Raw genomic sequence first — 134,739 nt, forward strand, 5'->3', positions numbered from 1 at the left:
ACTTCAAGTGGCTCCAAACCTTATAGCAACCACTGGGCCAAATCTTTGACTCACTATGGAAGATAACATTGTAACAGCCACAGCCATATTACAGCAGAAGAGGAAACCTCATACACCTCTGTGGCATCATTATGTGAATTAACAAAAACAAAAAACAGGTATTTCTTTCCCTAGCAAGGTTAAAACACGGCATAGCTAGTATCCAGGCTTCATGCACTTACCATCTCAAGCAGGTGGTTGACCCATACAAAATGCACCTGCCCTGTCTTACACAGAAGCTATGCAGTGGGCAATAGGTTGTTACTGGGAATGTTCAACTAATGAAGTAGTAATATGTTTTGGTTTGACAGAGAATACTTCTGTGTGTAGGTATAGGGTGGTATATGTTCATGTGTGAACATATGTGTGAACACAGAGGCCAGAAGAGGGTGTCAGGTGTCCTGTTCCACCATCTACGCCTTACTATCTTGAGATAAGGGTCTCTCATTGAACCTATAAGTCAACATTTGCTTGTTACTCTGGATGAGAAACAACCCCCAGCAATCCCTTGGTCTCTGTTCCTCACAGCATAGAAAGTACAGGTGTAAAGATTCTTAGGTGGAAGCTGGGATCTGGATTCAGATCTTCATGTTGCAGGGTATTTGATCACACCGTGATACCCTGAGACTGTGTTAATAAAGTTAACCTTGAATCTGAGGAGGTGCCAGCAACTAGTTGACAAGGATCAGTCATGGAGGACCCAGGATACAGATAGGCATAGGAAGGAATAGGGAGGGATTTGGAGATTCATTGGCCTTTTTGGACTTCCTTTTATGTCTAGGAAGTGTGAAAAGAGAGTCAGCTGGTCAATGCTTCTTTGATCTATCAGGTTTTCACCCCAACATCTGACTCCTGAATCTCTGTTGGAAATAGAATAACTAAGGTAATATGACATATGGCACCCAATGTGGGGCACAAAATTACATAGTGGCTTCTGAAGTTGCCAATTCTCCCACCATCACAGTTACTCCTTCGCAGTTTCTCCCACCCCACCAACCCCACATGGGTCACCCACCCCCATGGATCACGGTCTTCTCCCACCACAGTCCTCCTGCATCTGCTCCCAGGACCAATGTTGCACATGCCCACCACATTTGCACTACAATGCCCACTCAGACTTCTGCTGCTGCTAATCCTCCACACTTGCACACAGAACACTCTGTTCCCACACGCTTCTGCAGAGGCCACAGCCACAGCCGCCCACCATCTGCTCAGCTATCTAGGTGGACCTCCGTGCTGAGCCTACCATTCCCTGTTCTCCTACCTTGCCCCCACCACCTGCACCCCCACTGCCCACTGTGCCAGCCCAGCAGTCACCTGGGGACCCATGCCCTGTGTCACCTATCACCACTGTCATAGTCACTGCTGCAGTGGACAAAGGGAAAAGTCAGCAGATTTGGTAAGATACCTGGGAAGTCTAAAGAGAATCTTTTGAATATTAGGAGTGGGATATATCACAATGCAGGCAGTTTGAAAATGGTAAAACAAATGAAAGAATAATCAACTTAGCTGGGATTCACATAATGTTGATTATAATTACTATCAGTTTGATAATTCACATTTTATCCTTATGCCAAATATGAAAATTTGACTGATAAGATACAAGCCTTAGAAAGACCTATCAATTAAAATAAGACAAATACTCAGACACAGACAGACAGAGGGATTTAGACAGAACTTACAACAACAGTGCATGATGAAACTGCATGAAGGTCAGTCAGTTGCTCCTCCATCACTTCTTTGATCTAACAGGTCAATATCTGACTCCCAAGTCTTTATTGGTAATAGGACAACTAAGGAAACATCTTCATGCTTGTGTAGCATTTGCCCACTGAGCCATCTGCCCAGTCTAAGACAATATTTGTGGTCCTGTTTATGATCTGATTCTGAAGAAGTGCTAGACTAAGGGAGAAGATAAATGGTGGAAACATGGACTAGGAGGGAGAGAGATGAAGATAGGAGCAGAAAGATAAAGAAGAAAGGAGATGGAAGAGGAAGCAATGGAGAATGAAGGATATGGATAAGAAAGGGGTTGATTAGCCATTTCAACCTTGTATTTAAATATGTCCCGATGCACCTGGATTATACTGTCCAGAACAAATGACTTCCAGCTGCGTCTGCCACGGCATGGCAGTTCCCATAACTACCCATTATTTTTCCTGTCTTGCTCGCTATTTAAATCTCAATTGTGTTCCAGGTGATCACACCCGATTTACTTCAGCAGTTCTCAACCTGTCCACATAGTGAAATCACTTGAAGAATTAACAGTTACATACATGTGCTTACACACATTCACACACACACACACACACACACACACACACACACAGAGAGAGAGAGAGAGAGAGATATGGGAAGAGAGAGAGATTTTTAATATAAAGCATTTAATCTATGCATATTTTAAAAATTTTCATTTATTCCTATTGGGATTAAGTCCCACCAGTTTGTGTCAGGCATAGATACCCTTTTCTTATTTCTGAAATATGACACCCCTAGTCTCCTTTAGCCCTGTATGTATGATGACATACATGCATCATATCACATCAGGATGGTGTGTGAACTGCAGAAGTCTGCAGAGCATAGATGTGTCTTTTCACCAAATTTAGTTACCCTTTCTCCCTTTTCCTTGGGCATATGTAGACATTCAGCCCAAAGGTTACCAGGAAAATTCCACCCCATTCTCCACAAACAAACAAACAAACAAAACTAAAAACCAAAAGTGAACTCCAAATGAATAAACAGTTCTTTAAAACATGTGCTATACTTAACAACTGCAGATGATTGTGTGGTGTCTTTACAAGAAAGGACCCATCAACAGCAAGGCTTGGATGGAGGAGGGACTGAGGGGGCCTACCCTCGCTGATGAGCTGTTTCCCAATGCTTGATTCAGGGAAAAGGAGAGTCATTGTCTTAAGCTGTATATCCACTGTTGACCCCACGAGGCTCAAAGGATAGTCTTGATTCAGTGGCCAGGCAGAGAGCCATGGTTAAATTAAATTGGTAGAAAAATAAAACAAGAAGTCATAACTCCAGGGAGGAGACGGGCAGGGGGAAGAAGGGACTGATAGGGAGTAGAAGGGAGATAAGAGACTATGGGGGTGAAATTGCCAAAGAACTAACTTAATTAAAAAAAAAAAAAGAGTAGTACAGTTCATAAAATGGAAAGATGGAAAAAGCTTGAACTTCCAAATATAATAAGCTTCTGCAGTAGCCAGCTACCAACTAGCCTCAGGCTTGTTTATGAGAAAATTGAATCTTTAGTTTGTAAGCAAAATGTAATTGAATTTTCTATTTGCAAGTAAGAGCATTTTATTTGAGTTTTTGGTATTTTGTTTTGCTCCATGCCACTGTGATTTTTTTTTTTAATTCCCTTTGGTATCATGAGAGGTGTAGCACATGATGTTTGCAGTTCAGAGGATGAGTGATTTTAGGATGAAAATACTCAATGGACTTTTAAAATAAGGTTAGTATTGTACTAGGTCTCCAGGACTGTCATCCAAAGTACCACAGACTGGGTGGCTTAACAGAAGCCTTAGATTAAAGGGGTCAAATATTGTTTTCTTTTGGAGCTCAATGCTGATTGGTATTTGCTAACTTGACACAAGCCAGGGTCACCTGGGAAGAGGGAACTTCAGATGAGAAAATGCCACCTTCAGATTGGTCTGTGTGCAAGTCTGAGGCACTTTCTTGATAACTGATTGATGTGGAAGTGCCCAGCCCCCTGTGGGAGGTGCCATCTCTGGACAAGTGGTCCTGGGTTGTAGAAGAAAGCAGGCTGAGCAAGCACAGGGGCAAGCCAGCAAGCAGCATTCTTCTATGCTCGCTGCTTCAGTTCCTGCTCCCATCTTCTGTACTGACTTCCCTTGATGGTAGACTGTAACCAATAAACCCTTTCCTCTCCAAGTCACTTTTGGTTGGTGTTTTATCACAGTCACAGGAAGCAACTAGAACAAGCCTCTTTCATTAGTGTGTAGATGGCCATCTTCACCTGGTGTCTTCACAGGGCTGTGCACAGTTAATGTCAAAGTCCCAATTTCATCTCATGAAGACAGCAGGGACTCACACCGATTGATTCCAGTGATTAAAATGTAGAACTCTTTAACAGCAGTGAGAACTGTGTTGATTGGCTCTTTATTTTATAATGGAGTACGTAAGAGGCCCTCTGCTAGATCAGAAGTCATGCCCACTTTCAGAAAGTGACTTGTAACCAGGACTTGAAATTTTATCACGTGATCTTCCACTCCCACCTGTCCCACTCTGGCCTGTTACTCATTCCGTTTACCCTGGGGTTGTTATATAAAAACGTGGATGTGATTCTTCACTGGTTTATTACTTTCTAAAGCTCAGCCAGAGGAATGGTACTCAAATTCTTATTGACTGAACTGGCATCTTACTTAGGGAGACAAGGTTAATAAAACAAAGCATTCTTCTGGGTATCTGTTATTACATGTAATTTTAGGAAACATCTTAAGCCCAAATGCATTTTTCCAAAGGGTTCAATTCATACTGCTCTATACAATAAAATTCTTACAACACAGTGGTTTCTGCTTCAGTGTGTTTTATGTGTCTGTACAAGTTAGTGTGCATGGGGCACATACGTGCATGGGTCTGCATGTGTTGTATGAAGGTCAGAGGTCAACACTAGTGTTTGTATCACTTCCCACATTGTGTTTTGAGGCAGGGTCTGTAGTAAACCCAGCACTCACTGATTAGGCTAGTCTGGGTAGCCAGCAAGCTTCTAGGAGTCTTTCTGTTTTGGTATCCCCAGGATTGGGTTTATAGGCTTACTACTACTACACCCTGCTTTTTATGTGGATGCTAGGGTCCAAACTTAGGTCCTTGTGTTTATATGGCAAGAACTTTATTGACTGAGCCATCTCTCCTGGCTCTCTTTTATCTTTCCTTACAAACTGTATGATAATCATTTTTGTTAAGCCTTTTGTAGTATTTTTAGTAATAGCTAAGTATAGTGTTAAAGATTTAGTGATGGTTGGTTCTCCCATAATGTGCACAGGATTATCAACTTTTATGATAGGAGCATGTGTTTAACAATGGAATTCTAATCAAGTGAAGATCATAATTTTTCTTTTTCTGAGACAGAGTTTCTCTATGTGGCCCTGGCTGTTCTAGAACTCACTCTGTAGACCAGGCTAACCTTGAACTCACAGACATCACCTGCCTCTGCCTCCCAAATGCTGGAATTAAAGGAGTGTGCCGCCACTGCCTGGCCATAAAATTATTTTTATAACATTTTTCTCATTATAAAAATGTAATAATAACCATGGTTATCAAGGGTATTTGGACCTAATTGGCATGTTTGATTCTTTTCTGGTAATACTAAAATAAGACACAATACAGAATCACCATTCAAGAGCAAAAAGAGGGCTGCCTTTGAATCAAGACAGCTGTAACTTTAAAGTCCTGCTCTGCCAGGAACTGTCTTTGTTTTTGGGCAAGCTAATGTATTCCAGTTTTATTTCCTGTTTTGTTAAATAGGAAAACTGATACCTGGAAGAATCATGGAATTCCTGATACACAATATCTGTCAGTAGTGATGGGGGTATTTTTTTTTTAAATTAATGAAGACAATGATTGTTAGAGATCAGTTTCCTGAAAGACACTGAATGCTAATGAGTATCAGCCACCAATGGAGGTGTTAAAAATGCCTCTGAACAGCATCAGTCCTCAAAGGAGGTGTTTAAAATGCCTGTGATCACCTGTCAGTCACCAATGAAGGTGTGTAAAAATGCTTCTGATTGGCTCTCAGTCATCAATGGAGATGTTTAGAATGCCTGTGATCTCTGCTGTCAGTCACCAGTGAAGGAGTTTAAAAATGCCTCCGATTGGCTGTCAGTCACCAATGGAGGTGTTTAAAATGATTGATCAGCTGGCTATTCTGAGTTACCATCCTCACTTTCAAATGCATGCAAAGTAGATGGTATAAAAGCAAAAGTCTGAGGTAGTGAGGTTAGGATTCACCCTTTCCACTGGACTTGCTTCCTGGAAAGTTTCATGCAGGACAAAACGGGGGGAGGGAGGGAGGAGTTCAGAAGCTGAGCCATTTCTGTTTTAGTGTTTGCTGGCACTTACACGTGCTACCTCTCACACTGATTGTTTCTCCATAATTTGATGCCTAGGATTTAGGAACTAGCAGCTGACTTTAAGGCAGTGGCAGAAGGAACACCTGGGGGTCAGTCACAACATGGAGGGAAGAGTGAACAGAGTCAGGTCTGGGCTGAGGCGGGAGCACTCCTGTCCACGCCGATGGCTAGCTCAAAGAATTCAAACTGAATCTGGTGACCTTCAGAGGACTTCTGACAATGGCCGTGCTGATCTGAGAGTAGAAAGGAGAGAACTCAAGTCTGCTGTCCTGAGGCCAATGCTGTGTACCCTGAAGTCATTGCTGCCTGTCCTGAGGTCACTGCTGTCAGTCCTGTGGTCACTGCTGCCTTTCCTGAAGTCACTGCTGTCCTGAGGTCACAGTTTCCTGCCATCATGGGCCTGGTGCTTTTCATTTCGTGAAAGTATGTGAGATGAATTGCATATACACAAGGAGGTGAGTCCCAGGTCATAGAGCTGGCAGATGGTGAAGATAGTAACTGCCCCATGTTAGCTTGAAATTGAGGGTTGAAATTTAAGAGGTCCATAGGAATCAAAGGCTCCCATGACTCCTGCCCCTGGGATGTCTGCAATTTAACACAACACATTTGTAATTAAACACATTTCCCATACAAACAATTTTTTAATACAAAGAAAATGAGAAGAAAACCAAGTTTCTGCTACTATTCAGTAGGCACTTACAATCTAGGGAAAAGATCTAGGTCAAGTTAACCTGATCTCTAATTGTCCTTTCTCTACCCTGACCTGTCATGTGAGATAATTAGAATATTTTGAAACATTTTATCAGAATAACTTTTTCCTATGGATATTTTAAAAAGACTACCATGTAAATAAAGCTGTGTGAAAAAGCCCACACGATAAAACATTTAACTCACTCCTCAGTCACTTAGAACTCCTTTCACTGTTTAGTGCTTGATTTAACTCTAAACAAATCCTATGAGGTAGGGATTGTTATGGCATCCATTTCACGGAAGAGGAAACTGAGGCCTAAGGAATGAAGTGATCCAATTAAGGTGAGTTTAGAGTCAATGGAGTATCTGCTCAGAGATAGAAACCCAAGTCTCCAGAGAGTCTCTTCTTATACACCGTTCTAGTTTTGCTTCTGCTTCTGTTGCTGTGATAAAATATCCTCAAAAAACAACTTAGAGAAAGGATTTGTTTTAGCTCGCAAGCCCAGGTTACAGTCTGTGGTGGTTTGCAGAGGTATGACCCCCCATAGTCTCATGTACTTGAATGCTTGAGTAAGGGGAGTGTTGCTTTTAGGTGTGGCTTTGTTGGAGGAAGTGTGTCATTGTGGGGACAGGCTTTGAGGTTTTTATGCTCAAGCTATGTCCAGTGTGGCACAAAGTATCTGTCTGCTGCCTTTGACTCACGATGTAGAACTCTGGGCTCCTCCTCCTGCACCATTACTGCTGTCTCCAGCAGCTCAGAGCTTGAGGGGGAGCCAGGGGAGTCTGCAGACTGTCACTCAACTTGACTTTTCTATCTGAGGGAGTAAAACGTAACTCTCTGGGGCTGGCAAAAAAGGGAAACACACACACACACACACACACACCCCTACCTTCAACATGCCAGGTTCTCACCTAGGGTGCTGATGAACGGCAAGCCTTCAGCATGTCAGAGAAACTGAAGAGAACATGCAGAGCAGAAGAACTGTTGGACAGACAGACATGTGAGGACTTTCCTGTGCACCAACGTTCAGTTCTTCATTTTATTATTTTTGCTGTTTGTTCTACTTTCTTTCTGTTCTGTTCTGTTTTTCTGCCCTGATATACCCCTTCTGTCTCTATTGAAGTCTTCCTTCCCACTTTCCTTCTAAATCTTTCCTGGTGTCTTCCTTCTCTCATGTCTTCATTTTCCCCCCATCAAAGTCTTTCAAGACTTTCAAGTATTTCAAGACAAAATTTATAACACATTTACATTGTATTTTGGAAGTGAATGATTACAATGAATACAATTTAAAAACAGTATGTTTCATATCCCTTTCATGCTTAAACATTTTACATATTACAGGTGAAAAACAACTTGTCCCAAGAAGCCACATACATTCACACTCAAGCAACTTGTTATAGATAAACAGAGTATAAGCAATGTATTTTTCTCAGCCAGTTCTCATGCAGGCTACATTTTGTAGTTACAAAGAAAGGATCGATTACTTTACTACTTAACTCAAAAGATAATCTTATTAGGAATCTTAAAATAATAACAAACCTAAAAACCTAAACTTTTATATATATAAAAAAATCAGTCATCTTTAAATTCTCATGGTATATACCCACTTGTCAATATTTTTTTATATCAGGAAGCCGAGGGCAGAAATAAGTACAAGGAGTTAATCGTGTTCTTTGATCACCAACCAATCCTAGCAAGAAAAGTATGTCAGCTAGTAATAACTGGGCTGCTTTGTTCTTGTTCCCTGACTTTAATGAGTCCCTCCCTGTTGATGTCTTGTCTTCTCCCTTTCCCCAGGTCCTGGACAACCTGGCCCTGTTCCTGCTCCTGACTCCTCTCATTCTGCCCCATGATTTCTCCTCAGCATCTGCCTGTCACTTGCACCAGCCCTCTCCTGGGCCTGGGCCTTCTCCTTAGGGAACCTTTCCTGGTCTAGGAACTCTTTAATCCTTGGACTCTCTCCCCACCCTGGGATCGCTCTTCTCTGGGCCACTGTCTTTCACCCACAGATCCATCCTTGACAGGTGATCGCTCCTCACTGACAGCTCAAAGATTGTCAAAGGTTGCATGACTGTGTCATGCATGCATTAGGTGGCTGCATAAGGACTCTGCATACAAAAACCATGTGGAGCTGGGCCAAAGGCAGCTCCATGACTCCAGTTTCAATGGCCCCAACTGCTGAGACTTGCTCTAAACCATTCCCATTCATTTATAAGCAAGCACCTCCTGCCTGTTCTCCCTCTCTTTCCATTTCTGCTCCTGATAGGTTAACACCTACCCCTCCCTTTGCTCCATTTCCCAATAAACTCCATGTGGGTTTGTTGAGTTTGGTGGACTGTGTTTCATCCTTGGAAGCTGTAGCAAAGAACAACATTCACTCAACTGTGTACCGTTCTCAGCTTTAGATTTTGTTTCCCACGGTTTTTCACCTCAGAGGTATTAACAAGAAAATCTTAAACAGCATTAAGTCATTTTATAAAGCTTCGTTTCAGCTATGATGCATATCAAAACCTGTGAACATATCTTTCAACATTAAGACTAAAAGAACTTAAGCTAACTTAGCTTCTGGGACTGTTTTTCTTAATCATTAATCTAAGTCACAGTCTATATGGCTCAAGAGAAACTAGGTGTGTGACATTTCCTTGTACTTAGTTTCTATCCTATGCAGCCCCTGCTTTATCAGGGATGGGGACAACACCATATCTTGCTCTTACCTGTATTAGCTTTCCTACAAAACTAATCTCTATCACAATCCCTTACTATATTTATTAAAGACCCACAGTAATCAAAAATCCTATTTTAACTAACACTATTACTGAAATCATTGTTTCAGTTAAACAGCATAGCTTAGGAGGAAATCATCTACATAATCCGCAGGTAAAAATATCCAGTATGTAAGTATTACAGCTTGGATGGAAAGGTGTCCTTGCAGCTGGGAACCAAGTACGGCAAAGTCACAACACACAACAAACCTCACACAAGAGATTTATTGCGAGGAAAATCAGGAGGGTGGCTGCCTGTATTCAGGTGAGAAATAGCAGCCAACTGAACAGGATTCAGGACTTTCATGGAAAGTTGATGGAACTTTTCAGGGTGGAGCTTTTCAGGGTAGAGATTGTTGGGATTTCATGTCCCACAGATTGGGTTTTTCACTCTTTAGGATGGGGTAGGGTCCAGCAGTTAGGGCAGTTAGAGTTTTCTGTGGGTGGAACCTGGCAGTTAGAGGTCCTTGTGGCTCGAGGGGCTTTTGCAATAGAGCAGGATATTTCCATGAGATAATTACATTAAGGCCAGTGGGGATCTCCTCACATCCATTGACACCATGCTGGATACCAGAGAAAAATGGCAGTAGCAAACTTGCAAAGACACAGCAGTAGCAAGAGACATTCTGGGGCTGAGGCTATCCAGGGGCTTGCCTATCTGAGATTCATCCATCAGCGCTCTGTTTCCTGGTGGGCTGATCTCTTGAAGTCAATTGCCACCTGCTACTTCTCTGGCATGGCCACCAGCACACCATGTCTGCCTGCACACTGTCACATTTCCTGTTTCCCATCATGATGACAATGGACTAAACTTCTGAACCTGTAAGCCAGCTCCTATTAAACATTTCCTTTATAAGAGTTGCTGGGGTTCATAAATGCCCTTCCCTGATAATGAGATCAATGACTAATCTACCATCATGGAGCCCTCATCTAGTAGCTGATGGAAACAGAAGCAAACACCCACAACTAAACACTGAGCTGAACTGGAATCCAAATGCAGAGAGGGAGGATAAGATCAGGTTGCAGAAACACATAGAGACAGCTCACCCGAACAAGGAGGAGCTAATGGCCCCCAGACTGATAGCTGGGAATCCAACATGGGACTGACTCAGACCCCCTGAACATGAGTCTCAGCTAGAAGGCCTGAGCAGTCTAAGGGACCTCGGACAATGGAACCAGGATGTATTCCTGGTGCACAAAAAGACTTTGGTGGCACATTCCCCATGGAAGGATACTCCCTTAACCTAGAGACAGGAGAGAAGTCCTAGTCCCTACTCCAAATGACTTGACAGATTTAGATGACCCCTCCTGGAAGGCATCACTCTACATGTGGAATGGGGGAGATGGGAGGGGAGGGTGAGGGGGGAAAATGAGAGGGTGAGAGGGGAAGAAGGAGGGAGAGGGAACTGGAATCCATATGTTAAAAAAAAAAGTTGCTGGGGTCGGTGTCTCTTTACAGCGATAGAAACCTTAACTAAGACATAGCCCATGATTGCCAGGAAGTCACACACTTAGCCAGGAGCATGGAGAGAATGCATGTATGCCAGCAGCTCAGCTCTCTTTCTCTGCTCTTCATATAACTCAAAATCTACAGTCTAGGGGGTGGTGCTGCCCACTTTTAGGCTAGATCTCCCCACATCAGTTAACATGATCTAGATAATCACCCAGAGACATGCCAACAGGCCAACATGATCCAGACAGTCACTCATTGAGACTTTCATCAGGAGATCCCAGATTATGTCAACAACACACAATATGAGTTCTGGGATCTTGGGCCAGGCATCACTGTAAACAGAGAAGCGGTTTAATATTTTAAAACCTTTACTCTGATAGGACCTCACCATGAGGCCCAATGTGGCCTTGAATTCAGAATGTTCTTGATTACCCTCCCCACCCTGCCCAGTGCTGGATTAAAGGCCTAAGCCAGAAGGGACATTCATGATTAGAAATAGTTTGATTTCTTTTACTGTGTAGCCCAACTTAAATGAAACCTCTTATGGATTTCTTTAATCTCCAAAACTAGGTGCTGAGTTACAAAGAGAGGTTAGAAAGGATCAAAAAGTGAAGCCCAAACATTTAGAGATGTTTAACATTGTGAATTCTTAGTGTGTTTGATAGCATGTATTATCCAAGAATAGATTTAACTGTAAGGTGTATGGTTTTTCCGCCCGCCACCACTGGTCTTGTCCTGCCGCCGCGCCAGCCCCAAATAATACACAGAGACTCTGTATTTGATACAATACTGTTGGCCCGGTTACTTGTTTCTTATCAGCTAGCTCTGCCTTTAATTATTAACCCATTTCTGCTGATCTATGTATTTTCACATAGCCTTCTCTTACCTGGGAGGCGGCTGGCGTCCAGCTCTCTCCAGACTCTCCATCTTGACTCCTGCTTCTTCCTCCTTCCTATTTCCTCCTTGTCTCCTAGTCCCTCCTATCTTCCTTTCCTATTGGACAACAGAGCTTTATTCATTAACCAGTATGAGAAACATATACAGAATGACATCTCCTATCATTTAACTCAAACACTGATTTTAAATTTCCTTCTGAAACATGCCACTCACTTAATTTTTACAAGTTACCTATTAACATATATCCAGGGTAAAAAATCTTTAATATGAAAAGAGAATGATTTTGGTACTTTGGTATAGTTCCCCAGATTGAAATAACTGGGGTTTATTATGATATTAATATATAATTAGCTCTCCTGCTTTAATTGTAAAATTAGAAGTACAGAAAGCAACTGGTTTCAAACACTGGATGACAGACAGCATATGTCTGAACACAAGGTGAGTCCAGGCTCTACACAGGAATAGTTTCCCAGCTATAGTATGTGCAGAGAGAAGGTGCCCAAGCACTACATGCTGGCCCCAATGAACAGAGGAGGCAAGGTCAGGTTGGTACCTGGGGCTATTGGAATCTTTAGTTCAAGGAATCTGAGAAAAATGTACTGTACAGAAAGAACCTCAGAAAGCTATAAGGGATTTCTTAAAATGTTTCAAGGCAGGGGGCTAAATTTGATTTGTAGGGAGTTGGACCACTTGAGGCTCGCCAAGTAGCATCTGCTATAGGATTGAGATGGCACAGAAATAGTATCAGCAGTTCCAGAGCTCAGTGGAACTCCAAACTTCCCAAAACAGACAGAATCTCCCCTCAATACTTTGTAAGTGCAGAAGTTCCTAGAACAAAAAAAAATGACAAAAACTTACAATCAATGAGACAGGATGTTTGTAGAAGAAGATCTCAGGCAAGGCAAGCTTATTACTTGTGACTGGGCAGGAAGCACAAGTTACAAGTTGACGTTCATGATCTGTGTCATGCTTGTCCTTCAGGGCCCAGGAAAGTGTCACCAGACAGGGTGGATGGAGTCTCATCTAAATGCAACCCACACATACTACAGCTAAAGAACCCCACAAGGCACTAAGCTCTGTGTTTACATCCTGGGACTCACTGGCCTTCCTGAAAACAACTGTTTGAGGCCTTGGTTTGAGAAGAACACTTTCCCCTTATCCTGCATATTGTCTTTCTCATCTGCCCCAGGATTATAAGTAAGCTAGGTCAGTCAAGGTCATCTATGGAGACCATGTGGTTTCTACTACTAGCATTCTGCTGGCAAGTCAAGAAGACTGGCTTCAGCTGTGGGAACCATGACCCATGGTACGGTGTACAGTAGACACACCTCAGTGAAGACAGTAAATAAGCTTAATTTTAAGCTGCTTGCAAGCATAAGAATCAATACTTGAAAAAAAAGCAGAATTTGATGTTAAATAGTGTGTATTAAAAATATTTAGGAGCCAGTGAAATGGCTCAATGGGTAAATGAACATGTTATGTGAGCCTAATGATCCATGTTTGCTCTCTAAAACCCATGTAAAGTTAGAAGTAGAGAGCTGACTCTACATAGTTGTGTTCCAAATACTATATGCATGCTGTGGCATGTGTACTTTAACATGACATAAATGTTGGGCATAGTGTAAAAGTTGAAGACTTTAAAACAGGTCAGTGTGTTTGTGTGCACCTGTAATCCCAGTACATGGGAGACAGAGGCCAAAGGAATGTGAATTCTAGGACAGCCTGGGCATCAAGATAGGTTCCAGATCCAGTGTGGTTTTCATAGTGAGACTTTAATTAAAACATGGGGGAGTAGGCTAGAGACGGACAAGCAGGTTGTGCTTGGTGAGCAAACATGAGAACACGAATTCAGATCCCTAGCACCTACATAAAGGCTGAGTGTGGTTGTGCATATCTGTAACTCCTGCACAGTGGGATGGGATAAGATGGAAGGGGTAGGTGAAGCTTGGGAGCTCACTAGCCAGGTAGTGTAGCCAAACAGGGGTCTCCAGGTTCAGGGAGATACATTGTCTCAGAAAACAAGGTAGAGAATCAGTTGCCCTTTACACATACCTGTAGAGGTGAAACCCAACACACACACACACACACACACACACACACACAATTCTCTCTGTGTGTGTGTGTGTGTGAGAGAGAGAGAGAGAGAGAAAGAAAGAGAGATGCACATGTGCATATACACATTAATTTACAGCTTCAGATATTTTACTCGTGTTTGAGAAAAAAATGAGACCAGATTTTACTACATAAACCTGATTTATAACTTGCTGCTTATGCTAGGCCAGCTGGGAAGTCACAGAGATCCACCTGCCTCTGCCTCCTGAGTTCTAGGATTAACAGTGTGTACTATCATGCCTGACATGTTTAAGAAATTAAGAGAAAATATGTTCCAAAACTAAAGGAAAAAGTGGTCCTAGGAAATGAATGGGTGAATCTGGGCTCAAGCTGCTGCTGAGGGCCATGTCTGGATCCTTGGTCTTACTGCAGCTGTAGTATATGATGATGTCTGTGGCCCGTGTTAGCATAAGGCGTCATTGGAACCATGCCTTGCCCATCACTCTCCCTGGGATAGCTGTCCCTCCCCCCCCCTTGCTGGATACCTTAGGAAGAGAGCTGGCTCTGCAGCTTAGAGAAAAGCAGCACCCTCTCCCAAACTTGAGCAAGATAGTTCCACCCCTCACCATAGGCATGCACTTCACCTGGGCAGTACACTAGAGATGACTCTATGGTCAGGGACACGGGCGAGTTGACCCGAGGTTGTAAGAGCAGAAGAGCTGATGCCATCCCCTCCCCATATGCTCCCTACAGAAATCATGAGAGAGGGCCCTGCATCTAGCTGGACAAAACAGTAGAGCTGGCTCTGCTAGTATGGGTGACCCAGATCTGAGGACCTGAGAACAGAAATGGTCCAGTTCCTTGCTTCAGGCTGCATTGGGTGAGCTAGCCTTGACAGTGCTGGAGATCTAACCTGAATAGTGACTATGAGGAAAAGCTGGTGGACTGATCAACCCAGCTACCACCCAGGTCTAGAACCAGGGCTAGGAGTTGGTCCACCCTAACATCCACCATATCTATGAACTGTCAGAGCATGTGAAGAGAAAAACCTACAGATCCAAAACAGCAGGATCTCCATGGCACAGGACAACAACAGGATATGTAGAGGAGCTCCAGTGAGAGCCCATTATCAGTGGAGTAGCAGAAGCCAGAAGCCTTGAGTCAGACCAATGAACTCTTGAAAGAATAGATGAATGAACTAAAGTGTAAACTGTGTGATTCAACAATAAGATTATTTTTGTTCTGTTTTTGCCTCTGTTTTACATTTTTTTTTGAGGGGCGTTGCTAGGGCAGAGCACAGATGTGAGGGGATAGGGAAATAACAGGGATTGGAATGCATGTTGTTAAATCTACAAAGAATCAATAAAAGTTAAAAACTTAAATGAATGCAAACACCAATGTTGGCAAGAGGGAAAAAAAGCACTCATATTTTTCTTGATGAATCAGGAACTGGTGTAGATTTGGAAGATGTAATAGTATTACTTTCAAACCCCACACATGCAATACCCGCATGTTGCACAGGGGCCATTTCCATTCCACCACACATGCATTAATTTACCTGCTCTAAAGGTTTAAAAAACATTTATGTGTATATGTATCTGTGTATGTGTATATGTGTCTACTAGGGTGTCAGAAGAGTATATCAGGTCTTCTGCAAATGGAGATACAGGCAGCTGTGAGCTGCCCAAAGTCGGTGCTGGGGATTCAACTCTGGTGTCTGGAACAGCAAGTGCTTTTAACTGTGGAGCCACTTTTCAAGTGCTAACGTATTCTAGAATGTTCATAGCAGTATTGCTAATAAAAACAAAATATAAACAGTGCAGATGACCATCAATAATACATAGGATAAAGAATGTATATTTATAAATCAATGTATGTTTCTGTATTAGAATATTGTCTAGTTATGGAAATAACTTCAAATACATAACATCAATATTGTCTATCTCCCATAACATAAGGTAATATGCAAACCACAGAAGAATATTAAGTACTAAATCCATTTAACATAAATCAAGACAAAATGAGCAGTAATATAGTTTGGAAATGCATATATGTCAGCAGAAGACTTACTGTAACAAAAGTCATTGCAGGGTTTACTCCCAGGACAAAGTTTGTAAGGTGATGTTCAGGGCACTTTCTAGGCTTTCTAGGCTTAATAACACAGGTACTTTCCTCTCCATTGTTAGAATGTGTTGAATACTCTTCATATACATAAACTCTACATAAACACAGTTAACATTATTCAGTAAAATAACTTTAACATGGACTTTAATTAGACAGCCTTAGGTTCTTTTTATCTGTGATGATTTATGGCCAGGATCCTTTTTACTGTGGGTGTTATTCAGAGTTCCATCTGAGCAACAGACATTGAGATTCATGAAGTGGTGAATTAGACAGGAAATCCCGTAGGGAAATAGGGACAAACCAACAGAGAATCACAGAACAGGTGACTAAGAAGGGGAGTGTGATGGTGATCCCAGGAGACAACAGCGATTTTACTTGAAAGATTGGGTTCTAGCCCTATTTTTGACTTTGGCTTGGGCATTAATTCCCTATTTCTTATATTGATTTTGTAAAGTGTACCATAAAATTCAAACTCAAGGAAGATTAGTAATTGTAGTATAGTTGGGGAGACTGAGGCCGCAGGCTGACGCCACTTCCCCATGGTGCCATCACTACTTTGGAACTTAAGACTCCCAGACCTTAGCACTGGCCCATAGCAGGACTGTCCCCTTTCCTACCGGTTTGTGCTCACAGCTTGACATCACAGAAGACTCCGCCCCGTCAGAAGCCCCGCCCCATCGACCTCTTAGCCCCGCCCTCTGCCTCTCACTCGGGTATGCCCCGCCCCGGCGCGCCTCTTCCGGCCCCGCCCCTCCGGGTTGCCATGACAACGAGTCCGCGCCCCGCGCTCAGCTGCTGCTCCGGCGGGACCCAGGCTGGACCGCGGGCCCCGGCCTGGGGGCCACAGCTGCCACCGCCGCCGCCACCTCATCTCCTCCCTGTCCCTGACCTGTCCTGTCCCGCGTCTTCCCGCTGCACTCGGGCCGGAGGCCGGGGTCCCTCCCCGGCGCACCACCCTGCGCGGATGCCGAAGGTGAAGGCGCTGCAATGCGCCCTGGCGCTGGAGATCCGCTCTGTGAGTACTGGACTGGCACTGCCCCATCCCAGCCTCAGCGTCCGCCGCTTGCCTCCGGCCCTGGGGACCCCTGGGAATGTCATGTGCCCGCCCATTCCAGCCTCGCGGGGGTCTCACCCCAACTTCCCGTTGAAGTGCTTTCGGATCTCTTCCACACCACCAGATTGTTGCGCTCCCAGGGCAATAGTTCCCTTTGAATTCCTCTTTACTCCTGTTCTGGTGAGGAACTCCTGGACCCCTGCTCCAGTCTGGGGGTGTGGCATTTTCTCCAAAACCTGCGAGTTTTCAGATCCTTTCCCAAACTTTCTGTTAGCGTAGGAACCCTCTTTACAATCAAGGTGTGGTCTCTAACTCTAAGAACAACTTACTTGTGGCGTCACTGCACAGAGTTTCTTGCCTTCTCCTCCCAGGACAGACCCCACCCCTAGGAAGCCACTTCAATTCTTCCCTCCAGTCCCCAAACCCTCCTGATTTTGAGAGGGGTCCCTTCGCATCCTTCCAGTCGTTCCACGAAAGACCTGGTCAGCTTTTCAGGAGAACAGCTACTTCAAGCTTGCAATTCCACTCAGTTACTCTGCACATGCTGAGGCAGGGAACCCCACCTGTCCTCCAGCGAGGAGCTTTCCTGGTGTTGAGAAGTCCCCACTCCCCTTGATAACCTTCCGAGAATTTTGAAGTTCTTCCCTGTCATCCCCGAGAGAGACCCTACTTACTTCCTCTCTTAGAGGAGAACTCTGGTTTTCTCTCATAACCCCTCCAATTCCTTATTTCATTTCTTTTCATGCCTTCATCCTTAAGTACCCTCATACGAATTCAGCCTTCTTGTTGGCATCCCAGCATAAGAAGGGGTCATTCTCTGTCGTTTTCTGGGTTTGCCCCAAGGAGCCCTCTTGCATTTCCTGTCCGCCACTGCAAACTAGCTTTTTTCTGCACTCACTACTCACACTAGTAGCACTCACCCCCCCCCCCCCCGCCTTTTTTCTGGCTTTCTTTCCCCTCAAAGAGGCCTCAGTAGCACTGAACCTAAACCAGCCTAGAAGTCACAAAAATTCTTTCAGGTCTTTTGTTCAGCCTTAAGGAGAAGCTTGGGTGGGGCGGGGTGCAGCAGGAATGGAGGGCAAGCAAGTTTCCGGGACTAAGGGCCTTTTCAGACACAGAAGTTTTTATGCAGAAACGTTATACTGTTCCTAGCTTTCTGTGTTTGCAATTACAAATTGACTTTCTGGCAACGTTTTTATTTTTGCATAGAATGATTAGTTTACCAAAACATTGCATAATGATTTCTAAATGTGCTAGATCCAAGACAGTTAGTGAAACTCCCAAGTCCGTTCTCTGTAGACTTTGCCTTTGGCTGTTGCTTCCTCTCTTTGTAACCAATGGTTTAGCAGCATGACCTAATGCAGCTTCCTGACAGGCTGGCTGTCTTTCTGTTACCAGTTTTTGCTAAGAGGACATACACTGTCCTGATTATAGCCCTAGGGAGTCAGAGATATTTTATTTCACTATGTTGCTTTCTTGGTATACATTTTACTGGGGGTGGGGGAGGACAGCTATACCTCCGAAGTATGCAGATGCAAATACTCCTATTTTTATAAACATCTGTGTTATAATATTTTGTAGTTCCCCAAATTTTCTAAGACATTGCATTTCATCTCTTTATTTTGTGTGCTGATGAACACACGCTATGTTTTCTGTCTAGCAAGAGCTCTTTAAAAGACTCCAACGTTCGGAAGGAGCAAAAAAATGGCTATTAGCCACCACACAAATTAAACAAGATTAGTTTGGCTTTAATTGAATACAGGAATCACAAGACCACAAATATTTTTATTATTTTTTCAATTGTAATTTTATCTTAATAGGTCAAAACTGGAGCTCTTAAAAAAGTTTTCACCTTTAGTAACCATTGTCATTGTCATGCTATAAACAAACACACACTCTTACTCACTACTACAGGTAACCATTGATTGCCAGAATATAAACAGATACACACACACTTTACACATGATATTTATTTTCTTATGCAGCAGGCAGAATATTACATAAACCAAGCTGTACTTTATTTGATATATCCAGGAGATCACTCTGCATTTGTGAACATTTCCATCTTGTTTATTCCCAAATTGCAATCATACAGCATAATTGGAAGAGCTTTTTAATGAATAACTCTTGCTATGACCTGTATACATTAATTTGATTTGTCTGTGTATATGTGCATGTGTTTTGCAAAATGTATTTGCTGAAAAATGAAAGTAAATTGCTGACACCATAATTCTTCTAAATATTGAAGCATGCATACTCTAATATGAGGGTATTGTACAAACCACAATTCCATAATCGTAATTGAGACATAGCACATAATAATATATCTTAATATTGTGTCCATATTTAGGTTTTATGAGTTATCACAAAGATAATTTTCATAGTTAGCTTCTCAAAACAAAATCCAAACTTTATATCTTAAATTGACCATTTGATTGTTAGGTCTTATAGTCAATCCATTTTTTTTTATAGAGAATTCTTCATTTCCATGTTTCCATTTTGTTATAGAGAATTCTTCATTTCCATGCTATTTTGTTCTCAGTGGATTTTGGTAACTTCACACATTCATGTCATCATTACCCAGATCAATATTTAGAAATGTCTATTACTATGAAATTCCCTCATGCTTCTCATTGGAAGGGAACTGCTGTTCTGATTTGTTTCTCTAGATTAGTTTGGAGCACTGCAACTTCATATTGGAGACATACAGTGTGTAATATTTTATGTCATGTGCCATGCTGATCATGACTTTGAGATTTAATAATGTTGTATGTTTCAGTGGGTTGTTCTTTTAAATCATGGAATAATATTCTCGTGTATATGCATATGACAATGTTCTTTTTAAAAAACACATCAAATTAAAACATACGTATTTGCAGTGTACAAAGTGGCTGTATTTTTTTTTTTGCCATTACCTGACAGACAAAAGTAAGACAGTAGAGTGGTATATTAGTTACTTTTGTTTCCCTTTGATAAAGTACCATGCTCAAAAACAACTTAAGGAACTGAGAATTTATTTTAGGTTATGCATTGAGAGGGATAAAATCTATCCTGGTGGGGAAGGGCATGGCCACAGTCAGGGACAGCATGGGGTGGGAATGGCAAGCTGGCTTATCGTTATTTCTATTTGCAAACATGAAGCAGAGAGAGAAGAGGAAATGGGATGAGCCTGTGTACCCTCAATATCCGTCCTAGTGTTGTATGCTTCTTCTAGCAAGGCTCTGTCTCATCAAGGTTCCATGACTTGCCCCCCCCCCCCAAACGTTGCTACCAATTGGAGAGGTTTATTTTGGCTCTTGATATATCAGTCCACCATGGTGGGTAAGACATGAAGTGTGGGTATCTTTGCCCACAGCACATAAAGTTTCTCTGGGGGCAATTCATGTCTTGGCAGATCAAGAAGCAGACAGAGGACCAAAAACAAGGCCAGACTACAATATCACCAAATGGGGAACAAGTGTTTAGAAACACAAGCTGGTGAAGACATTTCTTATTTAAGTCATAACAGTGATATTTTGATGCATGTATACATTATGAGGTGGTTAGATCGAGCAGTTTAACATACCTATCACTTCATTTCATTTTGTAATGAAAATATTTAAGATTTATTGTTTTAGGAAGTTTTGAGTATATATTACATTTTTATTAACTGTGAGCACCATACCATGCACTGTATCCTCAGAACTTACTCAACCTGTCTGAAACTTTGTTCCTTTTAACCAACAACATATCTATATTCCCCTCCATCACTCCCAGGTTCCTGGTTAGCCAGCATTTTGTTTTATGCTTCTGCGATTTTGAATTTTTAAAAGATATTATTTACAATTGAGATCACAGTGTTTGTCTTTCTATGTCTGGTTTACAGCAGTTAGTATAATTCCCTCCAAGTTCATACATAAATTGCAAATGCTAGGATTCTTTTTATTTTAATCATATGTCAAACATTTAGTTTTTGTTTTTATAAACAATGTTTATCCAGTGATGGATGCTTAGGTTGATTCCCAGTCTTGCTGAATGACAACAACTCTGCAATGAACATAGGTATGCGGAAGTCCCTTTCAATATATATCTGGAAGTGGGGTTTCAAAGTAGTTATAGTTTTCATTATTTGAGGATTCTTCATGCTGTTTTTATGTCAATACTAATTTACAGTTCCACCATCAGCATTCAAGGTCTTCCATTTATCCACATTCTTGTCTATAGAAAATGTTTTTTCTGACTAATGTGAGCTGATATTTTATTGTTTGATTTGTATTACCATGATGATTAGAGGTGGATGCACTATTCCAAGTATGTATTGGCCATTTGTATGTCTCCATTTTGAGAGCTGTCAGGTAAAGTCCTTTACCCCATTTTAAAATTAGGGATTTTTTTTTGTCTTCCTACAGCTGAGTTCTTTTAATCCTTATATATGTTGATATTACACCTCTAGTAAATATATAGTTTGATATGGTTTACACATATTTTCCCATTCCATTACCCGTCTCTTACTCTGTTAATTGCTTCCTTCGATATGCAGAAGATTTCTGAGTTGATGCTTTCTATTCTATTACTGATGGGTATTTGTTGTGGCTTGCTTGTGTTTGTCATGGATCTTACCTTTGGAAGAGACCAGGTTCAGGTAAAGAGCATCTCATGCTGTATTGCTGCCCATTTTTTCCTCTTGTGGTGAAATTAAATCTTTTTCTCAATAGTTTTATATATTTTATATTTATATATAATATATATATTTTATATTTATATATAATATATTTTATATTTATATAAGCTAAGCTAGAAATCTCTGTTTGTGAGTTGAAAGTGTGGCACCCCACTCTCCGCTCCCCCTCTCATGTCTACTTTTTGCTACAGTGTGGTATTAGGAGGTCCCTTGGACTTGTACCATGTAATGCTGTGGTTAAGACGAGAGCAACAGCAGGCGGGAAAGGTTGGACTGCATTACACAGCATTTTGTGTCGTCCAACAGAGCCATATGACTTGTGAGAAAATATATTGCTGGGGAGAAAAGTGTGACTTTCTCGAGGAATCTTTCAGGAATGATATGATGTGCCAAGTTACACTTTTTAAAACAGCATCTAAAGACTTACACTTGCAAAGCTTTTTACTCTTAGTATTAGACACTTAATCTATGATAGGAAAGGACTTTTTTTTTTTTTTTTTTGCTGTTTCAACTTTGTACTTCGTTTTTATTGAGTATTTCACATTTTTTTATTAGAAGGAAGAAAATATTGCAGAGCTTAAGTAGATAGCAAGGAAAGTGGGGAACATTATTTAAAGCTTGTGTTGGTTAATTTTATGTAATTCTGAGTTTTTTAACTCTATATTTACTGCACCTCATACCTAACCTCAGGCTGTTGACAGCAAACAGTGGTACAGTGCATGCGATCCTCACTCAGTCAAACACTGCCATCCTACCATTAAAAACATTTAATTTCAAGATATTTGAGGCAACCAGGAAAATACAAATAGAAGATAATGATGATATCTCCCATTTAACAGCAGGAAAAATATAACTAGTAGATATTATTACCTCCCCATTTAACAATTGTTCCCGTGGTCTGTAAAACTGGACATTAAAAAGATTTTGTTCATTCATCTTTTTTAGTTACACATATTTGTTTGTGTGTCTCTGTGTGGGTATGTGCATTTGAGTGAAGATTCCTGAAGAGGCCAGAAGAGGGTGTCAGATCCCCAGGAACTGGAATTATGAGCCACATTATAGGAGTGTAGTTTCTCTGCAAGAGCAATATGGGCTGTAACCACTGAGCACCCTTTTCAGACCCAGATTGTATTGATATTGAACTCTTTCTCTGTTTAGTTTAGAATATACTCATTCCATTTGCTTTGCTGGGCTGGACTGGGCAATTTTTAAATTTAGTATCCTTTGTGTGTTTAGGTCAGAGTTTTAGGTTTTTGAGTTACATGCATGTTTATTTTTGTCCTAAAAACATTTTGTTTAAAACATTTTAGGTATGTGAAACTTTCCAAGCAATAACATAATGAAAATCATCCACCTGCTCCCAGCTTAAGAAACAAAGATTACAGATAAGAATGCCGTTTCCAGTATTATCTCCCCAAGATAATAAATACCTGCTTTCCTTCTTTGGACAAGCCACCATCCTAAGTCTTTCACACTCCTCTGCATTTCTCAGTATTTTTCTCATTGTACTATCTGCCCAAGGAACTTTATTTACTTCCCAGTAAGGCCTGCCACCATTTCAAAATATTGATAGTATGATTTTTAAATTACTTGGCCTCAAATAGTTTATAATTCTTGCTTACCCCCCCCACTATACTTTATGGCCTATTTACAAGTTTAATTTATGTGTGTGTTATTCGCACATTTTTTTACTCTACCTCTCACATACATAAACTACATATGCATACTTACATGTGCACATACCTGCTAGTATTCTATTTTGAGACAGGGTTTCCCTATGTTGTCCTGAACTCACCAGGTAGACTAGGTTAGCCTCAAACTCCCAGATATTTTACTTCTTCCTTCCAAAAGTTGGGATTAGAATGGGAAGGTACTTGAGCATTTGATATAGTTCACTAAAACACCTAGGATTAAAGTAGTTGAAGACAAGAAATGTGTGTGTGATTGCAAGTGGCTTGAAAAGAAGCAATGTACTTTTATGTATGGGGAACATATTTTGGGGACATCTCAGGGTTTGACCAGACTTCACCAAGTGTGTGGACCATAATTGAACAGCCAAGTAAATTTTCACCTGGCAGAGCATGATCAGTCCTGGCAAACCTCTTACATGTCCAGTATTTTCAATTTGATCCTTTTCTGGCTACCTGCCAACTTCCCAAAGCCTTCTGCTTGTTTTCTTTTCTTTTCTTTTTTGTCCCCAGTTCTAATAGTAAATATAGCATTGAGCAACCAGTGGTAACCACCCTCACAGTCTGGTGTCTAGAGGTGCCTAAAGATTTCCTTTGTCAAATAAATCTGTTGTCTGAACTTGATCTCCCACAAATATCTTAAGACGCAGACAAAGTGTTGACAATTTCTCTGACAAAAACGTTAACATAAATGACCTCCAGTCCAATTCCCAATAAAGTGTTTGCTCCTTTCTGGAAGCCTCATTAGTCTGTCTGTTTTTGTGTTCTGATCCATGTTTCAGTTTCCTGAACTCCAACCAATATCACCAGCTAAATTTTCCTTAAAAGCTCACCATGGAAAGCTTTCTCTAGCCTACACCCGCAATCTCTTACAAATTCCTCCAACAGATCTGACCACAGTGTCAGACTTAGTTATAAAAATGGCCATACATCTCTGTATCCACGTATTTCTGGCCTGTATTAGTTACCTTTGCATGTCTGTGACTGAAGTAACTTATGGAAACTGGGAACAACTTAAAAGAAGAATCTTTACTTAAGAGTCCTATGTTCAAAGGATATAGTCCATGGTCAGTTAGCTCCACACTTGAAGACTTACTGTCATGCAGATTATGATAGTGTTGGAAGTGTGAGATGGAGGTACTTCTTCAAAGCTTGGATGAGTCCAAGGAGAACAAGGACACTAGTCTGGCTTTCACCTTTCAATCTTTTATTGGGTCTGTGCCCACAGCACAGAGCAACAGAATTGCCTATAGTCAGTGTGATCTTCTCTCCTTAGCAATTAATATTTTCTAGAAATTTCTCCACACTGTTGAAGGCATGACCAGAAGCAATTGGGAGAAGATAGGGTTTATGATAATGGAGAAAATATTTTGTATATGTATCTCTTACACACATACTCTAACTTTACAAGTTCCTGTTTCCCTTTGATGTGGGATGGAGTTGGGTGTGACTTAGGTATAAAACATCTAAGGGAGGTGGCAATTGTTACATCTGTCATCTATTCTTCTAGTGTGTGACCTAGTATCAATTTATGTCTAAAGAGTTGACTACTGTGTAGAAATTAAAAGGAATTATGTAATTATTTGTCATGTTGCATGATATAGTTAAGATTTATCCCTGTGATGACATGGATGTAGTACTTTAATCATTTTTATGGTTAAATAATAATATGTTGTGTAGATACACCACATTTTGCTTATCCATTTATTGTTTGAAGAAGATTTGAATTGTGTCAACCATTTAGATACTATGGATACTATAGATAACTATTCTGTGCTGGTATATACACTTTTATGAGGAAATAGGCTTTAAGTGGTCCCGAGAATCTGGGAGTCTGACAGATGCACTTTATGGCTAGATTGTTTGGTTCTTCTGAGGAACTTTCATTTTCCAGAGGAGCTTTATGATTTTTATGCATATTGGAGCCATAATAAAGTTATAATTTCTTGTTATTGTCCGTGTTTTATTATAGCCATCCTAATTAATGGAGGGGATAATCACATTGTGTTTATGTGCATTTTCCTAATCTCAACCAATGTTGAACATGTTTTCAGATTTGTTTAACAAGTTGGAGAGATGCTCATCTGCATACTTTTCATTATTTAGGGTCCTTTTAATTCTACTTGATTATAATTTCTGTGTCATCTTGATGTATTTCTTATTATATTTCTAGTTATTTAATAATTAAATGCCTTTTTGGTCTCTAGTAACAATCTTTGTTTTATTGTGTCTTTGCTTATTAGTGTAGTGAGTATGGCTCTGTTTTATAGATTGATTACTATATATTTCTCTATCTTTTAATTGCCAATTTGTATCTTTGAATTTAAATGCATCTTAGTGACATTTATATTATTTATATGACTAGATGGTAATAGCTTTTTTTTCATAAATTTTATTATAAAAACTCTTGCAAATAAATAAAAATATAACACACCAAGATTCACTAGTCCTGGAACTTTTGCAAATAATGAGTTTATATAAAATTAGGGTTGGCATTTAGAATGGAAGCTGGGAAGCTTCATATTAAATTTTATGCTTTTAGTATGAAATATATGTTATGTTATTATCCATGACCTAAAAGAAAAAAATCCATGACAAAATTAGAACTAGAAAATAATTAGCTTTGTATTTCTTTCATAACTCATGTCCCTTATCTGTATTCATGCAATCTCAGAAACAAACCATCAGTTCTCTCTAATATACAGAATTCAGCTAGGGGTGTGTGTGTGTGTGTGTGTGTGTGTGTGTGTGTGTGTGTGTGTATTTGTGAACAAATGCCCATATTGGGTACAGGATAACATGAAGAAAAGAGAAAAAGAAAGGCTAAATATGGGGGAATAAGGAAGGACTAAACGTGCATAGTACCTTTTAATGACATCCAATTTTCTTAATGGACAAAGGAGGAATGTATCAAAGGAATCTGAGTATTTACTACAACTTAGCATAATTCAGACATTTATATGCTCTGTTTTTACCATGGGGGAGTAAGAGAATAGAAAGTCCAGGGAAGCAGTATTAAGTATTATGAAAACTCAATAGGTCTGGAGACTACCACGCCCTTGAGAAGATTCTGTTTGGCTCACAGAACAAATGAGTTGTATGTAAATGAGTCTTTCCGGTACTTACATTAGTTCCTTTTATGTTGCTGTGACCAAAATACTTGATAGGACCAACTTAAGCAAGGGAATATTTATTTTGGCTCACAATTTCAGTTTATGATCACAGGCAGGAAGAGCATGGCAGTAGGAACAAGGTTCCTCATGTGGTAGCAGAGCAGGAACTGGCAGCTAGATGGGAGCTTGAGGTGTGAGCCCCCTTCAAAGGCCTGCCACACAGGCCTATATCTGAGATTCTATAACTTCCAAAACATCACATGTTCTCAACAGGAAATGAAGTGCTTAAAGCAGGAAGCTGTAGGGGATAGTCTAGATCTAAATCGTGACATCCCATCTAAAGGTCATCATGGCCTCATAACGAAAAATACACTCAGTCAAATTTGAAATGTCACCACTTTTTTTTTTTTTTTTTTTTTTTTGAGACAGGGTTTCTCTGTGTATAGCCTTAGCTGTCTTGGAACTCACTATATAATCCAGGCTGGCCTTGAACTCACAGAGATCCATCTGTCTTTGCCTCCTGAGTGCTGGGATTAAAGGCATGTGCTACCACCACCTGGCCTACCCTAGTCTTAATAATGGTCAGAGTCAAGGTATTCTAGTTTGGTTTTCTGTTGCTGGGATAAACAACATGACCAAAAGCAATGGTGAAGGAAAATGTTTCGTCTTACATGTCCAGTCCAGATCAAAGGCCACCTTTGAGGAAATTGAGGCAGGAACTCTAGTCAGGTTACATGTAAGACTCTATCTACATTAGTTTCAAATTTTATCAAAACTGAAACACTTTAACAGGATAGAGATACAAAGAAAAGAACATGTAAGACCTGGCCATCAAAGGCCATCAGGCCAACTAAAACACAAATTAACAATTACACAGTGTCATGGGAAATGCAAGACTTTGGCCTTCTCTTTCTTTTTCAGATATGACTTTTTGGGATCTGAGTGTGCCTTGCTTTCCCTCAACAGTGCATCTGTCCCTTGATCTTTTCTTATATGGGATGTGTGGTGGTGTGAATGAGAATGGCCCTCATAGGCTCATATATTTGGCAGTTGGTAGAACGGTTTGGGAGGATTAGGAGGTGTGGATTCTTTTGGAGAAAGTTTCAGAACCTCACACCATTCCCAATTGGCTCACTCTCTCTGCCTCATGGTTGTTGTCTCAACATATAATCCCTCAGCTACTACTATTGCTCCAGAGCCATGCCTGTCTGCCTTCTGTCATGCTTCCTGCCAGATGTCATGGATCCTATGGAACTGTGAACCTTAAACCAAATGTTTTCTTTTATCAGTTTATCTGGTGTTTTATCCCAGAAATAGAAAGTAATTAAGACAGGGGGCCTCGCAAACACCCACCTCTCGATAACCAAACCTCCAAATGTATCACTTACTTCATTAAAACATTTATATCCTTACTCTGTTTTCATTTGTGCATGTGTATATGTATGGTACATGGGCATGTGTGCATGGGCACATGTGTGTGTGTGTGTGTGTGCGTGCTCGCGTGCATGAGTGTATGTGTACATGTGATAGCGTGTGCATATGGAGGCCAGCAGTTAATTTCGGGTATCTTCCTTTATTTCTCTCTGCCACACATTTTGAGATTGGATATCTCACTGAACCAAGAGGTCATACTTTGGAAGGACTAGCGGGCCGGGCCATCAAATCTAGTTGTCTGTTTGAGCCCTGTCCCCCTTCCACTCTGGGTTACAGATTTGCAACACAGTACCCATCTTTTATGTGTTCTGGGTATCCAAACAAGCCCTCATGCTTGCAAAGTAAGCACTTGATACTTCCCAATTCTGTTTTTTTTTTTCTTTCTGCATTAGGTCATCCTACTGTTACCATCAGGGCTTTCTTGTTCATAGCCACATGGAAATTATAAAATCATTTTTGCTAGCCAATATAATTCTTTCCAAAAGAGGATTAAGATTCAACCTAATTATCCTCCCAACTTGATCTATACTTACTCCTTGTTCTCTTCCCTCATCTCTCCAGTAAGCTGTATTTGCTGTATTTGTCTGTGTGCTTAGATTGAGTGATTAGGGAATGAGACACACTACTTACTTTAAAAAGAAATAGGATTTTAGATTTCTGAACATGAGTACTCCCTAATTCTGCCCTATGCATGGTACTGGTCTGGGTCCTGTTGGAGGGAAGGAGGGAGAGGAAAGACAGGAGGAGGGACATATGAGCACCTAAATTATTTCATTTTATAAAAGACTTCTACCCAAGAACTTTTCTATGTTTTCATTTCAGTGTAGTCTCCTGCTTTTCAAACGTACATTAGTTCTTCCCTCCAGCTCTGAAGAAGGTAACAGTCTGATGAAGCCAATTTCTCTTCCCTTGCCTTCATTCTCAGACTGTCTATTGCTTGAATTTGCTCAATCTTCCCTGTCAGCTAACTTTCACAGTGCTGGAAGTTGCTAGGTAGACTGCTGAGGGAGAAGGCAGTCTGACTATGGTCTTTTTCAGCCCATAATTCTCATCATTTGGAGCAGCAAGACATTTCTGTGTAACCTTCACCTATTGTACAAAGATCACGCTTGGCTTGCGCTACTAGCTGTCTCACATAGACCAGGTTCACCTGCCTATGGATAGCATACCTACAGTGGATTGAGTCCTCCTAAATCAATTGGTAATCAAGAAAACGTACCAAAGGTATGCACACAGGCCAATCTGACCAAGGCATTCCTCCAGCTGGAACTACCTTATTGTGGTTTAATAAGGATTAGGAGAAACAAATAGTCCGAATAGATATTTATTCTGGGAAAAATAATTTACAACATAGACAGATGAACAGCAGCAGGTTCCTAGTCCCAAGGATGCCTCTGTATGCTCTTCTGTCCTGTCCTGCCAGCAAGAGAGCACTCCTGGGCTCCTCCTCAGTCCTAGTTCCCCCAGATCACTTCTGCCCTGTCTCTACCCCCAATGGGTGTGGTCAGTGCCACAGATGAAGACAAAGTGAATATCTCACTACACTATCTCAGATAACTTAGGGCTGTGTCAAGTTGACAGTTGAACCTAATTACATTTCATTCCTTCTTAATTTGATATATCAGTATGTCATTTTAAACCATAACTTTTCACTTTCTTCTTCTCTACTATTTCATGTTAATATTATATAACAAGGAATAAAGTGCAACTTTAAAAGTCTTTAACATTTGATTTAAAAATTTATGCTCTTCTAAGTGAGCTTCTGTAAAATAACAATAAAGAAAAGGAAAAAACAAACAAACCCAAACCAAACAGAACCAAACCAAACCAAAACAAGTTATATACATTCTTATTCCAAGTGAGAAGATCCAAGGCAACTACAGTATGAATAAAGCAAAACTATGATGGAAATAGCTCAGTATTTGAGATCTTGGGGTCTGGCATTCATTCATGATCTTCTGGGTACTAAAGGGCTTGGGTCACTTTACTTCTTCATCTCTGTCATTCACAGCACACACAGCTTGTGTCGTAAGCTCAAGTCATCCCCATTCCACAATTATCCATTAAGAAAATCCCCACAGATATGCTCATAGATCAGGATGGAGGGAGTCGTACAATTGGAATTCCCTCACAGAACTCAGGACTGTGTCAAATTGACAGCTGACATTAACTAGGATGCAAGGTAATTTCTTTTTTTTTCTTTTTTTTTTTTGCAAGGTAATTTCTTAACAGGAGCCCATGTACAATCAAAATCAAGTTACACATTACTGATATGATGATGGGAGATGTCATTCTGTAAATATGTTTCTCATACTGGTTAATGAATAAAGCACTGTTGGCCAATAGGAAAGCAAGATAGGCGGGACTAGGAGACAAGGAGGATTCAAGGAAGTAGTAGGGAGGAATCAACATGGAGAGATTGGGGAGAGCAGATGCCGGCCCCACTCCCTGGTAAGATGAGACCACATGAAAATACTTAGATTAATAAAAATGGGTTAATACTTAAGACAGAGCTAGCCAATAAGAAACAAGTAACTGGCCAACAGCATTATATCTAATACAGAGTCTCTGTGTGTTATTTGGGGCAGGCGCCGTGGTGGGTCCAGACTGGTGGGAAAAAACTACTCCTAACAATATGATGTTATAGGGTGAGCATCATTCCCAATCCTCAGAGGGGAGGTAGGATAGTATGAGACAATGACACCAAAGGGAGACTGAAGTCCTGCAGAGCCAACATTAAAATGTGAGACTCAGCGTCTAACACTTGGGCATGCGCTAGCACCATCTAGGTTCCTGTGAGCTTGGCTACTTTGACCCCTTTGGTCCTATCATTGACTGTACTGTTGTAGCCCACATCTTAGAGGGATTTTTTCAGGTCCAGCTGACTTGTACAGTCTATAACTGAGAGGGGGAGTGTGCATTAAGAAGGAAATAGACAAGAGACAAGAGATAGACTTGGGAGGGCACTCCAGTGAATACTGTGGGGGAAAGCCTCAAGTTTATTACACACAGTCTTTATATACCCCAGTCAAAAGTGGGGGAAGGCAAAGAGACTTTCTTACCAAGATACAAAAAACAAACTGTTGTAATTACCTTCTCAATACCCCAAAACATCAAGCATCCCTAAACCAAGCATCCAGTTGTCAAGATAGACAACAGCCTTAGGCCAACTATCCTGTTGTTAAAGTAATACATTTATTAGTTACTTCTTAGGCCAAATATCCTGTTGTTTAATCTTAAGAGAGCAATAGTGAGTTTGAACTCTTTGACATTAAGTCAAGATGAAGGGGAACCATTTCTATGGGTCCAGACATTACACATGTAACTTCTCCCTTATGCCATCTCTATTCAGTGCCTGTAGCTTTTTTCAGCAGATAATTAGTGCTTCTGGAACCTTCTTGGACATCACCTCCAATGTTCATGCTAGCTCAGGAGCTCTGTGCAGGGAATCAGACCCTTCTATCCATTTTTATTTTACCTCATAGACTTTTCTCTCAAACCTTTGCACAAGCCTCCAATGACCCCCTTCATTCTTGCATTCTAAATGTCTGTAAAACTAGTACAGTGTGGATGATGACAGATATTGCTGACAGCTCCAGATAAAGCTGAACCCTCTGGGAACATGGCTGCAGTGACTGACCTCTGTGTGTGCTGCACAGGAAACCCTTACCGAGTCCCCTTCAGTTGACTTCCACAGTTTACTTATTCCAGCAACTCCCAAGACCTCAAGGCCACACACAATTGAGGCAGAATTGTATGTAGCTAGCCAGGTTTAGGTGTGAACATCGGGAGTTTTAGATGAGGTCCAGTGACCCACTCCACCCCTTCCTTCTAAACAGTAATGAAGCTTTATGTTGAGTCTGTCTTGAAATAACCACAACTGTTCTAACATACATGATATCTGCCATTCTCGGAGGCTACTGTACCACACTACCTATTGTTCTTTATGTCCTAGGACAGAGAGGCTCTGGTCAGTCCCTCTTACAGCTAACCTCTTGCCTAACAGCACTGTTGTGAGCAGGAATCTCCTATGAAGGTATCTTTCCAAATGAAAGTCTCTCAAGCAGGTTTCAGTTTTACACCCTGGGGCTTCAAGGTGAAATGTCTTAACCCCCTCACCCCCACCAACACCTTTCCTATCAGTGTAAGAAGCCTGAGGATTCTATTTAAGGTGTGAATTTCTTTAACAGTTTGAGAGTCTGCATCTACATAGTCTACACCATCAAATACAATACTTTCAAACTATATATTTTACATAGTTTTGCTCTGGCTTTAGTTCTGAGTTGTCACTATAAACCTGGTTAAAGCAGCCAGTAATAACCATGCCATAACCTGAAAGGCATGCTCTCTGGGAATTCACTTAAAACTGCAGGAAATAAGCAGAATGAAGTAAATTTCTTGCCCGATTCTCTACAGAATTCTTGTGCCCATCTGATACCTGTGAGCGTGGCTTTATTGACCCCTTTTCTGTCAGCACTCTGATTCTGATCTTCCTGGAAGGCATGATAAGCTTTGCTCACAGTGTTTCAGAGGTGCTCCAGCTTGTAGCTCTCAACTCTTCCACAGTCCTTTGCAAACACATTCCCATAGCCTAGACACCACTGGTTCATATTTAGTAGTAGCAATCAATACCAATGATATATTTTAGTGAGTAAAACACCTGCAAAAATAATGTGAGGGACAAAGGTTCATGGTTTCAGAAGGACATTAGTCCATCACGGACAGGAGTGGTATGGCAGCAGAAGCTTGTGGTAGATTCCCCATATAGTCGCAGACCAGGTGACTATAAATTTCAAAGGCTCCCTCCTAGTGGTCTGCATTCACCAACTAGGCCCATATCCCCAGGCTTTCATAACCTCCCAAATTACTGCCACAATCTGGGGACCAAGTACTCAAAACATGAGTATGTGGCGATGTCCCTGACTTAAATCATAACAGGACTTGGTTGGATAAAAGACAGTGTTGAAGTAAGACCTGTTCAGTGTGTGTTAGACTTCCTTTTTTCCTGCTATGATATGAGATTAGTTGACAAGGGCTCAAGGAGGAGCTACAGGCAATGCTTTGTAGATTTCAACTTCAGGTGGACTAGAGAGGTCTGTTAAAGGTGTATGGTGTCTGTTTCCTGCCAAAGGTAGACAGAAAGGAGAATCATGGGAGTCTGAAGGAAGTTGTAGGGCTTTTAAGCTTCTTTAGATCAAATTGCTTCATATGGCAGAACATATCTTTCAGTACAAAATGCTTTTGTAATACTGTTATCTGATCTCAGCCACAGTTCTCATGTCTGTTTCTTTCACGTGCACAGTTCTTTTAAAATCCATCCATTCTCTGCATTCATTGCATTTCTTCCTTTCCGCTGAAACATATTTTCTAGACTAGAAACCACATGCATCATGATAATATGTAAGTCTTTTGTTGTCTAGCTTTCCATCTCTGTCTTGTTCAGAAGACATAGAATTGAATTAACAAGGTGGAATGGAGGTCATATATAGTTGGCTTTTGACATAAGCTGAAAATAATTATATTCTGGCCCCCAAACTGTTCCAGGATCTTTCATTTTTAAGTTTTTATTTTTATGTGTGTGTGTGTGTGTGTGTGTGTGTGTGTGTGTGTGTTGTACACTGTGTGTGTGGGTACCTGTGGAGGCCACAGGAGGACTTTGGATCTCCTGGAGCTGGAGTTAGAGGTGGCTCATCTGAAGTGGATTCTGCCAACAGAATTGGGAGAGCAGTGTGTGCTCTTCACACAGAGCATCTCTCCAGCCCTTTCTGGAGATCTTAGATGGCCACCTGCAGTTGGGATGAGGATTTCACATTCAGGGGGTCTGAATGGGTACAATGCTGCTTTCCCAGCTATCAGTAAATTCTTTTTATATTTGTCTAATAAGTTTATTCTGCTTGCTTACATCCAGTTTATCGTGAGTTTAACCGATCCCCCTACTTTGAAAATTTTTTTGGCTACTTATTTATTTTACATCTCACCTGCAGTTTTCCCTCCCTTTTCTCATCCCAGTCCCAGTTCCTCTCCCCATTCCCCTCTGCCCAATTCCCCCAGTCCACATCTCCTCCATTTCTGTTCAGTGAAGGGTAGGCCTCCCATGGATGATATCAACAAAAGATGTCACATCAAGCGCAGTAATACTAAGCACCTCTCCTTGTACTAAGGCTGGTCAGTACTAAGCCAGTAAAAGAGTTGGAGACAGTCCCTGCTGCCACTGTTAGGAGTCACATAAGAAGATCAAGCAGGATCTCTAGTTGTCAGTTCATTTTCTGTGAGCTCTTATGACCTAAGGATAATTGATTCTGTGGGTGTTCTTATGATGTCCTTGACGCCTCAGGTTCCTACAATCCTTCCTCCCTCTGTTCAGGAGCATTTCCAAGCTCAGCCTAATGTCTCTGCTGAGGGTCTCTGTCTCTGCTTCCATCAGTTGTTGGGTGAAGGTTCTCTGATGACAATTGAGCTATGCACCAATCTATGAGTATAGCAGATTTTTTTTGTATAATATATTCTGATCATTCTTTTCCCTTCCCCAATCCTCCCAGATCTTCTCCACTTCCCCATCCATCCAATTCCATGCTTTCTCTCTCTCTCTCTTTTTTAGAAAACAAAAGGCACCCCCTCCCCCACACAAGAAAAACCCATATAAGAAACACTAAGAGAGCAAAACAAAATGAAATCATCAACAACAAAAATCCCCACAAAAATACTAAATCAGAAACTACAATATACAAGCAAAAGACAAAGCAATCTCCAAAGATAACCCTGAGTTTGTTTTGTGTTGGCTATCTACTTACTGCCAGGCATGGAGCCTGCCCTTAAATGTGGTTTGTGTACTTAGTCAGACTCCCCTGATGAAAACTAAGTTTGCCTTTACAAGGTGGTGTCAACTGTAATTTGCCAATTGCTTTTTTTTTCAGTAACAATTAATTGAATTTATTTTAAAACATAATGCCTCAAGATCTATTGTTGACAAGTACAGAGGTTACCAGTGACTCATATGCCAGGGAGTTACTAGATATTTTAGAATACACATTTTACCATAAGTGCTAGGATTACTACTGACATTTATTTTTTTTCACTATTCATTTTTATTTATTTATTTATTTTATATAACCAAGTCCATTTAAATGAAAACAAACATTTATAGACAATATTTGGGAATTTGGATGTCCTTCTTTCCAAACTACTTCCTGCTGGTAAGGGGCACTGTCATGGGGGATTCGAAGAAGATTCAGAAATCCTGGCTGTAGTCTGTAAGATTGCTTATTCCAGCTGTTTTGAATGTAGGATCTCCTGGTACTCTGTTTCAGGTGGTCTGGCTTGATCAAACCACATTAGTCTGGAAGGAATCCACATCTTTTCATTTTCTGTGGAAACAAAAAAATGGAAATCCTTTTCCCCAGTAACTTGTCCTTGAACTTAAATTTTTGAGTCAAAGCATTTTTTTAAATTAAATTTATTATTTTACATGTAGATCCCAGTTCCCTCTCCCTCCCTCCCTCCCCTCCCTCCTTTCCTCCCTTTTATCCTCTCTGCTCTCTCACAGGCACTCTAACCACCCTCCCCTCCCCCCACATCAATTCCATATATAGGGGACTGCCATCCAGTTAGGGTCATGTAGGTCTGACAGGTCATATGAAGTAGGGACTAGGGCTTCTCTCCTGTCTCTAGATTAAGGCAGTTATCCCTCCATGGGGGATGTGTTCGCAAAGTCCTTTTATGCACCAGGGATACATCTTGGCTCCACTGTCTGAGGTCCCTTAGACTGCTCAGTCCTTCTGGCTGAGACCCATATTCAGGGGGGCCTGAGTCAGTCCCATTATGGATTCCCAGCTATCAGTCTGGTGGCCCGTTAGTGCCTCCTTGTTCAGGTAAGCTGTCTCTATGTGTTTCTGCCTCCTGGTCTTGTCCTCTCCATCTGCATCTGAGTTCTACTTTGACTCAGTGTTTATGTATGGGTGTTTGCTCCTGTTTCCAACAGGCATTAGTTGAGGGCTCCATGGATAAGTTAGTTGTTGATCTCACTCTTCGGGAAGGGCATTTATGGTAGCCTTTCCACGGAAGCTCAAATTGTTATTTGGCAGCAGTCTTGTAGTTCTCTAGACCTTTCTTTGTGTTCAATTTTATCTTTAAACCAATACTGGCTCCCTCTTTTATGTTCTCTCTCTCTCTCTCTCTCTCTCTCTCTCTCTCTCTCTCTCTCTCTCTTTCCTATCTTCTATTCCAAACCAGGCTCAATCTTCCTGGTCGTACATGTTTTCCTTTCCTCCCCCTCATTTCTCCTATTTCTCTCTCCATTCGCTGCCCTCCCCCACTTCCCCTGAGCTCTGGGGGACTTGTCCCTTACCAGTTCTATGAGGGACTTTATATGAATCTCTTAGAATACACCTTGCATCCTAGTTCCTCTGGTGGTGTGAATTATAGGCTGGTGATCCTTTGATCTCTGTCTAAAATCCATATATGAGTGAGTACATACTGTGTTCCTCTTTTTGTGACTGGGTTACCTCATTCAGGATGGTTTCTTCAAGTGCCATCCACTTGCCTGTGAATTTCGAGATACCATTATTTTTTATGCAGAGTAGTATTCCATTGTGTAGATGTGCCACATCTCCCTTTACCATTCTTCAATTGAGGGGCATCTAGGTTGCTTCCAGGTTCTTGCTATTACAAATAGTGCTGCTATGAACATAGTTGAACAGATGTCTTTGTTGCATGGATGTGAATCCTTTTGGTATATGCCTAAGAGGGGGATTGCTGGGTCCTGTGGTAAACTAATTCCCATTTTCCCGAGGAACCTCCATACTGATCTCCAAAATGGCTGTATGAGTTTGCACTCCCACCAGCAGTGGAGGAGTGTTCCCCTTTCTCTACATCCTCTCCAACATAAATCATCATTGGTGTTTCTAATTTTAGCCATTCTGACAGGAGTAAGATGGTATCTCAAAGTTGTTTTGATTTGCATTTCTCTGATATCTAAGGATGTGGAGCATTATCTTAAGTGTCTTTCAGCCTTTTTGATTTCCTCAGTTAAGAATTCTTTCTTCAGTTCTGTACCCCATTTTTTAATAGGGTTATTTGGTGTTTTGTTGACTAGTTTCTTGAATTCTTTGTATATTTTGGAGATCAGCCCTTTGTCAGATATAGGATTGATGAAAATCTTTTCCCAGTCTGTGGGCTGCCGTTTGGTCTTATCCACTGTCTTACAGAAGCTTCTAAGTTTGAAGAGGTCCCATTTATTAATTGTTTCTCTCAGAGTCTGTGCCCCTGGAGTTATGTTCAGGAAGCGGTCTCCTATACCAATTTGTTCAAGGGTACTTCATACTTTCTCTTCTAAGAGGTTCAGTGTGGCTGGATTGATGTTGAGGTCTTTGATCCATTTGGACTTGAGTTTTGTGCATGGCAACAGACATGGGTCTATCTGCAGGCTTCTACACACCCTCATTCAATTGTGCCAGCACCATTTGTTGAAGATGCTGTCCTCACCCCATTGTATAATTTTAGCTGTTTTGTCGGAAATCAGATGTTTATAGGTGTGTGGGTTAATATCAGGATTTTCAATTCGATTCCATTGGTCTACCTGTCTATTTTTATGCCAATACCAGGCTGTTTTCAGTACCATAGCTCTGTAGTAGAGCTTAAAGTCAGGAATGGTGATGCCTCCTGAAGTTCTTTTATTGTATAGGGTTGTTTTGGCTATCCTAGGCCTTTTGTTTTTCCATATGAAGTTGATTATTATCCTTTCAAGGTCGGTGAAGAATTGTGGTGGGGTTTTAATGGGGATTGCACTGAATCTGTAGATTGCTTTTGGCAAGATTGCCATTTTTACTATGTTTATCCTACCTATCCAAGAACATGGGAGATCTTCCCATTTTCTGGTATCTTCTTTAATTTCTTTCTTTAGAGCCTCAAAGTTCTTATTATATAGGTCTTTTACTTGTTTGGTAAACGTTACACCAAGGTAATTTATATTGCTTGTGGCTATTGTAAAGGGTGATGTTTCTCTGATTTCTTTTTCTGTCTCTTTGTTGTCTGAAAAAAGTAAGGCTACTGATTTTTTTGAGTTTATCTTGTATCCTGCTAGTTTGCTGAAGGTGTTTATCAGCTGTAGGAGTTCCCTGGTAGAGTTTATTGGGTCGCTTATATGAACTATCATATCATCTGCAAATAGAGACAGTTTGACTTCTTCCTTTCTAATTTGGTTCCCCTTGATCTCCTTTTGTTGTCTTATAGCATTAGGTAGAACTTCTAGTACGATATTGAAGAGATATGGAGAAAGAGGGCAGCCTTGTCTTGTTACTGGTTTTAGAGGAATTGGCTTAAGTTTCTCTCCATTCAGTTTGATGTTGGCAGTTGGTTTGCTGTATATTGCTCTTATTATGTTTAGGTATGTTCCTGTTATCCCTGACCTCTCCAAGACCTTTATCATGAAAGGGTGTTGATTTTGTCAAAGGCTTTTTTTCTGCATCAAGGGAGATAATCATATGGTTTTTCTTTTTCTGTTTGTTTATATGGTGGATCATGTTGATAGATTTTCGTATGTTAAACCATCCATGCATTCCAGGGATGAAGCCTTCTTGGTCATGGTGGATGATTTCTCTGATGTATCCTTGAATTCGGTATGCCCATATTTTATTGAGTATTTTTGCATCGATGTTCATCAGGGATATTGGTCTGTAGTTTTCTTTCTTAGTTGTGTCTTTGTGAGGCTTAGGTACCAATGTTATTGTGGCCTCATAAAAAGAGTTTGGCAATGAACCTTCTGTTTCTATCTTGTGGAACAGTTTGAGGAGTACTGGTATTAGGTCTTCCTTGAATGTCTGGTAGAAATCTGAATTGAATCCATCTGGCCCTGGACTTTTTTTGGTTGGAAGGCTTTCGATGAGTGCTTCTATTTCATTGTGGGTTATAGGTCTATTTAAGTTGTTTGTCTGTTCTTGATTTAATTTTGGTAAGTGATAGTTATCCAGAAATTTGTCCATTTCATTTGAATTTTCAATTTTTGTGGAATACAGATTTTCAAAGTATGACCTGAAAATTGTCTGGATTTCCTCTCTGTCTGTTGTTATGTTCCCCTTTTCATTTCTGATTTTGTTAATTTGCATGTTCTCTCTCTGCTTTTTAGTTGGATAAAAGTTTGTCTATCTTGTTGATTTTCTCAAAAAAAAAAAAAAAAAAAAAACCCAACTCTTTGTTGCATTGATTTTTTTTGTATTGTTTTCCTGGTTTCTATTTTGTTGATTTCAGCCCTCAAGTTGATTATTTCCTGGCGTCTACTCCTATGGGGTGAATTCGCTTCTCTCTGTTCTAAGGCTTTCAGTTGGGCTGTTAATTCTCTTATGTGACTATCCTCTATTTTCTTCATATGGGCACTTAGTGCAATGAACTTCCCTCGTAGCACTGCTTTCAAGGTGTCCCATAAGTTCGGGTATGCTGTGTCCTCATTCTCATTGAATATTAGAAAGTCTTTAATTTCTTTCTTTATTTCTTCTTTGACCCAGGAGTGGGGCAATTGCACATTGTTCAGTTTCCATGAATTTGCAGGTTTTCTGCTATTTGTGTTGTTGCTGTATTCCAATTTTAAAGCATGGTGGTCCGATAAGATACAGGGGACTATTCCTATTCTCTTGTATCTGTTAAGGTTTGTTATGCCACCTAGTATGTGGTCGATTTTAGAGAAGGTTCCATGTGGAGCAGAGAAGAAGGTATATTGGATGCAATGTTCTATAGATGTCTGTTAACCCCAGTTGAGACATAACTTCTGTTAGTTCTTTTGTTTCTTTGTTGAGTTTCTGATTTGTGGTCCTGTCTAGTGTTGAGAGTGGAGTATTGAAGTCTCCCACTATAAGTGTGTGAGGTTTTATATGAGCTTTGAGTTTTAGTAGTGTTTCTTTTATGAATGTGGCATAGATGTTCAGAACTGAGACATTTTGTTGATGGATTTCTCCTGAGATGAATATGAAATGACCGTCTTCATCTCTTTTGATTAATTTTGTTTTGAAGTCTAACTTGTTAGATATTAGGATAACTATGCCTGCTTGCTTCTTATTTCCATTTGATTGGAAAATCTTTTCCCAACCCTTTACCCTTAGGTAATGTCTATCTTTGAAGCTTAGATATGTTTCTTGTATGCAGCAGACAGATGGATTCTGTCTTCATATCCATTCTGGTGTCTTTTTATAGGTGAGTTAAGACCATTAATGTTGAGGGTGAGTAAGGACCATTGATTGTTGATGCTTGTTTGATTTAGGTTTGTTGTTGGCAGTGGTACTGTGAATATATTAGTTCTGCTTCACCCTTGGTTTCTGGTGTAGTTGGATTATATGTTGCCTACATTTTTGTGGGCGTAGTTACCTTCCTTGGGTTGGAGTTTTCCTTCCAGTAATTTCTGTAGGGCAGGACTTGTAGATACATATTGGGAAAATCTGGTTTTGTCATTATATATCTTGTTTTCTCCATCTATAGTGATTAAGAGTTTTGATGGATATAGTAGCCTAGGCTGGCATCCGTGTTCTCTTAGTACTTTTAGAACATCTATCCAGGACCTTCTGGCCTTGAGGGTTTCTGTGGAGAAGTGAGGTGTAATTTTGATATGTCTGCCTTTATATGTTACCTGTCCTTTTTCCTTCGCTGCTCTTAATATTCTTTCTTTATTCTGTATGTGGGTCAGAAATTCAATATCTGTAGCTCTGTGTGGTCCAAGCTCTCTAGGAGGTCTCTCTGCAGACAGGGACCCAGGGATGGGGTCAAGGATGAGGATCCAGTAGAAGATGCCAGCTGGAACTCACAGTGGTCCCACAGCGATAGGCAGATCTCTGGGTGGGGCCTGGGACTCCAGCAGAGGACTGGAGGTGGGGGTCAGAGACCAAGCAGGTGGAAATTATGCGTGGTCCCGCGTGGATAGGCAGGTCTCCTTTGTGCAGAGTTGCTCTGAGAGGTCTCTGAAGTAGGGTGGACTGTTGGCTCCACCCTCTGTCCCAGTGCTCAACCAGAGCTGCAGGACCGTGGGCAGGGTAGGGCACAGGGTATGGGGGGCATGCTCGCGGTGGGGATGGGTGGGGGTGTATCAGAGCTCCAAGTGTGCTCTCGATGGGGACCAGACACAGGAGCAGCAGGATCAGGGACCAACCCAGGGAGTTTGGGGGGGGATTGTAGGGGAGAGGCAGCCCCGATTGGGCCCAGACTCACCTCTGGTCAATAGCTGGTGGAAGAGGACAAAGGCTGAGCTGAAACTTGGGAAGGTTTTTCAGGATAGTTGGATCTCACTGGAAACTGGAACTCTCCAGCTGAGGCCTCTTTCTGAGGCCCGGATTTTGGGGTCAAGGATCTTGCAGGCAGGAGCTCAGAGTGGACCTGCAGAGATAGGCAGATCTCTGGGAGGGGCCCGGGACTCCAGCAGAGGACTGGAAGTGGGGTCTGAGACCAAGCAGGTGGAAATTATGGGTGGTCCCGCGTGGATAGGCAGGTCTCCTTTGTTCAGAGTTCACCAATTGCTTTTTGATTGTTTTATTTTTGGTTTCTTTTTGTAGCAATTGATATTAGGTTTTATAATTGTTATCTTAATGTATATTAATATGTTAAAGATTAATTTCAATTTAATTTCAGTAACACACTAATTTTTTTCCTATTTTGTTTTGTTTCTTCTCTTCATTATATTATTGTCATAAGATTACATCTTTGAAAATATACAAATTACTTCTTTGACAATTTCATGCACGTATACATTATATTTTGATCATATTTATCACCTGCAGTTCCCCTTTCCCATAACTCCTCCAAGGTCCACCCCTCCTTCCCTACCCCTCCTATCTTGGTATCTTCTTTTTCTTTAAATGACCAGGGAATCTGATTTGCAGCAGATTTTCAAATGTTACTTTCTGAGATTATCTGTTTTTGTTTGTTTTCCTGTCAGTACTGGGGTTGGAAACTAGAGCCTCAAGCATCATAGGTAATTGCTCTGTCACTGGGCTACAATTCCAGCCTTGCCATTGTCTTTTAAATGACAGAAACACACACACACACACACACACACACACACACACACACACACACACACAGAGAGAGAGAGAGAGAGAGAGAGAGAGAGAGAGAGAGAGAGTTCAGCTAATGATGTTCTATTTTTTTTCAGGTAGGCTTGAGTTCCTGGCTAGTATCCTCTCATGTGTACCTGAAGGACTTCAATAGTTCTGTACCAGAGCTCTACTAGTCATGGATTATTTTCCTTGTTTTTATCTGTCAATCTATTTACCTTCCTTTGTGAAGATCAGTTTTTCTGTTTATCAATGTATATTTTGGAAGTTTTTGGCTTTCAACTAAGCCATTGCACTTTTTTTTTTCTGGCTTCCTAATAGATTTTTCTTCTTTTTCTTTTAAGATTTGTCTTCTTGAATGTCTATTGATTTTATTAACTGAAATTTTGGTTTTAATGATTGTACTTTGGATCATATTCAGGTTGTTAGGCTTCTTTACCCACGAACCTTCTTGCTGGCCACTACGTTTGTGTATGTTACAATTTGGAAGGGACACCAATGAGGACAATGTGACAGATTTTGTTTTAATCAGATTAGGAAATCAAGCTAACAGAATGAGATTTGCTGAGAAACTTGATACTGTCTCAAGCATTGTGAATGCATTGATTGAATCTTATTGATCATTTACTTTCTGAGATTGTTGGTAATCACCTTAACTTTCTAAAGAGTCTGATATTCTCATATGTAAAATATTTTTTGCCATATTAAATAATCTCTGAAGTTTTTGTTTCTGAAGGTTCATGTTTTTGGTATAAAATGATATCATATCTCTGTCCTTAGGAAATGTGTAACTGGATTAGAGAGGTGAGACATCCATGCTAATTCCATAGATAGACACAGATAATGACCTCACTCTAAGAGAAATACAGTGTTGTTAGGATTTAAATCGTATATGTATACTATTAAGATAGCCCCAAATATTTGAATGAGATGAATTATAACTGGTGAGTCGAGATGATTTGGATGAGATGGAATGGGAGAGTAAGGATCAGAATGACTACTTACTTTGTAACACATTTTTATGATGTAAGCAGCAGAACAATGTGGGATAAGAAACTAATGTTTATGTCAAAGTTTCTAATTTAAGCCATTATGCTATACCATCTTACTCCTTCCAGAATGGCTAAAATTAGAAACACCAATGGCAGCTTATGTTGGAGAGGATGTGGAGAAAGGGGAACACTCCCCCACTGCTGGTGGCAGTGCAAACTTGTACAGCCATTTTGGAGATCAGTATGGAGGTTCCTCAGGAAAATGGGAATCAGTCTATCACAGGATCCGGCAATACCCAAATGGTCCATATCCATGCAACAAAAACATGTGCTCAACTATGTTCATAGCAGCATTATTTGTAATAGCAAGAACCTGGAAGCAACCTTGATGCCCCTCAACTGAAGAATGGATAAAGAAAATGTGGCACATCTACACAATGGAATACTACTCTGTGGAAAAAAACAATGGAACTTGAAATTCGCAGGCAAGTGAATGGCACTTGAAGAAACCATCCTGAATGAGGTCACAAAAAGAGGAACACGGTAGGTACTCACTCATACATGGATTTTAGACCTAGAACAAAGGACCACCAACCTATAATTCTCACCACCAGAGGAACTAGGATGCATGGTGGATTCTAAGAGATTCATATAAGGTCCCTCACAGAAGGGTGAAGGGACAAGTTCTCCAGAGCACATGGGGAGTGGGGGGACAGTGACTTGAGAGGGAACTAGGAGAAAGGAAAAGGGAGGAGAGGAAAGCACATGGGACTAGGAAGATTGAGTCAGGGAAGGTATAGAAGACAGAAAAGAGAGAGAGAGAGAGAGAAAACACAAAAGAGGTAGCCATTATAGGATTGAAGAGAAAACTGAATCTAAAGAAATGTCCAGATACCTACAAGACTAACTCCAACTAACAATTTGAGCAACAGTGGAAAGGCTACCATAAATGTCCTTCCCTGATAATGAGATCAACAACTAACTTATCCACCATCATGGAGCCCTCATCTAGTACCTATTGGAAACAGAAGCAAACACCCACAACTACACACTGAGCTGAACTGGAATCCAGATGCAGAGAGGGAGGATAAGACCACGCTGCAGAAACACATAGAGACAGCCAACCTGAACAAGGAGGAGCTAACAGCCCCCCAGACTGATAGCTGGGAATCCAGCATGGGACTGACTCAGACCCTCTGAACTTGGGTCTCAGCTAGAAGGCCTGAGCAGTCTAAAGGACCACAGACAGTGAAACCAGGATGTATTCCTGGTGCACAAAAGGACCTTGCAGACACATCCCCCATGGAGTTATACTGCCTTAACCTAAAGACAGGAGATAAGTCCTAGTCCCTACTTCAAATGACTTGACAGATTTAAATGACCCCTCCTGGAAGGTATCACCCTACATGTTGAAGGGTCGATGGGAAGGGAGGGTGGTCAAGTTGCATGTGGGGAGGGAGAGAGGGAAAGAGGGAGGGAGGAAGGGAGGGGAAAAGAGGTAACTGGGATCGATATGTAAAATAAATAAAATAAAAACGTTAAAAACAGAAACTAATGTTTAAATATTCTTTTTTTCTTGAGACAGAATCTCATTATGTAGCCCAGGCTATCCTTAAACTTATGATCCTCCTACATCAGTGTCTAAAATATTGGGATTAATAAAACTTGCGGTTTGAGTATATTGTTAGTGGGTAGAGTATTGCATTATATTATTATGTTGGATATAAATCTTAAGCAAGCTTAATATCCCATTAATGATGTGGCTGAACAATGATACTGTAATGTGTCAGGGACTGAAGAGACTGCTCTGTGGTGTTTAGAAACTCGATGTTTTTCCTATATACATTCTGTCAAGGGTTCCCATTGACTTGTGCATTTGAAAGCGTGGTCTCAAGTTAGTGCAACTGTTTCTGGAGGATTAAAGATGTGACATTGTTAGAAGAGGTGTATAAAGGGGCTGGGATTTGAGGTTTCAAAAGCTGGAATTGCTCCCAATTAGTTTTCTCTGACTTGTGCTTGTAGATGAAGATGGGAGCTGAGAGCTCCCGAGCCAGTGCCGTGCCTCCACCATGATGCTCATGGACTCTAACCCTCTGAAGCTCCAAGCCCTTAATAAACGCTTCTTGTTTCTATTAGTTGCCTTATTCACGGTGTGGTATCACAGCAATATAAAATAACCAAGACAATGAGGATAGTTAAATGTTATTTAATATTTAAAATATACTTAGAAAGGTTTGAAAATGAGTTTTTGGGCCTTGAAAGTTTACCCTTTCACTTCTGATGAGAGAATGAATGAATGAATGAGCATCTACCTTAATATCTGTGTGTCTGGCCAATAGAAATATCTTCAGGATGATGGGATATAGAGCAATGCTCTTCTGCGGTTTTATTTCTGTCCTTGAGTATAATGCTTTATTTTTCCTGAATGTTACTCCTTTATGATTAAGTAATGTTAAATAACTTTATGTTAGCATTCCGCAGAAAATGAGAACCAAAGGCTAACTGCTTAAAATTACTAAAATATTAGGTCATGTACCAAAAGTCAGTATATAGAGTTTTAAATGTGGTACAAATAGCCAAATAGGTTTCTAAGAGGGAAGGCAATATAAAGGCATCTCAGGGAACTGTGTGAGCAGCTGAAAACTGTCCTACTGCTGGGAACTGACTGTTCAACGCCATGTTAGTGGGATAGTTCATTTGAATTCCAATGCAGTTGTAGCCACTTATCTAATTGCTTTCAGGTAACTTGTCCAGGAGTGGTGCTAAAAGACAAGGAGGACATCTATCTAAGTATCTGTGTGTTTGGCCAATACAAGAAGACACAATGTGTCCCAGCCACTTTCCCACTGGTCTTCAATGCCAGAATGGTGTTTGAAAAGGTGAGCTTAAAAATCAGGCAAGTATTAACAAACAAAAATAAGTGGTTTTGAATAAAATCCTGCAACATACAGTATTATTTCAGACTATGTGGTTTGGTTTGATTAAAAATGAAAGTTGTAACATGTTTAGATTTGTGAAAATATTCCTCTTATTAGTCATTGAATCAATTGCCTTTTCTTGATGTGACATAGCCTGTTTCTAAAACAGCTTAGTGGGTTTCATACAAAGCATGGCACCTTGAATGCTGAATAAAAATTTCTGTACAAACTAAAGCACAAATAGGTAAGCCTATGTTGAGTTTTTACCTAGGAATGTCTTATGCTTTTCTTTTTCACCAATTCTCTCTCTTCATTTTCCTTAGAAGTGCTGCTATTGGTAATAATTACAAACCATATCCCCTTCCTCCAAGACTTACCCTTTCTTCTAGTCTCCCCTCTCTCCCTCATTTCTTCTCCTCCCCCTCCTCTTTGCTTTCCTCAAAAATAAAATAGCCCACTATAGGCATTGTCCTAGGTACTGATGACACATAATAACAAGGCAAAACTATCTCTTCCTGGTGCTTAATAAATAAAGGAAGGATGAGAGATTAGGAGAGAAATATATATGTTTAAAAAAATGTCAAAGAAAGCAATAATATTTAAACAAAGCTTGAATGAAACTGAGTTACTTGGAGAGAGAATGCTAAGTAGAGCGCTAACAAACACAAATCTTTCTTGTGAGGAGTTAACTTGCTGAGGTGGGATACTAGGAGGGTTGATAAATTCATTCCAAGAAGCACAGGTAAGAATTCTAGTGAGTGATACTGGAGAGGGAGGCACATCCAGGTATGAAGTGTACTTGTGAAATGATGGGAAGCTGAGAGAATTGCTGAAGATTTGTTTGGAGGGTTGGCATAATTTATTTCTGTAACCCCAGGATTTGAGGGGCTTTGGAAGATGTTTTGAGAGATTAAGATCAAACTGGGCTATGTAATGAATCTTCTTAATAACCAAACCAAACTAAACCAAACCAACAAATCCCCCCCCAAACAAACCAAGATTTTTCTTTGGTTGGGAAGGGAAAGACACTTTGGGACTGGGAACGGGAAAACAGTCTTACTTATGTCTTATTTGGTTTCTCTTCCCATTCTACCCTCTGCTGTGCCTGTGCCCTCTCCCTGTAGGTGTTCCCCGAAGCAGTAGACCCTGGAGATGTGGTTGCACAGCTAGAGTGTAAGTTTTAATTTTTTAAATTACTGATTTGAAAAACATTTTAGGAAGTATCATGGTTATGGTTATCTATCTCACTACATATGGTATTTGATTTGAGGTTAAGTAGATGTTTAAAAGTTCTAGTAGATTTAAAAAATGTTGAACTTAGATACATTCATAATTAAATTGTTTTAAGTAAACCTGAAAATAGAAAAAGCATTTATCTTTTTTGCTGAGGATAAACGAGACTTTTTCCTCTTCCTGTTGTGACCTATGACAAATTAAGAATTACTTGCATATTTTTGGTCAAGAAGGTATGGAGTGTTCTGATAGTTTCATGCAAACAAAACTAAATTGTAGGGATAAAAAAAATTCAAGAGCCTCAAAGAAGCTCAGAGTAGCCTGACTGAAAATAGCTATGCACAGCTTAGTTGGAAAAAGCTGCACAGCCAGCCATGCTAGACACTTGGGAAGGATCTATCCAGGCTCTGGTTATGAGATGGAAGGCTGACATTTATGCCTAAAAATAGGATGGGAGGGTTCAGGAACTGGGATCGACATGTAAAACAAGTTTGTTTCAAATTTAAAATTAAAAATTATATATAAAAGAAGAGGCAGGGCAAGCGTTTACAATGTCTTTTTATTCTTTCTTATTAAATAGCTTCAACAAAACTTATACATCATGGAATTCATCCCTTGTAGTTAAGCAGTTTTCAGGATGCTTATGCAAGTGTGAGACATCACCAGTATCCAGTTTAGTATATTTCTGTCACCCTCAAACATTCCCTGAGATATATTTATTCAACTTCCTTGACCTACCAGCCTCTAAATAATGACATGGAGACTTATTATTAATTATGAAAGCTTGGCCTTTAGCTTAGGCTTCTTCCCAACCAGCTCTTATACCTTAAACTAATCTGCCTCTATTGGTCTACATTCTGCCATATGGTTCATTTCTATCCTCCATAATGTATCTTTGCCTCCCTCCATGTCTCTCACCTGTCTTCTTCTCAGAGTTCCCTTCTCTTCCCGGAATCCTGCCCTTTCTCTCCTGCATAGCTATTGGCCATTCAGCTCTTTATTAAACAACCAGGTCTCTTAGTCATGCAGTGTAAAACAGTGGTACATCTTTACACAGTTTGCTCAAATATCTTGCAACAAACCCATTGTCTCCCTTTACTTTCCAGGAACAGCTCATCTATTTCTCTCTACAGACTTACATTGCCTCATTTTTTCATTCTCTAGCTTAATAATTTAGAATGTTTTTGAGACACATTCATATTTTACCATATACAAGACATTCATTCCTTTTGATTGCCAAATAGTACTTCTTTATAATAAGTATTTGAACTGATTGGCTACTATGAGTAATGATAATGACTTTATTAGCATTAGCTAGTTTGTAGGCTAAGTATATGCTTAAAATTTGAATATGCAATGAACATGTTTTTAAAAGCCATTATACCATGTTATACTCCTTTGAATTTACAAAGGTTTGCTTTGCCATGTTGTCCCCAAGACTTCATATTATTGGTCTTTGGTATGTAGCTATTTTGGTGGGTGTATAAACATATCCCATTGTATTTCAAATTTGCATATCAACACTAATGATTTTGAACATCATTATTTGTGTTTATTAGCATTCATATTTTTCTTACAAATAGTTATTTAAGTATTTTGCCTGTTTTTGAATTGTGTTGTTTGCCTTCATACTAAATTATATGAGTTTTAAGTTTTAATATTCCAAGTGTATGCCCTATATCAAGTGAAAAATGTGTAAATATTTGTAAATATTTTTTCTAGTCTATCAGTTTTTTATATTATCACAATGATATCTTTTGAGGAAATAAGTTGATTTTATCTGTGTTTTCTTTTATGGTTTATGTTTTTATTGTGTCTATGGAATTTTGGTCAGCCCACAGTCACACCAAATTTTTCCCTGTACTATTGAAATTAGTAGTTTAGTTCTGTGTTTTAGAGCTATGGTATATTCTGAGTTAATTTTAGATACAGTATGATAAAGTCAGAGTAGAGCCACTCTTCCCCACAACCTCCTTTTCTTTCTATGGTTGAATATCCAGTTGCACCACTGGTTATGAGATGATCTTTTCCTTCATCAGTTGTCTTTTGTATCTCACTTAAAAACCAGCTGAGTGATGTGAAGTTTCCTTTTGTCTGTTCCATTCATCTACATATTTATCCTTCAGTGAATATTACTGTCTTGCTCACTCCAGCTTTAATAGAAACTTTGGAGCTAGACTGTGTAAGTCTTGGCTTTATTAATGTTAAGAAAATTGCAGTTGTTACACTTACTGTAATTTTAAACAATAACGTTGTAAATGGCCCGAATTCCATGTTTTACCTCATGTTGTAAGACATAGTCAAAATATGAAGAGGGGTATAATTTGCTGTTGAATTAGCCTATATATACTTTACATTTCTAAGAACCACAAAGATCTCTAATGGAAGAGAATAAGAACAAAGGTTGGGTGTTATAATACAGTGGGAAATTGGACCTTGGAGGGCAAGTCCAAACCAAGGCAGGTAAGGCACAAACAGGCCATGTAGACAAAAATTACATGGAAAGTTTTATTGGTGGAAGGGAAGAGAGTCAGGGAATGGAGAAAGAGAGAAAGAGAGAGAGAAGAGAGAAGGTGAAAAAGAGAAAGAAAGGCAAAACCTGCCTCTTTAGAGCAACAGTGGGAGTTAGTGGGAGTAGGTGGAGTTTGTCTCTTTAAAGGGCAAGTTGAACAGTCAACAAAAACATATTCACAGAACTGTGAATGACATTCATTACAAAGAGAAGCCTCTCCGTGTAAGGCTGAGAAGTAGCCTTCATCTGTGGGTACAAACATGGACACTTAGAATGCAGCTTGGCTCCATGACAGGTTAGCATTCACCCTAGTACTTAAGCTCCCATCAGCTATGGAGTTTTGAGTAGGTTTGCATTACATGCATGATTTCCTTCTTGTGGAATGGGCTTCATGTCAGTCAGAGAGCAATTGATTACCTCCCACCCCATAACAATTGTGCTGCCTTTTACTTTGAAGTTGGTACTTTTTTTTTTCTCTGAAAAAGACACAAAATTAGAAAAGGGCCACTGGGATGGAAAACACCATAAGGAAGAGGGGATAGCAGCAAACACAGGTGATATGAAAACAGAGAAGGAAAACACTCGGGGTAGAACACTGCATGGAGTAGCGAGAAATGAAAAACTTGAGAGAGGAGAAGGATATATGAGAAAATCCGCATGGAAACCAGCTACTTTTGTTAGCCAGAGACGGGGGAGGGGTGAAAAGAGGGGGATCAGAGGGAGGAGAAGAGATGAACAGATGGATGGATAGATAGATAGATAGATAATGAATAGATGCATGGATATGAATGATTATGAGGAAGATATCCTGGACCCTGAAAGTCACAGGTCTTAAACAAAAATTCCTGGTGTGGGGTGTCTCTATGAGCTATTGGTCAGGAAGGCCCTAAGGGTCCACCAAACAACACAGGCCCTTGGCATTTGTCTGGGTTATCCAGAATTGGTTTATGAGACCCTGTTGCTGAAGATACCACATACCCTCATTATAAGATATGGAGAAATCAAGCTGGAACTGAACAGCAATCTTTCCTGCCAGCTAACTTTCATAGTGATAGAAGTTGCTAGGTGGACTGCTGAGGGAGAAAGCAGGTTGATTATGGTCTAACTTAGCTCTTAATTCTCATCATTTGGAGCAGCAAGACATTCCTGTGGTTACCTTCACCCAATGTACAATGATCTTTGACCAAAGTTGAGAGTGGCACTCATCCAGACATAAGCATAAATGTTTAGAAGGCAGTTTTGTTTTTAAATTCTTTCTAGCCATTTACTCATGATCTTTTCTTTCTGAAATATACAGACTCATTTCTACACACAGACACACAGACACACAGGCCCATGGCCATACAGGCACAAGCACACAGACACATGACTAAGGCAACTGCACCACCCGAAATTTCATTTTCACTAGTTTCTGGTCATTCCTCAATTTGTCGTTGTAATCAGACAGGCCGTATTTCCTAACCTGTATAAGGAGCCCCTACACTTGTCAGTACTAAAGTCTTTGCTCTGTGACCTTATGTCATCTCAACACAAGCTAGGTCACTGCAGATGCCTCAATAAGATCTGGCTATAGGCAAGCCTGTCAGGAATTTTCTTAATTACTGATGGATGGGAGAAGGCCCAGCCCACTGTGGGTGGGGCTGGGCCCACCACTGGGTTGGTGGCCTTGGGTTCTATAAGAAAGGATATTGAGCAAGCCATGGGAAGCAAGCCAGTAAGCAGCACCTCTCCATGGCCTAGGCATCACCTCCTGCCTCCAGTTTTTGCCCTGCTTGAATTCTTGCCCTGACTTCCTTCAGTGATGAACAGTGATGTGGAAGTATAAGCCAAATAAACCCTTTCCTCATCAAGTTGATTTGGCCATGGCATTTTATCACAGCATAGCAACCCTAAATTGGAGCCAATTCTTCTATACTATAATATTTTAAGAGTGACAGGTTATTGAATAGTTTGCACTCTTAAAACACCAAGTGCCTCCAAGGTCTGTGTTAAGGGCTCAATTTCCAGTGTAGCATTATAGGAAGGTATGTGAAGTTTAGAAGAACAGACTCACTGCAAGTCTTTAGGTCATTAGGGATATGGCCTTCTCAGCTCAGGAGACCATTGTTTTTGCTCTGCATTTCCTTCTACAGATGTTTAAGATGATGAGGCTGCTGATCATGGGCTGGAACCTCTAGAATAAAAACTCAAATAAAGTCTTTCTCTTTATATCTTTATAAGTTAGGTGCTTCACTCGTGTTACAGTAACAAAAAGCTAACACAAAAATTTGTTAATAATAATGCCAAAGCAAAGAATGTAAAAAACACTACCATATAAACAAAAAAACTGGTCAGTTGCTCCTTAGGACTAGTATATAATTCTTCTCTAATAAAATGATAGTAACTTTTCCTCATTTACTCTCTCTGTGATTCTAGTGAATATCTCTTATTCAAAACATACTAGGTATTTGATAACCAACATATTAAATATAATAACTATAGCAGCCCTCCTTCTCACTACCTTATGACCCTGTAACTATCCTATTAACCTGTCTGGTGCTGTGATTCTTTCTTCAGAAGAATATTTTGTGTTTGAGAGGTTAAAATAGATGATCTGTTTTAGTCCCCCAACATTGACAAAGAGGAGACAGGATTTATATTTACACTTCAGTAGATTACTAGCTTCCCCCATTGAGTAGTTAGTTGCCTATAGAGAAAAGTAGCACACTGACTAGAAATGGTACTTCTTGGTTTATAGGAACTAAGGCTCACCTGATGTCTGGGATCTGGAAAGTGATTTCAGATGAGGATTTAAGGGTTGAGAATAAATCCTTTGAAGGCTGTGAATGGGAGTGTCACTGTGTAAATCCCCAGGAGAGTTTGTGGGACACAGGTTTTGTATTTTAAGTTCACAGGCACATTCTAAAAGTGTAGATCCTAGAGGTGGGCATTTAGAGTAAATTATCATGGTGGTTTGTGTCTGCCACTTCTGCCTGATGTACTTACTTCAGGTTTTTATTGCACATGACCAGAATTTCTGGGGTATTTTAGTACATTTAATGTGTAACTCACACTTACAATAACAGTGTAAATGAGAATTTTTACAGAGGAAGGAGGAACACAGTTTATAGTTATACAATAAAGGGCAGCCATAAATGAAACTAATTGTTCTGCATGTTCCAGGAGATATGTTTACATTAACTTACTGTTGGCTTCCAACCGATCACTTCTATAAAAAGCTTTCCTTTAATAATTTAATATCTTTCTCCCCAAAGCATTATAATTGTAGAAAAATGTACATAACATAAAATTTGCCACATTAATCATCTTAATTGTACAATTTAGTTGTATTAAATGCATTTATAATTTTGTGTGACAACCACTAGCCTGCATTCCCTAACTTCCTAATTTATCTTTCAAAACTGAAGTATGAAACAGTAACCTTATTCCCCTTCCATGCCCATTCTACTTTGTTTCTATGATCATGGAAAAAAATATTTTATCAGTGCAAATTGGTATTTGTCTTTTTTTGTGGGGAGGGGACTGGTTTATTCCATATGGGATATCGCCAAGGTTCATATCACAGAATGTCAGAAGTTTCTCTCTCTTAAGGATGAGTAACAGTCCATTATATGTTAATAAGACATTTGCCTCTTTCTCCATTGATGGGTTCTTGGGTTGTTTCTACCTTTTCAATATTGGGAATCATGTTTCTATGAACATGGATGTGTGAATATGAGTACTTTTAGTTCTGCTTAGTGTATTTTTACATGCAGAGAATAACTGTATTCTATTTTCTTTAACATTTTTTGGAGGAATCACTATACTCATTTCCATATCAGTTATAACATTTTACATCCTCACCTTCTAGTTCATTGAGCTGCTTGGGTGTTTATATCAATGTAATTCACAAAATTGGGGAATTTGTAATATAATAATCTCACTCCTCCCATTTGTTTATCTTTTAGCAATTGTTGCCTTTAGGAAATTGTCTTCATGTTTCTATTTGTCTCAGTAACCCTACTAATCCATCCTGTCCCTTGTAAAGATCAGGGTTTCTTTTATTTCTTCTAATGTTCTATTAGAATTTTATAGTTCTTAAAATTTGTCAAGTATTTTTGGAAATGGGAATTAAATATAGGATCTTGTACATGCTCAGCGAGTTCTTTATAGCTTCATCTCATAGCTTGCTTTTTTTTGGGTGGGGGGCTTTTGATTCTGTCACTTCGTGTCCTCATTTGTGTGACCAGGGTCTCCACACTGCACTCTTGTTCTTTACTGTTTAGTTTGCCATGCTCTTTGTTGAAAGCCAAACATGGTGTACTGAGGAAAGAACTTTGGTAGCTATCTACTTTAATGTGTTTGTAAGGTCTGACGAGAGAGTCTTCTGTCTTCTGTGAGTGGAGCTACACTTTGATGAGCCCATGTGAACTCTACCAGTGTTTCTAGGCCCCATGTCTTCCTTGGACAGGATGGCTGGATAGCTGAATATCTCCTTTCTCCTATGGACAAGAAAAGGTGGTGCTGTAGTTGAGTATTTAATCTACTCCTGGTAGAAGCCTGGAATTGACTACAATTGGGACTTTTAGTAGATCAACTAGGATTTTTTTTAAGGATCTGGCAGATAGAACACAGGAAAAAAAACAATTTCCCCAAGAGAAGGCCTTGTTACAAAGAATTGAATGCTCTGGCATACTTCCAAATGCTTCCTTTCCCCTGGGAGTGAGAGAGAACTTTTCTCCAATGTTCACAGCGAGGATCCCAAGATACAACTCAAAACTCCTGCCTCTGAAGCTCCCACAGTGGCCTCTGCTTATGTATTTCTGCTCTGTTGTGATCTTCACATCCACCCACCTTTGTCCTAAGAGGTGACCTTCCTGAGGTATACTAGAAGGGTTGCTCATCTCCAGTTTTTAGGCTAGTCCAAATCCTTCTGAGCCACTTCTGTTCTGCCAGACTATAAGTCCTACAGCAATTTTAAGGCTGTGTCTTAAATGATGTTAAATCCCTGTCATTGGTGGCATAAATGACACCTTCTTAGTATGTTGAAGACTTAGTTTCTGGGTCTTCTAATTTGTTTTCTTAGTTTTAAAATCTCAATTATCTATTTTTCTTTTTACTCCATTGGTTTAGTTTGAATGCCAAATACTATAAAAATGTAGAAATAATTACTTGAATTATCTTAATTCAGGCTGGATTTGAGCTATTTCAAAATTGGCTATATTTTAGTTCATCCTTTACTTTTAGATTTTTTTCTTAGTGACTATTTTGTTTCTGTGAAGAGATACCATGACCAAGGCAACTTATAAATTGGGGGCTTATTATAATTTCAGAGAGGGAGTCTATGGCTATTATAGAAGGGAATATGACAGCTGGCAGAAAGACAGACAGGCCCTGGAGTGGGAGCTGAGAGCTTACATGTTGAGATAATAAGCAAGAGGCAGAGAGCTAACTGTAATAGCATGGGCTTTTGAAATCTCAACACCCAACCTCAGTCATACACCTGTTCCAATAAGGCCATACCTTTTAATCCTCAAATATATAAACCTTGGGGGTGGTGGGAAGCATTCTCATGTAAACCACCACAGAAAACTATGAACCACCTATCAGTCAGGTTATCAGGCCATTGACTTGATCCTCATCCAGCAGCCCACTCTCTGACTACCAAAGGCCATGTTCTCCATGGAGATGTAGTTGAGTATTTTATTTTCTCCATTTGGCTATGTATTCTAAGGTTCATGTCATGAGTCTATCAAAAATCACAGTTAATTTCTTGCCTCTTATCTGCCTGTCAGATTTTTCAGACACAAGGATGACAAAACATTCCATAAAGCCAGATCCATCTCTCTGGATTTCTTTTGTATACCAAGTTTCTGTTTTACACAGTTTAATGCTTAGGTGTTAGCATTTATTATTTATTTCAGTTGATTTTAGAAGGAGCCTTGTTCTTGGATTATTTTCTCCTAGACTGTCTTGTTCTGCTATATTTTGAGCCTTTACATATTCTGTTCCTTTATGAAACTCTATTCCTATCACTTCCCAATTTCCAGTTTACATCACTTAATTCTTGCTATATATGGGTGCTAAAGACCACTTAGAGCTTTTACTGCCCTCATGAACAGCTTAGATACTTTTATTACCGGATCTAATGACACTCTCTAAGTCTTTCATTGTACTTGTGGATTATAATTACATATTCATTTAGGTGTTTTTATTTCAGTATCTCCTGACACTCTCCAATGCCTTCATTGTACTTGTGGAGTATAATTACATATTCACTGATGATTTTTATTTCATTTAATATTTATCCCCTTTATGGAATTTAAGGCTCTTAGGAAAAATTCACGTCTTACTGGTTATGAGAGCACATCTGCAGTTTCAGTGCTCAAGCAACGAAGGCATAAAGATAATGTATTCTAGGCCAACCCAGGGTACACGGTGAAGCCCTGCCTCAAGTAGATGAATGAGTAAATAAACATGGAGGTATAAGAAGAAGAACCATATTTATATTTATCATAGCTCCCCACTGTGACTTAAGTGGAGAATTTAGATTTTTTTTCATTGGTGGAATATGCGTATGGAGGGTAGAATGCAACTCTGTGGAAAATAGCAGAAGTTAAAGGACAAAAGCAGTTATCCTTTTTAATGGGTTATCAGAGGATAGAGATCATTTATTTTTTGTTTCTTTTTTCAAAAATGTTTTAGAAGGTATTTTATAATATATAACTTGTTATCACTCAAATTATGAAATAGATATTACATATTTATAAAACTATGTACAGTTTACTAAGAGATAAACAAGTATGTTGTCTATTCAGTGATTACTTTAGATTTTAATTTTAACATTTATTTATTGTGTGGGGGGCACTTGTTCTTGTATTATGGAATATGTGGAATTCAGAGCTGTATTTAGGGCAGTTGCTCACTGCTTCCATTACGTGGGCTCCAGGGATCAAACTCAGGTCCTCAGTCATGGCAGTAAATGCCCATACACACTGATCCATCCTGCAGGATGTATCTTGGCAAACAAAGAAGAAGGGTATAAGAAAAGGTGGCATATTTTCTAATTCGAGCCCCAAGTTATGACATAAATGGAGAATGTAACATTTCTTCATAGATGGAATACATGGATGGAAGGCTGAATGAGACTTCCATTCATGGAAAATATCAGAAGTTAAAGAATGAAGGGAACGATTATGCCTTTGTAATAAGTTCTCAGAAGTAGATTAGAGCATTATCATTGAATTTTTGACTTAAGGAGATTTTCCTTCAAACTTTCAGATGACACAGCAGTGTTCGAGTTGATACAGCTAGTTCCACCAGGTATTGTATTACTTATTGATAAGGCAACTCATTTCAATGAAATATTTCTAAATATTCTCCCCTCTTCTTGCCAAATAACAGCAATCTTATTTTTTAGTCCATTGATTCTTTATGCATATGCCAAAACAACAAACACAGAAAAGTTTACATGAATGCCAATTGAATGCCTCATTCTGAAATTAAATGGTAAAATAATTGAAAGTGGATGATAACATTTTTATAATTTTAGAATATTTTTGGCAGTAATATACATTGAATTTTTTATTTTTGCCATTTTAAAAATAAAGTTACATATATTAATTAATTAAACAGAATTGTGTGTGTGTGTGTGTGTGTGTGTGTGTGTGTGTTGACTATTATTGGGAATGAAGAGGGTGGTAGCCTTCCTTCCTTACAGCGAGCATAAACATGGGTTCCTGAGGAGAGGTTACCTGTTAAAATATAGAGACTAGTTTTAGTGTTGACACTGATTTCTATTACTATGAAAGAAATCTTAGTTAAATATTTTATGCAACAGATACCTATATTTTAGTAAATACAAGTAGTCTAAACAATTTCAGTATTACACACATACTTAATTCACTAGCCACATTTATAATGTTCAGTTTTATACCACATGAGGGCAGACAGAAAAGACAGAAGACAGGAAGTTGCTAGAGATAGTAGTAAGCTTTGGATATATAAATTTAATGCAACTTCATGGTTTAAAGAACTCCTTTTTCTAAGAGTTCATAGGTTCTCACTGAGTGTGCATGTACCACTATTCTTCAAGGTATGAGACAGAAAATTACTTAATTTCTGAAACTGGAAAAAAGTGTTAAGTATTTGATGTATTCTTATTTTAATTTTCCTTTTATAGAAGATAAACACTGCCTTCAAGCAGATATACAATAAGGCATCAGGCAATATATATATAGTATACTTGATGATTTTGTCTCTAAATAGAATGTTTTGTTATAATTTGAATCATAGGATATCTTTCTTATAGTTGGAGAAACACTGTCTACCTATGATGAAAATACAAGAGATTTCATGTTCCCGGGTCCAAACCAAATTTCTGGACACCATGATTCAAACCGTCAGGTTACCATGAGGCGGATTTCTGGATTAAGAGTAAGTGATTGTGGTTTTCCAAGTCAGTTCTTGATGCAGGGTCATGGGTAAGAAGTAGCATGTAGGCCTCAGTAGCTTGAATGTGTAGAACTAACTCAAAATTTGTTTCCAAACTTCTTTTGTATAATTGTGTTAAGTATCCTGAATGGAATAAAAGCAATTTAGCAAAAATTAAGGCATTTATTATCAAAACTAACACACATATTGACTGACATTCTTCACAACTTGCAGCTTGTTTCTCCTCTATGCTACCCATCCTCATTCCTCTGTGTCTGTTCAACAAACATTTGAGCAATAACCAGTCTCAACATGTAGGAAAAACCCCAATTTAAAACATGACTTTTTAGACATATATAATTTATTGTAAAATATTAATAAATATTAAATATTATAAATTGAGAACTTGAGTATGCTACTGTGTAGTAAGCTGGGACAATCAAAATTCAAAATTATTTAATAAAGGCCAAAATTTTTCTAGCATATTATCATCTATGTATGTGTCTTCACTATATTCTTACTGGGATACCAAGCACCCTCTTAATGTTGCTTTTATTCTTGGTGCTAGAGATGGGACCTTGTGCCATCTTCGTGTTAGTCATCAGTGTACCACTGAGCTACACTACAGGCTAAGATGTTTTCTTACAGTGCTCTTAACAGTGGTAAAAAATAGAAATGACTGGAACTTGCAGCTTCTATAAATGTTGGATAGATTATAAAGTGTTCATAGACTATATACCTAAGGGTAAATGCTACATTAAGAGGGCCTTTCCTTCTAAGTGGCAATAATTGTGTCATTAAACATCATTAGACCTGATGCTGCCTCCAGCCAAATTATTCCCCCATCATTTCCTGAAACTCCTCTGACCTGAAATTATCTTTATTCCTGAAACGCAGCTTGCTTCTCAGAACTCAGAGATGGTCACTTTGTTTCCAGAGACATAAAAGTAGTTTAGTTTAAAATTATTTGGCAAACAGTTTTTAAACTAATTTTATGGAATCCTAATATAAATAAAGTGAGTGTCATATGAGTTAATATAGTGAACTAAATAGATTTTCCTCAGTGTCTAGGTTTATAAGCTGTGTCCAAAGAAAAAGCAAATTCAGTTTATTAAAAGTGTAAAAGTTGACTCTAGCAAATGAAAGCCTTTCTTCTCTGGAATATTTTTTTATGGTGTTAGCTTTTATACTATAACTGTACTCAAAGAGTATTATGCAAATTCTCATAAATCAAAAATATCATATTTAGTGTTCTCTTTAAGGTAATTTTACTTGCTTTGTCATATGAAGACAGAAATAGAAAGTCAACTGTTGACAGGAATTTTCTTTCATCACTTGAGTTTCTTTTGCTTGTATTTGGAAGGTGATTATTGAGGCAGAGATATATAAAAATAAGGACTTCCAATAACAGGCATGTGAAGAGTTTGACAGATCTTCTATTTATATTAAGCAAGTGTGGAACTAGACAAGGTTATCATAGTCAACACTGGTCAGTGAATACTGACTAATAAGTACAGCAAGATGACATTTTTATGCTTGAAAATTAACTCAAGTTTTAGGTAATATAGCAGGAATTTGGGGATCCTTTGCTGGGATATTCCATGTCCTACTTCTCAGTGACAGATATCTTTATCAGTTGACACTGGGCACAAAGAGCAGGAGATTTGGTGCCAAGAGGTTGATAAGTGAGGAGAATGGTTTGGCTCTGCCAGCTAAACATAGTGGATCCTGATGGTAGCGGATGGAGAAACCTTACAGCTGTGCAAAGCCCATTGACGTCTGACTTAGGTCAATGTCTAGGAGGTTGGCAGGGAGACCCAGAAATAAAAGAACAAGAAGGAGACTGAGAGAAGCCCTCTCTTTCCTGTCTTATTTTGAAAGGCATTTACAGGGGGGTCAGTGAGAGATAAAAAGAAGCCCAGGGAAACTAGTTGAAGCTATGAATTTATTTCAAAGTCAGCAGAGGGGCAACCAAGTATGGCTTCTATGAAGAACTGAAAATCAGAGAAGACATGGAACAGAGTGTAAACTGAACATCAAAACTGGGGTATAAGTCTAGCCATATCAGTAGTTGTATTTACATATTAGTAAAAGTAAATGCTCTAGTCGGTGGTTTGTGGTCCTGGTAAGCATCAATGACTTGTCTTCAGAATTTTTGTGATTCTGAGCTACTTCCTGTGAGTCCCACTGTTGCTGACAAGGATTCTAACCATTATCTGGAATTAAACCATGCAACTTTTGTGGATTGGATTAATAAGCTTGGACAAAGCACAGTGATCTGCAGCAAGCTAGGATTCATGGGTGGATTGATTTATCATTGAGTTGATCATACTTTTTTTAAAATTAAAACCAATCTTTTTTTTTTTAGAAAGAAAAGATTTTTTAAATTTAATTTTATATAACAAAGTCCAATGAAATGAAAACAAACATTTATACACAACATTTGGGAATTTGGGCGTCGTTCTTTCCAAACTACTTCCTGCTGGTAAGGGGCGCTGTCTTGGGGGATTCGAAGAAGATTCAGATATCCTAGCTGTAGTCTGTAGGTCTGTTTTGTCCAGCTGTTTTGAATGTAGGATCAGCTTGTACTCTGTTTCAGGCGGTCTGGCGTGATCAAACCACATTAGTCTGGAAGGAATCCACATCTAGAAAAAAAGATTTATTTTTTTATCATATATACAGTGTTCTGCCTTCATGTATGAATGCAGGCCAGAAGGTGTCCAATCCAGAAGGTGAGCCACATGTGGTTGCTGGGGACAGAACTCAGGATCTCTGGAAGAGCAGTCAGTGCTCTTAACCTCTGAGCCATCTCCCCAGCCCCTGATCATATGTTTTAACTGTGGTTTCCTTCGTAATGGTGGTGGATATTTTCTCTTTAGACTCTGAGCTCCACAACATTCTCATATTTGAACTATAGTCTGACTCAGTATTTTATGAAGTAGTATTTAACAGATGCCTCTTGATTGGACTCAGTGAATGAATTACTTCTTGCCATAGGCTTAATGGAGAAACCACTTTTTCTTTTGTCGAAGTATTATTATTATTTATTGTTTTCTTATTTTACATATTGATCCTAGTTCCCTCTCCCTTCCATCCCCCCATCTTCCCCTCCAGCCACCCCCTTCCATCCCATTCTCCATCCACTCCCTAGGGAAGGTGAGGCCTTCCAGGAGGGATCATCAAAATCTGTTAAGTCATTTGGGGCAGAGCATAGGCCTTCCATCATGTCTCTAAGCTAAGGGAGTATCCCTCCATGGGGAATGTGCTTCCGAAGTCCTTTTGTGTGTCAGGGATACATCCTGGTTTCACTGTGAGAGGTCCCAGGCATTGTAACTGAGACCTACGTTCAGGGGGTCTAGGTCAGTTTATGCTGGTTTCCCAGCTATCAGTCAGGGTCCATGAGCTCTTCCTTGTTCATGTCACCTGTCTCTGTGGGAAACTCACTTTTGAGATGGTGTGTTTTGGTCAATTTGGCTAGACTCTAGAGCCCATGCAGTGATCTAGATATTACTTGAAAGCAATTTGATGATTTGATGAAGATTTATAAACAACTAACTTTCAAATAAAGATTACTACTCAATGATGCAAATGGCCTTTATTTCATCAAACTGGAGTTTACAACATCAAACACTGAGGTTTTCTTAGGAGGGAAAAATTATGTCTCATGGAAGCAATAGAAATCCTACCTGATTTTAATATTCCAGCTTATCCTATAGGCTTTCATGCTCAAAGTAGGGTGTCAATTTATTCATTAGTTTCCACCTTATTAAGGTGCCCTTTACATTTCTTGTTATCTCCCACAGTTGTATGAATTAATTCCCTAAGACAAATCTCTCTATGTGTATGGATAGTCCTTTTACAAACTAGACTTCAAAAGTCTGGTAAAAATACTATATTAACTCAAGTGTGGTGAGCAATACTCAGGGAAGTTTGGAGTGAAAAGCCACAGGCTAGTTAATGATGGTAGAGTCTTTTACATCTTAACATTTTGATTGAAGTTGAACTATACATACAGTGGTAGCTATGGCATATATTTAGTTACATAACAGGGTATACTATTCTAGTTTCTGGAAGTATACATGATAATGGATTCTGCAAAGTTACATTTTCAGTCAAAGTTCCTCATGATAGGTGACACATGACTGTATTTCCAGAAATTCTTTGATACTCTTTTCTGGATTCTGGGATTGCTAGGCATCAGAGGTTCTTATTGCCATTTTGTCCCCATTTGAACAATAATATGTATAAACTTCCCTGTGCTTGCTGAACATGTGTACAGTGGGTGTTGCCTTATAGATAATTTGTCTCCTTAGTTCTTAGAAGTATATTCTAGAAGCAATACTTAGCTGTAACCAAAGAACCTTACCTATATGATGATCTTACATGCCAACACTGAATTTTAAACTGAGTTTGTAAGGTTGTAAAAAGTTAAGGCTTCTTCCTTCCTTTTTCTTTTGGGAGCATTAGTGTATTTTGCACATGAGAGGAATGCAATTTATAGTCACAAGGAAAACTGCACATACATATTTAATACTTTTCCATTGAAAAAGAGCCAAGTTCCAAGTCTTTAATATGGACTCCACTTACCAAGTTCTTGAGAAATATATGCGTATAGTAGATATCTAATAAATGGGTATAGTAGATATCATTGATATTGATTCTTGGGCAGCCCAGATTTACCCTTTGCAACAAATATGTTTTAAATTCTGAACTTAGTTGGTTGCAGACAGGGTTTACAGAGGACATGGTCGGTGTCTGACTTTTATTGCATTGGGGAGAAGCCACCCAAGGATTAGCCAACATGGTTAATAGTTGGTGTATGTATGCCATGGTCTTCCGTATGTTTCCATGGGTGCTTTTTAACTGTCACCTTGCCTTGTCTCCTTTTCTTCACTTATCTCAAAACTGATTATTGAAATATTGGTAGAAATGGAACCCAGATAAATATCTATACCAGAATAGAAAGCATATTATAAGAAAAAGGCTATAGAACAATTTCAGAGAGCTCCTCTGTCTAAATATTGAAAGACTGACTGGGAGTTATGATATTTTCAAATGAAGCATCCAAATTATTCCATTAAAAATTAATAGAGTGTAGTGGTGTAGAATGAACAAGTGTGATTAAATGGAATAGTAAAGGTAATAGAATTCTATTTTAATTAAAATGTATTAAAATATAATAAGATAAAAATTTAATGGACAGTTAAATATATATTTAAAATATACAAGGTGTTTTGATGTATATAGAATTTTTGTAATAGCTAAACAGAGCTAATAATTATTTTTGATTGTATAATTAAATTGTAAGTATAAAGACAGTTGAAATAAATTAAATACATTCACATATTTATGACTAATGTGTTATAATTTAAAAACTTCAAACACTTTGACAGACACTTGAAAATGAAAACAATTTTAAAATTATTCCATAAAAGTAATATAGTTGTTCCAAACCAAATCATTAGCAATGAAACTGTTAATTAGTAACATTTATCATTACTGTGTTCTTCATAATAATAAAAGATCAAACTAACAAATGAATTGCTGATTCTTAAAAAGCATTTGTTATTTTAGATCATATTCTAACCACCAACTGTATCTTTTTAATATGTAACAATACCATTTTTTTTCAATCTTGCAGGGAATTGCTCCAAAGCTGGAATTTTCTACAACTTCAGTGATCACGGAATGTCTGATAAGCTCAAGGAAGTGCCGCACTCAGGTTAAAATGGTTAAACTGTTTAATAGTCATGTGGTTCATGAGGATCCATGTGTGGTGGGCGTTATCCTTGTTTTTGCTACATTTCTTCTCACCATCCTTGACAGTCTTTGACTTAAGTAAAGGATTAGGTTTAGGTTTAGGTTTAGGTTTAGGTTTAGGTTTAGGTTTAGGTTTAGGGTTAGGGTTAGGGTTAGGGTTAGGGTTACTGTTAGATTGAATCATAGTAAACAGGAGAAAGCCAAGCTTGGCCCCATGGCAGAGGGCATCACGATTTGTTTGCTTGATTATCTATTTTACATTATGGAATTTTTAATACAAGCAATAGTTAAAATATCAGAAAGAGGTTGAGATCAGAAATTGACAAAGAAAACTCAGCTGGAGATTTCCATATATTTTACAGACATTACAGTAGAGTGCAGAGAGGTCAAAGGTATCTTTAAGCAAACGTGGCCAAATTCTCATGTTCATTGAGTGTGACTTCTTGAATGTGTCTAATTCCTTGAGAACTATTGCTCAGTGCAGTGATTCCAGCCTTAATAACTCACGTTTGTGCATATTTCCTTTAATAAGTGTCTGCACCTATTGTTCCTCAGATTCTAATTCTTATTGGGACATAGGGCAATCTTCTGATGCCCAAAAGACTTTGCCCATAATTATCTCAGCCATGATGGCATCACCCATATGCAGTTTCATGGCAGCCATGTTATGATGAAGGTCTGGTAACATCTCAGAGGACTCAATAGGAGCAGTACTGGGTCAGTATTGGAAAGAGTAGAGTAGTAGTTTCCTCTATTATAGTTAAACTTAATTTCCTGAAGACAATAACTGTGACCAAAGCTAAGAAAGTTACAATAAGTTCCCAGAGTATTTGGAGAAGTGTTATTTTGTTAGCAAGATATTTAGGGTTCCAAAATCAGCCTGTAGCTATTTATCACTTAGACACAGATCTTGGTAACCAGCCATGATTACTATGTGTAGGGAAACTTACTGACTGGTTTCTCAGTTACTTTGTGAGTGTATTTCTAAATTGTTAAAAATGTTTTGCCCAGCATTCAGTTTCTTTCTGATGTATACTTAATGAATGGATATAAAAACCATTTTCATTTTTTAATTCACACACAAAAGCCTAAGCATGTTAAGTGTAAATCTCAATGCAAGAGCCCTTGTACATGTAAGGCCCTCCATTCAGTTAAGATTATTGCTCTTAATGCACACAGGGTCTAAAGGTTTCTGAGAAATACTGCTCTTTTCCTTCCACTTGTTTGGAGTTGTCATTTGATATTTACCAAAAAGGGATGTATGAGAGTAGGTTGTTAGAATTTAAAACTATGCTTTAGGGCTGTAGATGTATTTTTTTGTGATTCAATAGGGCACTTTTCCTACCCTGCATGAGGTCCTGAGTTCAATTCCCTGCCAAGGCTGGAAGGAGATAGGGGGAAGGGAGGGAAGAGAAAGAAAAGTGAAGAGGAAGGGATGAGAGACAGATGGAAAGGAGGAAGCAAAGGAGGAGAAAAGTACTATTTTCAAATTATGTATGTTCTATATTTGTCAACAATTTAATGGATTAAAAAATTAAGGGTATTGATGTGAATTTCCAAGAGACAACATATCTTTCTCTTCTACTAATACTTTTTACTTGTTTTAGAGTATAATTTATTGTTTCACAGTTAAATATTGACAGACATTTTAGTATGTTGTTAAACATTGCCAAGGTGCAGTATCCCTTAGGTTTTGCTGTGTAGCAATTGCCCCTAATGGTTTAAATTCAAAAGTGCTTCTCAGTTCCAGGGGCTAAAGGATGATTCCTTTTGACTAGATTGGTTGGTTTAAGTCAATCTTAGCTTACTCCCAGGGCAGAAACTACCATGGTGTAGATGTAGGAAATGAAATTATGGCAGTAATTTTGGCAAGAGTACACACAACTAATATTTTAAGTTTTAGTAGGCAAAACTAGGGGACGTTAAGGAATAGACATGCTTGGACATCATGCACCTGTAATGGATTCCATGAAGTTTACAACTCAAGAAATATACACCATTCAAACATTACTGAGGAAAGAAGGAGGGGTTGGTACATTAAGATCTGGTATAATCAGAGGTGGGCATGTAAAAAGGAACTTAAGCATCACTTTAGTTTAGCTGTCCATGGAAACCCACAATGTATAAAGCATGAGGAGATAGAAGTCCAGGGACTCATATGATGTGAGGGTTAATAACAGATTCAGAGTCGAAAAAATAGGTTGAGGAAAGGAGATTCTCTCTCTCTCTCTCTCTCTCTCTGTGTGTGTGTGTGTGTGTGTGTGTGTGTGTGTGTGTGTGTGTGTGTGTGTAAGAGATCCTGTAGATACAGTGGATCTGTATAGAGGGAAGGTCAAGATGTGATTGATAGTGGTAATTAAAACTGAGTCCCCTCAGGGACTCTTATTCTAGGTGTCAGGTGTACATCTTGAATGGTGTAGGAAACCTCAGAGAGCCCTTGTGGTTCTAGAATGTCTTCATATGAGAGTCATTATGATGTCATAGAGATGGATAGGGGGGAGAGGAGAGGCTGACTTACCCACTGGCGACACTGAACTGCGTGGGAGAAGGTCCTGGAGCATACCAAGAAGCACAGGAGAGAAACATGACTTGATGTAAGGTTGTTCTCATTAGAAACATGATTATTTTTCATTTCTACCACTGACGTGAACACACTGGCTTTTATTTTGATTCTTATTTGTATTTTAAGCACTTAGTTCATAGAATAAGTGGGTGGAGAAAGTGGAAAGTGGAGAAGAAATTTGGATTGGTGGTTTTCTAAGGGATTGATGTCAGGAAGATAAAGATCTTTCAGGTTTTTTTTTTCCCTAACTTATGACTCTAGAGAAGAAATACGTTATCAACTTTCAAACTATTAAGGCATTTGTAAGGCAGAGTGTAGCAGAATGAAGGATTACCTGATTGGCAGCAAAGTTTGAGCTCTCAGATTTGTTATCATTTTTACTGAATTTTCTTTTAGACAGGGCCTCACTTATGGTGCCCAGCCTGACTTAAAACTCTGGGGCTCCAGAAGACATCTTGCCTCATTTACCCATGTAGATAAATATGTAGTTATATGCTTCTGAGCCCAGCTCAGATTCATGTTTAAAAATTCTAGATGGATACCAAATTTATAAGAAGATAGAAGTACTAGTTATTAAAGTTTATTATCTTTTATTAATTTTAGTTTTATAAAAAATATAGGGCCAGGAATAAAATGGTATTTTTATCTGTCATTGAATTGTCAAATTATTACTTGGATCTTACACTCCAATATATCTTACATAATTCAATAAAACACGAGTAAAATATCTGTCAAATGCTTTAGAGTCTTATGTTGTACTTACATTACATAATTATAGCATGGATAAGATCCATTTTTCTTCACTACTAGATAAACAAGTGTAATTTTAGATAAGGGTCCTTTGTTGTCCAGTCTTAAACTGCCTTCGTGTCCTACCCAGGATCACAAACACATGTGATCACGCTGTATTAGACACAGGCTATTTAAAATTAAGTGTAGTTCTCTTAAACTTTGTAGCCCATTACTTGAATATGTAAATATAAGCAATAAAAGTTGCTTGCATTATTGTTTTAGTTTACTGAAAGATAAGTTTTTGACTTACTTTGAAAATAAGTTTATTTCTTTGAGTTTTACAAGTGATTAAACGTTGATTGGCCTTTAATTTTCATTAAGCCCATATTAGATTTAAGGAAGTTTGATAAAATAAATTTTATTAATTAGGAGACTATGGATTTGATTTCTCCTGGGTCAGTAGGGATGATGATAGATCCAGTTGACTTTGATAGCTTTTGTGTGCCTTGAGTCACTCTTAAAAGTTCTTTCCTTTCTATACAGTATCAAAAAGTCCCTTTTGCCCACATGACTGTTTGTTTTTTATGTTTAGGATAAATTTACTTACCACTCAGCTCCAGTAGAAAAACCCCACGGCAGACTGCAATGCAGAACATCAAGATCACAGAAGAAAAAGTCCAAGTCCCCTGAGAGGAATAAATACTGCATCAACACCAAGAACTACGAACAGCCAACGATATCTTCAAAGTCACACTCTCCTTCTCCCTACACAAAGAGACGGATGTGTGAGCTCTCGGAAGACACCCGGCGGCGGCTGGCCCATTTAAACCTGGGACCCTATGAATTCAAAAAGGAAACAGACAAGCCTCCGTTTGTGATTAGACATGTATGTTCTCATAAGCATTTCCATTTAAAACTTGTCAAATGTACCTGGCTGCTAAAACATTATGTTGAAACACATTTTAATAAGCAACTCATATGAATAATTTTCTTTCTTGAACTCTTATCCAGCAGCTAAAAGTAGAAAATTAACTTAAAACTAAAGAACATGCTTTTATTTCCCCCTTGACACCTTTAATGCTGAGATCAAACTCCACTATGATGCCATATCAAGACTTCAGAGTTCCCATTTCCTCTCACCTTACACAATGGACAGTGTTATAACTCTACAATTGAACTTGGTTGTAATTGACATTGATGCTAAAGTGCCACAGTAGGATTTTAAAAGAGAGAAAAAAAAATTTCCTATAAATAGGAACCCATTCCAGACCTTTAAAGTACGATTGTGTAAGTAGATGTTCCTTTGAAAGCAAGTCTTTTGGGAAAGCTTTGGATCCTGAATCTTTGAAGCCAGCCTTGTTTGATGGGCATGCATAGGAAGGGCATTTGGATTAAGGGTAGAGTAGCTCTATTCTTTTATTCACAGCCTTATGTTATGATGGAAGTTAAGCAACGTTTCATTCCATTTTTATGTTTTGCCTTTATCCTTTCAAAATAAATTCAACTACATTTTTTTTATTTAAACATTACAGTGTAATTGATGCATCCATATGGTAATATTTACTAATGATATTCTTTTTATTTGTTTTTGAGGCAGGGTTTCTCTGTGTGACTGCCCTGGCAGTCCTGGAACTCACTCTGTAGACCAGGCTGGCCTCAGACTCACATAGATCCACCTGCCTCTGCCTCCTGATTGCTGGGATTAAAGGTATATGCCACCATCTTGTGGCAGTGATATTCTTATCTAATTTGATCATAAGTTTGGTCCTGTTGAACATTATTAAGACAATAGTTTGAATTACTGCTGGAAATTTAAGAATGCCTTTGACTTTAATACTATCTATCCATAATTACAAATTAAATTGTAAAGGAATATTATACTATCTGCTAGTTTGAAGGAATTATCAATTGCTTCTTAATTAAAATGCCCTGCATATAAATGCTAAGAAGGATCATGGGAGTTAAACACATACATGTTGGGGAAACAACTGCTCTTTAAGTGCTTATTAATACTTTTCATGTCAGTGATTGAAAATATAAACTTTGCAAATGTTTTTATTTTTTAATAAAATCTATTTTCTGTTACATTTTAAAGTATTTCATATGTTAATACTGTAGTTACATCATATACACTTCTTCCCTCCTCCTCTTCCATGTCCTCCAAATCCATAATTTCTTCCATAAATATCATTGATATATATCTATATATGTGTGTGTTTGTGTGTGTGTGTACATATACACACACGCACACAGATTCATTAGTGCTACTCATATGTGTACATGGTTAGGGCTGGCATTTGGATTATATTACCTATTGGGGAGCTTGTCTCTGGAGAAAAATGATTCTTCCTCTCAGCTCATCTAATAGCATGATTAGGGCCTTGTGAAAATATCCCCACCCATGTTGGCATGTTAACTAGTATTGTGATTATCTAGATTTTGTCTATGCAGCAATGCTGTTGAGATATCAAGGGCTGGGTGAGGTGGTACACATATCTAATCCTAATACTGGAGAGGCAGAGGCAAGTGGCTCTCTGAGTATAAAGCTTGCGGTCTACATAGCAAGTTCCAAGACAGAAAGGGACTTATAGTAAGACCCTTTCTCAAAATCAAATAAAACCAAAGAAACTTTATAATTTGTATTTAAAAGATTCCCACCTCCTCAGCTTTATCAGTGAACAGAAATGTATACTTCTAAAAATATGTAAAAATTGTCTATATTATTGAATAGGCAATGGATTTAGAAGACATTTAGGGATAGAACCATTCATGGTTTCAGAAGAACTTAGGAAACTTGTAGCAAAAGAAGCTTAATGCTTACATACACAAAAACCTAAGACAGGAACAGTACCTGGCCTAATAGACAATCCTAATAAGTGACTTTTGAAAATCAATTAACAAATTAACTCGAAATGTATTGGTACAATTGTCCTTGATGAGTCAAACAGCTATCTTTTCACTTATAACTATAGGAATGTTTTTCTTTAGTGGATTTACACACACAAACACATGGAGTGGGGGGGGGAGGAGAGAGATTACCATGTTAACTCTTTTAGCAATGCAGTGATACAAAGGGGATTCATATGTGGTACCTTAAGAACCTCTCCAATGGGAACCATGTACTGATGGAGTGCTCCCCATTCTCCTTGTTCCACTGAAACTCCCAATCTTCTCTGTGAAGTTGCCTGGCCTGCCTTTTCATGTAAATAGAGTCAAGAAACTTATCTTGGCACAACTCCCTGGTGTTGCATGTGTTTTCACCTGTATTTTATTACTGGCTAATACTACATTGTCTGGATATCTGTCTCTTTTTTGTTTATATATCATGTTTGTTGTGTTACTATGAATGCTTTAATGAGCACCATGTGTACAAGTCTTTGAGTAAATAGTTTTCAATGCTTTTGGGTAAAGGCCTAGGGGTAGACCTGCTTTATCATGTTTCAATTGTATATTTAATCGGAAGACTTGCCAAGTGCTCCTCAGAGGGGGTGCACAATTTACATTTCTGCCAGCTGTACAAGAGGGTTGCAGTTTCCCTACATTTTCACGAGATCATAAGCATCCCCCTCTCCAAGAGTCAGGGCCTCTTGAATGAAGGCCTGCTTAATTTTCTCTCTGGTCATCCTGTGATTATGAGTGACATCTCCTCGTGGTTGGATTAGCATCTCTCCAGTGACTGATGATATTAAGCATTTCCTCATGTGTTAGTGAATATCCTTAAAAATGCCTACTCAAATCTATTGCTTGTTCTACAATCTTTTTTTATTGCTATTGTTGGCTTGTAGGAATTCTTCATATAATCTAGGTATTCATCTCTTATCAGATAATTTTTATTTTTGTTACCCCGAGTTAAATTTTTGCTCTTCTTATTGTTCTTTCATTCACAAAAGGTTTTAGTTTTGGTCAGCAGGCCCATCTTTTTGATTCAGTTATATATCATTGTGTCATTTTTTACTTTAGTTAGAAAATATGGCTGACCTTTCTTACTTTTCCACTATAAAGTGCTCAGCACAGCACAGCACTGTTTGAATACCATGTGTGTGCAAAGACAGGTAGAAATTTGGTAGACCTATTCTAGGTAAAACAATATAGGTTGCTTTAAGATGGTACTTTTATTTTTGTAACTTTGTAGTCAAAACCAAACTAGGAAACAGGGCAGTTAAGTACTTAACTACAAATTTGTTCTTTTTTTTGGTGGCATATAATTTCAGCTATGTTGAAAAGTGCACAGTAAATAAGTGATTAAACTCCGACTTTGGAACACAGAAGCACTATGGAATTCACCTGCTGTGTGCCATATGCTCTCTGGTAGCTTAGCAATGCTACAAGACTGAGGATGGGAATGGAAGGTTCAAGTGCTCTTTCACACTGCAAATGCTCTTTCTTCCAGGTTGATCCCCCAAGTCCCAGGGCTGATGCTTTCTTTGGATCACCTGGAAGAGACTGTGAAAGAGATGGATGGGCCAGGATGCACAGTGGTAAGGGGGAACTTTCTTTCTCCTACTCTAGCTCTAGTTGCTTGAGCTAATGTCAAGCCTTACATGGCACTGATCGATGAAACACTATTTTTGCTGTATCATTAGACATTATGATAAAGCTTTTTAGAAATAGAAAAAAATGGATTTCTGTACTTTGAAAACATTCTTTTAGATTAAAAAGAGTATTAAATAATATTAGCATATTAAATAGTATATTAAATACTATATCAAAATAACTTGATAGTGATCTACTCAACATTTTCTCACTTATTTGACTATGAAACATTTCTCACTTTAATGTGTTAATTTACAGACTATATTTTGAGAAGCACAGTAAAATAACTTGGGGTTATGGGCTTGGAAGATTATATATATGTTTGAATAATTAACCCTGCCACTTATTTATATACATTAACTAATTATAACATTCTTGAACATTTTAACCCCCTCAGTATAGTAGTTAATAAGGATTAGAGATAACATAGGAAATGTCACATGGAAGAGTATGTGAGCATACTTACTTAGCAAATATCAGCTAATTTGATATTTCTGAAGTGATGAATTCTTTAGATTTAGTTTATAAGAAAATGTTTTACTTGTTAGCCCTAGTCTCTTTGGTGAGATTATTTCTTAAGAGCAATGTGAGTTTTTTTTTAATATGGTTAGATGACATTGTATAATGAAAAGTATTTGAATATTAATATCAATAAAAAGTGGCTAGAAACTCAACAAGTATTCACTGGCAACCTTTAACATTATTTCCCTACACACAGAGAAAATCATAGTAAAAGAAAAATGATGTAAGAGGAAGAAAAATGGAATCATACCATGTGGTGAACTTGGATGCCTTGCATTTTTGGTTAATCTGTATACCTTCTTTTTAAATGAACAAAAAAATGTTCTTTTTAGAGAACATGCTTTGTTTTTGCTTAAGCACTGATAAAGAAACGGACTTTTGTTAAGCTTGAATGTTTACAGTCATACAGTCAGAACATTTGACCAGAGGCGGCTGTCTAAGTATATTCAGTTTCTTGAATTTTATTTTTTGTCTTCCTTCCTTCCTTCCTTCCTTCCTTCCTTCCTTCCTTCCTTCCTTCCTTTTTTCTTTCCTTCATTCCCTTCTCCTTCTTTCCTTTTTCCTTCCTTCCATTTGTTTTGATTTTTTAGACAGGGTCTCTCTAAATAGTTCTGCTGTCCTGGAACACAGTCTGTAGACCAAATTGGCCTCAAACTCAGAGTTCCTCCTGCATCTGCCTCCTAAGTGCCAGGATTAAAGGTGTGTGACACCATTCCCAGCTTATATTTTTATCATAGTGGGCTTTATTTATCAATATATTTTTATTTATAGAATAGTGGATTATGTGGAAATTAAATACAAATGTAACATTTCTCCTCTTGGCAGAAAGTTAGGATGTAGAAAATGGACTGTGTGAATGAGGCAAAGGGAATAACTTCATTGTAGATATGTATTGAGAAGATTGATTTTCAATGCTACGTTCTTGATCTGATTTGTCAGCAAGATGGTTATTGTTCCTAATGATCCAGCTGAAGCCTGAAGCCGTCAGCTGTCTCTGTAGAAGTACATTGAGGATGTCAACAATGAGTTGTTTTTTTCCTTTTAATTTTTTTATTTTGATGTACAAAAGTAGAAACAGTACAAATAATTCCTATCTCTTGCTCACATTTGCTTATTTCTTTGAAGATGCTTAGATTCATTTTATTCTCTACTGTTTTTCTTCTCTATTTCTCCTCATCCCCAAATGTGCCTTTACACAAATTATCTCAGCAAGAACATTACTATAGACTGTACTGTATCCCCTGAAAATTTGTATCTTGAGTGGTGCATGCTAACCCAGTACTTGAGAAGTAGTTCCAGGAGGATTAGGGGTTCAAGGCCAATCTTGCTACATAGCAGCACACACACACACACACACACACACACACACACACACACACACACACACACACATACCTCAACCAGATAAATAATACACAGTTTGTGTATTGAAGCCCAAACCCCACTGATGATGGTTAGCAGTGGGGCTTTTGGCACGTAGGTTTAAAAGCGATTGTGAGGGTGTTGCCCCGTGATATGGGGAAAGTCCTGTGCCTTTTTCACTGTCCTATTAGGACTCAGCCAGAAGGCAGCATCTGCAATCTAGGAAGAACAGTGTCACTAAAACTTGGTCTCCTGTGTCTAGCTTCCTTAACTGTAAGAAAGAAATTCCTGTTGTTTGAGATACTCTGTCACCGAAGAAAGACCTGCTAGTACAGGTCAGATACTGACTTCTGGTTGTATTTCTTAAGCCTGGATGTCCTAGCTTTGCTTGTGGTCGTAGGGAATGAGGTATTCAAAAGCAGTTCCCTTTACTTGATGAAGATTTACAAGAGAGCAGAGGCCAGACTTAATGTTTTGAGTGTGCATTGGGTAAGAGACCATGGGTAACACGATAAAGGATGAAAGAGCAGAAGTTGAATTTTCAAGCAGACATACATCACATTAGGGAACTTTTCTTATTAATATAACTTTCAGAACAAGGTTCATTTCTACAGCTTCATGACAAGGAAGGTAGTAGTATCCTTTGTAGTCGAACAACATGGAAGTTTGTTAAATAGAGGTTGACACATAGGGCACTTAGCTATAATGGTCAGGCTGGGGCTTGAGAATTATTTTGAGGAAAAAAAAAAGAATGAGTTCATAGAGCAATACTAAATTTTAAATTAAAACCCTTTAAAATCCTTGCTTGAGGTTACAGTTTGTCCCTAGGAAATGAATCATATGAGCCTGTAGGTAAGATTCAGCTATGGGAAGAAGGTGTTGAGGTTGATTTATCACAGGAGTTCCACTGTGAATGCTTTTTTCTTTTTAATTCATTCTTCTCTCCTACAATACATCTTAACTGCAGCCTTCTCCCCGCCCAACTTCTCCAAGTCCCATTCTCCACATTCTCTCTTACCCAGTTCCAACCCGTCCAACATCTCTCCCCCACCCCTGCCCAGTTCTTCTTCTCTTGTATGATATGGTTTCTAATTATTAGTTACTAATTAACATTTGAGTTTTTGAAGTATGTATCATATCCACTTAGTTACCAAATCTGTAATTTGGTGCCAGCTTTTTGAGACTATATATTTTTATTCTCCTGTGTTTTGTTTTTAAGAAAATCTTCTCTCATTATATTTATGGAGGAAGCACTGAACTAACTGAAGACCTTAGTTTTATTGCTTATTAGACAGGAAGGTAGTGATGGTGAGTCATAACTACTAGGCTGCCTGTGTTGCTGTACAAAATGTTGTGGAGTGCTTGGTTTAAAAGTAAATGATAATGATATTGTTAACACTTATGGAGCTTCAGAAAGCTAAGGTCAAGATGGTGGGGAGGTAGATTGTCTTCTATCATGACTCTGTACTCATGACTGTGTAGGGGAGGAGAGAGGGAAAGAAGGTTCCTGGTGTCTCTTTTCCAAGAACATTCATCATGTTTGAGGCCCACTGCCATGACCTCATCTAAACCATATCACCTCCCTGGGAGTGAGAGCTTCATCATATGGATCTCACAGGAGGGGGACACAGAGATTTAGTCTTTAACATTTCTTCCATGCCATTATTGGATAGGAAATAAGAGCTAACATTTAAAAATATTTTCTTCCAGCCAGCTATTCGTGTACTCAGGTTTCATTGTTTAATTATCACTGAAATTTCATGAATGCTTCGAGTTTACAAAACTTTTTGATTGTCTTCAACCTTAAACAATTACCTCTGATACATTTTATGTCATTAATTACCTGTACCTTTCCTATGTATAGCCTGTTCTTTTATGCTTCTGTTATCCAACATTGTACAATATAACCAAAATAGATTTTGAGTTCTTCATGACCATAGGCTATGGCTTTTATCTTCTGCTGCATTTAGAGCTTAGTTGGTTTCTAATTGTTGGTGAGAATGACTAAATGTGAATATTGAGAATCTGATTATCAAAGTAAAAGCTTAATTTGTAAGGAAATGAAAGAAATTAAAATCATAAAGCTGTCAAATTACACTGACTTTATAAACATTTTGTGAAAAGTAGAAGACATACCAGTGTGTTAATATATGGAAACTGTTGGTATATTCTAGCTGTGAAAGATTGTTATCTCAATTTTTAAAACTACCGTGTATGTGTGAATTAGAACATGCCCTTGTTAAACTTTGATTTCTTCTGATGAATATGGTCATGTGTGTATTTACTTGCAGAGGAAAGATGAGTTAGAGTTTTTTCTTTTTTCAATTTTAAAGACTGGTTAAGATAATTGATTCCTACTGATATTAAGTTGAGACCTTAACCTTGTATGAAAGACATTTATATTTTCACCGGCATATAACATTGTTTAAGATACAAAGGAAACAAATATCTTGTACCATAAAAGATAAGGAACAATTGAATATAAACTATGTTATGCCTCAATACCTATAGATACTTTTTCAGGATTAAGTTAAGAGTATAAAATATAGAAACTTGACTAGAATATGTAAAGCAGAACAACAAATTATGATTCTTACTTGCTTACTGAGAAAAGTCTAACAGTTCATAATACTTGAAGGTTTAATGTTGAAATTGTAAGTCCTTTAAATAATAAATAGAACATCAAATATGCATCTCTACTGTGATATTGCTATTTGGGGGAGATTTGATTAGGATTTTATTTCAAGCTACTATGTGGCAGCTACTATACTGCCATCTCTCACAGGGTATGAAATATAAGTCTAGACTTTGACTTGGACATAGGTAGATAGTGTTTGCATCCTCTTGAATTAAGGACTGAAACAAGAGATGGAGTATATAACTTGACTGGAAAAATATATCCAAAGTGACACAATTAGAAATTAAGCCCAGGTTTGCTTAATTTTGAATTCATGTTGGAGTTAGTTTTCTTTGTGCCTTTAATTTTTCTTTAATCATTAGCAATTGCAGGAATATTTACTTTTAGATGGACATCAAGCAAATTTGGAGTCTTGACCTAAAAGTTTAAGGAAAATGATTGGTACCACAGAATCAATGTTGGTGTCTCAATATGCAGTGATAGCTGCCCATCACAGAAGTCTGTGAGTTCCCTATGTCCCACCATAGATAAAAAGAACTCAACTGGCTTGGTGACTAAAATCACACTTTTTTTCTTTTCTTTCTTTCTTTTTTTTCTTCCTTTCTTTCTTCCTTTCTTTCTTTCTTTTTTTTTTGTATTTTTTTTTTTTTTTTTTTTTTTTTTTTTGCTGACTCACTGGTTTAATGAAAAGAGTCTTTGTAAAATCACTGCCTGCTGAAGAACTGACATGTAACCTATTGGGTTGTCCTCTTGATGCTCTAACACTGCTGAGGAATTTTAAAGTGTTTTTGAAATCAGATGTATTATTTGCATTTGAGAAATGTTGATACTAAAAATCATAGGTGAAGCCAGTTTCTTGCCTTTCCGATGTTGCAAATTGATCTTTTGTTCTACACAACCTTTTCCAGATCATCCTCACTTTGGCTGCTGCAGATCCAAGGATTATAAGGTATGTCAAACCAATTATATCATGACAGCATAAGTATATTTCTGCTATACAAATTCTTCTGGAAATTTTATAAAAATAATGTGAAAGCAATAATTGACACAGCATGGAATGCCATGGTTTTGGTGGCTGTGCCAAAGAGAGTAATATGCCTTCACTGAATGTCTTCCTACAGATATGCTGTGGGTTTCATTTTCCATTCTGACAAAGTGTTGAATTTAAATGTGTGGGTGTGTGTCTGAATGTGTATGTGAGGGGGACAGGGAGACACTATACACATATGCCCATGTGTGTATGCAGTGCAATAAACATTAATTTGTGTAATATGGCTATGTGTTCTTAATTCACACGTGTAATATAATGCACATACATGTATTTTTCTGTGTATGTGTGTTTAATGCATATATGTATAAGTTATACATATATGTATGTACATATGTGTACACACATATATTGATTTTGCATACATAATGCACACACAGGGGAGCTAGTGTCATGTCCAATATTCTACATGGAATAAGGAGGCTTCTTTAGTTATTCTAAAGGCAGACTTTCCTCTTTTTTAAATTAATTTTTTAAATTCATTTTACATAACAACAACAACAACAACAACCAACAACAACCCTCCCTCACCTCCTTCAGCTTCCCCCACATCCTCCTACCCCACCCCTACCCACTCCTCAGAAAGGTAAGGCTTCCCATGGGAAGTCAACAAAGACTGACACATCAGGTTGAGGCATCTCCTCTCTGCTGCATCAAGGCTGAACAAGGCTGCATCAAGGCTGTTCATTTCATTTAAATAATGCTCCACAGTTGATAATTACATATTTTCATATTTGTTTATATCTTTTACAGTTATCTTTTTTTACTAATCAATAAGTATCAGGCTATCTAGTGTTTTATTGACTTTTTTTTTCAACTTGCCCACATGCAGTTTATTGGTGGAGGGAAAAGAAGTGGCGGAGGGGGAAGATGTTGGCCAACTGAGAGCAGAAGAGTGAGAGGGGTAGGGTGAGGGGCACTGGCTTAAAAGGGGAAGCTTTCTCATGCTGATTTTGTTTTTTAATAATTGCTCTTGCCTAGTATATTTATATAACTTGATATGTATTATATATAATATGAAAATTGTGTGCATAGATTGGAAGGAATGGGGTAAAATTTGTTTGGTACTAATCTGACTGTAAGTTTAGTTCATTTAAAGACAGATGTGAAGAAGATTCTTTTCCCAATGTGTTCTACTAAGAGCTGTACCTCAAAGTGTCTTTAATTTCCTACCCTCCTCTGAATTCACTACTTTTAGGCATTTCCTAAGAGACAGTGAGTGGTGAGTAAATTCTCAGATTAGTTTTATATCCAGGATGGATATTTTCATGGAAATGCATCTATCATATTGACTATAGAAAGAAGAAAGGATGATTTTTATGGATTAGTAGTTAATTGATAAATACATAGGTAATAGAAAAATAAATCATTTCAACAAGAGAAGGTCTATGAATCATAGTGTTTTCTAGAGAGTTTATATAGAAAAGGACATTGGTTTTGAGGCCCCTGGTGACTTATAGAAAGAGAAAGGAAGATGAGTGAGTTTGCAGAAAGAAAGCAACATATGGGATGTTGGAGCAAGTACAATGTTCATGGAGAAAAGATAAATTACTGATGGGGTTGAATGTATGATGTGCTGAAGGATGTGATACTTTTCATTCCCGAGGCTCACAACACCTGGTACAGCTTCTGTCTCCCCTTTGACAGTTTTAGTTTTTCTGTCTTGATCTTCTCTTTTGGACAAATTATATTCTCTTTACTGTGAATGCATAATAATCATCTTTTCTCAATACTTTTAAGCCCATTTCTATTTTACTGTTTACTCCATCTTGAACCAGTGTCCTCATTTCTTTTTCCTGTGCAGTTGCACAAATCTTGTGTATAGTACATATATTTAATATATAACTCATTGGGGATGGTGTCTTCAAAGGGACATTTTGAGTATTTATTTGATATTATTACAATTACATAGGGAAAGTAGTTTAGTATATACTGAGCTGAGATGTTCTGTAAAGAGTAGGATGATTTGAAATAATGAAGATTTATTTCATATCACACATGGCTTTCAGGACCCTCATAGAATATTAAACAAGTGAAAAGTTCTATATCTATATACAGATATAGAACTGTATATTTACACAGAACCAGTGAGTTTTGAAAATACTGTTTTAAGGTACATTGTATCATAGTAGTACAAGTATACAATTATAATTTGTTTTTTCAAGTACAAATGGATATAATTTGTTTTAAGACCATATACTGTTTATTTTCTTAAACTAGTAGTAGTACAATATATTGTTTTTTCTTAAAGTGTGTGTTAAATGTCTTATAATTAAATTGTCTTTATTGATTATTGTAAGTCCTAACACACACACACACACACACACACACACACACACACACACACCACACTCGCACAAACGTGCACAATTACACTTATACACATGCACACACACAACACAAACCACAAACTCTCCACGGTGTGTCCTCCCTTTCTAATTATCATTCTTCCTCTGAAGAACACTGCCTCTCCTCCTTACCATTATTCTGAAAGTATTTGGGGGAAATTAATTCTATGAGGATTTCAGAACTAAGGAGTTACTATGTCTCTTTAAATAAAAGATAAAAGAAGCCATCATACTGAAATTGAGAAGCATCCCAATTACAAAAAGGAAAGAAAGAAAAATACCCTGACTCAACAATATGTGAGAAAGAACCTCCAAAGATAATACTGAGTTTGTTCTGTGTTGTCCATCTACTATTGGTCATGGGGCCTACCCATAAGCATGGTTTGTTTCCCATTAAGACTCCCTTGGCTAAAAATAATATTTTGTTATTTAGGTGTCTTTCAAGATGAATAGACTTACCTTAAGATTAAGCTATCCCTCTCTTTGGCATATACTACAGAGACATATTCAACCATGTTTGTTGCTGTTGTATTCATAATAGACAGAAACTGGAAACAACTTAGATGCCTCACAATGAATATATGGATAAAGAAAGCACAGTACATTTATATAACAGAATATACCTCAACTATTAAAAAATAGAAAGCCATAAAATTTGGAGGTAAATGGGTAGAACTAGAAAGAATTCCATCCTATATAAGGCAATGTATACCAAGGAAGACATATGGTATGCCAACATGGTATATGGTATGTTGATAGCTGGTCATTGATAAGAAAGTTATAATCTATAAGAACATCAAGGAAACATATACAGTACAGGAAAAAGGATGGGGGGTGAGGAGAGGGATGGATCTTCCTAAGAGATGGAAATAGAATAGAACCTTCCTGATGTTGCAACCCTTTAACACAGTTTATGCTGTGTTGACTCTAACCATAAAATTATTTCCTTGTACTTCATAACTAAAATTTTGATACTGTTATGAATTATAATATAAATATTTGATGTGCAGAATATCTGGTATGTGACCTACAGGTTCAGAACTATTAGAATAGATAGTTATGGATGGTCAGCCATTGGGGTCTGGAATTGGAGGGACAAATGGGGAGGAGGAAGAAAGAGAGGCAGGCATGAGTGAGGGAATATGGGAAGGGACAACTAAACCTAAAGGACATTTAAGGACAGTAGATGTAAACTATGTACATACATGAAGGTGATCTGAATGTAATCCACAAATAACAGGAAAGACAGAGCCCAAATTGGACATCTTTCATAACCAAATGAAGTTTCCAGTACTGGGAATGAGTTATATCTGATCAAGTTCTTGGACAAAGGGGGCCTATGGGAACCCTCAAACAATCCAAGCCATTGCCAAGGAAATGTTGTTCTGTTGACATAGACTCAATACAGTTGGTTAAAATACATTTGGAACAATTGTTATCCACGAACTCATAGGCCATATTCTGAAAACAACATCTATATAACTCATTGAACACACAGAAGTCAAATTGTTGTTCACCTAGAGCCTTCATCACTATGGACACTAGTTCATGGTACTAGAAGGTAACCATCATGCTACCAGAGGAGAAAGTTAAACATCAGCTCAGCTACAAACCCTTTAATCTACACTGGTGACCTGCCTACAAGACACATTGGTACAACAGTGGCACAAAGCTTGTGGGAATAACCATCCAATATCTCATTTACTTAACGACCACTCTGTGAGATGGATATCATAACTAATGCTTATTAGGTGGCCAAGTATCTGACCCTAGGTAGACTGGGGATTAGGAAAAAAAAAACAAATACTACTGTTTTGCCAGAGGAAAATAGCAATAAAATGACTCCTAATGACATTCTAATACATTCATAGGTTTTGCTCAACTATAATCAGAAAATATTCCTCCTGAAGCAGATGGGAACAAATGCAAAGACTCACAGTCAGATATTATGCTGAGTTAGAGACATTGGAACACTCAGCCCTAAATGGGATATCTTGATCAAGTCCCTTTGCTTGGGGCTCAGAAAACTGCAAAAGAGGATGAGAAAGAGTTTAGGAACAAGAGCTGATAGAGGTCACAAAGGAATCAATGTCTGTAGATACAACAGAGCTGGTGTACACATGAAGTCATAGAAATTGAGGCAGCATGAACAGGACATGCCTGGGACTGTACAAGTGGGGTTCTAGAATGAAAAGGAGAATTTGACAAACATCCCCATCCCTAACCCTGAAGCTAAGTTGTTTCAAGTTTCTGGCTATTATGAATACAGCAGCAACAAACATGATTGAATAAGTGTCTCTGTAGTAGGATGTAGTTTCCTTTGGGTATATGCCAAAGAAAGGGATAGCTGGATCTTAAGGTAGGTCTATTCATCTTGATAGACACTCCACACACTTCTATGAGTTTTGTTTTTTAGATTCTATAGCTAATGTTCGGTTACAGTATTTTGTTTTTCTGTTCCTGGATTACTTAGATTAATGATTTCTAGAATCATGCATTTTGTTGCCAATAGCAGAATTTCCTTACTTTTTAAGATCACATAATAGTTCATTATATTTGTCATATTTTCAAAAATTTCTTCTGTTAATGGACACAAATTGTGTATGAGCTCATTACTTAAGAGCCTTTGCTAAATGCGGATAAAAGCCAGAGCAACTCATGTTTCTTCCAAGGGACATAAGCTTGGAAATTATGTGGTATATTTTCCAACCTGTCACAGGCAAGAGTTTTATTAATTTTTTGATGCTGTCTTATATAAATCTTAACTTTTTTATCCCCAAATATCTGTTTCCTTGCTGCCTTCTCCCAAAGAATACACAAATGAATATTTAGCTTTATGTTAAGGCCAGTATATTAAAACTTCAACTTCTGAATTGCTTAGAGTAATGTTATTTGTTATACAAATAATACTCCAATTTCAGAAGCTAAATATAGTAGAGATTTAATTTTTAATCTTTTAACAAATAGAAATTGCTTTCCAAATTTTGTTTTGTTCTAGGCAATAACCCATATTGGTTCTTCCTTACTCTAGGGTCTCACAGGCCCCTTCATAGGCACTGAGAAGTTGTTTTCTGAGAGCATTGTCCTGAAATGGACATTTGTCTATGTTTTGTTGTCAATAACCAGTCACGGTTCCTCCCCTGATGTAAAGATTGTTTCTAAGCAACATCTCCTCACTGGAGGAGGGCACGGCGAGTTGTGGTGTATGTCTAGTCACTTCTATTGCATTCTAGATATGAAAGAGTTATGGCAGATGTCAAGTGGCTTCTTTGGTATTCTAGATATGAACCTCTGTTTTCCCTTTGACAAGGATTTTGTGACTGAAATAAAAAAAGTAACAAAACTAGAAATCATCTTCATTCTTGGTATTTCATAGTAATGTGGATAATAACAGAATCCGTGTGTATTTCGGCTGTAATACCAGGGATGAGAAACATAGTGCTTTAATATTCTGCTCATCAACTTTCTGTAGTATAAACTTTTTTTAAGATTTTATTTTTATCTGATAATGATTTCCCTGCATGTACAGTATTTGCATGTTTTGTGCTCATGAACATCATAAAAGCATCATATCCCATGGAACTGGAGTTAAGGGTGGTTGTAAACCAATATGTGGGTGCTGGGAATCAAACATGGGTCCTCTGCAAGAGCAACATGTGCTATAAATCCCTGAACCATCTTTTCAGTCCCCAGCTTTGATTATTATAGCAGATGTCCAAGGTAATTACATATAAAGAAACAAACATCACTCAGTTTTGCAGACCTCAGTTTAAAGTTTATTGGTCCCATTGCTTTGGCAAAGTGGTGTATCATGGTGAAAACACAAACACATGGCAGAGAGAAGCCACTTCCATCAGGATACAGAGTATGTGAGAGAGGCACACTGGATTCTACCATTTTCTAAAGGCCTCCTAGTAGGCTCCGCCCTTAATGACATTACCACTTCATGATTTAGCCTTTCTGAGGATTAAGTTTTTATCACATGAGCTACTGCATAGCATATAAGAATCAGATTATAGCAGCTAAGAGCTAAAGGGGTTGACATGAGCAAGAAGAATTTGAAAAGCACCCTGATGACCTTGAGCTCTGTTTTTCTCATGTGTCATGGGCCATGTGTTATGTCTTTTAAAAAGGAGAAGGCAATTGAAAATTATTAAGTTCAGTAAATATCCTTCAACATAAAAGCCTTATTGCCTATAAAACGTTTAAATCTGGCATCAGGAGAGCATGTAGCAAGCTGAAACAAACCCATGAAAGTCTGTCATGGCTGATTATAGTGGTAATTGATCCAGATTATTGGTTATTTCAAATTTAGGAACTGAATCTGTGATGCTAAAAGGCCAGAGATGAGCTCTTTAGGAGGAAGTTTGCATGTGAAGAAAGCAAGCAGGCAATGCCCCCAAAACAAAACAAGCAAAACAACCAAATCCAAGACACCTGCTAAGAAACAACAAAAGTCTGAGAAGTAACTTAGTAACTCTGATTGCTATTGCAGTGAGAACAGCTAAAGTTCTCATTGTCTGGGTCTGGTTCAAAGATTAGTTTAGTAATTTACACTTGTTCATGTACATGAAACCATCTCTGATAGACTCAGAAAAATACCAGTGAGATACATTGTAGAACCATTATCAATGCACTGTTGACTTTCAAGTCTCATCAACACATGAAAATATTACTAAAAGGTTCTGCAGTCCTGGAAGACTGTGAACCTAGCTTTGGACTTAGTTTAACCAACCTACTTCAACAGTTATTTTGTCATGGCATCTGGGAGGAACTCTGAGGGGTATGCTGAGGGATTTGTAAGATCTTGAAGGTGCTATTTCTGCACTCAGGGCTTTTATCTGTGTTTAAGATCTTTGGATCTTTAGACTTTAGTGGGTATTGGGGTTGTCTAGTACAAATCACCAGATGTCTCCCCCAGTATCTATATGCTCTGAGGATCTTAAGGGAATATTTTTTGGGATATAATACAGAGAGCAGGGTGCCACCTTGACAGTGATGTCTCTGGAAGCAAAAGTTTAACAGTTGATATTCATAGGATTTGGAGTCATGAACATTTTAATGGTGAGCTTTCAGTGAAGAATAGAATTGATAAAGTTTGTATATAAAATTTTAGGGTTAAGAAACATAGGCTAGAGACTTACCAGTCATAATAGGTGAGTAGTGGAGGAAAGGATTAATCTGTTCTGAGAAGGACATTGCTTGTCTAGACAAAGAGAAGAATCAGTATTATTTTGAGGAGGGCTTCCAATTGATGATCGAGCCTTCTACTGTTCTGTTAGATCGTTGTGGGAAGCTCCTGAGATAAGTACTGAAACTATTCACTGGTTTACTGCCTTGTAGTCCTGGCTAAAAGTTCCTTGAGAAACTCAGGAGAAGGTCATGTTGAACAGAGGTGGGCCTTAGATCTTCATGTAATTAAGCCATGAGGAAGCAGGTGCTCTAGATTCTCCTATTTCACTAAGTTATATTTTCCCCTTAATGTGTTACAAATTGTTAGATATATTGAGCTCAACATGACAAACTCCAGTTGCATGCTCTTTTCTTCAACTGTTGTAATTCTGTATCTTTATATCTTTATTCATCCACACATCTATCAGTAGACACAGGTTGAGTCACTAACACCGCCATTTTGTCTTCATTACTACATTCTCCTTACTGTGAGGTGGTTGCTGGCCACTTTTTCTAAAACAATTGCTTTTCATTTGCTCCCATTCCACCCATCAGCACTTCTGATCCCCTTTCTTGTTTTACTCTCTCTGGTGGAACTTAATGCTCCTTGGAATACCTCATATTTTATTTATGTATCTTGTTCTGTGTTTATGTCTTAAATCTATTTATCCTTAGTAGAATTCTGCTCGAATACAATTACACCATTGTGCAAGTTTGTTTATTTGTCTGCCTTAGTTATGTATTTGGATGTTCCCAGAAGCAATGTATGAAAGAAGGTTATAGGGAGAATTTGAATTGCACCTGCTCGACCCTCATAGCAAAAATAAGCAGTCAATTGTTTATTCATGTGTGCTCTCTATTATATATACACCAGTCCAGATACTTACCCCACCACTACTCAAAAAATGTTTTTTTTTACTAATACTGAAATTTACTCTTTTTTAAATTTTTTTCTTATTTTACATATTGATCCCAGTTCCCTCTCCCTTCCTCCCTCCCATGTTCCCGACCACCAGAGATAAATGTTTTGAGTTAGTAAAATTGTATCATGTTGTGACTACCTAGACTTGACCTAAACAAGAACAGCAACAATAGAGATATGCTTAAGTGGATGGGAGAGGAGTTCTCAGCCCTACACAGAGAACTACAGGCAACTAAATAATGTTTAGAATAGGGGACATAGTCCTATCCAGTGAAGAGCATACCAATTAGTTTTCCATACCAATCAGTGGTCAACAGAATGAGCAGTGTTTTTTATATAGTTAGGGATATACATATAACAACAATAATGAAAATGAGACCATAAACTTGAAAAGAGAGCAAGGCAAGAGCTATATAGGAACATTTGGAGGGAGGAACAGGGTGGAAGGATGATAAAATTTCCAAAAATAAATTAAAAATATAATATACACATCTTATGTAGCATGTCTGTGTGTATGCCTGTGTTATATATCTATATACACCCATTTTCAAAAACAGGTTATCAGGACACCACATGGGAGAGACTTTGAGGATCCTTTCGAAAGGTGTGAAGAATACCTGAGCCCAAGGACATGTGGCAAGCCCCAGCATTCTGCAAGGACCTTACTAGTTCACTCAGCACCCTCAACAGCACCAAAGCATTGCCCAAGTCCTGTGCTAAATAGGGCCTCTCTCAGGGAAAGGTAAGTGTGGTTCCTGTTTTTCCTCATCTTTTCTTTTTCTGTGTAAAGATAATAGGTTCATGGCCAGCCTGGGCTGTACTTTTCATCTTTTGAATATTTGGCATTAGAAACAGAAAACAGCATATTCATATGAAGTAATTGTTTATGCAATTAAATTTTGATTTTGAGACTTACTCAAATTGTTTGTTTGGAACAGATTATATATTGTGTCGGTATTTCTCCCTAGCATAGTTCACTTGAAGTGAGTTTGTTAGCCAGATCTGGACTCTATTCCTAATTAGTTAACGTAATTCTTAAAGTAAAACTGAATTGTGATAGGTTGTTTTAGTACACCCATAGGGATTTATATTGTTGATTGCCCTAAGTATAGAAATAGCCCAGGCTAAATTTTCCAATTAGTCTCAATGGTGAAGCATGCATGGTTGTGTGGCATCTGGATTCTCATTTACCTCCTGCCAGCAACCCAATAGGATCTAACTCACAGGAAGTGTCAAGCTCTCCTTCTAGAAATGCTTGCATCCTGAGTCTGAAATGTTGTTATATGTGGGCATGAGAAATCCACCACTTGTATATGAAAGTATTATTTTACCATTTAAAAAAACTAAATTATTAAAAAAAACTTTTACAGAAAAGTTGAAACTTGGGAGATATATTTTTAACACCTTGTTTCTCATCTTCCTTGACTACAGATAGCAGAAAAAAGTAGCCACCGAATTCTTAAAGCATATAAAGTTCATTTACCCGACATAATTACAATGATTTAATTAGTTGCAGAATCTATTTTAATAGTCCAGCTGAAAACAGCTATCTTGAACAAGATTATTGCTGCAGCATTAAAGCATTCTGTCCTGAACAGATAGTTTTATCTGTTTCCTCATTAGCTGTGTAAGCATTTGTACTGGTGGAGGGGGAGAGGGAAGAAGAGGATATGAGCATGTTTGTGATGCTGGCCTCTTAATGGTGAGATTCAGAAGATTTTTAATTTAATTGATTTTGAGAATTTCAGGCATAACCATTCCCCTCTCCTCCTTCCCATGTCTTCCCCACTCCTTCGTAAATTCATGACCTCTATTTCTGTAATCAATTTTGCTATTCACACACACACACACACGTGTATGCATGCATACTGAATGCATTTAGTATTCCTCATATATTCACGTGTTTAGCACTTGGGATCATGTAATTTACAGGGGTCTCTTCCCTGAAGAAATCTGATTCTCCCTCCCCCTAGTGGCCACTGATTTCCTATAACTAACTCTTCACCTACGGCTGGAGCCTAGGGAAATTTCCCCCATCTATGCTGACATGTTTCCAGCATTGTCATTAACCAGGTTTTCTTTAGACAACCATATTTCTGAGATTTCATGTGTGCATCATCTCTTTCATGTCTAGAAGGCACTATCTTGCGGTATCTGGGTCCTTGGGTTTAAGATCTTCCCACTCCCTCTTCTGACATGTTCCCCGAGTTTAAGTGTAGGGGTTCTGTTGTGGGTGTACCAATTGGAGCCAGGCACCTTGCCATCCTTGTTCTCTACATTTTGACCAGTTTGATTAATGCTACTTTTAGTTCATTAGAATCATGCCTGAGGGGAATAGTATTGTTATACATGGGAGTTTTCATGTGGTGTGTCTGTGTGTGCGACACACACACACACACACACACCCTCCCTCACTTTAGAAATTGGAGAAAAACTCTTGAAAAGAGGGTTTCTGATTACTTGTATCTCAGTGTCAGGTGGGTTTTCTTGATACTTTTGCTCAGATGTTCAGATACAGTGAATGTATGTTTAAAACACCATAAGAATTATTATGGTTTTGTTTTGATATTTTGTCAAGTTTTAATCTTTTATGTGCTTTCAAAAATGCTTTACTTATCTTGCTTTGGTAAATATTGTTTTGTGCCCTAAAAATTTAAAAATGTATTTTGTAGGATTCTTTTTTAAATGTACTACAATAGCACAGTAACAATTGGGAAGGGGACATGAGTTATTTCGTCTGTGTACAGAATGTTGACTGTAAATTCTTTATTGAATATAGCTAAAATTAGATGTTCAACTATATTTCAGTGGAAGAAATATCTTAAAAGTAGATATTACATTCTCTCTTCTACCTTCCCTCAAGTTCTATGAGATGTGGTTTGACTATGTAACCTCAGCTGACCTGGAAATGTAGACCAGACTGGCCTAGCCTTGTGCTGATGCTCCTGTGTATGCCTAAGGAGAGTTAGGATACCTTATTTTCATGCTGAATAACTTGGTTAATCATTTTTGTTAAAATACAATTAGTGCTCTTAATAGTCAGCATTGCCTGTTTTACTTTCGATTCAATGAAAATACAGCACATTTAAAATAATTGGTGAATTAGTTTGAACTCATTCTGAGTTGAAATTTTATTAACGTTTGTGACAAGCATTATAATTTTCCCCAACATAGTGCAACAGCTCCATATTGATGCATTTTACCTATAAATAAGGACATGTTTCTAGGGTCAACTCATGTTACTAGGAGCAAACAGTTGTAAATTAAACTGATACAATTGTGTATTGGATATCTCAGTCCAAATTGCAATTTTTGTCTAAAAGTATGTCAGAGACACAGCTTCAGGAGTTTATATGTATGGTATTCATTAAAATTATATTATCTAAAATTACAGTAAGATGCTAACTATCAGTTCATACCAGCTAGTTCTTATTTAGTTCAAGTGCTTTTTTCTTTTCACTCACTAAAAAAATACCTCCAGAAATTGCCATGCCATAAAATGGTTTCAATATTGTTTATGAGTATTTCAGAAGCACATTTTTCTTTAAGCAAAATATTATTATGACTCCAGATTTATTTTACACTTTACAATTACTAAAATCAGGCTTAGATATTAGCATACCTAATTAAAAGGAAATTGGTGCCCTTTTAAATCATGCTTAAGTTTCTCCTTTTGCAGATCACATTAAAGATGCGAGGCAAACATCCCTTACACCATAGCACAGATTAGTGGATTGGTTCATGGAGCTGTTGGGAGGCCCTGCAGTTGCACAGGTGGATCTTAGATTTCCACAATGGGTCTCATGTACTGAAATAATTGTTCTGCCAATCCACTTCCATAGATGCAGCTAATCTTCCTTTTTATCTGCATGAGAGATTGTTGGGAATTATCTACTAAATTGATTGTCTATTGATTATGTCCTTTAAAATATATCATTTAAACATCTATTTAATAATCTGTACCTTGTATAATAATATATTATTCTAATTTTGTAAGAACAAGCTGAAAACAAAAAGGGGACCAAATTTAAGTAATATATTAACACACTTCCTATTTATAAGGGAATTATCAATAACACTTCAATTATATGCATTATAATTAAGGGAATCAGCCAATTTTCACGATGATCTGAATAAAATAAAATAGCTTAATTACAGAATGTCAATTTTCAACTAAGGAAGAGCAGAATGAAAATAGATGTTTCATTTCTTCTCTGACATTTTAAATCCCATTACACAGTCTCAAATTGAAGCCATACTTTTCTCATACATATTTAAATATTTCATTCTTTTAAAAAATAAGTTTTTCATAGCGAATAGAGAGGTGATAACACCTTTGTTGACATGGGGCCATTTATTCCTATTCAGAAAGAGTGGAGATGGAAATGTGAGTAGATTCTAAGTAGTATTTTCATCTCATACATATTTTGCTTATTTCATAAAGTTGGTGGGTTGTAGCTTCCTGTTTTTTCCGTATAGTTTTTCCGTATAGTTTCAGAGCACGTTAAATTATTAAAGAATAAGTGCTAATTAGAGAATAAATGCATACATCGCGCATGAAATTATTGTTTTAGTGTGAAAAGCTACATCTTAGAGATAAGAGCTGTTGCACAAGCTTTCTGCCCTGGTAGGTCTCACAGCCCTTGAGCCCCAAATGAAGACTCAGAGACTTATATTAATTATAAAATCATTGGCTGATGACTAGTGCTTCTTATTGACTTTCTCTATCTTAATTATTAACCCATTTTTTATTAATCTAAGTATTTCCACAGGGTCTTCTTTTACCGGAGAAAGGTCTGGGGAACTGTTACTCCTTTGGCATCCTACATGGCTATTGTTCTCTGCCTACACCTCCCAGAATCCTCCTAATCTCCCAGATCTTCCTATCTTGCTGCCCTATTGGCCACAGTCTTACTCATCAACCAATAAGATATACACATACAGAAGACCATTCCCCATCATTGTTGAAATCATTAAAGTGATCAGTTATCTACATAATGTTTCCCAAATACATGTCAAAATTAATTACTAAGGCTGTTTTTAGATACTGTAAAAAACTGATAGTAGTTGAGAGTATGTGTTTGAATAAGCTCTTTCTCCTCATTGTTAACTAAAGGAAGAAATTCTAGTATTTTAAGCTTATAAAGTTTGGGGGAAGTTTCCTTTCCTCTCTTAAAAGTTTTTTCTTGTGCCCACAGATTCCACTCTGACTGGTGTTCACCTTCAAACTGTGATGAGATCCATGACCGGGTAAAGGATGTCTTGAAATCACATCAGGCTCATGCAAGACATTTATGTGTTAGTTTTTATATTTTCTCTTTATTAAAGACTTTCTAATAGGCTCCCCAAACCAGCCAAGGTGCTTACAGGTTGTGATTTTTAGTAATGGGGAAGGAAATGCATTCTCTGAAGGAATTGCTAGGTTTACTACAGGCCTCATAACTAACTTCCTGCTTGCCCAGAGTCATACAAAATGCCATTTAATTATTTTTTGTGTGTATTTTATTACCTTTATTTGTTTTGTGTGTGTTTGTGTATTTGTATACATGTGCTGAGACACATGCAGAAGTCAGAGGTCAGAGAACATCTTTGGTGGAATCACGGGGTCATTTGTCTCCTTGAACCATTTTGTGTCCTGATTTTGTCTGGATCAGAATCAGGTCATCAGGGCTAGAAGCAAGTGCCTAGGGTTTTTGTTTTATTTTGTTTTGTTTTTGTTTTATGCTTTACTACTATGCTAGATAGTTAACACTGGTTGTCTGAACTGTCAGAATTTTTAGTCATAATTATCTTATTAAAAAGTCACTGAACTCCATAATATTTGCCAGGTTTTCATAATGTGGTAAGTCTTGTTTTGTGATCCAGTGAAAAGACTCCAGTTAGTGAAGGTATATTTGATTCTGTAGGTAGACTAGGGATGGGGGAATGTGTGGAATACCTCTTCTAAATCAGGTGTCGAACTGGTTGACATGTCAATATATATACAAAAGAAAGAAGAGCATGTCAGGTTTAGCTTTATTTGAGGGAGGTGCAGTACACAGGTTTTCCGAGGTAAAGTAAACAAATACATTTATGTTTGTGGTAACAGTATAATAACAATATAATATTTTTGTGTTAGGTTTTTACATTTCATTCATTAATTTGAAACAATTACTTCTCATAGTTTGCATTTTCCAAGTTATATCTGTTTTCTTTTACAAAAATAAAAATCTAGCTAATTTTAGTGAATATTGTAGTTTCTGTATAGATTAATTAAAATTTAAATATTTTTCTTTATTACTTTCATTATTCAGTTTTTAAAACTATTCTGTTACTAATTTGCCTATTACTCTAAGGTAAATACAGAACAAATTATTTCTTTGATGACTTTTCTAATAGTATTAAGATGTGAAAGCACTTAGATTTTTGTATGTTTATTGTCATTGTTATTGCTACATTTTCTAATAATTTAATATACCCTGAAATTTGGGCATCATTCTTTCCAAACTACTTCCTGCTGGTAAGGGGCGCTGTCATGGGGGATTCGAAGAAGATTCAGAAATCCTGGCTGTAGTCTGTAAGGCTGCTTTGTCCAGCTGTTTTGAATGTAGGATCACCTCGTACTCTGTTTCAGGTGGTCTGGCTTGATCAAACCACATTAGTCTGGAAGGAATCCACATATTTTCATTTTCCGTGGAAACAAAAATAGAAATCCTTTTCCCCAGTAACTTGTCCTTGAACTTAAATTTTGGAGTCAAAGCATTTTTTTTTTTAAATTTAATTTATTATTTTACATGTCGATCCCAGTTCCTTCTCCCTCCCTTCCTCCCTCCCTCCTTCCCTCCCTTTTACCTTCTCTGCCCTCTCACATGCACTCTAACCACCCTCCCCTCCCATCCCCCCACCCCAATTCCATATGTAGGGGAATGCCATCCAGTTGGGTTCATGTAGATCTGACAGGTCATGTGAAGTAGGGACTAGGGCTTCTCTCCTGTCTCTAGATTAAGGCAGTTATCCCTCCATGGGGGATGTGTTTGCAAAGTTCTTTTGTGCACCAGGGATACATCTTGGCTCCACTGTCTGAGGTCCCTTAGACTGCTCAGTCCTTCTGGCTGAGACCCATATTCAGGGGGGCTTGAGTCAGTCCCATGCTGGCTTCCCTGTTATCAGTCTAGTGGCTGTTAGCTCCTCCTTGTTCAGGTAAGCTGTCTCTATGTGTTTCTGCCACCTGGTCTTGTCCTCTCCAACTGCATCTGGGTTCTAGTTCGACTCAGTGTTTATGTATGGGTGTTTGCTCCTGTTTCCAGCAGGCATTAGTTGAGGGCTCCATGGATAAGTTAGTTGTTGATCTCACTCTCCGGGAAGGGCATTTATGGTAGCCTTTCCATGGAAGCTCAAATTGTTAGTTGGGAGCAGTCTTGTTTTAAAAACCAGATATTGACAAACAGATTGATACATCAAAAAACAAAAGAACTTCTAAAATCAAAACAAAGATCATTAATGATATGGATCAGCAATAAAGGTGCTTGCTGCCCAACCTGATAACCTTAGTTCGATCCCTGGGAGCTCACACAGTTGAAGGGGACAGCCTACCTCAGAGTATTTTCATTTAAATTCTATAATATGCTGTGGCACATGCATACATGAGCACATACATGCATGTAATTAGTAATATAATGAAAAGAAATTTTAATTATTTTTAGTGATCTCCTACATGTATACAATGAAATGTGGTCATACCTATCTCTTATTTTCCCCTCTGACTCCTCCCATGTGTCTCCAACACAACTCCTTCCAAAATAACCCTTAAAGTCCACTTTTATGTCTCTTCACGGGGGCATGGGAAGCCTACCAGTGGCTACATCTTCAAAGAATAATGATTCCTCTCCCCAACAAATATCCACTGCCAATAGGAATTTATTCTGAAAAGAACAAAGGTGGAAGACTCACCATCTTTGCCTTAGCAATTTATTTTGTTGAGGACAGTGTGGCATTCACTAAAGCCACAGACATATTTAATGAGTATAACAGAGATGTCACAGATTGACCTACAGAAACGCTATTGTTTATGTGTGAAAAGGGTGCAAAGCCAATTCAACAGAGCCCCAGGGAGCTCTTGTCCCTGCTTCCTGGGTTGAGATTATGTGTGTGCCACCACTCCTGGTGTTGCTTACATTGGTACTGGGGTTGAACTTGGGTCCTCTGGCTATCAAGGCAGACTGCCCTGCTCCAACACTTTGTATTTTTGCCTTGTGAACAAATGGTTCTGTATGAAAACAAAACTGAGCAGCAACAGAAAAGAAAATTCTCTTGTCCCATAATTCATAACCGATCAAGAGACCTTATGTATTACAATACCTTCAAAGGAAAACATAAAGAAACTGGACAAATTGAATTTGACAAGGAACTTTTGTGACTTGACACAATGCACACCAGACAAAACAAAATTAAGTTGGACCTCATAAAGTTTATAAATGTGTGCCTCATAAAAGGCACTGGTAGAAGAATGAGAAACCTTAGTCTGGGTAAAAATATTTTTATCAGGGCCTGGATTTGATTCTCAGACCCATATGGGGTGGAGAGGAGGAGGAGGGAATAACCAAAGTACCACAGGTGATCATCGTGTTCTCTTTGGTGTCACGTGATGTGAAGGGTTCTCTGCTGTGTTGTCACCTTAGTCTAATTTGAGAAAATGTATCTGTACCGAACGGCTGTTTCTTAAAACATGTAAGCACTGGGTTGGAGCAATGGCTAGTTTCACAACCCAAAATATAAACTACCTTAGCATTATTCTTACAAATTACCAAGTAATCTGTCGTAGATAAGGAGATACTAAGGAGACACGATGACTAAGTGCTACAGGTGTTCTATACTGAACCCTGAAGAGCAGAAGTGCATTGTTGAGAAGACTGAAGATCCAAATACAGCTGGCAGCTAGTGTCACTGTGCTGTGCTGATGAGATTGTCAGAGTTTTGCTGAGTGTACCCTGGTTATGTCAGATGCTCACATTAAGAGACCCTCGATGAAATGGGGGCAGTTCTGTGTGTGGTTTTGTATCATCTTTGCAACTTTCCTGTAAATTTTAAATTGTATTCCAAATGTTAAGAGATCAAACATTATTGAGAGTTTCATTGCCACCCTTCAGTTTTAAAAAGAGTTGTTGTGATTCCAGGCTTCCTTCCTCTCACAGGAAGGAAATTCTTTTGCTTGCTCAGAGTGGAACAACTCACTTCCTTCTACTTCGGCAGGGTTTCTACTTTAGTGTGTTCCTCACTCTGCAGTTTCCAGCGTTCATCATGGAGGGGGCAGTGAGCTCAGTATTGCACCCATGGAGTCTCACTGGAGCTTGCTTCTCAGAGCTTTAATTTCATCTGTCTCACACGGGGGTTAGCAAACCCCTGTGATTTCTCTGTCGTCCAGCAGTGGAACTGTTGAACAAAGCAGTCTTGGCTTTTGTTCTGTACTCAAAAGCTACAGATGCTCCCAGGAGAAAGCCAGCTGTGGATCATTTGCTCACCTCTTTGGGGTTATGCTCTCCGGAGACTCTTGTCACCACAATTACAGTTTGAGCAGCTTTCTGGTGCTTTTAAATAGCAGACGAATTAATGTCTACTCCATCCTATTCAGAAGTAAGAGACTTTCACTACAATTTTTCAAAATTAATTTTTTATTTGCCCCGAGCTTGGCTTACTGGGGTGTAAAATAATGCTGCTCATGCTGGCTTATGCAAGGCACTAATTTCAATATAGTCCAGCAGCAAATGGAGCACAAACTTATAATTAGCCAACATTTCCTGCCTGCATGCATTCATTTAGCACCCTCCGGCACCCCCAAGTAGACTTGTGCTCTGCACAGCACTGTGCAAAGCTTAGAGGCTCTTCTCATGAAATCTAATTTTCTCCCCATAAGGAGCACACAGTGTTTTAATAAACCACTGAATGAACATGGAACAGTAAGAAAGAAAACAGTGTGCTACAGCATGCAATTAAGTGTATGGATAAAAAGCATAAGCATGGATTATTGTTCTCCCAGAGAAAAAACCTGAAATTGGTATATAGGAATAGTAATGTTTATTAGAGACTAGGCCCTGTGCCCACATTAGTCTATTTTTCCTTTCAATAATCTTGGAAATTAAGTATTAGGTCATATGTAGTATTTCAAGGATAAGGAGGCTGATACTTAGGAAGGTTAAGTGACATGTTCAAGGTTATACAACCACTGTAGATGCTTTTAATCAGGACTTGAATTCAGATGGCATCCTTGACCAAAATCACTCCATCTTATGGTGATAAATACTATGTATATTCATAAACCCAGAGATGTACTCAAGCTTAAGCATGTAAAAAAATCTTCCCTTAAGAGTCATAGGTGTATAAATTCTTAAACATAAGTGAGTGTGAATACAGCAGACATGGCTGCTGACCTACTCCTATCAGCATGTCCTCTCCCCCCATTTTTTTTTTTTTGGTAAGGAAATTAACTTGGTGACAGTGAGTTGGAAGCTGGCTTAGGGGAGGAATTAAGAGTTTTGGATGAGACTTCCTAAAGCAGTGTAATGGATGAATCAACCAGAAAGGATGAGTGATTTGCTAGGAAATATTTTAGTTTAGGTTTGATAGTTTGAAATTGAAATGTGCATTTAGTTGAAGTTTATTGAATTGCCAGGCACTAAATTGATATTTTATGCTGGCTTTGGAACCAGACTTTTGTCAAATATGTTTCTATAATTTCTTCATAGGTGTTACAGGTTTTTGTGCATTTAGTATAAATAGCATGTTTAGAAGGACAGCCATGTATGTAATAAGTATTTAGTAAATCTTTTTCTTTGTAATCTTGCATTCCCTAACTGGTTTGAGGCTTCTAGTGCTAAGTAAACTCAGATCCTCTGGTGCCCAAGCAGTGTAGAGCAGTGGGTGCTCCCCAGATGGACCAAATCCTGCCATTGCTTCTACATCCTCACATTTGGCACCTGTGTTCCCTCCCCTCCATACACACAGGAAGCCTGAAATAGATTCTAAAAGAGATAAACACAGGGTTGGAGAGTTAGCTTGATGATGATGGCAAGGAATGCTTCTTGCTGTTGCTCTTTGAAGATGACCTGGGTTCAGTTTGTAGCATCCACATCATGGTTCACAAACATTCATAACTCTGTTCCAGGGGAATCTAACCCCTTCCTTTGACCTCTAAGGGTACCAGGCACCAGGTACACACATAGCATACATACATACATACATGTAGGCAAAATATACAATATGATAAAATAAATCTCAAAAACACTGAAAAGGGAGAGCACCAATATAAAATGTAAACAACCAGAAGATCTGTAACATTGTCTGCTAAACCTGAGCCTTCAAAGTGGAGCTGAAGACTAAAAAGGCCCCTGCAAAGAAGGATGGAAAGATTCCCGAAGGGAGAAAAGAAAATATCCCCACAGAGCACAGAGATGCCCAAACAGAGCAGGCACAGACAGCTGGGGCACTGCAGACGACAAAGAGAGGTCACAGATTTCATAGCTAACCTCATGCACAGTACAAATTAAAATACTATTTTATCAAGTTTTATAAAGATGCATAATTTGGGGTCTTAGTGTTCTTTTAACTCAGAGAGAACACTTAATTGTTTGGGAGGATGGCATATGTGTCACTAAGGGAATGTCTCCTGAATCTGCCTGATCTGGGGAAAATATCTTTCCCAGGCTGTTTTTAAAGACTCCCAGAAGGGATTCCACAGTGACACACTTGGCAATTAGTTACATCTTTGTCGTGTAGGAAGACCCACATTGGTTTTTATTATTTTCTCCTCTTCCATCATCACCATAGATTTAAGTCTTTTAAAACCATGACACTGTTGGGACTGACCCCCCAAAGCACTCTGGACTCTTCAGTGGCATCACACATGGCATTTCTCAGAAAAGCAGTGGTCTTTTTTAAAAATATGTGGACCTTCAGATGGGTCAATCATACTGCCATTTGTCATTTCCTGAAAGTCAGGTTCTGCTTTTGAAAAGATATTAAACAGTGTGTCAAATGTGAAATTTATCTCTTTCTCTAAATTGTCCCTGTTCACAGAATCCCATGAAGACTTTATTGGATGATAGCTGCTTTCTGACGTTGGTAGTCACTATAAGAAGGGACAGTGAATGTTCTTGTAAATGGTTAATGACTGGCTGCTCTTGTCCTGAAAGACCATGATTGTTCACTAAAAATATGTAAAATATATTTAATGATTCTGAAAAATAGTTTGACTTTGGATAAAGATCGCTTGCCTATGGTGAATAGAAGTGGGATTAAGATGATGATATAGGTTCCAGGGATCAGTCCATGCTTTCAGGCTTGAAGGTAGGTACCATTTCTTACTGAGCCATCCCATTGTCCTACTTATTTTTTGGTAAGCAATCAAAGAGTTAATTTCTTTAGGTACTTGTGAGACTTATTTTTTTTCTCAGGAATAATTATGGTTTTGTTAACTGTGTATATATTTCTTATAAATTATGTATTTTGTTTAACTTCTAAAGTATTTTTCCTATGTAATATTTTCTCCATCTCGAATTGTTTGGGTGGCTGTTTATAGCATTTATTCTCTCTGTCCTTCTATCTATCTATCTATCTATTCATCAATCATCTATCATCTATCTGTTGTTAGTTGTAGATTTTTTCTTTAAGTGCCACATTATCTTGTTCCTTTAAGTTTTTGCTATCATTTGGTTCAGCAAACTTTTAAAACTTCTATTGAAACTTTTTTTCTTTACCTTTAGGTTACTTCAAAATATGTTAGAATCCCAAGCTCTTTATACAATTAGAGATGTAGAGATTATTTTTTGTTGTTTGTATTTTGAGACAGGTTACTCTGTGTAACAGCCTCCATCAGATTGGCCTGGACATGTCTGTGAGGGCATTTTCTTGGGTCTGAGAGTTCCTGCTTTGATTTCCTTCAATGATGGACATTAATTAACCTGTACATCAAATAAACTCTTTCCTTCCCAAGTTGTTTTCTGACAGTGTTTTATCACAGCAAAAGAGAAGAAGCAAACTGGGACACAAATTGGTACCAGAGAATGGGATTTTGCTATAATGGATGTGATCATGTGATACTTTTGCCTTGGCTTTTTTTTTTTTTTTTTCTTTTTTTTTTTTTTTTTGTGGCAGGAAGGTAGAGTGTTTGGATAAGTTGGGCTTTAAAAGCGATTGAATGGTACAAACTTAAGGAGTTGTGGTAACTTTGAAGACAATGATGAAAGAAATGGAGGCCTGGCTTGTGATCTTTCAGGGGGAATATATTGGGCTATTCATGTGATAATTTTGCTTAAGAATATGAGGAACTAAAAATCCTTGTTTTAATGGGACAAGTGATGCTATTTAGTTGGAGCTAAAATATAATTATATAATTACATAATTATAAATTATATAAATATAATCAGCTAAAATTTTAAAAACTGAAATCATCTAGGAAGTTTCTCTCCAGAGTCAGCACACAGAACCTGTGGTCCTGAGGGGATCAAGGCTGTGTATCAAGCTGACAGCTGAACTAGAGTCTCCCATCTGCTGCAGCTTTTGAAGGCATGGAAGGTCCTGGAGAGCAGCTAAGGCTTGACTCCACTGGCAGGGTCAGTGTCCCTGCTAGAGCCCAGGAGGCCTTTAGTGAAGATGCTGCCTCAGTTGCAGTGCAGACCCCAGGACTGGAAGGATGTTGTCTTTTTGTTTTGTGCCTTTTCCTCTCTAACCAACTCATGATCTTTCTTCATGAAATTATTTTTTCTTAGATGTTTTGCACCTCACAAGTGCAAGGCAAGCAGCCTACCACTTACATTTTTACCAATACTTTCCTGAACTTTTAGAAATAAAATATAATTCTGTATACTTTGTAAAGTATATACTTTGAAAATGTGTGTTTTGTTTTAATAATTTTTTTCCTCCCAAAATGCACAGCATTGTTTCTGGAATCTCTAGGCTTTCTTTCTCTTCCTATTTGCATAGAATTTTTCTTTTCTATTTCTCTGTTTACTTTGGATTCTGTCCCCAGGTGTTATTTTACTGTGTGGTTTATGGAGAAAGGCTGGTAGTTTTGAGAGTTAATAGATCCCAGGTGGCTCTGTGGAATTTCTTGTAAATTATTTGTCTTCACCACTGGAGGAGTTGAAAACATCTGCTTTCATTAGCTGTCCTTAAGAAGATGCACAAAGCTTCTGAAACTTTTGAAGTTATCAGGTGGATGTCCCATGGTTTTCCCCTGCATGCTCCTACACAAGTGGTACACCAGCCTCCTTTGTTAATTAGGTGCCACAATAACAGGATGTCTTTCTTGTCACTTCATTTCATTGTACATGTTTTTGGTGGATTTTTGGTACCGCTATTTGGGTGCTTTTTACATTTTTTCTCTCATATATTTTACTTCATTATACAATAGAATGAACTTTAGCAAAGTGTACATGTGTAAAACAGCATCCAGGTCAGTTGCACACGTTATTGTTACCCTCAGTTATGTTATCTTCAGATAATGCCTTAGGGACCTTCTTTCTACTAGATGCCACAGTATTCTAATATATGATAATATGTAGATTAGTTTGATGTAGTTTTAAACATTCAAAATCATATGATATGGTTTCATGTCTAGTTTCTTTAGAGGATCATTGTGTGTGTAACATGCATATATATCTTCACCCCTTTCCTGTGTAGATTCAGCAAATTATACTGCACAAGCAAAATTCTTGGAATCTAGATTTATTCATTCCTTTACATGTTATGTCTGGGCACAATAGCAGGATGGAGAATTGACCTTTCACAAAAAATACCACAGTCACAGGCTAATGCAATGTACTACTGTACACAATGTTGTGTATGTCCTTTGATGAACACACTAATTTGAAATATAACTAAGAAGGACTTGATGGATAAGAAGCAATTTGGGTATTCATGTGATGTATACAATATTATATGTGCATTCATATGTATAAAGATATATGTACATATATATTTATAGATGGAGATAGGGAGAGAAGAAATGAGAAAACAGGAGTAGAGAAGAGGGGATGGGAGGGATCTTGGGGATGAGATGCACATAACATGACTTTCATTTATATTTCATGTATGCTTACTATACCTCCTACCTAAAGATTATTATGTAAAAGAATTTAAGTACTTTTAAAATCTTGACCCCTATTTTGATTTGATCCGTTTTATGAGGTCAGTGTGGAATTTTCCATTTTTGATGTCTTTGTTGACACTCAAATAATTTGAATATTGAAACATTTTGAATTTGGATTAGAGATACTTAATTTACAATGTATTTTGATTTACAATGTGATTTGATCTGAGCTCCTTAGGTTTTCTTATCCATGTTTTAAAAGATGTGAGATTAGGTGTTGAGCCAGCTTAGCGTGCTACTCAGGACTTATTAGGAGTTCTAGGCCACTGTCTCTTCAAGCATGCCTTAGAAGAATTCCTTCATTTTTACTGATTAAATATTGAGCTATACTTTTAGATCTTTTTTGTTCTGCTTCAAAAGAATCTTGAAAACATTTTTCTAAAGTTTTGATATTGTCTTATTATTTTCTATATATGAGTGTTTGGCCTACAAGTCTGTCTGTGTACCATTGTGTGCTGGTACCTGCTGAGGCCAGGATGGGATATCAGACCCCCAGGAACTAGAGTTTCAGACATTTGTGTGACACTATGTGGGTTCTGAGAACTAAACCTGGGTCCTTTGGAAGATCAGCCAGTGCTCTTAACTGCTGGTGCATCTCCCCTGCCCTGGATTGTTTATATTTATCATTCTACTTGTGTTTATTATGGCTATTTATTTTGAAAATTAATTTTGGTCATTGCTAATTGTAATGTGCTGTTTCACCACCTCTCAAGTTGCTTACTTTGGTGACTATATTTTCAGTTTTAAATCTTTAATGCATCTTCATGGACTCACGTCTGAAATTCTTTAAATGTGTATCCAGTTGTCCAACTTTCCATCAATTTTCTTGATCATATTGTATTTGGATCTTGTCTTTTTCACTTTTTCTTAGTGGTGATGGTGTTCTGGCTCTAGGAGCATTGATTATTTTTAGATTAAATGCTTTATATATTTAAATGCTTTTGGCTTTCTACATGTAGAAAGGGTTTTGTTTTCCATTCCCAGGCAGGTAACATTAAGGGTTAATAATTCTGATCCAAAAGGGAGATGCCTGATTTCAGGTAACACTGAGTTTTGATAAATCCAAGTTTGTCTTCTCTCAAGAATCCTGATCAACTGTGGCACTAGTTCCCACTTCAATACAACCTTTAGGCCTTTACCAGTAGACTGTAGGCATTTCTTTCCTGTTTGTCAGATATAGTGAATTGACATTGGCCCTTTGAGAGAAATTGACATGACAGAACAGAAGTCTTGGTTCTTTACATTTCCACATTGTTTCAGTCAGTGTTACCCTGCATATGTGAAGGTGGGCCACAGAGAGTATATCACTTGGTAATGTCACAACTATTTTAATGTAAGTGTACACACTAAACTAATGATGCATTTCTCAAGGTCATGTTAAGTGACACAAGACTATATTTGAGTCCCCTCTGTCTCTGTTTGTTGTGACACCTTTTGCATGGCTAGTTTAATAATTTTTGCCTTTATTAGGCAGCTTCTCTGACTGAGGCCTTTTTGGCTACTCTCAGATGTCAGGTATCCTTGGCTGTATGCTTCTTGCAAATAGTTGTCAGTTCACCATCATTTTCAGGGTTTCAGCGCTTATCTGCTTCCTATCAATCTTTCTGGCGAATGTTTCCTTTAGGTACCATGATTATAGGGCATGTTGTCTCTGATATTCAGACATTTTGGGGTTAGCTTATTTGTCACCAGCCTGCCCAGCACATTTTTTTTTTGTATGTCTGAGGACATACAAAAAGGCTCCAATTTTAATTCCCTTTGCTTTTGAGAGTCATAAAACATTCTGCTTATTTCCCCCATATGTAGAAATTAGTCTTTGTTTCCATGGCCAGGGCTGGATTTTTATCCTGGCTTATCAGTGTTTGCAGTTTATAAACACTTTCAGTGGGGACACTGAATTGTTTGTCAACTGTACTTTGAGGGATTTGTCTCTTGTAGCTGCTGTGCCTCTCGACCTTGGAGATGATCCCTATCTCTAAACCCTGGTAGACTGTAGGAGACTGCACTCTGCATTCCAGATGTTTTGGCTAAGATTTATTCCCTAATGTCCCAAGAAGTTTTGGGTCAATCCATGCCATGCTTTGGAAACTGGATGGATTTATAAGATGTTAAAGAATTTAAATTTTGTCTTCTGTTCTTGTATAATCATGAAAGGCCTTTGTGGTTTCTTTGTGCCTACCACTGACCTTTCTTCCAACATTAGCTGTGGTCCTCAGCCTCTAGTTCATGCCCAAATTTTCATATGCTTAATGAAAAATAGAGGTATACACTGTAAGTCCACTTTTGAAAGTATTGCTTTCTGATAGCTGAACATCTGCAGTTTTCATTAGGTTTGCTCCTAATATCCTAAAAAGTATTTATTTTTTCAGCTTTTCTAATTTGCAGCAGAAGTAGATATTTACTATAAATTATCCCATCCAACCCCAAAGCAATTTCTGTATGTTTTTATGAAGGACTTCTTTTGTCCCTTTGTGTTTGCTTTCTATTTCTACCACATATCAACCTAAATTTATTGGCTCAAATTGATCATCTTATATTTCTGTAGATTAGTGGTCCGACAAAGGGTCTTGGTATATTCTAAGAAATTCTTCTATGCTTGTGTCCCTCCCCCCATCTCAGTCATAACTACTCTGTCTGTGAATGGTCTTTCTGAGCACTCTTTGTATTCAGATCCAGCTGGCTGTGTGTATAAACATGAGATTAGTAGTCCTATTTGTAGTACAGACATCAGAAGAGAACTATGTGCTACTGCAGTCTGTTTTGTTTCTTGGGTCAGAATTCCCATCAAGCCATCCTTGATCCAGATGGGTAGTCTTCTAGATAAGTGTGCTAGCAATGTGTTCTTACTCCTCTTCCACTCATTTCATCACTTGTCAGTCTTTCTCACGTGGCTCTATGCCAGTCAAGGAAAAGACCCGATGGAAAGTATGAAAATAAATGATTAAGTATTTATCATTTTGGTACTACCTAAACAAAAATTATTTTAATAGCTGACAAAAATATTTTAACTTGATTATGATTCACTGGCATTTGAGCAACAAGGGATGTGTCCTTTGCAGTTTCATGTCATTAGCAAATTTAAAAAGCATGTTTTCTTTACAACCTGTGTAAATGTGTTGTCTTACCTGAAGAGGATGGGCTCTTCTATCAATGCTATTCCTATGTGCTTTCATTACCTACACTCTTTACTTGTAGTGATTACTAAGTTTAGAACAATACTTAATATGAAATTACAGAAACACATGACAATGCAGCTTGGAACACTAGCTTAGATGACCTTGTTTCCAATGCTCTTGTGAATATCTATTAGAAGTTAAGGGTGGGAATTTTGACTATGCATATTTATACCAATTAACTCACACTCAGTTTTTTCTTTTGTGTACTAATATTTTGGCTTATCATTATTGGTAAATCATTTCCTTTGAAAGTCACGGGTGCATGCTTGCATCTGTGCAATTTTCTCAAGCATTAGCACGTATGTCTCAGAAGGAAAGAATAATCTATTTGGAGCTCATAAAAATATATATGTATTTATTAATTTACATATTTTGATACATCCATTACCATTTATTCCTTGCTTATAAAATATTTACTTAATGCCTACTCTTTACTAACCAATACTAACCAAATTATAATAAAAATAATGTGCTCTTTTGAAAACATGCATACAAGTAATATTATACAGATTGCAGCAGGTTATATTTAGGAATATATTTATGTATGCATATATGCATAAAGCAATAATTAATGGAAAAAGGGCATAATTTTGAAAGAGCAAAGTGAAATATGTGGAAGGATTTGAGGGGAGACATGGAAATGCTATGTTATAATCCTAAAATAAGAGAAATAATTTTAAAATGCCATTGAGAGATAATTCATTCTCAACAATTTGTCCTGTCCTCAGATGTCTAAACCCTTGATTCTTGGTTCAGTCTCTTAGAGTGAGGATGGAAAGGCACATTTCACACAGGATCATAACCACTGTATTGGAAGCAATGAGAAAACTGATTAATGGAATTCTTTTAATTTTTCAGGATGAGAGAGACACAGAGAAAGAGGACGAACTGGAACTGAAAAGAGGTCTTTTATTTAGAGACTCTGCCTACGACAGTGACCCTGAATATAGGTATGGACTAGCTTCTGTGTGCAGAGATCTTTCTCATAGCTAGCATAAAAACGACCCATTCTTTTTTTTCTAGATACTAACCATATTATGTCTGTATGTGGATATGTGTATGAGTGCAGATGCCTGTGGAGCTTGGAGATATGGGATCCCTGGAACTGGCCTTACAATACCTGTGAGCCACCCAATGTTGATGCTTGGAATTGAATTTGTGTCCTCTGCAAAAACAGTAGGCACTCTTAACACTCTTAACCACTGAGTCATCTCCTGATATTTGTTACTAAAACATTTTGATTAAACACACACACACACACACACACACACACACACACCAAAGAGGTAAAGGGATGACTCATTAAAGTGTTTGTGGAGCAAGCAAGAGGTTCTGAGTTTCCAAGCCCCAGAACCCATAGTGGAGGTGGAAAACAGAAGCAACTATGCATTTGTGTTTGTTAGCCCAGCACTGTGGAAGCAGAGAGAAGATCCCTGGGGCTTATTGAGCACAGAGTGTGGCTGAATTGGTGAACGCCAGAGTCAGTAGGAGATCCTGTCTCAAAAATTAAGGTGTAGAATAATTGAGAAAGACACCAGACATTGAATTCTGCCTCTATACACACATGCTCACTCATTTACACACACACACACACACACACACACACACACACACACGCACGCACGTGCACATGCACACACACACACACACAGCCAACTCACACTAATGCATTTCCTCCTGTTTAGGATTTTATTTGATTGCCCAGCAAATCCATACTTTTCATGATACTTTCGTCCTAAGCTAAAAATAGTTTCCATAATTGGATAAGTAATTCTTTTCAAAATAAATAAGAAAAAAAATCTGTTCTTCTAAATTTTCAGGGATAGTAAGTAATAAAAAATATTTTTGAAAAATTATACTTGCAGATTTTAGTTTGAAAGTTCTGTGCCAATGTCCATGAGCTGCAGGACTAAAGACTATGAATCAGCCATGCTGCTATACTATGGAATATTACATGAGTTTTCTTTTTTAATCATGAAATTCCTTACATATATAGATGCTCCATGAAGTAGAATTTTTTTTTTCTAGCCAGAGTTTGCACTAAAATAGTAACCTTGACTGGAAACTCTATGCACATGTGAGGGCGTAGCATGTGTCTCCTTTCCCAAAGTCATTGCCTCCCAGTCAAGAGGTAGCCTGGGCCTCTTATGAAAGTGGGTTGACTGTTGCAGGTGGATTTGAAAGAGAAACAGTGGACAAAGGAAAAAAAAGGGCTCAGAGAGCACACAATTCGTGCAAAGTTTTTTTTCTCTCTTCTTTGTTGTTCTTTCTTAAGTCTCTTCCCTAGATTGCTATACCAACTAATGTTTGGTTACCTTGATACACACTAGAGTCACCTAAGAGGAGGGAACCTCAATTGAGAAATTTCTCCATAGGATTAGCCTGTAGGCAAGACTGTGAGATGTTTTCTTAATTAGTGATTAATGTGGGAATATCAAGCATAGCCTTTGTGAGTGGTGATACTCCTGGGCTGATGGTCCTGGTGTGTATGAGAAAACAGTCTGAGAAAGACATAGAGAGCAAGCCAGTAAGCAGCTTCAGCTCCTGCCCTGTTTGAGTTCCTGCCATGACTTCTCTCACTGATGGACTGTTACTGGAAGTGTAAATTGAAATAAACCCTTTATTCTCCAAGATGTTTTGGTCATGGTCATTATCACAACAATAGAAACCCTAGTGCAATTGTTTTTATAAATTACCACTTTAGTTTTGGGGGAGGGTAAATCAATATCATTCTTGCTTGGGCAAGGAATAAGAAGTAGGTTTGACTCTGTGTATAAATAATAATTTATTATTATTGTGGTTGTGTATAAATAATAATTGCCTGTATTGTGTATAAATAATAATTGCCTGTATTGTTTCTTAGAAGTATAGATTTCCACTTGATAATTCCAAAGGTTGTGCTTTGTACATGGAGATAAAACCCCAGAATGCCCTGAATGGTTCAAATACAGGGAGTATGAGAGCAACACTGACTCAGAAGATTTAAATAAGAGAATTGTGCAGCTACTAAAAAAGTTCTGTGTTCATTTTTGATGTCTCTTTACAATACTCACCATTTATGTACATATTTGAACCAATAGGATGGGATAGGCATGTCTTCAGAATCAAGAACAGGATGGTTTTGAATATTTTGCCCTGGAAGCTTCTCCTCAAGTGATTAGGGTGTTCTAGTTTTATCTCCAATTCACATGCTTCCTGTTAATTGGAACCGAGAGGCAAGCATCTTCTCATAGCAAGTGATGAAAGCTTTTCTTGTTGAAAATCATTCTCTGAATCTTTCCTCAGGGAAGAAAAATAAGTGCCTTTCAATAAGTAAGTAGCCTTCAGTACACTCATATGCACAGATATTTTGCTAATGCTTGAAAGAAGGATGGCAACACAGCATCTTTTCCCTCTATGTATTGACTGTAAGAGAACTATGTCTTTGAGTACCACCCAAAGTGTGGTTTGTATTAGTAGCATTAACATCTTCTGAGATCCAAAGTCTCAAGACCCCACCTGAGGTATATTTTATTGGGAAGTTGGGGAGTGGCCCAGCAACCAGAATTACAGTAATGACTCTGGTGCATATTGAAGTGTGAGAAGCATTTCTAAATCTTATTAGTAAATATAATGATTTGTAAGACTCACCTTTTAAAGTGGCTTCTTTTGTTGCTTTATTAATTAAAAAACAAACAAAAACAAAAAACAAAAAAGGCATGGAGTCACTGGGATAAAACCTGATATATCCACAGAGCAACAAAGAAAACGATTAGCAACTTCTACTCTCCATGCTTCCCCACTTGAAAGACAGGCACTTCTGCTTTGGTCCCTCATTATTCCTCTTGAACATCCTCTTATTTCCTCTGAGTCAGCCAGAAAACTCATTGGTCCACAAGCTGCATGTGGATGCTGCCCTCCAAACCAAGGCCCAAAGCCATTGGCAGTCTCTGAGCAACAACATAAACAAATGTCCCAAACACGCCTTTGTATAGTATCTTTAATGTTATCAAACCATAATGTAACCCCTCCTTGTTCTAAAGCCCAAGACCATATTTTCTCCATCCATCCATCCATCCATCCATCCATCCATCCATCCATCTATCCATCCATCCACCCACTCACCCTCTAGAGCCTATACCATATGCTCAAAACTTTTCATGTTTTATTCATTGAAGCTTTTGACTGATAGAAACCATTATTGGGTTTAATGACAAGAAGTTAATGTTTTACAATCTAAAGTACCTATAATCAAACAGACACAAATATTACACTGTGAAAGTGATAAACATACCAGCATCTTAAAATCTTTCTCAATTCTGTTTTTTTAAGCATAAGTAATACATTATACTTTTTTATTTATGTATTACTTTTTTGTTCCTATGATAAAACAACACAATCATGGAAACTTATAGAAGAAAGAATTTATCTGGGATTATGGTTCCTTAGGGATAAGTCATCATGGTGGGAAAGCATGGCAGCAATAGGCATGCATGGGAGCTGGAGCAGGAAGCGAGTAATGACGTCCTCAAACTCAACCATGAAGTGGCTTGAGCAGACTTGAAATAGCCAGACTGCACTCTTAAAGCTCACCTTCAGTAACATCCTTCCTCCAGTCAGCTTGCAACATCTAAATCTGCAAACAGCACCACCAGCTGGGGACCAAGTGTTCAGTGCTGGATATTCTGGCAGACATCTCTCATTCAAACCATATGATTCTTAAAATTACTATTGTTGGCTTAATTTATCCATCTTCAAAGCTCAGTTTTATGTAAATGTGTGTACTATAACATATGTGTTTATATAACTGTGTTTGTTTTATCTGAAACCTGTCTGTGAGAACTAAGGCATCAGCTATGTATAAAGTACCACTAATCCTATCTTCATCTGAACTGCTGGAATTTTGCCTTTCCTGATCTTGCAGGACACTCATGCAGACAATTATAGCTGCTGTGGATTCTTGTGTGTGATAGCCCTGGCAAATTCTGTTTTCATTGTAGATGTTTACCTACTGCCTCTGGTTCTTATAACCTGCTTCTTCTACAATGAAGCCTGAGGAAGAAATGTGAGATAGATGTCCCATTTACAGCTAAGCACTCACAGGCTCTTATTTTCTGCATGTTAACCAGTTGCACATCTTTGTATTAGTCTCCATCTACTGCAAAAAGAAGTTTCTCTGAGAGGGATTGAAAATGTACTAATCTACTTTGTATGAAGATAGAAACTTAAAGAAAGTTTATTATTATGTCTATTCAGCAGAATAATATCATTAAGTTCTCTCCTAGGAAATATGACTATTTAACCATATATCATGGCCCCAATCAATAGTAGCAGGTAGACGTTTAAACTTGGGAGGGTTTTAAGTCCAATCAGAAAGTGGTTGTTTTCTTCCATAATATTCATCTGTGCCACTATTACATGAGTGGTTATATCTTGTCAGGACAGTTCTGATTGTAGCTTATAGCTGAGTAAGACTGTTGGTTGCTGTTCTTATACCAAGAAGTGTGCACAGAGCATCCAGCAATATGGAAGCTAGTAAGGATGACATTTTCCAGTCAGGCCCAGCTTGCTTTCTCCATGTCCTGTGACTCAGGTATGTGTAGTCTGCAGCAATTGGTCTTACCATTAAATTTTAGAAAGATCTAAGGGCAGTAGCAATACCCTGCAATGTTTTGAGGAAAATTGCCAGGGAAGGTGGTTCTGAACAAACTCAAAATGAGGTAATCCATACCTGGCACTGGGCTTTTGTATCTATAGCCTGGGTGTCTGAGAAAGGCATTCTCCCACCCCTGTTATAGAGTCACTACATCAAATTCCTAATAAGCATCTATGGTAATAGGTCTCAGTATATCATTTTCAAAGGCCCCACCCTACCTCATTTAACTCTTTCCATACCATTATTTAGCTTTCACTTTTCATACCATGTGTTCTAGCTCAATTCCCTAGAATCCCACCCCCATGGCCCATTACTAGTTTCCTGACATATATGGTTACTCTAATTTAAACAGATATATCTGAAGATTCAAAACTAACACCTATGCATAAGAGATAACGCTTGTCTTACTGGGTCAGGGTTACTTTACTCAGAATGATTATTTCTAGTTCCATCCACTTACCTGTCAATTTAATAATTTCTTTTTCTTTTGCAGCTTAACATTGCATTGTGTATATGATGGCATTTTAATTATCCATCATTAGTTGATAGTTCTCAAGGCTGTTTCTAAGTTATTGCTATTGTGTAAATAGGACAGCAGTGAATATAGACAAGGACTATTCCTGTAAGACAATGTCTTTTGAGAATTTGTTCAGGAGTCACATAACTGAATCAGACACTGGATGTATTTCTGTCTATCTGAGGAAATTGCACACCGAATTCCTTGGTGGCTGTACCAGTTTGTATGCTCACCAGCAGTGAATAAGTGTTTCCTGTCTCAATATCTACATCAGCATTGGTTGCCTTTTTAAAAAGTCTTATCCATACTGACTGGGGTAAGATAAAGTCTCAAAGTAGTTTTAATTTGCATTCCCCAAGGGTTAAGATGTTGAATATTAAAACAAGCAAACAAATGTTTCTTAGCCATTTTTATTTCGAGACCCTCCTGTTTAATTCCATGCTAGGGTTTTAACTTTTTGTTTTGTTTTGTTTACTTGTACATTTTTGTTCTTTTTCTATACACTAACACTGTCAGATGTATAGCTGGTGAAGATTCTCTTTTAACTCTATATTTTACCATCACTGGAATGGTCGTGTCCTTTAATGTATGTAATTTTTCTTGTTGGTTGCATGACATCCTGTTTATTACTTAGTGACCTTACTGCCTGTGCCTGGAAGTTCAAGAGCTTTCCTTACTTTCTGTTTCAAAGTATTATGTATCATGTTCATGTTCTTGATCCATTTGGAGTTGCTTTAGGCAGAGTGGGAGATGAGGATGTAGTTTCATTCTTTTACAGTCAGCTATCCAGCTTGACTGAGACTATTTGCTGAAGAAGTTGTCTTCTCAACAAAGTGTATTTTTTAATCTCTTTGTCAAAATTAGGTTGAGTCTAGAAGTGTGGCTATGTATTTGGGTCCTCAGTTCTAGTGCATTAATCAGTGTGTCTCTTTATGTCAGCACTATGTTTTTGTTATTATTAGTATGGCAATGCCTCCAGCAATGTTTTTATTGTTCAGGATTATTTTGGTAAACCTGGGTCTTTTGGATTTCCATATGAATTTTGATATTTTTTCCTGTGAGGAATTGAATTGGAACTTTGATGGGGACTGCATTGAATTTATACATTGCTTTTGGTAGGATGGCCATTTTCACAACATTAATCTTATTTATCACAAACATAGGAGTCCCTTTTATCTTCAGTTTCTTTGGTGTCTTAAAATTCTCATTGTACAAGTATTTTACTTCCTTGATTAGATTTATTCCAAGTTATTTTATTTTGAAGCTATTGGGAACATATTATTTTTTACCTCATTTATTTCTCAGTGTGTTTGTTCTTGGTATATAGGAAAGCCTATTGGGTTTTGTAGGCTGATTCTGTATCCTACTACTTTGTTGAATGTGTTTATCAGCTGTAGAAGATGTTTGGTGGTCATTTATGTATAAAATTATATTATTTGCAAATTGGGACACTTTGATTTCCTTATTTTCTATTTGTATCCCCTTTGTTCCCATTGTCTTATTGCTCTAGTCAATATTTCAAGCACTATAATGAACAGGACATCCACATCTTGTTTTTATTTTCTCTGTCTGGTTTTGGTATCAAGGTATATGAGTTGTACTTATAGTAGTTCTTCTGTGACAGTCTGGTAAAAGTCTGTGCTGAATTCATTTGGCCCCGAGTTCTTAGTTATAATATGTTTAATCACCACTTCTATTTCACTGGTTGTTAAAGTCCATTTGACTCATTTACCTATCTTGATTTAATGGCAGTAAGCCATATGCATCTAGAAATTTATCCATTTCTTTTAGACTCGTGGTTAATTTGGCTAAAGGTATGTTAAAGAACTCATTACTTCATTGATTGTATATTTTTGTTTGTTTCTGTTTCACAATATCCTCTCTGATTTTGATTAGGTCTTCCTATCTGTTTCTGGCTATTGTTCATCCTTCCCTCAAGGCCTTTAAGTATATCAAGTTTTTCCAACTTCAGATCTCTTGATTGTTTTTTCTTTTTTTGATGTAGGTATTTAGTGCTATAAACTTCTCTTAGAACCACCTTCATTATGTCCCATGGGTTTGGGTGTGTTGTGTTTTCATTTTCATTCAATTCTAAGAATTTTTAAATTTTCTTCTTGATTTCTTCCTTAACTCAGCTGCCATTCAATAGTATGTTGTTTAGTTCCCCTAAGTTTGTGTTCTTGTGGTTTTTATCGCTGTTGACATCCAGCTTTATTCCATGTGGTCAGATAGAAAGGTATGTTCATTCTGTTATACAGAGTCTTGTAAAGCTCACAGTTAATCCTAAAAGGCTTTTAATGTTTATCTATTCTCTGGAAGTCAGAGAGGTAATATTTAAAACTGTTTTGAACCAAAGCAGTAGTAAATCCAATAGTGAAGACAGAGTATTTTATGAAAAGTATTAAATATTTGATTTATAGTTTGAAGAGGACCCATACCATGGCTAAAAATTAATATGCTTTTTAACTACTTGCCTTTCATTGGGTAATAATCGCTGTTAAGAATTGGAGGAAGAAGAGAAAGCTGTGTAAACGATAAAAATAAAGTACTCATATATGAAATTTTCAAAATGCAAGAAATTTAAATCAAAACATGTAACTAACTTGAATTGAGTACGTTTGTTTGACTGTATTTAGTGTAAAAATAAATTTCAGAGAACCACACTAGTACCTCACCATGATATAATTATGATATGGCAAAGGTGATGGTGTGGACCACAGCAAGGCAGGAACAGACCTGTATTAGTGAAACAGTAAGAATCACATGGCTTGTGTGAAGACAAACGGCCAGAAAACAGCCAAGCAAACTCAACTCTGCATGCAGAACTCCTGAAGTAGTGTGAGGGAGGAAGGGTGTGGGCACATAGGCTAGCAGATCTATTTACACAGGTTTGAGATACAATTTTTTTCCACTGATGTATTTGTGATTTCCCTGTGTATGACTCAAATGGTAAAAAACAGTGGTTTAAGTGACAATAGAGGTTATATCTGGAGAAAAAATTTTATGAAAAAACTTATATGAAACTGTCTAGACTGTTTCCTTGTGTGAAGCTAAGAGAAACATGCTGATTGTGTCAAAAGAGTAGTTATGAGACTTGGCAAAGGCGAATTTGAATTTAAAACAATACCATATATATTCTTTGAAAATGTTATGCATTTGTACAATGTACTTTTCAATCATATCCATCGTTAAATTCCTTCCAGCTTCCCCTGTTACATCTCATCCCGTTTCCCTCCCAACTCCATATGCTCTTTTGTTACTATCACCTGGTTCCTATTAGTGCTGGCCATATGTGCATGGCTGTGGGACTATGCACTGGTGCAGGGGTAACACAGCAACACCCCTGTCTCCAAAGGAGAGTGACTATCTCACACAGCAGCCTTCAGTCATTATATAGGAAGTCTTCTGCAAAGGCTGGAGTATTGAGGCCCCATCCTGATCAGTGCTAGAAGTTTGACTGGCTTAGTCTTGTACAGGTCTTGTTTAGGTAACTATGGTTCCTGTAATGTGATGTGTCCAAAAGCCATATCATGTCTCCAAAACAACATTTCTCAAGCCTCCTCTCTGTCCTCCAACTCTTATATTCGTTCTGCTCTGTCACTCGTGGTGTTCCCTGAGCCTTGGATGGGGAAGGCTGATACAGATAAGCACTCACAGTTACTTATTCTCAGTACTCTGACCTGCCCTCACTGCACTAACCACTACCACTGCAAAAATCTTCTCTGATCAAAGCTCAGAAATATATGAGTAGAAACATAAATGTCTGGAAGGCAGTTTGACAGCACAACCATGTAGCAAAACAGTAACAGCAAGTTTCTTTTAGGGCCCTGGTTGTAGACTTTTGTGAGTTTTACATTACCATACATGAAATTCTTGCTGTGGAGGGAGCATAATATCTAATCAGAAAGCAAGTAGTTCCCTCCAAAATCTTCATGTCCTTATTGTACCAGTGGGCACATCTTTCCATAAAGGATGGTATGGCAGCATGCAGTATCCAGAGCTGGGCAACGCTTTTATGTCCTTTCTCCCGGAGAAGCCTGCATAGCTCTGCATAAGCGAGCCCTCAGAGAGAGGGTTTCCTAGTCAGATGAGGGAGGTTTCCCTATATCCTGAGTCTTACTATCTTGTTATGGTGGGCATCCAAGAGTAGTGACCTATGTTGTTCCGGGCGCCTCTGAGGCTTCTGTAACCAATAACTTGTAGGGAGATGCTGGCACTGAAAATTTCATTTAATATAAAATGTACTTCCTTTCAAACTCATATATTTATATATGCACATATATGATATTTTATGTATTTTATCACATATATAAGTACATATTTTTATAAATGGGGTGGGCTTCTTGTCCCAATTTTCCATCTCTTATGTCACTGAGATTACAGTCATTCACCACTAGGCTATGCTTTAATTAATTTCTCCATCTACCCACCTCTCAATGTTGTGAGATTGCTGATAAGCATATATAAAGTATGTAATGCAATGTATGGCATTCACTTCTTTGTCCAGTGTAAATACAGCACCATGTACTTTATATGCATTCTCTTGAACAATTATATAAAATATAATTAAGGAGGATTAAACTAAAAAGTTAATTACCTAGGAGCTTACAAAAAATTCTGGCTTTAGAGGCTCTTTTCATACACTGAGAATACCACAGTGTCTGTGCTTCTTTTGCTACAAGGTCTCACTATGTAAGACATTTCTAGCCAAACTAGCTTCAGACATACAGAGATTTGCCTGCCTCTGCCTCTTGAGTTCTGGGATTAAAAGTCTGTGCCACTATGCCTGGGTTTTGTGCTATTTTTACCTTGCTGCATCCCTCTTTAATCTCCAAGATCCTTTGAAACTCTTAACACAAGTTTTTTTGTTTGTTTTCTTTTCTTTTCTTTTTCATGGTTTCCCGTGAACAGGTTAGCTGTCCTGGTAGAGAGGGTAGAGAGTCAGTCTTTAAAGGCAAAAGCCTTGTTTATTTTATTTCTCACAGCCCTGAGTATCACATATCCATAAAGTACTCAGTAATATTTGAACTCACAGTAGTACCTCGAACTTAATTACACCGTTGTTTTAACCTTTGTTCAAAAACAATCTTTCCTCACAGCTGCTATCAGCGGCCACATGGCTCTCTCCATTTGGATGATGGTGAATACTGGTCCAACAGAGCAGCCTCTTGTAAAGGGAAATCCCACCGACCCGTCTTTGAGAACAGCATGGACAAGATGTACAGGAACTTGTACAAAAAGGCCTGTAGTTCTGTTTCTCATACACAGGAAAGCTTCTAAGATCATCCACCATAAACCGTATGAGTGTCCGTGTCAACCTCTCAATGAAAGCGTTTGATGTGATCGTATTTGTATGCCTTTCTTTAAAACAGGTGTCCACTGAGTAACAGACTTGAACCCAGCGTATTCCTTCAAGTGGTAAATTATCACAGTCTAGCCTACATTAGAGAAGAATGTGCTGTTTCCAGTGTCAAAACTCTGCAACACGGTTACAAACTCCAATTTGTGACGAGGCTATCTTGCCACACGTGCTCCTATCATCATTGACAAACTGGAGAATAGGTTCTTTTCTAGAATGTTCTTCCATTTTTATTGCCTTTTAACTTTCTTTTCACCTGCTTGGCTGGTTATCTTATCTGGGTAAAATTTAATTAACATCAACACCCTGTTATCAGTAATGAGCAAAAAGATGTTCTCTGCAGAAATAAATTTCAAAAATTGAAACCTGTTTTAATCAATATTATCTACTCGCCCCCCCCCCCCGTCTTTAGAATTGGCTATTGTATTTCTTAGGTTTTAAAAACTAGCTTTCATTGTAAAACTTACACATGCATTCACTCCTTCTCTGGAAGACAGCCGAGTCATCTGAATGTCTAACAGCTAAATTAGTTTACTAGAAGAAACCATGGATGATTCAAAATGTAGCTAATATTTTAGTGTTGAATTATTTGCAATATTTTCTACTAGGGAAATACATTTTGGTGCAAACATAATAAATAAAGCATCCTGTGTTGGTAAGCATGTAGAAACAAAAAATAAACTAAAATAAAAGAACTATATTGTAATTTTACCTCTGCTATTTTCATAGGTATCACATCACCCAGGCAACCAACATTGACACTTTAAAGGGACCATGGAGGAATTAAAATAACTCAGCAGATATCCTCAACAGACACTCATAAACCTAGTGGTGGATTGATAAAATGTGTGTCTTCCCCCACCCCCACATACCAAACGAAGCCAGTGACGCTTTGAAAGTGCAAAGAAATCCATTGCCATTTTACCAGAGTGAAGGGAGAGGTAGAGTGGGAGGGAGAAGTGAACCTGCTGGATGCTTGAGAAGCCAACTACACGGAATTTTGGGTTTTTGTTTGTTGTTGTTATTGACTCCATCATTCACTAATTCTACATGTTTTTTTCTTTAAAAGAAAAAAAAATCTTTGACTAACACTCCACTTAAATCTGACATTAAATTATGACATTATGTAATACACCTTTATGCTGTGTCATAATAGAATTTTCAAACATGTTGAAGCATTTCAGTTTGACAATCTGCTCTATATCAAATGTTTCCTCAGCTGCTGTGCACAGGAAGTGTGGGGTAGCCTCTGAACCATGTCCTGTGGGTGAGAGCCAATATTCTATGAAATGAATGTGGGGCATAGGCCTAATTATCATATTGCTCATGCCTGCTTACACACACACACACACACACACACACACACACACACACACACACGAGAGAGAGAGAGAGAGAGAGAGAGAGAGGAGAGAGAGAGAGGAGAGAGCCAGCCGTTGGTAGAATGCTTGGAATGGAAAATGTTGTGGCCCTGGGCATAGGTTCATACAGTCATGTAACTGAAGAACATCTGTTATGGTAGCCACCAGTCCTGATTTCTCCAGCTTTGCTGATGTATACCACACTCCCAAATGTCACTCTCAGATGAATTTGGGCACAGTTTAACAAAACGTTGCAATTGTGAACACCGAGTTCCCTGGGTTATATTATAATGGTTTGTACAATGTGTTTTTAAAGGTTAACATGAATAATGCTCTTTAAAATCCATGTCTGAGGCCTGTAAAGATAAGTTGGTGGAGTGCTTGCCACATAAGCAGGACTGAGATCAGACCCCTGGCATCAATGTGAACGCTGGGCTCAGTGCTGGAGAGGTGGAACTCCTTTCCTCCCGGGAGGAGGAAGAGATCTCTTGAGCTCACTGGCTGAGCAACACAGCTGAATCAGTAAGCTCTAGGTTCAGTGAAACACTCTGGCTCAAAAGATAAGTTAAATAGTAACCAGAGAACATACTTAGTGAATGGTGACCTCTGACCTTGACACACATGCACAAAACCACACAAACATGTACACATACCCTCCATATTCTGAGTGGAAATTAGTGTATTTTACTTTAGGAAAAATTAAAAGCTAAAATTAAATCCAATTAAAACTACTCTTTGGTCAACAAACCGAGGCAGGAGGATCGCTGTAAGTTTAAGGTCTATATTGTGAGTGCCAGACCATCCAGGGCTACATATGAATCTTTGTCTCAAAAATGAAAAAGAAAAAAAAAAGAAATAAAATAGAAAAAGAAAAAAGTTTCATGAAAAGAATAAATAATTTATTAAAAAGTTCTCTTCTCACATAAATATCTGAATAACCACTTGCTGTACCTGTGACTACCATTAGGTATGATGAGAACCACCAAAGTGTTCCAAAGGGAGCTTCAGAAATTGATATTCTGGCAGGCATTTGCTGTATGTTGAATCTGTTGTTATGAAGGATAAGAGCAAATTCCTAGATATGTAGCATTTATGTCCCCTCTCCCCTGGGGGAAGGACAGTTCTCCATTGCTCCATTGCTATGGATTCTTATATTGTATCCTATTTATAATGGAATGCCTTGAAGGACTAATAGTACTTTATCATTTATAGAAACAAGTTAAAATTGTTTATTCTCTTCTCATTTCACTGTATTTCATATAAATTAAATAATCATTAGACTTAATTTGAAAGAAAAACACATTTCTCTTTAATGTATCTTTCCATTTAAATTTAAAAGGCAGGCACAGAGATAGGATGATCACTGAGTTCAAAGCTAGCATGGACAACCTGTATCAGAAAACAACAAAAACAAAAACAAAAACCAAGAAATTTAGGAAAGAAAATGTTAAATTCAATGAAGAAATAAAATGTACCATTGCTATGAAAGTCTCCCTGGTGCTACTTGTTATAATTTCCTTTCATTTTTTTCTAATTGAAGTTTAATTTTTTTGATATATATGGTGATAAAGGGATTAACTTATAATCTTCTTCAGCTCTCTGTAATTATTTAATGGATTAACATATTAACATGAATGATCAGGAAGTCCCAAGTGGGAGTGTTGCAGACTGACTCCAGAGATTAAAAATCAGGAGTAAATACAGAGGCCTGACAATATATTTAATTATTAATAATAGCTTTGTTGAGATGCAACTTTTGAAATATGCAGTTCAGTAGTTTTTGCATTGTTTCATGAGTAATACAACTATTCTGATAAATTCAGACATTTTGTCAGAACAAGTCCTATATGTAGGAGCAACCACTTCCTGCTACCCTTTCCCCAGCTTTTGGAAAGCACAAATCTGCTCTCTTTGCTTGCTTCTTCTGCATATTTCATATAAACAATTATACTGTGAGACTTGCCTTGTCTAGGTTCTTTCAAGTAGCATATGTTTTCAAGAGCTGTCCATGTTTATAACATGTTTCCGTATGTGTTCCTTTTATTACCAAGTAATAGAGTGACCACCAAATTTTTGATCGACTGCGGTTTTCCCACTTTTGATATATTTTGAATATGTATATGGTTTTGTGGATATATTGTTTCACTTATTTGTAAGTATACAGTTAGGGTTTGAATTGCAGTCATGTGGACACCAGTGCCACCATATTGTGCAGTCACCTATTCTTAAGAGGAGTCCATTAGTCTTTGTCATAGAGTCCCTCAAAATTGCCCCCAAATGCTATGAAACCCCATGGTGTTTGCTGTATATGGTCCCCAGTATTAACCTTTATGGACTCCAGGTGTCTGGGCCCATTTTCCTCACTGGAATTACTTCAAATCTGTTTTCCAGTGTACTGCATGTGTGTGCCTGCAACTGGGGAATGCCCACCACTGCCCCAATTTTCTAAGCTTGTATGCCTGTGGCAAACTCTTATGACTTTGTGTGTGAGGACATTGAAAGAATTACAGTTTTAGGACCAAGAAATGCATCTTATGGATATAATGCTAATTCAGTATGGAAAAAAATAATCAGCCACTATGAGAGACCATAGAAATCAGAATGGAATGCAAAAGTGCATGGTCACTCAATAAATACAAGGTGTTTGTCAAAATTCAGCAGATTTTCATAATAAAATAGAGATACAAGGAACATGAAAACCCCTTTCTCCCATTTCTATAACAATGGCAATGAATTAAAAGTGGAAAGGTTCATTTTAGCCTATGACTTTGGAGGTCCCAGCCTATGGGAGGTTGTTTTTTTGTTTCTGGGCCTGGGATGAAGCAGCTCACTTGTATGGGGCAGTTTGAGACAGAGAAAAGCTGATTCACCTGTTGCTGTATGCGAGAAATACAGGACAAGAGACTAGTGCCCCACAGTTCCTTTAAGAAGCACATACATCTCATTAGCTCTCAATTCTTGTTCCCATGTCCAAGAGTTCAGCTCTGAGAAACTGTCCTTTAAAATGTGGAGCCCTTTTGGAAACACTTAAGACACAAAGTGTAACAATGTTGTACAGAGGAGGAAGCTGAGAAAGTTTCCTGTGAGGTCAGGAATAAGGAGAAATGCCTGCTCCCTCTGCTATGATCAGTGTGCTCCTGAGAGTCCTAGTCAAAATTTAAAGAATCCCAATGTCAATGTTTAAATATAATTTTCATATGGAACCATTAAACTCTTCAAATAGCTAAAGCAACTGAGTAAGGAGAAATCTGGAAGTACTTACACTTTCTGATTTCAAATTACATTTGAAAGCTGTAGTATAACACTATCGCACAGGAACAAAATCAAACACATGGGCAAATGGAACAGAATGGAGAGCTCAGAAGTAAACCATATAGACTTGGTTAACCTTCAGTAAAGATGTCAAGAATCCAAAATGAAGAAAAGAGCAAAATAAATGGTAGGGATTGTACCAAACTATGAAGCTCCAATAGCAAAGAAAACCATCAAAATGAAAAGTCAGCACAATGAATAATATAAATCATTTAACCACTAGATAATATATTAAACCTATAGGGAACTCATGCAACTCAATATGACATTACAAGTAATTTAAAATGGGAGAAAAATCCAAATACCCAAAGGAGGAATCAAATGGCCAATAAGAAAATAAAAGGATGCCCAGTGTCTCTATAGGAAATGCAAATCAAAATCTCATACAAAGTGGAATGGCAATCAAAAGTAAAATAAGATAGAATTACAGAGGCTTTGGAGATAAACGTGTGCACTGATCTTTCAGAGGACCAGACTTCAGTTCTCAGCACCCATCTTAAGCAGCTCACAACATCTTCGAACAATAGCACTAGGAAATTGTATGCCCTCTTATGGCTTCACATGTGCATAGACTCACAAAGATACACATATGCAAAATACCCAAACTACCTTATAATCCAACAATCCCTACTTGGGATATATATGCAGAAGTCAGGGTCACAAAGAGAGCTCTGTTTCCCTGCATTTGACACTGCATTATGGTAATAAAGGGAAGGGATCAACATATACAATGAGATAGTATTCAGCCTTTAACAAGAAGCTTTGCAATTTTTTACCTTATGGATGCTGAGAAATAAACAAAAATACTACATGGTCTCACATAAGGAATACAAAATAGTTAAAAGGAGAAAGCAGGAGAATGATCAATATAGGTTAGAAGAGGCATGTATAGTGATCACAGGATGCAAAGTCTCAGCCATACAATAGAAGTACGTTTTCAACATTAATGCACAGCCTTGTGTTAACAATCTATTACCTAATGTTTTCTAAGAAATTATAAATCTCAAACATGTTAACTATGTAGAGATAATTCATCAATTAACTTGAATTATATGTTCACTTATGGCATATGCGTATACATCTAAAGTACATATAATTTTATAAGTTAATTTATCCCATTTGTTTGACAAGGATAAGAAAGTACTTGTTATATAAGTAGATGACCTCAATGTAAGTGCTAATCAGTGTGGTAGGTTAGAGTCTGTGAAATAAAGGAACTTATCCTACATATTGATGTGGGAGACAAACTTAAAATGGTAGTGCAACATCTAAGAATTGGCCCATGATTTACATATTCTGTGAGAACTCTTTTGTCATTAAGTCTTTTCTTCATCTCTGTATTCCCAATTCTCCAAACTGGTCATATCTTAATATATACAAACTGAATTTAACTTATCTCCTTCTGACTGGTCAATTTTGTCAGGCCTCTTACCCCTGTATTCAATGGCTCAGTTAGTGTTGGCTGGATGACGATATAAAATACAAAATACATAATAGCCATGCCAAGTCTAATTCCATCTAGTTTTGAGATGCAAAGTTTTCACAAAAGATACAATCATCCAGTCCATCTATGTTTGCATTCAACAGAGAGAGAAAAGGAAAAGATCAAAGGAAAATTTTGGTTGAATACCATGTTTGATATAACAAGAAACCAACAGTTCCTCTTTTCAGAGAGCTATTTCCATAGGGGGGAAAAAAAGAAAGAAATTCCAGAAAGACACACTTCCATTGCTTTATAGTATGCCTTGTGCTTTTACTTTTCTACACATTGCTTGGCAAGCCAAGATTCTCATTTAAGGAAGACCAGTTCCTAAACCTCTGTTGCTACAGTGGTAGGCAGCAGATCCAGGAAAAATAGGGCTTGGGATTGCTTGAGAAAGTTTAAATTTCAAGGGAATTTATATACCTTCTATGAAATGCAAATTTCTTAATTCCAGGGATGAAGCTGAGAGTGATTTCCTTCTCCAGTGTGATATCTTTGTGCAGTCACAAGACAGTTCATTTTTTTTGTGTTGTTTTTTTTTTTGTTTGTTTGTTTACCGCTTCCTTCTCCAAATCTCCCATTCTCATCTCCAGCTCTGTAGCAGACTACCTGCTTCACATCGCCCTCCTCCCACCCCCATATCTAACCATCCCTCCAAACTTCCTTCCCCCAAACTCATCCCATTATCACAATTTCCAACTCCAGTAGGCATTCCTTGGGAACCCACAGGCCACTCAGGTCAGGGAACAGGGCAGCAGGTAGGCTAACTCTTGATCTTCATTTTTCCAGAGGGAAAAGTGGCCATTGAGGATTCCACATAAAATGTGTTTCTAAGCATTGGGAGCTAATCCTTAGGAATGAGGATAGGACAGAAGATGAGGGTGTCCATGGGAAGAAGCAAAGCAGGATGTTCCACCAGGATTTCCTTAGTCCTCTTGAGTCCTCTGGGGGATGGGGATAGAGAGTGGGGAGAGGCCACACTATCCCAAATCCCCAAAATCCAATCCCCTAGTCCTATCCAGTCTCAACCCCACTCTATAGCAGATTAACTGCTACAACCTCCATCTCCTCTCAGTCTCACCCCCATCTTCAGAAGATCTTCTCCGTTTATCCCATTATCCCATCCCCCAATACCAGCAGGCATTCCCTGGAAACCCACCAGTCAAGCTTGCCATGAAAGGAAATAGGCCAGTGTAACATGCAGGCAAGCTTTAGTTTTCACTTTCTCTCCTCTCTCCTAAATCCAATCCCAAGGCCTCGTCCCCAACTCTGTAGAAGACTACTTGTTATTGTGGACACTTTAGGTAGGATCATGGATGCTACCACTTCCTTAATGAATGAAGGAACCACAGATAGCCAGCTCTTCATTTTGATCTTAAAGGATGATTTTTATCAGAGAGGACAGACAGAAGAAGCACAGTATATTTAAGCACTGAGAAAGTGCAATATGGTTAGAGGACAAAGGTAAATGGTGATATAGGGTCCAAGGAAAGGTTGAAATATATGTTGAAATCCCTCCAAATTTTTCTGATGCCTACAACATTCAAGCTTTGTCTTCTTTCCAAAAACAATATCATTATACAGGTGTATCTGACATCCCAAAGGACAAATTAAGGCCAACGTTAGAAGTTTTGTGCTCTGTACACTTAGGTGACAAGGTGATCCCTTATCTGAAGTTTCATATTAAAAACATCAGGGTGTGCTTACAATAAATATGACTTCTGAAAGAAATGGAACTTCCCAAAACCCTGAATTGACTTTTACTCAATCTTTAAATATCTAAAACAAAACACACACACACACACACACACACACACACACACACACACACACAAATCCAAAACTCTCAAACCACAGGTGAACTACTTTTAAAAATAAATATTGGTAATATAGAAGCATTTTCTGTGAATAAACCCTGAGCTAGCTCATTGTCAAAGTTTTTCAGCTTAAACCCCTTCTGTTTGAATGCCCAGGACAGGCTTTAGCTGGTTTTACTACTTGGCTTAAATTTTCTTCTTTAAAGAAGAAAAAGAATAGTATACCTGGATCTTGTCACATTATGATCTGTAAGGTGTCTGTATTTTTAGTGAACAGAAAGCACCATTCATTGTGTATATAGTTTAAACTTTGGGTATCCATCCTTTTTGCTTTGGACCAAAAATGAAACTATAGGAAATAGGCACCATTTCTTAGACTTCCAAAATTAAAAACAAAGTCATCTGATAAATTTATATCAATATTTTCTAAATAAATAATCTTTAGCTGTACTTTTGAGGAACTCCATGGTACAGCTTCCATGAAGCCTTTATTCATGAAGTACTTTGTGTGGTGATGTGCTGTTTGTGTGTAACTCTCAACTCTGATATGCAGATACTCTCAAGATGAAGAAGACAGGCATTCGTGAATGATTAATCTGGGTTTTCCAGCACACATTTTCAATGATCTAAAAGTTCACGCATACAGAATTTAGTATGTGGACGTCCAAGTAAGATTGCAAATTAGAACTCTCACTGACATGACTTAGTGACTGAAAACTCTCTGGATAATCTGCCCAGTCTCTCTCTCCCTACAAAGCATGATCACTGTCAATGAATTTATCAAACCAGGTGAGACCTGTTCAAGGAAGCAGTCAGAGAAAATGGGAACTGGTATGTAGAGCCCAGCACAAGTGTTGCCTGTGGAGTCAGTAGAGACCATTGAGAAGTGCCTCCCCTCACACATCCACATAGCAGAGATGGTAAACAGGCAGCTGAACCACCAAGGATGGATACTTCCTTGGTAGGACTTCCTGGAAGCTAACACTTAAAGAATGGCTCATGTCATTAGGAGGCATCTGAAGATGGCTTGCACCTCCTCCTCTACCAACACCAGGACCACAGAATAGGCTAATGAAGAGCTATGAGCCTGGAATTGTGGAACTAAGGGCCCTATACACTTCTATGGACATAAAGCAAGGAGCCTCAAGTATGACACTGGGAAGCTGGGGGAGGTTTCCTCCTAAGGCCACTGCAGAGGTCTGCAAGAGCCCTCTAGAAGGACTTTCTTCTTCTACAGTGTTGCTGAACTAGATCAAGGAGGGAAGTTGTTATGAGTAAGGTTTTCCCCTCTGGTCTGGTCCCAGATCAGCACCAGCCCCAAATCATACACAGGGACTCCGTATTTGATATAATTCTGTTGGCCTACTACTAGCATTTCTTATTAGTTAACTCTGTCTAAAATATTAACCCATTTCTATTAGTCTAAGTATTTCCACGTGGTCTCATCTTACCCCGAAAGAGGGACCAGTGTCCTACCCTGTAGGTCCTCCATCTTGGAACTCCCCCCTACCACTTCCTCTCTCCTCCTAGTCTCCTAGTCCCACCTATCTTGCTTTGCTGTTGGCCAACAGTGTGTTATTCATTAACCAATAAGAGAAACATATATACAGAATGACATCTCCCATCAGAAAGTGAGAGCTACACTGCTGATTTAGTGCAGTCCTGATACAAACAACCCAGAAGGTAACCAGTCTAAACTCTACTGTGGCAATATGTACCCCAAAATATGTACCCCAATTGGTTTGAGGTAAAATGTAAAATTGAATGCATACCTTGGTCAGCTCAGTTCACTATACAAAATGTCACAAGGAGGTAATGTAAAACCTATCCCACCAATGAAGAAACGATTTAATTTTTAAAATCTAATAAAATTTATATTTTCTAAATTAAAAAAAATAATTGATATATAAAAGTTGTTTGTACACATAGGAAACTGAGAACCCAGTAACTGCTCAGTCAACAAGAAAGTTGCATCACCAGTGTTAGTTTGGTTCTGAGGGACTTCTGGATTGCTGCTGATCTTCAGTCCATGTGGGAAGACCAGCAAAACTTTATTCTGATGTCAGCAAAGTATGGCAGCAGCACTAGTAACAACAAAGTAGATGCACTCACCAGCAATAAACAAAGGCAGGCAGGCCAAACCAGTACTGCTCTTCCTCAGACTTCTTTCTATCTGATCTACTGTCAGAAGGTGCTGTGAACTCCAGGTAGAATCTTCCTGTATTAACTGATCCTTTCAGGAAATGCACTTACATACTCTCAGAATGAAAGCAATATTGAGCACTTATATTTCTTAAGAAATAAAAATAAACACTGGGAGATCTTAAAGAACTTAATGATATATCTTAGGGCCTCAGAAAAACAAGAACAATCCACACCTTAAGATGAGTAAAACAAGCATGCCAATCAAGGTCAGTGCAGAAACTAGTATAAATGAAAACAAAGGGACAAAAAAAAAAAAAAAAAAAAAAAAAAAAAAACCAGAAAAATTTGGAGGTATTTTTGTATATTTTGCTACAAAATTCTGTATGTTACCAAATTCAGTTTTCTTTTTGCAGATATTTTATCTTACCATTTTAATGCAATTCTCATTTTACTATATTCTTTATATTTTAAGTGATACTGGAATTTTGTATTGACTCTCTGCTACTGCCTTGGTATATCATAAAGTAATTTAATAGTTCACCATTGTTGGGTATTAGATTGTTTCCTAGTTTCTCCAGTACATCTTTAAACTTGAAAAAAGTGTGTTTTCACCAAAGGTAAGTCATGTGACCAGTTTATGAAGTGTGCAAACACAAAGTGGCTGACAGAGGATTGCTCTTCCTTCCTTGTTTGTTTGTTCCAGAGCGTTCTACTGTTTACATATATTTCAGCCTCAATGCCATTTCCAGAAGCTTTATTTGCCTCACATTCCTTTTTTGGTTGGGGTAAGGCTTAAATATAAAAACCCATCTGTGAAACATATTGCATATTCACATGAAGGGCTAAAGACTCATTTTTAATTAAAACTTTATTCGGCACTTACAGTTCACTTTGTCCTGTTTTTATTATGAAACACTTCAGTCTTCTCCCCAAAAACACATATGTCTGGAGCATTTCAAGATGTTCCTTGTTGTTCCTGTGGAACTAGTTTCTGTATGCTGTGATCTCTCTGCCATATGTCCTGGCTGTTCATTTTGTTTCCCTTGCTGGTGTTTATGGAGGCAGTGCCTTGTACTCAGCGCAAGTCCCTTTTGTTCCCTTTTGTGGAGCTTTTTTAGGTGGTGGGAAAGCAGACTGCATACACCGCAGAACACGTCAGCATGTTAGGTGCCATGGGATGAGGGGAGGCATGGCCTTTCTGAAACTCCTAATGTGTGTGTGGAATGTATCCAGTGACACCTGAATCCTTGCTCCATGTGGATGGTTGCAATGAGAATACTACTTGGTGGTGTTTAACAACAACACATGTGGTAGAAATTGCAGTTCTTTATTATAACTATTAAAACCCAGACTGGGGCTTGGAGGGTACAAAAGTAGATGTCCCCTTTATTCTCAGCAATGATGCATCTCTCATGTTCTCTGAAGGCCTCTGCATGCTTGTCCACACCATCACAATTGGTTTTGAGAAAAGCTGTTATGCCACAGTTGGAAAGGAGTAAGAGAAGATGAGCTAGCTGAAAAGCAATGGTGTTTGTGTTGACTTTGGACTGCAAAAGGAAATGCAAGCTACATTAGAAGGCTTCCTTACCTTTAAAGAAAATTATTAGTCAAAATTAGTTTATAAATTCACAAAACAGCAATCTGTCTGCTGTGACCTCTAATGAGTGAGTTCTTAATGTCTTAAATACTCAAATAAATGGGAGTTATATTTTATTTGTCCTGGTAACTAATTCAATCACTTTTCCTTAAATATACTGTGCATATTTCATGTTTTCAGATTTATTAAGGTATAATTTAAAATTACATATATTTAAGGCATGTCATGAGAATCTTTGATACTTGTATTCACTGGACAATTCTGGCTTGCCCATAATGAAGTTGTGAGAGCAGCCCATAACAGTATGGCTACTGGGGTAGGGAAGAGCCCTTTGTATCTGTGGTGTGGCTGCTTTGCCTCATCTCAGTTTGGTTTTAATTAGTTTATTTTATCATATTTTACAGTTTTGGAAGTACCTAACCCAGAATTTTGCATATCATTTTTATTTTTACCATTCAAATTTTTGGTGTTCATCTTTTCCTTGCTGTTGGTGCATATTATTTCAGAACTTCACCTTCCTCTCCAAAATTCCTGTGTACGCTATAGAGTAGCCTGAAGTTCTATCTGGCTACAAGCATTGAATTCTTTTTTCTTATAGCTATATAGGAGCAGTAGTAAAGACACGCTTCATCAGAGCCTTCCATTTCTATAGACAGTGTGAATTGCTGACCAACTGATTTTTTCCTCCTGTCTTTGATCTGAAGAATAGGAAATTATTTTAATTCCAGGGCCACTGCATTCACTGCTAGGGAGCCCCTGAGGCTCTGCACACCGTGGGGAGGATAAAACATGGGGACTTAGATAGAACATGTTTTGCATGGCAGCAGCCAGCTGCCACAGAGTAAATGCCCAGTGGATTTTGGCTTCTGTTAATCATATAGCTACTACTATAACTTACTAATTCATTTGAAATTTCTCCTATTTATGATAGTTTGTGCACCTTTACCTTTCTTAAGATACACAAGATGAGATTAATTTAAATGATATCCTGTGCTTGGCTTACTGTGATTCAAAGACATAAAGAAGCCAAAAAGAAAGCAAACCCTGAAAACAATGAAGATTAAATCCCCCCCTTAAAACATTCTGAGTGGGAACTTCCCCTTCCTCAGTCTTGGCTCATTTATCCATGCATGCTTTTGCCTAGAGGTCCCAAATATATTTATTTTGGTTAGCAACAGGTCTCTTCTATGACCAGGTAATTCTTTCACTGGGTGCTTTTTTCTAACAGTTTCGGGACCCTGAAGCTTAAAGAGATTTTTTCCCCTTTCTCTTTTATGTCTAGAAGCAAGGTTATTTAGAACCAGTTAGTTGATTAGACTGTCTGACTCAGAAAATGGGATGACCATGACCTTGGCTGAAGATTCAGAACCATAGCTAGGGGGCAACAATTATTACCAGGATTCAAATATCAGCAAACACTTCAGAGGTGCAGCAGAGAGAAAATAAAACATAAAAGGCCTAATGGTTTCTTCTGTGGGAGTCTGTAGGGCAAGTTAAAAGGAGTTATATGTACAACACAATAGTCTTTTTGCTATTTGTCTGACTGGGTTAATTGAAGACTCTTACTACTCTATCTTGAAAACCACAAAATAGCCATTATGCGAAGGAAATGGAGAGGTTTATGGTTCAGCTACAGCCTATCTTCAGAGATCGCAGGGGTATAGCCTGGGATGACAGCAAGTATTACACATAGGCAGATGAAAAGATGAATGAATCTGGTTCCCATTCTGATCCCATCCCAGCAGCAGGAGTAAGGGATGCAGACTAGGAAATAGTTCTGGATCCTTCCCAGTGTGGGGGAGAGAAGAGTAAAGGAATGGGAAATAATGTCAAACCAAGACCCAGGTCTAACAGTGTCCTTGACCAAATCTCCCAGATCGCTGGCACATCTGAGTTGCTTTGTGAGGCTGAAGGGGTCAATGTCTTTGTCTTTATTAGCCTCTAGAATTTGCGCTATCTTCCATATGGTGAGTCCTTTATAAGGAGACTCTGTAGCTGAGGCAGCTCTTGACTAGGCAGATAGGTGATGGCTACCTCTGTGTCTCCAAGTCTTCTCTTTTCTTTTTAAAAATTAATTTCATATAGATGAGCAATTTGCCCACATGTATGAATGTGGGCACCATATGCATACAATACTTGAAGAGGCCAGAAGGGGTCGCTAAATCCTCTGAAGCTATATATGGTTCTGAATGCTAAGCTTTGAACTTGCATTTTCTGGAGGAGTATCCAGGGCTCTTAGGAACTGAGCCATAACCCCAGCCCCTTCAGATATTTTCTTGGAGAATCTGGTGACATTCTTCTAGTGTCTTCATGACTCCCACTCCACACCAAGTTTTACTATAGTGCTTGTGAAAAAAACCCACTGGAGGTGTGGATGGACACAGAGAAGCTCCACCTCCTCTCTTCCAAGTTCTTCCCCAGGATAATGTCAGAGGTGTCTCTCTGTTCTTCAAATTACTACATCACCAAAGGACATCACCACCACCTCCGTTCAAAGCTGCAGGTCCTAGCTAAGTGTGGGACTGGTAAAGCCCCAGAAGGGTACACAATAACAGTTTCGCAATGCCAGCTGGCAGTACCTAAGAATCAATGGTTCTTCCCTGTCAAGACCAGATCTACACCTTGCATCTCTGAGTATAAAGCTGTCCACTTTCTAGGACTAACAGCCGAGCTATTCTCAATCATCCTTTCCACTCCTCACTGAGTCTGTGGATTGCTTAGGAAAGCTCCGTTTAATTCAGTTATCCCTGCTCCTTCTCCTATTACTGCCCCAATCCAAGCTCCCATTCAAAGGAAGATTCCTTTTGTTCCTTGTCCTAATTTTAATTTTTATTTTCAATGTTTTGTTAATTTTTACTTTTAGCTGGCACATTAAAATATAAGCTTTCCCTTTTTGCCCATAGCTGAAGCTTTACCCATTATCGTACCTTCGTGTCTCTTCAGCACATCCTTTGTCCCCTCTCTCTGACACCTCTGGCAACTTCTCTGATGTTGCCTACCTTATGTATCTTGTGTAAGTGAAATCATGCGAATGTGTCTGGCTTGTTCCAGTATGAATACTGTAGCATATAGCAATTCCTTTCCATGGATTCATAGTATTCCACTTTGTGGGTATATCACATTATTTATCAAATGTGTTGATATGCTCCTTTACTCTTTCCCATGAACCTGTAGCAGTCTCATAAATTCCCATCCTATAGTAACATTTGACCCCCTAATTCTCTCTGTTGCCAGAATTGTGTTTATAAGCAAATACGATGCTCCCTGGAAATGTTCCTTTACCATCTCTGGTACTTTCCCCCTCTTGCAGCATCATGCATCATGCTGTATCCACAGTCATTAGTGCAAGGCTTCCTCTTCTCCAGGCACATCTGGTTTATTCTCCCTCTATGAGTCAGCCACAGCAGCTACTTCTTTGGGCTCCAAAACGCACATCCTCTTACTTGTCTCACTTTGCACTTTGTAATGCACCCCTAATCTGCCGTTGAATGAAATTCACCCTATTTGGTGCACAGAAGACCCACAAAGTAGAGTTAAATGTCAAAATCCAAGAAAATATTTTCCCGTGGAGGATTCTCTAATTATAATACCAGGTATTTGTTTTGTTTTTTGTTTGTTTGTTTGCTTGCTGCATTTTAACTTTCAATGCCTGCTGTCCTTATTTGCATGACTTATATTTTCACTATAATGCCCCTATATGCCTTTCATGCTTATCACAAAAGCCTGATAAAGAAGAAAATCCACAAAGGATGTGTTGAGAGTGGACATGACAGTGGGGGTGGGCTGAATGTACAGAAAAGTCTGAGTACAAGGCATGGCAGCTCAGAGGTGGTATTGGTAGGATGCATTCCCTCAGCTCTCAGGCTCTGCTTCTCAGTAAAAGACAACATCTCAGTAAAAGACAACCTGACAGTGACAGGAAGGGATGGTGTGCCGATGCTCGCTGTAGTTATTAAGGAGGGTTTTAAGTGATCAGTTTTCTTTCTGTGCCTATACTTCTAATCTCAGATAAATGTGTATTTCTGCAACAGGTTTCCAGATCCTTCAATATTTCTTCAAGAAGAAACCACCAATAGTTTGGATCTAATTTCAGAATAGATGATCCACTTGAGCTCTTTACTTATTGTTTGTTTTAGTAGGATATGGCAAGTTTAACTGATAAAAAGAGAACTTTCTACCAATGGTGTGACCCCAGAGATGGATGCTGACCCTCAGGAGGCCATTAGCTCACTCATAAGAGCTGTGTCAACAGAGGGTTGGAATAGGACAGGGAAGATGTCAGAAAAGCTCTGACCCAGGCTAGGAGAACAGCTGGGCTATAGCAGGGGCCTCTGGGGGCAACCTCCCATTCCAAACATCTGTAATTCTGAAATTAATATGCAGATCATACTAATAGATGGGCCGGCGTTTGCCATTCTATTCTAGAGGCAAGACATAGAGTGATCCTTTTTCCCTTTCAGCAAAGGCAGTGGATTTAATATAAGATCACAGAAAAAAGTCTAACATTTCTACTCTGAATCTGGGCTAAAGCTGAGATTTGACTTTGAAATATGAACATAAAGTGTAACTACTTCAATTTAAGTTACTAGGATTTATATTTATATATAACCTTTAAAGTTCTCCCAACTTTTTACCCTGGAGAAAGGAGAAAATTATGGTTATCTCACTGCTGGAAGGCTAGAGTGGCTTTCTTTCTAGGTTAATGGAAAACCTGCACTGCTTTTGCATGGCCTTCCAGCAGCTTCCACCCTCTTCTGACTGATGTGAGCTCTCACACTTGGGGACATTGCTGTAAGTCTCCCATGTTAAACCGAGTGCTTTTTTTGTGGCTCGATCACTTTAAAAACATTTTTTTCTTGATACTGTTAAGCACACTATTTGTTTTGAAACTGTCCCTTCACAGTACATAGCTCCCACTTAATGTTCTTATTGCTTGTGGCAAAGCCATTTCCACTCAGAAAAGACTGCACCATGAAGCTGCTTGTGCTGCTACCACTCAGGCTGTCATGGGGCTTATTTCCCCTATTCACCTCCCAGACACCAATCCACCCTTGGGCTCTGCTCTCTTTATATGTGGAATCAAGTCAGAAATACATTGTGTCAAGATGGAAAGCATCAAACCTTTTTACTCATCTCGATTAAGGGATGGAGATTTTGAAGTACGCCAGGAGCATCACAAAGCAAATTACAAGTAGGATGTCAGCTGTGACCCCTAGACTTTTATCTCTTATCTGGCAGAGAGATGAGGTGAATTGAAGCAGGACCCCTAAATGCTGGGTGACTCCTTGTCCACTCATATGTAAACAGACAGAGCCTGAGACCTGAGGCTGAGAATGAAACCTTGCTAGAAGAGCAAAGAATATGGTAAGGTAACATGGTTATAAAGGTTACACAGAAGCATTGTAGTATAGGAAGCCGATGTGTCACTTTGGAAACTGATCTACAAATGATGGACATGTAAGGGCCATTTGTGTGCCTCACCCTTCCTGGGAGGTTTCATCCCCCACCCCCCAAGCTGACCTCACCTCTAGCCACACCCTTTCGTTGTTTGCCTCTGACTCTGTCTCCATTCACAACATCAGGATCCCAAGAACACTCAGTTCTTGGAATTTTCCCTTGTGTATTCAGGTCTGGGGCTTTAGAAGCAGAGCTCAGTCCACCCAGCATGTGACTCTTGCCTTTCCACTGTTTTGCACTGAATTATTACAGCTAAAGTAGAGATGTCCTGGTTCTCAAAGTTTAGCTGGAGAGTTAAGTCTTCACAGATAGACCTACTTAGAGCACCTTATGTGTAGAGCATGGCCTGGCCTGTTGCAGTTTATCTTAATGATCTGTAACAAGGCAGGAGGAATAAAGCATTATACAACTTTGCAACTGGAGGCTACCTCAAAGGTATTTTGTTGTTGTTATTGTTTTCTTTCTTGTGTCTGTCACTGTCCCCCCCCCAGCATCACCCAGAAGTGGAGCTGAGACTTGATGGTGGACCAGTTTCACTTCCTGTGGGTGTGAGGGGGGAGGGGTATGGAGGGAGGTCATGGTCTGAAGTCTCCAGGCTTTGCCATCATTTCACAAAAAACCTAGAAAAGACTGATTTCTTCCTAAATGAGACTTGACTAGGTGTTTACTTGGGAAGGTATCTGAGGAAACTGCATTCAGGAAATGGAAGGATGAGGCAGGGAGAGGGACTTTTGCATTTGTGTGGATGGGTGTGCTGGTGTTGTGCTCAGGACCCTACCACCTGAAACCTTTGCAATGTGATTTAGAACTAACCACTTTCTAAACTGTCTCATGTGGGGGCAAGGTACCAGCTGTGCTGTATACCAGTGTCCTGTTTACCATGGGGTCGGGACTGAACCACGTGTGTTTGCTAACTTTCAGCATCAGTAGCCACCTCTGTGGGAAGCTCAGAATCTTTCTACAACCAGAAAACGGTCACAGGAAAGTGACAAGGGCACTGGACTGGACAGAACTCATGGATACCCAGGGCACTGTCAGCCTCTGCTCCACTTGCCAAATGCCTGTTCTTCCTTGTCCCATGTCAGTAAATCTCCCGGCTCTGCCTTACCAGACACATACTAAAGAAAACATGATTCTGAGGAAGAATTAAATAGAGTCAGTATTCATAGACAAGTGTGTAAGATCCCTATTATACGGGAGCCTGTTACATACTCTTGTACCTTTTGCACATGCTGACCTTTTACTTTGTACAACTTCTAGGAGACTCCTCTCCACTCTCCAAAGTCCAGTTCCAGTTCCTAGTCTTTTAGTTTGCCCTGTCCTCATCAATGACTTCATCAGCAGGCTGTGCTAGCTCTATAGTAGGGTCTTCACTTTTCAGTTTCAGGCCATCTGTGCTCATTATACCAGTCACCATCTCTAGTGGGGAATGAGAAACTTAGCATGGAACACTTTAGCATGGTTAGCATGTGGCGCATTAAGAGACCATAACTAAAAAACAAACATCTACCTCTGGCATCTACACGCATGGGGTTACACAAGAATACATGAACATATATACATATGCACACATGCACATCAAAGGTCCAGATCATCTTTAGCTACATAATAAGTTTGTGGTCAGCCTGATCTACATTAAGACCTCTGTAAAAACAGAAGGTCAGTTAGGATCCAGTTTCAGACTCTGCCCCTGTTGAAATTTATTCCCATCCCAGCTTTTCTTTATAATCTGCTACCCACAAATGACTTGGGAGAATGATTTGTGAGGAAGTCAGAAGAAAGCCATAACTCTAAGTCAGGGTCCATGAAGAAAGATAGAGCATCCTGTCCTCTGAGACAAAGGCACAGTGGAGTCAGAAAGTTACTGGGGGCAAAAATTTGGAGGCAGCAGAAAGTGAAGAGGACCAGAGATCGGCAGGTCAGTCAAACGGAGTTTTATTTGTCTGCAGTTGGAGTGAGAGATCATTGACATGGTGGGCAAAGACAGCATTGCAGAGGAC

At 38.4% G+C, this 134,739-nt stretch overlaps 1 protein-coding gene across 1 annotated transcript; it reads left to right on the top strand.

Annotated features, from left to right (window-relative positions):
• The first annotated feature begins 16,876 nt into the window (after positions 1-16,876).
• Positions 16,877-115,932, top strand: Spata6 (spermatogenesis associated 6). The gene is made up of 13 exons (XM_051188469.1): positions 16,877-17,134; positions 45,826-45,963; positions 47,127-47,175; positions 57,008-57,049; positions 58,038-58,162; positions 63,801-63,881; positions 67,807-68,100; positions 71,605-71,692; positions 77,178-77,218; positions 86,317-86,501; positions 90,958-91,057; positions 104,915-105,006; positions 115,308-115,932. Exons 1-13 carry the CDS (start codon positions 16,883-16,885, stop codon positions 115,486-115,488), a joined length of 1,668 nt encoding a protein of 555 aa, XP_051044426.1. The 5' UTR covers positions 16,877-16,882; the 3' UTR covers positions 115,489-115,932.
• Positions 115,933-134,739: the final 18,807 nt, after the last annotated feature.

This window comes from Phodopus roborovskii, unplaced genomic scaffold, assembly GCF_943737965.1.
Source record: "Phodopus roborovskii unplaced genomic scaffold, PHOROB, whole genome shotgun sequence".
NCBI lineage: Eukaryota > Metazoa > Chordata > Mammalia > Rodentia > Cricetidae > Phodopus > Phodopus roborovskii.

Coding starts and splice junctions, on each gene's coding strand:
- Spata6 (XM_051188469.1), top strand. CDS start 16,883: ATGACAACGAGTCCGCGCCCCGCGCTCAGCTGCTGCTCCGGCGGGACC. Junction 58,163..63,800: donor GGCGGATTTCTGGATTAAGA/GTAAGTGATTGT, acceptor TCAATCTTGCAG/GGAATTGCTCCAAAGCTGGA. Junction 91,058..104,914: donor CTCATGCAAGACATTTATGT/GTTAGTTTTTAT, acceptor TTAATTTTTCAG/GATGAGAGAGACACAGAGAA.